The sequence below is a fragment of the Mercurialis annua genome, linkage group LG1-X, assembly GCF_937616625.2.
Source record: "Mercurialis annua linkage group LG1-X, ddMerAnnu1.2, whole genome shotgun sequence".
NCBI lineage: Eukaryota > Viridiplantae > Streptophyta > Magnoliopsida > Malpighiales > Euphorbiaceae > Mercurialis > Mercurialis annua.
The window spans coordinates 67107916-67246086 of record NC_065570.1 but is presented as its reverse complement, the minus strand read 5'-3'; the positions used below and the strand labels follow the sequence as shown (position 1 = coordinate 67246086).

The 138171-nt window shown below is 33.0% G+C and overlaps 13 protein-coding genes, 3 long non-coding RNA genes and 1 pseudogene across 60 annotated transcripts; 10 read left to right on the top strand and 7 right to left on the bottom strand.

Moving 5' to 3' along the window:
- Window positions 1-1001: 1001 nt before the first annotated feature.
- Window positions 1002-4139, bottom strand: LOC126666258 (uncharacterized). The gene is made up of 5 exons (XM_050359263.2): window positions 3839-4139; window positions 3686-3746; window positions 2800-2904; window positions 1773-2127; window positions 1002-1422 (listed from the first exon to the last, which is right to left on the bottom strand). The coding sequence occupies exons 1-5, from the start codon at window positions 3977-3979 to the stop codon at window positions 1401-1403; spliced, it is 684 nt and encodes a 227-aa protein (XP_050215220.1). The 5' UTR covers window positions 3980-4139; the 3' UTR covers window positions 1002-1400.
- A 2597-nt stretch (window positions 4140-6736) lies between these two features.
- On the top strand, window positions 6737-12976 carry LOC126656085 (leucine aminopeptidase 1-like). Its single transcript, XM_050350560.2, has 10 exons — window positions 6737-7103; window positions 7666-8080; window positions 8182-8376; window positions 8564-8789; window positions 9101-9227; window positions 9517-9612; window positions 10361-10438; window positions 10776-10836; window positions 11659-11846; window positions 12550-12976. Exons 1-10 carry the CDS (start codon window positions 6882-6884, stop codon window positions 12676-12678), a joined length of 1737 nt encoding a protein of 578 aa, XP_050206517.1. The 5' UTR covers window positions 6737-6881; the 3' UTR covers window positions 12679-12976.
- Window positions 12977-13437: 461 nt separating this feature from the next.
- Window positions 13438-18296, top strand: LOC126665677 (uncharacterized). Its single transcript, XM_050358547.2, has 7 exons — window positions 13438-13861; window positions 13973-14014; window positions 15253-15335; window positions 15442-15544; window positions 15675-15888; window positions 17398-17492; window positions 17573-18296. The coding sequence occupies exons 1-7, from the start codon at window positions 13720-13722 to the stop codon at window positions 17827-17829; spliced, it is 936 nt and encodes a 311-aa protein (XP_050214504.1). The 5' UTR covers window positions 13438-13719; the 3' UTR covers window positions 17830-18296.
- A 3645-nt stretch (window positions 18297-21941) lies between these two features.
- Window positions 21942-26316, top strand: LOC126656167 (transmembrane 9 superfamily member 8-like). Its single transcript, XM_050350672.1, has 7 exons — window positions 21942-22239; window positions 23613-23777; window positions 23869-23978; window positions 24097-24205; window positions 24308-24420; window positions 24525-24678; window positions 24769-26316. Exons 1-7 carry the CDS (start codon window positions 22132-22134, stop codon window positions 25924-25926), a joined length of 1917 nt encoding a protein of 638 aa, XP_050206629.1. The 5' UTR covers window positions 21942-22131; the 3' UTR covers window positions 25927-26316.
- A 704-nt stretch (window positions 26317-27020) lies between these two features.
- LOC126665777 (uncharacterized) lies at window positions 27021-32014 on the bottom strand. Its single transcript, XM_050358685.2, has 8 exons — window positions 31757-32014; window positions 31390-31478; window positions 30924-30987; window positions 29401-29478; window positions 28727-28803; window positions 28519-28585; window positions 28324-28431; window positions 27021-27277 (listed from the first exon to the last, which is right to left on the bottom strand). The coding sequence occupies exons 1-8, from the start codon at window positions 31826-31828 to the stop codon at window positions 27248-27250; spliced, it is 585 nt and encodes a 194-aa protein (XP_050214642.1). The 5' UTR covers window positions 31829-32014; the 3' UTR covers window positions 27021-27247.
- Window positions 32015-38611: 6597 nt separating this feature from the next.
- On the bottom strand, window positions 38612-39844 carry LOC126682084 (uncharacterized). Its single transcript, XM_050377637.2, has 2 exons — window positions 39257-39844; window positions 38612-39179 (listed from the first exon to the last, which is right to left on the bottom strand). The coding sequence occupies exons 1-2, from the start codon at window positions 39842-39844 to the stop codon at window positions 38703-38705; spliced, it is 1065 nt and encodes a 354-aa protein (XP_050233594.2). The 3' UTR covers window positions 38612-38702.
- Window positions 39845-43872: 4028 nt separating this feature from the next.
- LOC126664537 (FIP1[V]-like protein) lies at window positions 43873-53461 on the top strand. Of its 3 annotated transcripts, XR_008789992.1 has the most exons (10): window positions 43873-44826; window positions 46863-47116; window positions 47553-47679; window positions 47756-47824; window positions 47954-48094; window positions 48323-48424; window positions 48509-48852; window positions 49294-50983; window positions 51943-52004; window positions 52258-52397. XR_008789992.1 is itself a non-coding variant. In XM_050356968.2 (9 exons), the coding sequence occupies exons 1-9, from the start codon at window positions 43996-43998 to the stop codon at window positions 52801-52803; spliced, it is 4104 nt and encodes a 1367-aa protein (XP_050212925.1). In that variant the 5' UTR covers window positions 43874-43995; the 3' UTR covers window positions 52804-53461. The 3 variants fall into 3 exon arrangements, 2 of the variants coding, with proteins under 2 accessions (XP_050212925.1, XP_050212926.1); XM_050356968.2 differs by lacking the exon at window positions 51943-52004 and having other exon boundaries at window positions 43874-44826; window positions 52258-53461; XM_050356969.1 differs by lacking the exons at window positions 43873-44826; window positions 51943-52004 and adding an exon at window positions 46398-46451 and having other exon boundaries at window positions 52258-53461.
- Window positions 53462-54012: 551 nt separating this feature from the next.
- Window positions 54013-56492, top strand: LOC126664538 (ABC transporter I family member 1-like). Of its 2 annotated transcripts, none has more exons than XM_050356971.2 (2): window positions 54013-54385; window positions 55470-56492. In XM_050356971.2, exon 2 carries the CDS (start codon window positions 55595-55597, stop codon window positions 56282-56284), a length of 690 nt encoding a protein of 229 aa, XP_050212928.1. In that variant the 5' UTR covers window positions 54013-54385; window positions 55470-55594; the 3' UTR covers window positions 56285-56492. The 2 variants fall into 2 exon arrangements, with proteins under 2 accessions (XP_050212928.1, XP_050212927.1); XM_050356970.2 differs by having other exon boundaries at window positions 54013-54439.
- A 396-nt stretch (window positions 56493-56888) lies between these two features.
- Window positions 56889-60307, top strand: LOC126665891 (uncharacterized). The gene is made up of 9 exons (XM_050358823.2): window positions 56889-57308; window positions 57833-57916; window positions 58154-58188; window positions 58330-58441; window positions 59119-59207; window positions 59391-59502; window positions 59654-59784; window positions 59865-59913; window positions 60129-60307. The coding sequence occupies exons 1-9, from the start codon at window positions 57102-57104 to the stop codon at window positions 60204-60206; spliced, it is 897 nt and encodes a 298-aa protein (XP_050214780.1). The 5' UTR covers window positions 56889-57101; the 3' UTR covers window positions 60207-60307.
- Window positions 60308-63271: 2964 nt separating this feature from the next.
- LOC126654310 (uncharacterized) lies at window positions 63272-93141 on the top strand. Of its 13 annotated transcripts, none has more exons than XR_008789990.1 (8): window positions 63272-63788; window positions 64590-71780; window positions 86159-88779; window positions 88893-89156; window positions 89611-89745; window positions 90483-91326; window positions 91421-92444; window positions 92777-93141. It is a non-coding gene; the product is annotated as an uncharacterized LOC126654310 (long non-coding RNA). The 13 variants fall into 13 exon arrangements; XR_007632583.2 differs by lacking the exon at window positions 63272-63788 and having other exon boundaries at window positions 67738-71264; window positions 71366-71780; XR_007632595.2 differs by lacking the exon at window positions 63272-63788 and having other exon boundaries at window positions 67738-71780; window positions 86159-88065; window positions 88619-88779.
- Window positions 91172-91330, bottom strand: LOC126666429 (U2 spliceosomal RNA; annotated as a pseudogene).
- A 3432-nt stretch (window positions 93142-96573) lies between the features above and the next one.
- On the bottom strand, window positions 96574-100681 carry LOC126664525 (glycerophosphodiester phosphodiesterase GDPDL6). Of its 2 annotated transcripts, none has more exons than XM_050356950.2 (10): window positions 100537-100681; window positions 100332-100459; window positions 99863-100156; window positions 99684-99793; window positions 99098-99599; window positions 98967-99008; window positions 98574-98855; window positions 98353-98495; window positions 97791-98274; window positions 96574-97707 (listed from the first exon to the last, which is right to left on the bottom strand). In XM_050356950.2, the coding sequence occupies exons 2-10, from the start codon at window positions 100429-100431 to the stop codon at window positions 97406-97408; spliced, it is 2259 nt and encodes a 752-aa protein (XP_050212907.1). In that variant the 5' UTR covers window positions 100432-100459; window positions 100537-100681; the 3' UTR covers window positions 96574-97405. The 2 variants fall into 2 exon arrangements, with proteins under 2 accessions (XP_050212907.1, XP_050212908.1); XM_050356951.2 differs by having other exon boundaries at window positions 100332-100449.
- On the top strand, window positions 97598-100459 carry LOC126664526 (uncharacterized). Of its 2 annotated transcripts, XR_007637450.2 has the most exons (5): window positions 97598-97690; window positions 97809-97854; window positions 98101-98262; window positions 98448-99518; window positions 99838-100459. It is a non-coding gene; the product is annotated as an uncharacterized LOC126664526 (long non-coding RNA). The 2 variants fall into 2 exon arrangements; XR_007637449.2 differs by lacking the exon at window positions 99838-100459 and having other exon boundaries at window positions 98448-99680.
- A 3999-nt stretch (window positions 100682-104680) lies between the features above and the next one.
- Window positions 104681-108239, top strand: LOC126665586 (VAMP-like protein YKT61). Its single transcript, XM_050358420.2, has 6 exons — window positions 104681-104973; window positions 105098-105195; window positions 105473-105577; window positions 105742-105807; window positions 107207-107293; window positions 107887-108239. Exons 1-6 carry the CDS (start codon window positions 104781-104783, stop codon window positions 107935-107937), a joined length of 600 nt encoding a protein of 199 aa, XP_050214377.1. The 5' UTR covers window positions 104681-104780; the 3' UTR covers window positions 107938-108239.
- Window positions 108240-108617: 378 nt separating this feature from the next.
- Window positions 108618-110088, bottom strand: LOC126666346 (temperature-induced lipocalin-1). Its single transcript, XM_050359371.2, has 2 exons — window positions 109639-110088; window positions 108618-109005 (listed from the first exon to the last, which is right to left on the bottom strand). The coding sequence occupies exons 1-2, from the start codon at window positions 110011-110013 to the stop codon at window positions 108820-108822; spliced, it is 561 nt and encodes a 186-aa protein (XP_050215328.1). The 5' UTR covers window positions 110014-110088; the 3' UTR covers window positions 108618-108819.
- Window positions 110089-112206: 2118 nt separating this feature from the next.
- On the top strand, window positions 112207-115968 carry LOC126664686 (uncharacterized). 2 transcript variants are annotated; one of them, XM_050357195.2, is made up of 10 exons: window positions 112207-112686; window positions 112876-113056; window positions 113457-113590; window positions 113698-113810; window positions 114234-114357; window positions 114430-114585; window positions 114950-115102; window positions 115245-115324; window positions 115490-115539; window positions 115700-115968. In XM_050357195.2, exons 1-10 carry the CDS (start codon window positions 112312-112314, stop codon window positions 115834-115836), a joined length of 1503 nt encoding a protein of 500 aa, XP_050213152.1. In that variant the 5' UTR covers window positions 112207-112311; the 3' UTR covers window positions 115837-115968. The 2 variants fall into 2 exon arrangements, with proteins under 2 accessions (XP_050213152.1, XP_050213153.1); XM_050357196.2 differs by having other exon boundaries at window positions 112473-112686; window positions 112881-113056.
- Window positions 115969-117563: 1595 nt separating this feature from the next.
- LOC126653580 (uncharacterized) lies at window positions 117564-132424 on the bottom strand. 27 transcript variants are annotated; one of them, XR_008789984.1, is made up of 39 exons: window positions 132038-132424; window positions 131842-131925; window positions 131629-131716; window positions 131445-131526; window positions 131268-131355; window positions 130889-131187; window positions 129876-130813; window positions 129193-129251; window positions 128984-129109; window positions 128691-128810; window positions 128530-128605; window positions 128155-128309; window positions 127966-128044; window positions 127670-127790; window positions 127489-127578; window positions 127316-127399; window positions 126945-127235; window positions 126179-126869; window positions 125975-126100; window positions 125199-125257; window positions 124991-125116; window positions 124723-124818; window positions 124527-124622; window positions 124197-124284; window positions 123983-124072; window positions 123809-123892; window positions 123431-123728; window positions 122476-123335; window positions 121707-121765; window positions 121498-121623; window positions 121229-121324; window positions 121033-121119; window positions 120892-120933; window positions 120689-120778; window positions 120116-120200; window positions 119940-120006; window positions 119714-119878; window positions 119490-119639; window positions 117564-119380 (listed from the first exon to the last, which is right to left on the bottom strand). It is a non-coding gene; the product is annotated as an uncharacterized LOC126653580 (long non-coding RNA). The 27 variants fall into 27 exon arrangements; XR_008789986.1 differs by having other exon boundaries at window positions 119714-119855; XR_008789987.1 differs by having other exon boundaries at window positions 119976-120006.
- Window positions 132425-138171: the final 5747 nt, after the last annotated feature.

Genomic DNA, 138171 nt, shown 5'->3' with positions numbered 1-138171 from the left:
TTATTGAATAAAAAAATTATAATTTTTTATATTTTTTATTTTAGATAAATTTAAAAGTAATATTTTTGAAACAAAATTTAATATTTTAAATAAGTCAGTAAAATTAATATATTTTTGTTCAGTTAAATTTAAATTTTAAAAATTCAAAAATCAAATTTGATCAAAGATTAAACTAAAAATTATAAATCAAAAATTCTTAAATTTTTAAAGAAACAAGAAGAGAAAGAAAAATTTAAAAGTAGAAATAAAAGTGACATGTATCTTGCAAATATAATTAAAAATATTTTATTATCTTACCTCTATTCTTCTTCTTTTTTTCAAAATACCTCTATTCTTATCCACTTCACCATACAAGTCACTGATAACGATATTGAACCACAAACCTCAGTTTGATTCTTATTCATATCGAACTGGAATTCAATTATGATATGGAGAATGATATTCTATTCCTAATAAATGGAAAATTTCATTAAAGATTGAATCATTTCATGTAATCAATAAGATAAAACAATTTATCATGATTGTTTCTTGTATAACAAAACTGTTACAGACGTGATCAAAAAAGCATATTTAATATTTTCTTGACATTGTGGAATTGAAGAATAAGTGACGGATTTTAGATTATCAAAATCTATATATTTTTAAAGATCAATTTATTTTTGTCAGAAAAAATCAATCATTGAGTAGGATAAATAAATATCCACCATCCTCTAAAATACATCATTTATATTCTCATCTCCTAAATTATAATGTTGAAATTAATTAATTATTGTATGATACTCTTTTAAAATTATCCTTATACAAATTTAAAAATTTCATATTCAATTAAAATGGTGATATCTTTAAATTTATAAATTTCGTAAAGTACATCGCTTTTTTAGCAAGGTAAGCAGCTATCTTTTTCAAGTCTGTCTTGTCAATGGATCTTTTCCAAGTTGATTGCTAATCTATATTATCCTCGTATATGAGACACATTTCCTCAATAAAATAACATACAAAGATTATGTAAATGGATGGATTAATCTGGGTCAGGTTTAAGAAATGGTTCATGCCGAGTGCAACCAAGCATAAATTTGGCCGTGATCAATCTACATTTCTACAAATGTTAAGCACAGGGAAGAAAAAACACCAGAGGAGATTAATCGGATCGAGAGGACCGTGTTTTGGAAATTTTTGATAGAAGCTCAAGCGATCCAAAAACGTGTCCCTGCAAAAATTTACAAGGAACCTAGTTTGGTACCATTATCTTGCTCCACCACATTTGGCTTTGAGTGCCATAAAATAAGGAAGAAGAAAGAAAAAGATGCACAGTTTCTGCAGTCAACAAGCCTTATCAAAGCAGCCATCACAACGACACAACCTTTAGAAACCATCTTATCGAGTTAATTCCACGCAACCGGTTACAAAATCCGGAAATTGCAACTGCAAGTGTCCCACAGAGAACTATAGTTAGTATAGATGATATATGACAATCCAATTCTAAAATTCCACAGAAGGGCGAGAACCTTCTTTGCCATCAGTAACTAGTCAAAAGAACCTATTTGCAGTGGTGAGTAACTATAAGCGCCAAAAAACTATTTTCAAAAAGAGAAGAAACAACCATAATTCTATCAAGAGATCCATCAAAATATATACTTTGCTGGAGCACTTTTGGTTATGGGACAGCAATTTGAGGAGTAACTCTTAAAAAGAGAAGACAATAATCATAAAATAGTTTATGGGCCGATGAACAAAGAAGAACAAGGAACAGAAAAATGAAGAGACCAACATACCCTAGGAGACCCCTGCCTTGCCATGTCCTAGGAGTTACTGTTAAGTTGATTGGAGCACCTTCTCTCAAAACTACCACAGGTATCGCATGACCCGGATTTTTCTGAGGCTCAAGAGCAAGCTTTTGCAGAAGATTATTCCCAACCTGATATTCCACACTGCCAAATTTCATAATCTGATCTCCAAGTTGTAAACCATCCTCCGCAGCTGGGGATGCATCAGCTATTTCATCAACCACCGCAAAAGGTATGGTGACAAAGGCATCCGCATCCGTGGAACTGGAAGAGTCTCTTAGAACCACATTGTGTGCAGCTGCAGTGATTGATGTGTTTTGATTATCTGATGTGCTATCATTACCTTGCAAATAAGAATAAAATATTAATGTAATTGATTTTACAATTCCAACAAAATATGTTTTTTTTGTTGTTCAGATGTCACATAAGAATATAATTAGCAAATAAACAAAATGTTTGGTCAACTGATTTCATACATTGTGTTGTCAAATAAATATTTTAAAAAGCAATTTTATTATTTCACAAAAACAAGATGAAAATTTTGATATAGTTCTCCTGTAAAAGATTTCTTGTAACAAAAAGAATGTATCTACAGAAAACATTCATTAATCAGAGAATTATACTAGGCAACAAACAAAACTTACAACCCGAAAATTCATTTAAGACATTATGACACCAAAAAGGAATGTTTGATTGCTATAACAAATTTCTAAAATCAACATTTTCTATCATTCAAAAAACAATATGGATTATGCACATTCTTTCTATCAAGTTTTATTTTGAACTGCATCTATCAAGTTTCATTTACATGTAAACAGGCTATGATTGTGATCAGTACATCAGATGTATGAGTAGGCGAATATTTCTATTGCACTGGTACAAGAACTCCATAGTGACAATTCACATCTATAGATAATACCAGCTCCAAAATCACATCTCCTGGAAGGTGCATCAGCAGACGAAAAATAATTTAAAAGTTCTGCCATTGTAACCTTTTTATAGCTTAAGCATGTACCTGCATCTTTCAGAGATGGTGATTTAGAAGCAAGCCTAGCTGAATGCAGAACCTGTATATTCCCATCTATTTTACCAGTTAACTCCTTGTGATCGCTTTTTAACACTGCAATTCAAGATAATAAATAAAACAATTAAAAAAGGTCCAACCACAGACAATTTTACAGTTCAAACAAACTAGCATTATCCGCGAACAGAGCATTATAAATAAAACTAAACATAAAATTAAAGTTAGTAACATGAAATTTGCTCTTTCATTGCATTATAGCTAGCTAGTCCGCTAGTACTACTCAAATTGCATCTCTAAAATGACCTATAAGGATACAACACCCAACTTTTCTTCTACATTTAGTTTTATAGTTTCACAATCTCTTTTAACAGATTCACTATACTCGTCAAAACTGCAGCCAAATCAACCAAAGTCTTGCGGTCAAAGTAAAATTATTGTTTGGGTTCAATTCTAGTGTGGAATTCATTTCATTTTTAAATGAATTCAATTTGAAGTTCATTTGAAAATGAATTCTTGTGCTTGGTATCACGAATTTTAAATATGGAATTCTTATTATTTATTATATGATTTATGTTTTAAATATTTTAAAAATAGTAATAAACCGGAATTCCATTAGCACACCAAACACATATTTTGTAGAAATTCAATTGAATTCCATAAAAAATGTGGAATTCATTTGAACCAAGCAGACCTAAAACATTCTAACAATCTATATCTGCACAATTTCACATTTTCCAGATAAACCATAAACAAAGTCAGCAGTATAATATTATAACCCTAAATTTTCAAACCCAATTTTTTTTTAAAAAAATGCACCATAAGCAATTGAAATAAATACTACTCCAAGAAAACAAAAAATATACATAAGATAGAGTACCAATAAGACGATTGCGTTGTGCCCTTACAGCAGGAATGTCAATATCTGGACGAGGAAATCCCTAAATAATGTACCAAAAATATATTCAGATTATAAAATTAAATAATTTAAAACTGAACAGAGCATCAATAGAAGGATCTTGAAAAATAAGACCTCGGAATCGACGAGATTGCCGGAAAGACCGGGACCGCCGGGTAGACAAAGCTGTTCGATGATGGCGTTCATTTCAGCTTCGACGGCGGTTCTTTTGTCCATCAGCTTCATAGTCTCTGATTTCAGATTCGTTGCTACCATTTTTTTTTCTAATTTCGAAGTGGGTGCTGTATATCAGGGTTTAAGCTTGGAAGACAATAATTGTCTCTCTACAATGGAATTTGGAGTTGGATTGTGTTTTTCTGGATATCTACTGCAAGTCGGAAAGCATTTATTGATAGCCTCGTAATGTTTAGCACCTAGCTACTTGAGTTCATAAACTATACTTTAGTCTCAAATTAGTCCCTACTAGTTTAAATTTGGTTCTCTATTCTTGAGGAAATTATATTTTAAATTCTCTTAATTTCCTTTTTTAAATTTTTTATTTACATAAATTTCTACCCTTTTAAAAAAATATAAATTTTTACATACAGTCGACCCTCTAAAAATTAATATACATGGTGGATTAAAAATTTATTCATTATTAGAATTATTAATTTATTGAATATTACATAAGATGTAACTTTAAAGTTTGTTCCCTGAAATTATTAGAATTATTAATTTATACAAATAATGGCCGAAAAACTGTAAAAACTGAAAAGATTGATATTTGTTTCATAATTTTTTAAATATTAGGCTTAAATCGCAAAACAAATAAAACGTTAGAATTTATTTTACCAATACTCCTAAAAAGTATTAGTTATTATAACTGGGTTTAAATTTGAAAGAGAAGAATTGTTTATCCTTTATCTTGATGAAATTACAAAAACCGTCATCGTTTTGATTGATATGAAACCACAACGTTTCATGACAAAATATATCATAATTATATAAAATAAACAATTAAAAGACTATTTAAATGTAAACTATTTATCAAAGATCACTAAAATAAAAGTTATTAGTATAAACACTTTAGGATATATTTAGCCAGTTAATAATTTATAGTTCAATTGAATTGGTTACTGGATCTTAAGTTTTCTAATATATTAATTAAAAATGTATTAATCTTATGAAAAATATGAATAATAATTTTTAATTAAATAATCAATAACATTGGTTTAGTGCATGAAAGTAAATAGTTTTCAAACAATAATAAGTTGGTGTAGGCAACCTCTTAACTCGCATGACCTTCAAACAATAAGAAGCAGCCAGTAATAAATAATTAAGAGTAAATTGCTATGACACATCTCATATTTCTCGTAATTTATATTTTAATCTTTTCTAATTAAATAATATAGCCCCTATTTTTATATCTGGCAATAACTTAATTCTTCCGTTCATTTTGGGTGTTAGTCAACGAAGTCAACAATAATATATACTCCTCCACTTTTGTATTTCTCAACAATTTCATCTTTCACTTTTGTTATTATGAACAATTTTCTCCCTCATATTTAAAATTAATTTACCCCCAAGTCCTTTGACTTTGTTGGCTCACACCAAAAACAGACGGAGGGACTAAACTGTCAACTAAAACAAAAGTGAGGGAACATATGGTTTAATTTTCAAATAGGAGGGATTAAAATGTGAATTATATTAAATATGAAGAATCTCATAATAATTTGCTTAATTATTAATTTTTCTAATAAAATTATTTAATCAAGTTGACAAACATTAAATGTAGTGAATGAAAATACAATTGATGAACTGTATTTTTTTAACTTAATTATGATATAATTATATATATATATATATATATATATATATATATATATATATATATAAAATGATTATTAAATTCTTAAATAATGAATATGCAAACTTAATGAAAGTAAATTCACGAATAAAGAATTAATTCACTCCCTCAACTTGACACAAAAGATTAAATAAGTTCAAGATTATAAAACCGGATCAATTCAACACACAACTATACCAAACCACCCCCCCGGCCCCCCTCCGCTCTATCCCCCAGCAAGTGAAACACACTCTCCATTATAAAATGAAAAAGTTTAAAACGATGCCTAATTTTTATTCAATTCTTCAAATTAGCACTTAATAATTAGGTCAAATTTGTTATCTCACTCTTTTTCTGCGTCAAGGGGGTGTATTTGATCGATTTTCACAACTATTGAATTTTTTTGATCCATTTTCAAGACCTTGGGCCTATTAGATTTTTTGTGCCAAGTTGAAGGGGGTGAATTGATGTGAATTAACCTATATTATTATAAAACATCAAAGTTTGTTTTTTTAAAATATTAGATTGTTCAAAGAAAAAAAAAATTGTAAGGCTTATTAAACATTAAGCATTGTCCTCAATAAAAATAATTATTATGTAGGGTATTAAACTTGTGAGATTACTGAATTATATGAAAATTTCAAAATGGATACTGATTTTTTTTTTTGTAAAATGGATACTAAACTTAACAAAACATTACAAAATGAGTATTTTTAAGCCACATGTTCCCCATTGATTGGATGAAGGAAGAAGCCACGTCAGGAAAAAATGGCTTAAAGTATCCATTTTGTAATATTTCACTAAGTTTATTATTCATTTTGTAACCAAAAAAAGTTCAGTATTTATTTTAAAACTTTCGCATATTTTAGTACCCTTCCAAATTTAATACACTATTTTGTAATATATAAGTACTAATTGGAAAACTATATAACGTTATCGTTGTGCCATATTATTCATGTAATAAAATAATAGTACGTTAGTCATATGAACAATTAAATAATAAAAAAATAGACAATAATTAAAAGGTTTTTTTTATCGTAAATGCTTATTAATTTATCGGTAAAAGTAACACAACGGCGACATAACAGTTGTATGAGGTAAACACTCGTATAAATTATAAGAAATAATTAGTATGACAAAAATCCACAAAAAAAAGGAGATAATTACCCGAGCAGGCATTATCCGATAAACTCATACACACACTCCTATGGGTTAAAGCTAGAGATGATGTCAATGCTAATCATCAATCAATTTTACTATCTTAACCCACAAAAAGAATTTTATATTTTTGATGGGTTTATTATAAATAGATAGAGACCCCCACACCCAAAAATGGCCGCAAGAGTAGTCTCCTTAGCCACTTCAGTTTCAATCTCTTCATTGTTTTTGACAAAGTTAAAGTCTCCCAACACTAACACCCTTCTTAGATTCTCTTTTGTAGTTACTCCTCCTTTGCGTTATCGTAGTCGGGCAGCAGACAGGAAGTCCATGGCTCACACCTTAACTCGGGCCAATCTTGGCCTTACTCAACCTGCTGATCTTGATGCCCCAAAGGTTGTTTCTTTGGAGTTTGGTTGTTTTGATTTTCTTATTTTTGTTGAAGATTTGATCAGCCAATTGCAGATTTGAATTGATGATTATGCTGCCTTGTGTGATTTGCATATGCTTATCTTTGATCCATTTTTTTCTGTTAGTTTAATGTGTTGAGTTGTTTTGACTGTTTTTGAATGGTACATCTTTTTAAGTTAATCCTAGATTTGATTATGTAGTTGTGCATTGTTTCTAGTAATGGATGGTTTTTCTGCCTTGAGAGATTAACATTTTTCAATCTGTCCTGTCCTTAATCAATCTGCTAGCTTTGATGATCTCCTTTTTCTTATGTTGTTTTTGTTAGTTAAATTTCATTTTTGATTGGTAAAGGGTTTATCTCAAACTTGATTTATTTTCTAGGATTATATGTCATATCTGTATTATTTCTTCGTTTTATGTTCATTTTGTCTGCTAATGGAATATTGCGAGTAAAATCTGTAAATATTTGAATTTTGCTTCTGTATTTATGGTTTTTCATTCTGGAATGCTAAACGTGTATTATGTGTTTGTGACAATTTTCTTGTAGATATCTTTTGCTGCGAAAGACATTGATGTAGTAGAATGGAAAGGAGATATACTTGCAGTAGGTGTTACTGAGAAAGATATGGCCAAGGACGAGAGCACAAAGTTCGAGAACTCGCTTTTGAAGAAGCTAGATACCCATTTGGGTGGTCTTTTAAGTGAAGCCTCTTCTGAGGAGGATTTCACAGGAAAAGCCGGTCAATCGATGGTTCTTAGACTTCCAGGCCTTGGTTCTAAAAGAGTTGGTTTGGTTGGGCTTGGACAATCAGCTTCAACTCCCTTGGCTTTTCGCAATTTTGGTGAGACCATTGCTGCTACTGCAAAGGCTGCTCAAGCCAATAGTGTGGCTATAGTGCTCGCCTCACCAGAAAGTATCTCAAATGGGTCTAAGCTTAATACTGCCTCAGCGATAGCATCTGGTACCTATTTAAGGGTTTGATAGCTTTATAATTTCTATGTGCTGCTGAATGGTATTGTGAGCAGTCAGAGTTAACTTATTTAAATGTTTTAAATTTTGTAGGTGCTGTGCTGGGGACATATGAAGATACTAGGTATAAGTCAGAATCAAAGAAACCGGTGCTCAATTCTGTAGATATTCTTGGTCTTGGAACTGGACCTGAACTAGAAAAGAAGCTCAAATACGCTGAAAGCGTCTCCTCTGCTATAATTCTTGGAAAAGAGCTGGTGAATTCACCAGCCAATGTGCTTACCCCAGGTCTGTATTAGCTCAGTCATTTTTCTTTTTATTGCTTAAGTGTGCTTTTGATGTTAAATAAATATCAAAATATTTGGGAAGCAAACATTGTATTTTGTGTATGCATGTTATACACAGAGGTTGGCTCATAAGTTTTTTTGGATACCTATTCTTCGTTTTTAACACTTTGCACGTCTCCATTTATCAGCTGCGATGGCAGAAGAAGCTTCAAACATTGCTTCCTCGTATAGCGATGTTCTTTCTGCCAATATTTTAACTGCAGAGCAATGCAAAGAGTTGAAAATGGGATCCTACTTGGCAGTTGCAGCAGCCTCTGCAAATCCCCCTCATTTCATTCATTTGCATTATAAGCCTCTCAATGGAACCGTTAAAGCCAAGTTGGCCTTAGTTGGCAAAGGATTGACTTTTGACAGGTAATATTACATACATCAAACATGTGATATGTCATATTGGAATAATTGAATGACGAGCTGCTTGTAGCATTCATGGCTCAGTATCTGATACTTTAACCTATAGGTTAGCATTAATGGTTTAAATTGATTCTTGACATGAATGAGGTGGGGTTATAGCTGTGTAATTTTTGTGTTTTGATATATTGTTTTCCTTAATCTATTGCCTTCCATATGGCTCTTTGAATGTTATGTAAGCATGCTTATTCATTTCATGCTTTCAGTTCTTTTTACTTTTGCAACTATTCTTGATTGTTTCTCCTTTATGTTTCTAGTGGTGGCTACAACATCAAGACAGGAGCAGGTTGTTTAATTGAGCTCATGAAATTCGATATGGGAGGCTCGGCAGCTGTTTTAGGAGCAGCAAAAGCTATAGGTCAAATTAAACCTCCGGGAGTTGAGGTAAGCTACTTATGCCCTCTCTTCCTCTTGTTAATCACTGTTTATGAATCTTTTTCCTGGTAATATATCGCAGTGTGTTTCCTTCCCACATCCTTGATTCTCCTAAATTTTGGACTGAATTAGATCTTATGGCAGTCAAGATTTAGAGTTGAAAAAAGAGGCCTAATTTTAGGGCAGGAATGAGAATACAATGAGATGAAAAGGGTGGGAGAGGACTCTGTCAATTTTTCTTTTTCTCACAAACAGGAATGTGCTCCTAATAATTTCTGAAAATCTCATTTTTTCCCAGGTTCATTTCATTGTTGCAGCTTGTGAGAATATGATCAGTGGAACAGGAATGAGGCCTGGTGACATAGTCACAGCCTCAAATGGAAAGACTATTGAGGTATATCTTCTTTATTCTGTTCAAAACGAGCTCATCAAATCAACTTGTGGGATGTTTCATTTTTAACTGATATTTTTTGTGCGAAATAAACATTGAATTGGGAGTTTGTTCATTGCATATAACATCAAGCACTCTAGCAATATACGCTAACCCTTCATACTCATTCATTGTGAATTGGAGCTTGCAATAAATCAGATTTTGAAGATTAGACTCATTTAGATGACTAAATCTGAATCTCATTCAATTGTAGCGTATCTTACTAATGGTTAACTGGATCTAGCAATTAACATGGTTTTGAAGATTAGGTTCAACTAGGTGTGTTAATTTTATAAGTTGGGTACTGCATAATTATTCTATTGCAACACCTAATGCAGCTGTCATGCCATTTTCTTAACAAGCCTCGTAAAATGTCAGAACTCTTTTCTTGTTATTAGTCATTGATCGAGTTCATCTGCTGAGTACAATGATGGAACGAATCATCCAGTTTGGAATTGTTATAGGGTTGTTCCGATGCCTTTTTCTTGGTATAGCCAATGCACCATTTGACCATATGACTAAGCGACATCTTATTAGTACAAAGATATTTTGTATGCTTGGCTTCAAAAATCATATGACTTTACCAGTTGCTCTTAAGTGAAGTAATGCTAATTTGTATTTTTCATGTATATGAAGAATTGGATGAAGTCCTCATTTATTCAGCAATGACAGTGCTGCAAAATTATGTTATTCTTTGATATTGCTTTTGCAGGTCAACAATACTGATGCAGAAGGCAGACTTACTCTTGCAGATGCTCTAGTTTATGCTTGTAACCAGGGTGTAGATAAGGTAAATATGGTGTTTCCACATTAGTTGCCTGAACAATTACAGGTTTCTATATGCTGTTTGTAGTTATTGTTATAACCAGATAAAAAAGAATCATACCTGTGTCTTGGAATCGCCATGTACTGGACATAAGCTGCCGATTTTTATTAAATTCATGGCTGCTTCTTAAAGCTGTCAAAAGCTCTACCTCTTTAATCAATAATGCGGAAAAACTGTTGTTTTCTGCAACATAATAATGCATTCAACTTTACATGACAAGGATGTAGGATGCTGCTTTCTGATTGTAGATTGATTGTTTGGTTTAAATTCTTAATTTGTAAGCTCGCTACATCTTTTGCAGATAGTTGACCTGGCAACATTGACCGGTGCCTGTATAGTTGCTCTTGGGCCTTCAATTGCTGGTACGTAAATATGTTATTATGATCATGTTGGAATGTTTAACTGTGATGAAAATCAAGCTTTGAGAATTAGTTGTTTCTTTATTCACTCTATTGGACGGATAATCTTGGGGGGCTGAGGTGCCAAAAATGCCGGATAGTGGAAGTGAATGGACTAAATGGAGAGGAGGGCGGGCTACTACTTGAATACATATTGTAATTGTAATGTATTTATATAAGCCTAATGGTATTAAAAAGCCAAACCTTTTTTAACTTTTTGGAAATCTATCAAAACCTTTCAAAAATTGTAAATATATCCCAATTTGGCCAATTCATTAGAAATCTATCTAATTTTTCAAAATCAATTTGATATTTTGCAAAATTGACTTATTCGAACCATGTGACATTGACAATTATTTTTTAACCAATTTTTTGAAAAATTGACATATTCAATGGCTATTGTAGACATAATTAAATCAATTTTAGAAAAATGGATAGATTTACAACGAATTTGTCAAATTTGAATAAGATTTACAACTTTTGCAAGGTTTGAATATATTTCCAAAAAAATCGAAAAGGTTTGGCTTTTTGGCGCCATTAGGCCATACAAGGTTGATATTTAGGGTCAAAAATGAAGTATTGTATGGAGTATATGAGTTAGTGTTGATAGGCTCTACGGTTTATACCGTACAAAGTCAAAACATGTACAACAAACATCTTACGGCGTTGTAACTTATGAGCTGGCATATTATAAACATTCACAGATGTATAAATGAGTGGAACTCTTTGGAGATTGATTATTTGATTGCTCATTATTAATTCTGAATGAATCTATTTCATTTGTAGGTATTTACACACCTAATGATGAACTGGCCAATGAGGTTTCCAAAGCAGCAGAGGCCAGTGGAGAGAAATTTTGGAGGATGCCATTAGAGGAAAGTTACTGGGATTCCATGAAATCGGGAGTGGCTGACATGGTCAATACTGGTGGTCGTCAAGGTGGTTCTATTACTGCAGCTCTATTTTTGAAACAGGTACTCTTACAGTCTTACTACATAAATCAAATTTCTGCACTTCTACCACCTTTTGCGTACAGCCTTTTAATAGGCTTTTTAATAGACTTGTGTCCTAGTTTCTGGTGCGCATGAGTTCGAGCCTTAAACTTGTCTGCAATTTAGATATTTCCAATTTGTGGATTTTCCAACCATGACTTCGCCATGTAAAAGGATTGGATATGAGCAGCAGTTTTGAAGTTCATTGTAAATAAAGCACATGTCACTAAGGATGAGGGATGTGCAAAACCTAACCAAACTGAATGATAGAGTCAAACTGATAAATCCAGTTTGGTGTGGTTTGAAATTATAAGAAAGAATCGGTTTCTTGATATGTTTTGCTTTTAGAAGTATCAGCTCACTTTTGTTATAAAACTGAACCAAACACTAAACTGAAAACAAAGAGAACCTGGATTGGTTCTGGTATATCTCTGGACTATACCAGAATGTCGAGATTCTTTGTTCTTTATGCAATCGGTACATCTGCCAGAATCACCTGTGTGATTCACACCTACCAAATATTAATGCATGATTGTTTGGCAAGGAGCTGAATGCCTGTGTTGAGGTTTAGCTTGTGTGAAAGATGATAAATCCGAATGAAAAGTTTTATTATTTTAGATTAATCTTCAATTTTCTTTAAAATCGTAAATGTTTTAATCAAGAAATTGCATCTGTAATTTTGCAGTTTGTCAGTGAGAAGGTTCAATGGATGCACATAGACATGGCTGGCCCCGTGTGGAACGACAAGAAGCGAACCGCAACAGGATTCGGCGTTGCAACTCTTGTGGAATGGGTGTTGCACAATTCTTCTTAGACACAGAGATCGCGTACGGGGAATTCTTGTCTGGACCGGATGATCATAAATCTGTTACTCACATGAGTGCATTCAATATTGTAAGAGTAGTAAAGTTTTTGTGAGCTGAGTTGTATGAAATTTCGGACTATGCAAGAAATTCCTCCAAAGTGGATGGCAATGAGAAGAGCTTGTGGGGTGTTTGGTTATGAGGGATGAGTGTGAAGAATAAAAAATATATTCTGAAGGAAATGGAGAGGAATAATATATTTGAACATGTTTATTTTTGAAAAACCTTTCCTAGTTTTTTAGCCTCTAATTTACTTTCCAACCCATTTGGTTTGCATGCATAAAGAAAAGGATTAATGTTGTAAAAATTGATCGGTTTTTTCTAAAATCTGTTTAAATTTTTCTAAAGTAGTAAATTTATTATACAGTCGATCCTCTAATAATTAATATATATAGTGGATTAAAAATTTATTAATTATTAGAATTATTAATTTATTGAATTTGTATAGAAAAATTTATAAAAAGTATAAAATATATTTTAAAGTATCTACATTCGTGGATAAACTAACTAAATATACTTCACAATCGCTTAATTGAAAAATAATAATTTTATATTCAGTTAAAAAATATCAACTTGATATTAATTTAAAAAATAATTATCAAAATTAGTAAAATAAAATCTTATTGTACTAGAGATGCTCACATTTGTTGCTAAAGTGAATTGTGCTAAAGTGAATTGTTGAGAAAAGAAAAAGAACTCGATTGGACCGCACGTTGTAAAAGAAAGACGACCAAAGCACTTGGTTGGACTTAGCACGTGCAAAGAGAAACCCCAAAACTTTCAGACGTTCTTCACTTGAAAAAGAAAAAAGAAGAGCATGCTCAATGCTGGGTTGGATTTGGGATTTGCACAGTTACAAACCTAAATCAAATTAAACTTACTTCTACCAAAGCTTACGACTATTACCATTGCCTTTCTGTTCTTGTTTTCTACTTATTTTGATTAACAGTAGTAAGTCATGTAGTGGTTGCAGTTCTTGATTGATTACGAAAATGAGTGTTTCTTTGACTGTTATGACTTTTAATCTTTATGAAGATCAGCCTCCAGATAGCCCTAATTCTTGGCAAAACAGACGGGATTTGTGTATCAGTGTTATTACCAGTTACTCTCCCGTCATTCTTTGTACTCAACAAGGTACTATTTCTGTTGATCTGGCTTCTTGTTTTTTAATAATGTGCTGAATTCATCTGAGTATCTACTTCATTTGTTGATCATTTGGATTTTGGTTTCTGTTGATGTATTTAGGTGTGAAATCCCAGTTGGATTATATTCAGCAGTGCTTGCCAGGTAATTCATCGTTTTATCTTTTTAACTCACAATCAACAACTTTATAACTATTGCTTATATAGACAATCTGAGTTAATAAATGTTTTTTTTATTTCATGCAATCGCGATCTCATTTAAGTTTGTAGCTCCTAAGAAAATGATTGCATACTAGGAAAGTCTTTTTTCCTTTTTGTCCATAGGCAAATGCTCTATAGTTCAGTGCACTTATCTTCAACTGTTGATTTGACCTTGGGGACATTGGTTGATGCAAGTATAAGTTTTAGCTTGAAGGACAGCATTTCATGAAAACCCACTGAAGACCGAGACTGCATTTTCCTTACTCTTTGAGGACCATGCTAGTTAACTTATCGGAGTCCTTATTTGAGACCAAATGTTGTCCTTGAGGCCACGTTGGACTGTCGTGCATATATGTTAAAAATCACATAGCTAGACCTCTTGAACTATTAAGTTTATTACTCTGTCATTTGCTTTATAAATAAGGCTAAACTTCCATCAAGTTAATAATGGCAAATCCGAATGCAATTGTATTTTTGAGTTTGAACATCTATCTTGTTTTTGTTGTAGATAGGGTTTTGCTTTTGATTTTAATAGGAGATGGACATTATTCGCAGCTTGAGATTGATCTTGCAAAAAAATAGGTTTTATGACATTGACCGGGACAAATTGGTTTTTGTTACTCTGTGTCTCTGCAGCAGGTTAAATGTGAGACAATCTAAGCTCAAAAGGCATATACAAATCTTACGGTTTTGATTCATGTTTCCCTAAATAGAATAAAGTAGGGAGTTTCTATGTATAACATATGATTGTGAATGAAATTTCCATTCCTATCATAATAAGTATCAAGCAAAAGGCATATATGCATCATCAAGATAGGTGTTCTATATAGTGATGATCTGGCACTTTTTCTGCCATGGAACAGCCCTGAAGATAGGGGTACTATGTCTGAATTCTACTGGATGGAATGGGAAAGCAATCTTTTGTTCTATGGCTCATTCAACCCAAAAAAAAATGGTACTCTGTCAATAGTATTTTATTTCAGTAACGCCAAATATTGGACTTTGATGACCTTTAGTCCTTGGTTTGATTACCATTTTTTTATTTAGAATTTGTATTTTGAAATTTCATCCATAAGATGATTCATGCACCTGTGCTATTGTAGTATGTTTTAATGAAATGTTGGAGGCACTTCTTGATCTCATGAACCTAGAAACTTAGTGTCGCTTCTTCATATTCTTCAGGTTATGATCAGTTTGGAATATCAAGAAAAGGATCCGAAGACACTTCAGATGAGCACTGCACCATCTTCTATGACAAGGAGAAGGTATGGTATCAGTTATATCCCAGTCTGACAGATGTTCACATTTTCTTTAGTCTAAAATATGGAGGCAATTTTAACCTATCTTATGTCTTTTTCTTTTTCGATGAAGGTAGAGCTGGTAGAAGGTGGAACATTTTGGTTATCAGATTCACCATCTGTCCCTGGAAGCATTTCCTGGGGGGCTGCAGCTCCATGTATAGCAACATGGTCGATATCCTTCTAAGTTTTAATTACTAATTTTCCAAAATTTACATAATCTGTATGATGAGTTGGTACCTATTCAGCTTTTTTTGGGTGCGTATTTATAGCTTACCTTACTGTTTCTTTGACATGATGCCCACACATTCCAATTAAAAGGAGTTGAGCCACCGGGCTTTTCTTTTCAGATAGTGAATACAAACATGGATGAACTTAGTCCTCGCTCCCGTAGACGAAGCGCTTTACTCACTTGGCAGCATATTGCATCCTTGCCTCCAAGTTTGCCTGTTGTATACTGTGGCGGATTTAATACACAGAAGGAATCAACTACAGGACGTTTTCTTCTTGGGAGATCAAGGTATCTTTTATACATAGAAAAATAAGACTTTATTTGTTGTTATTTCTTGATCAAGGAGTCTTTGGTCCCATATCTTGGATGCTGCCTATTGCTATGTCTATTCTATTGTCATGCTTATTGAACCTTATCTATCTTTAAGGACCCTGAAAACATGTTTGAGGTTTGCCACAATTTCTGATAATTATAACAGTTTGCAATATTAATAGCTGAATGGAGAAGATACGATTCTTAGTTATCAACGAATATGATGTTTACATGTTGCTGATTTTCCACTGTCTTACTTGGAGAGAAACACATAATGGTTGATGACTCCATTTTCTTTTCCTGTTTGTAGTGGTTTTTATTTTCTGTTTTCTGGTGGTTCTGTTTTTCAATCCTCTCTGTTGTCATGTTAAGTTAACTAAGTCATTGTTAAACTGCCACACCCTGATGAGTATAGTCAACCAGCTACATCATAGTCTTCATTATAGCTGAAAATAAATTGTTTTATTAACTACTTATGATGTTAAATCGGACCAGCCCATGTCACTCTCCCTAAGGTTACAGAAACGAAAAAGATGATATATTTTGTACAGTATCTTATATTGAACAGAAACTACAATCCTGTTTTAACATAAAAACAAATTTGAATAGCTGTTCTACATGATTTTTAGTTACATTTTTATGAATAATAACGTGCCTCTCCTTTTTGACATTTCTAAGATGGTAGGATAGTATTTCTGGGTATGGGCAGCACATACCAGCTTCATTTGTAAATTTGCAGTTTGGAGATTTTACATGTGAAACAGTTTTTGATTGTCACTATGTACATTCAATTTTGGGAAATAACCATCAAACCAATTTTATGGACACATCAAATAAACTAGAAGAAGAAAAAGTAAATGTGAAGTTGCTTTCCAAAAGTCTGGTGTTTGGTATTGAGTTTTATTGCTGTCAAGAAGTAAAGATGTTCTGTTCTTTCTTTGAATTCCAAATTTAAGACCTGGGAAGTAAGGATGTTCTGCTCTTTGTTTGGATTACATTGACAAGATATGACTTAAGCATTAGATATTTGCTTGAAATTCTTCAGAATGTGATTTGGAATCTGGTTATATTCAGTTTATACTAGTCTTTTGATGAAGGGACAATTAATTCATGGAAAAATGAACCTGTGTCTGGCTTAGGGAAGCTGTTGGAGTTGGCTTAGTGCTTATCATTGAAAATATATTTCTTGGGTTGCAACTCATATCATAATAACAAAAAATAATTCTTCTCTTAAAGAAATGCTCAAAATTGAGATGACTGGCATGCAAAGAGTCTATTTGAAAACAATGCTTCAGAAACAAACAAAGTTATTTTCATTTATTTTGTATCACGTGAAGTACGAATGCTCCATTTTTATTTTCTAGAAACATCTGCTTTATTCTTCATTCTTTTTGAACTTCACAATTAAATTGATGGACATGCTTTTGAATTTTGTACTTTTTGAGTTATGAGATCAAACTGACAGCTACTGGCTTTTGCCTTCAGAGAACATGGTGTGGTGGGAGATATGAGAGATGTGTGGTCCAATGCTCGAGCTAGAAAAAATAGCTCCCTCATTCGCACGTATCATGGTTTTAAAGGTACCACATTGGAATTCCTGTATAGTAGTAGGTGTCTTACATGATATAACTATCCTCACTCTATGCTCTGGTGCTGTCAGGTAACAAGCAAGGCGCTCTCGAGTTTTTCAAGTTGATACTAAGAGCACTCTGCCTCTGTTGGGATCGCCAAACTCAGGATCTGCATGTGGATTGGGTCCTTTTTAGAGGTAGATCTCTCATCCCTTCCTTGTGTGAAGTGGTGAATGACAATATTGACGGGTACTATCCTTCCTCTCATTATCCAATATTTGTTGAGTTTACGCTTCCTCGTTCTGTGAGACTACTTGAACCACCTCCTACTCAAGACGATCACTAAATTATGATTGTTTTGAAGTTCCTTTGCTATTTTCTTCTTTACCTTTCTTTAACATTCAAAAAGCTTAATTATTATTCATCGATTGTTGTGAGCATGGCATATGTTTGGAGCATAATATTGGTTTGGTTATAGAAGATCTTCAAATGGATGAAGTTTGTCTCTGCTTGTATCTAAATCTCCTACTTTTCTTCAAGAATTAAACTTGGGGAATGGAAACTTTCTGTGAAGTTTTACTGTAGAACTTACATCTTAAGGTTTTTCTAATGGTACATTTCACGAAGAAAACAAGTTTGTTCAAGATTCTTCCAAATACTGAGATGCATCAATTGTTTTATTTTTACCTTTTCCGAAGTGTTTACTTGTGCAGTGTTGTATGCCTAGTTTCTGATAGATTTTTACAAGATATGTGAAACTTGTTATTACAAGATATATTCCTATCTGTTTTAACATATTCCTTCCCTCGCAAATATATATATATATATATATATATATATATATATATATATATATATATATATATATATATATATATATATATATATATATATATATATATATATATATATATATATATATATATATATATATATATATATATATATATATATATATAGTGTGTGTGTGTGGGCGCTCGCGCGTAAATTGCTATAAATGTGAAAGATGTAGCTTTTTTAACAAATACGGAAATCCCAAAATATTTAGTCCTCTCACCGGTCCATAATACTTGTTGCTTTTGGCTACAAGAAATTAATAAATATTTCTTGAATCAATATATATTTTTACTAAATTGTTCATATTAATTACTACTATTTTTATATTTGTCTAATTTTTTTAATCTCACTAAATTATTTATTGATAGGGATAAATTTGAACAATTACAACAAATGCTCATTTGATATTCTGTAGTGACTATTAACCAATATTTTATTCATCAAAAAAAATAATCTGTAGTAACAAATATTATGGACCAATTTTTTTCTCAAAAGCAATAAATATTATGGACTGGTGGAGTAACTTTTATAGTTATTAAAAAGTAAATGAAATGAATAATAAGTGAACTTAAAAAAAATCGGTTGGTTTTATAGTTTATATGGCTTAACGATTTATTGGTTCGTGCGACTTTTTTCCAGTTCAAATTGGTTGAACCATACTTCTAGTTTTCAAAAGTGAACAGTGTGGCTTCTGATTCATAGGTGAATGGTTGAACCGACTGGTCCAATCTGATTCTTAAAACATCAAAATAATTTGACTGATCAAACAGTTGTAGATGTATAAGATTCAAAAAGTACCATCGTCACCTCATATGCGTTAAAATTTGACTAGCTAGCTGGTTCATTCAAAATTTATTTTTTAGTCTTTTTTTTTTCTTGAAAGGATATTATTTTTCACTCTTCAATGTGGCGTCCGAGAGTGTTTATCTTATGTAACGGTTGTGCCATGTCATTTTTACAACAAGTTAATAAATATTTATGGTAGATAATTTTTAATTATTATTTAATTTTTTTTCATTAAATAATAAAACATGGCTAACACCTCATTGGCTTGTTGCACGAATGACGTGTCGCAGCTGTTGTATTGTATAATTATCCGGCGTCCGATTATAATAATAATATTATTTCCTAAGAAATTTCAACTCAAAGTTGGGCTCTTGCGTATGACTTAAAATAGCAGTAACCCCTTACCTAAGCAACCATTTGACTACTTTTCTTTTTCTTTTTTTTATAGGAACATCAGAAATTTCAAATCTGAACTTTCTAGATCTGAATAATGTATTTTTTTACTGTCAAGCTGTACGATTAAATTTACCTCTTACATGCATGGACGGAATTTTTTTGAGTGGAGTTTAATCGCTATAGTAGTTTGCAAATTACATATGCCATTTGAGCTATAATAATTCATTGGTACAACATACATGTCATTTTTTTTTTTTTGATAATTAGAAAGGAAGAGCGCTTGTGGGAGAAAATGAACCCATGATCTTAACAGATTTGAGCTACAGCTTATTGGTATATACATGTTATTTTTGAATGTCCATTAAACCTCATTCTCTTTCAAGTTTCAATACAGTTCTTGAATCTCCATTGAACCTCATTCTCTTCTAATTACATGTTTACATAAAGTTATGATTTTGTGTTTTCTTTAAAGGTAAATTGATTTTTATATTTATAATTTTGATTTTTTATCAAATATTTTTAATATATTATGGTTCGTCAATTTTAAAAATTATGACATATATTTAATCTTCAATTTAAACCTATATTCGGGTACATAATTCTTATTTTAAATCGACATAACTCTTTCTAGACTGAAATAATCAATTGTGCAAAATAATCATTTATGGAATGAGAATTTATAAAGCAAATTTTAAAAATAGGTAATACTCGAATATTTTAAATTGTAAAATTAACAGATCAGAATGTTCAAATTATTTAATAAAAATATATTTAAGAAAATAATGAAAGTATGAATATAATAAATCATTTTATCCTTTTTAAAAACAAAAAAACAATGATTGCATAGTCGATAATAAGAGAAATCCAGCTAAGAAGCAGTGGTTGCAGTGACAGAATCAAGAAGGATTCATTGGCAGCTGAGTTGGGTAAGAGGTGGTAGTCACCCTCTAACTTCCACGTAAAAACTCTTTTATGCCATTCTTCTAAAGTTAGTGTGCATTCCAATCCATTTCCAAATTCTAATTAGTTTCGACTCAACACCTTTTTCTTTTTTAATGCTTATGATATTTAGTTATACAATTTATTTTTTGAGGAAATATTTTTATACAAGTATGAGTACCTTTTAGGATTTTAAAATAATTAAGTGAGTGTTTGATTTAGCTGCTTGGTGGTTGAAGAAAATTTAATTGACTATCAATAATCATTTAAGTGTTCAATCCCGGTTAGTAGTTTTTTTAATCTCAAACTTTTATTGAAATGACAAAATGTAATTTTATTTTCAACGGTTAAAAGCTTTGATTTCATTTAATTAAATATTTAAGTAAAACTATTCATAATAACGTGTATTATTTCTATAATATATAATCTCATTTGAATTATGTTAATATAATCTAATTAAAAAAACTTACTATACTATTGTAGAAATAATTTGATTAATCTTATAAGTTAATTAAATTTCTATTCTAACTTATAAGTTAAATTTTTAAATCATATAAAAGATTTTTAAATGTTTTAAATTTAATAAAATTTAATTGATCTATAAATATAACAAATATTGAAAATAATTTTATTTTTTATAATCATTTACTATATCAACACGGACAACTAATTAAATTTCATCAAACAAATAGTATGTGTCTGTTTTCAGCTATAAACTATTATATCCATATGTTAGCTACTACCAATCATTGAACCAAACATACCTTTAAAATACGTATTCTCATAAAATAACTGTTTTCTTTTTGTTTTAAAAAATTACGAAACAATTTTGTTAATATACACTTGTATATATTTTGACAATTTCCGAGTCTTTATTATTTATAAGTGCATAAGTGATATTTATATGTTTTTTTAAAAAAAAAAAATTCATTACATGAATTAAACATCCGCGTTGAGAAAAAGATGATCCAAAAAGCGAAGTCTCGACCAGTTATGTTTTAAATTTAATCCAACAAAAAACATAAAAAAACATATATTGTGTATATATATATATATATTGGAAAAAGTCATTTGTGAGCTCTTTTAGAAAATATTACTTATAAAAGGTTAATTCTTATATAAATTTTAATCATAATTACTTTTCAAGAAAAAAAAAACCGAAAAAATAAATCAAAGATCATTAGTGTCTCGATAACAAATCCCTAGATTTTATTGATTTAAATCAAATTGGTATAATACAAAAAAGAAAAAAAATCAAATTAGTAGTTTAACAAATCAAAGGATCGTTGTTTGATCTTATAATAATCATTTGGTAGTACTTACGTAATTGGAAAACTAATACTAATAATTAGCCCACTAATGGTTACTACATAATTAACATAAATAGAAACCACCGTCAACTTCTCTGATCCAATCCACCGCACGATTTACAAAGTCATTAAATCCAACGGCAAACAACTTTTTTGTTTATATTAAAAGAAAAACAAAAATACACATTGTTCTGGTGCTGCTAAAAGAGAAAACCGAACCGAACCACGAAAACAAAACGACACGAAACTCCTCTACACGCACTCTTTCTCTCTCTATATCGTCGGCCATCTCCATTACCACTCTTCTTCGGTCTAGAGAGAGAAACAAAACTCAACTGAACTTCTTTCAGCGGCGAGTTTTAGAGAGAGAAAGTGCTGCCATGGCGAGAGGATCTCTGGCGATGAAGTTATGGATCTGCTTGGTTTTGGTTGTTGTGCCTTGTCATTCATTTTATTTACCTGGTGTTGCTCCTCAAGATTTTCTCATGGTAATATCCCTACTTTCAACTTTTAGCCTTAGATCTTTGTTTGATTGTTTTTCAATTATCTTTTGCTTGATGTTACTTTTCTTGGATCCGTGTTTCTTTTGTTATGATTATTCTTGTTATTGTTTCGGATATTGATTGTATACACTTGAATTTTATTAATAAAGCTATAGTAATTAGGTTAGTAGAAGGTTTTATAAGTATTTTTGAATGTTTGATGCATGTTTAGTTTACTGCTGGTAGAATAAAAAATTGAATTATTCAATCAATATCAAATGTTTTTTTTCAATGAGTGAAGTTAATTTAACTGTTTCACTTTAGATCTGCAACTGAACTTGTCTTTCAGCATTCAACTAAGCTTATTAAATTTGCTTTTGGCTTGTAAAACTGTCTTCGTGTCACAAGAAAATGCGTGACAATTATATTTCTAGTATAAAGAAACAGCTTTATACTTTCACTTAGAAATTAAGCAAATTTCGTATTATATATAAAGACGGAAAGCTGAACTTTTAATCGTAAATTAACACCATAAATGTTTTGAATCTGTTTATAAGGTCAAGGATTTTTTGAGTGAATTTACTCTCTGTTTAACTTTGGATTTTGAATCTGTTTATTTCTTCTTATTCATAATAATTATAAAGGTTTAAACAAATGTTGCTTCAGTTTCATTATTGTTTTTTGTGCTGTAAGTGGTGATGGTTGGCTGGCTGTTAGAACTACGGCCATGTTCATGGAATGGAATAGCTATTCCATTTTATTCTTTACTTTTCGAGAGGAGCATTTATTCCACAAAATCATGGAATAGCAATTATAGAATAACTATTCCATGAACCAAAGCAAAGAATAGTCATTCTATACAGAATAGCTATTCCATTTCGCACCTATTCCATGAACCAAACATTGCCTACTAGTTTTTTATGCCCATTATACTTGCTACAAATTACCATCAAAGTCAGTTTGTTCATTGCCACTTCTTTAAAATGTTTATATGTTTCAAGTTTTTGATGCCTATTATACTTTATTACAAATTACCATCAAAACCAGTTGTTCATTGCCACTTCTCTAAAATATTTGTATGTTTTCTATATCTCATGCCCGCCTTCCTTTTTCACTAGATTTTTATTTTTAGAAAAGTGGTTCGTGTTGAAGTTTCTGAAATGAATGATTGGCACTGCAGCTTACCTCTGCTTGCAAGTTACTTGTACACTGAGGAAGGCTCTTGATTTGCACTTTTAAGTGCTTCACAATGGATTGCATAAACAAAATTTGCCTGACCTTTCTATCTTACATGTTTGAGATGTTATGGCATTTCAGCCTAGCTCTTATAATTCTTCGGTGTTCATGTTAATTTAATTTTGGCCTATTGATTGACACAGGGGGATGAATTGAAGGTGAAAGTAAACAAACTGACTTCTACAAAAACACAACTTCCTTATTCATACTATTCCCTCCCTTACTGTCATCCAGATCGCATAGTTGATAGTGCAGAAAATCTTGGGGAAGTTCTTCGTGGTGATCGCATTGAAAACTCTCCTTATGTGGTAAGTTGGCTTCTTAAGTAACTTGGTATTTCTCTCTATGTTGGTGCTCTATTTTGGTTATTCTGTAGCTAACAGAGGCTTTTCATCGCAGTTTAAAATGAGAGAACCCCAAATGTGCAAAATTTCATGTCGAATTACACTTGATGCAAAAACTGTAAAAAAATTCAAGGAAAAGATAGATGATGAATATCGGGTGAACATGTGAGGCATTTAGTCGTTGAGCTTTCAATGTTTATAATTTTGTCTTGTAGTTTACGCAAATAACATCTTATTATGAGTTTGGATCTTTGTCTAATGAATCTTGCTTCATATCTAATAGGATCTTGGACAATCTTCCTCTGGTTTTCCCAATTCAAAGGCCTGATCAGGAAAACTCTATAGTGTATCAGCATGGTTTTCATGTTGGTCTCAGAGGACAGTATGCAGGAGTAAGTGCTAGACCAATCACCCTCTACCTAGATGGTTAATGGAAATTGTTGTCATGCACTTATCAAGCTGTATTTGTTCTTAATGTTCATCAATATTTGCAGAGCAAAGAACAAAAGCATTTCATACACAATCACTTGGCATTTACTGTCAAATTTCACAAAGATGCCCAGACAGATGCGGCCAGGATTGTTGGATTTGAAGTGAAGCCATTCAGGTTGTAACTTTTGCTATCCAAGTGAATATATATCAACCTACATTAATAGTTTTTTTGCCATGTCTATTTTTTATTCTGAGACCTTGTTATTTTGATACATCCAGTGTCAAGCATGAGTTTGAAGGTGAGTGGAAGAATGAGAATACTCGTTTATCAACCTGTGATCCCCATGCAAAACGTTTGGTTACCAGTTCAGAAACTCCTCAAGAAGTGGAGGAGAACAAAGACATAATCTTTACTTATGATGTTGAATTCCAGGTCAGATTCCATACCATTTTCAATGGATTGTTCAAACAAACTGTGCTATTTCAGCTGTTGCCTCATTGTTGCAGTTCTGTTACTTTGTAGGAAAGTGATGTGAAGTGGGCATCTCGGTGGGATACTTATCTTCTGATGGCTGATGATCAAATTCACTGGTTTTCAATTGTCAATTCATTGATGATTGTTCTTTTCCTTTCTGGGATGGTGGCTATGATCATGTTGCGGACACTTTATCGGGATATTTCCAAGTATAACCAACTAGAGACCCAAGAAGAAGCCCAAGAAGAGACCGGGTGGAAATTGGTCCATGGTGATGTTTTCAGGCCTCCAACAAATTCAGATTTACTCTGTGTATATGTTGGAACAGGGGTTCAGTTCCTTGGTATGATTCTTGTTACCATGATTTTTGCTGCACTTGGTTTCCTTTCCCCTTCAAACCGGGGTGGGCTGATGACAGCCATGCTGCTCCTTTGGGTATTTATGGGCCTCTTTGCTGGGTACTCTTCTGCTCGTCTTTATAAGATGTTCAAAGGAACAGAGTGGAAGAAAATCACCCTTAAAACAGCTTTCATGTTTCCTGCAACATTGTTTTCCATTTTCTTTGTCTTGAATGCTTTAATATGGGGCGAGAAATCCTCGGGGGCAGTGCCATTTGGAACCATGTTTGCACTGGTATTTTTGTGGTTTGGTATCTCAGTGCCACTAGTCTTTATTGGTAGTTATATTGGCTTCAAGAAGCCAGCCATTGAAGATCCGGTGAAAACTAACAAGATACCTAGACAGATTCCAGAACAGGCGTGGTACATGAACCCAGCTTTCTCTATTCTCATTGGTGGAATTCTCCCATTTGGAGCTGTGTTTATTGAGCTCTTCTTCATCCTTACCTCAATATGGCTGCATCAATTCTATTACATATTTGGTTTCTTATTTATCGTCTTCATCATCCTGATTGTCACCTGCGCTGAGATCACAATCGTGCTTTGCTACTTCCAGCTGTGCAGTGAGGACTACCTTTGGTGGTGGAGGTCTTACCTGACATCAGGTTCCTCTGCACTTTATCTCTTCCTTTATGCTGCTTTCTACTTTTTCACAAAGCTTGAGATCACAAAGCTAGTGTCTGGGGTCTTGTATTTCGGGTACATGGCGATCGTCTCGTATGCCTTTTTTGTCCTGACCGGTACAATTGGCTTTTACGCCTGCTTCTGGTTCACCAGGCTCATCTACTCATCAGTGAAAATTGATTGATTGACTGATGACTACGTTCGTTCTGAATGCAATGACCTATTTGATTACACACAGCGAAGAACTTATACTTCGGTCAGGGTCCAAGATATGGATTTTGCTGGTATCCAAAAAGTTGCCATGATTGGGATTCCGTTTTGAGTTACAAAATCATAGAAATTGTTATTATTAGCCTTTCCTCATACAGGTTTGTCAGGTTAGTTCCTTATTTTTGTTTTGGTTTTTATGCGACACTTGAGAGGGTCTGTGGAGCAATCACCCTTTGAGAACATTTGATGTATTATTGGTGCTAGTTCTGTTCATTCAATTTCTGTATGCAATTTCTTCTTTGTAATAGGAAATATGGAAGTGATTGTTTCCCTTGTTTTCTCTAAGAATCTGCCTTCTTGTTTATGATTCCTTTTGTTGAATTAGATCAGAACCGTTTTACTGATAAACAGAAGCTTGGAGGAAATTTCAACATGTAAACATCGAATTATTCAAGCCCTTAGACATATTGCTGTGGTGATTTATCAGGGAGGATAACTCTTGCAAAAGTAATGGGTAGTCTATCAATGAAAAATTGAAGAGGGCATTGATTAGTTTATCACTGAAATCCTAATTTGAGTTGAGCTGGATCTTAAATTATGGAATTGTTGTGCATATATCCCTATCATGGATGCATTTTGATTAGAATATATGTTCATGAATATTATTGTTTTGTTTTGAAGAATCTGAAAAATTAAGAAATTTCTGGTTTAAAAATTAAAGAAGTTAAAACACAATTGAAGAAATGATTGTATCTTGGTAAATTATGATTTCAGACCTAAGCAGATTTTTGAAGAATAACAAAAATCAAGAAAAGAGAAAAACGTCAATACAAGAATTTAACACAATTCAATAGTGTCTATTGAGTTTTTATAGGCGAGAACGTAAATTATTTTTTTGCTCCATTTTGATTCAAAAGGTAAAGAATTAAGAGCTAATTTGTAGCAGTCAGAAATTTATTATCCAAAAACCGAAAACCGTTATAAATTATTATTCATAAACCGATTTAATAAATAAATAAATAAAACATTGCAGCAAATCCTCATAACGTGTTGTCTCAGTAAAAGAAATTAACCAAAACAATGTATCATCATTTAAGCACTGGAGTAAGAAGTACATACACTTTACAGCAATTGCTAATACCAAATTAGTAACTTAATCATGCGTCAAATGTGATTGATTTGCAGGTGAAAATCCTGATGTGTTTCATAAATCAGATGAAGAATCCACTATTTAACAGTGTATTCATCAAGAAGATTGACAAAACTAACAAACCATTGCAGTATCGGCAGAGACATCAACCGAGCCTCGCTTCTCTTCTTAGTACCTAATCCAAAGAAAACACAATTAGGAAACACCAAAAAAGACCGAGAAACTCAGAAGTAACCTAAAATTGGCAGCAATAATTAAAATGTCTACAAGCAGCTAGCAATCGCTATTGGATGTCAAATAAAATGTCCTGAGGCAAGCAAGTCGGTTAAAAGAAAACACAAATGGCAGAAGTACGTCTCATTATAAAAGTGTTTTCCAAGGCATGAAACTTATCATCTCTCAACTGGAATATAACTGCAGGACTTCCCTCAGGTCAGAAATAAAATTCTTAACAGATGGAATGCATTACATGATAAAACATAGCATCCTCAGAAAGGATTAAGATTTAAGAGAACTGAAAGGGAGCACATGCCAGCCAACAAAAATCGAACGACAGCTTATGATAAGATATTTAATTTCCAACATCAATTGTGACTTAAAAAAATTGAGAGAAAATTATTATGATCGGAATATTTTAGCCCGCCATAACATATATGCAGAAAAGAAAACAAGATCCATCCAGCTATAGGTTTGTAAAATTAGATGGAGTTAGTTTTCAGAATGAAGTTGAATTTAGATTCACAATGGCATAACCGACAAGGTACCTGAAAATGATTAGGAAGATCAAGAAAAAGAAAATTGATTACACTTAGACCACAAACCTGATTATAGATAAGACAAATTCAGAACATAAACATGCAAAGTTTTATCAATTCCCAAAGCAAATGAAGTATTCCGGAACAGATATTCATTTCAAATAAGTGAGCTGTACTAGACACCTAATCCAGAGGCAAATAACACAACAAAATGCAAGAATTACGAATTATCATCAAGTATGATGATGGTTCAAACAGAGTTGAGTAAAAGAGAACCATGGCAAGGACTAGATTTAACAAGCAGGTTATTCATCACATCTCATATTTTTTTTACCAAAAACCAAAACTTGACTACTAAACGATAAACTCTCAGCCAAAGAAATAGATGTAAACATGACCATTTTGTTATCTTTTCCTTCTCTTTTTCTTCTTTCAACTGAAAACAGAAAAGCAAAAGGAAATATACCTCTTCGGCAAATTTTATCAATATGGTTGTCCGAGGTCGTTGCTGACCCTCCATAGGTACAAAATGAGCTGTTACAACAGCTGGAAAACCTGCACTGTCCAAGACACCCTTCAAAAGGAAAAAGAAAAGGCACACATAAGAGCTTTTGTAACTGAGAAGATCAATCAACAGATTCAAATCTAATACACCACCTACCCTCACTATTCCTGCAACAAATGCTCCACAGTTAAATGTGCCCATGTCCTTTGGAATGGAAATGAATCTGATAATTGTTAAAAAAAATGGAAAGAAACAGAGAAAGAATGTCAAATGAATCAGCTGGACCATGACTTAAACCCACTAATGCAGCTACTTGGAACAGAAACTGTCATATTATGAACAACAGGCATAAGAGAATAGTTACCTGTTTACCAGAAGCTCCTTCTCACTGATCATGTATTCATCTTCATGTTCAGTGCCTTTCTCAAGGGAGTCGGCTACCTAATTTAACAATATAGAGGCACTAGTTACACACTTAAATTGAGTATTACATAAGCTAATATGCAACCTTTGCCTTTTAAGCATAAGCATACTAAAATCAAGAAAGGTGCATATTAAACAGCTCAAAGTTACAATGGCAACCCATTTCTATCTGGAGAATCACGAGTTTCAGAGTTCAGACCCAGAATTCAGACCTTTCTCATCCATTCATCGGAAGAATCATGGTCTTTTTATATAGAATTATAAAAGAAGCTGAAAAGAGGAATAAATTGTTTCGAAAATGCTATCCTACTATTATTTATTATGCAAGAAGATTGTGATGCATACAGATTGACAATCATCCCTGTGAAAAGTAAACAGGAATCCATCTTTTGAAATTCCTGTACAATTTAGAAGTGTTTTTATGGAATATGAAAAGGTGCTAACCAGAAAATGGCAGGTAAAAGGGTTTGCATACAGAAGCGCAAGACCGGAAAAAGACAACCAGAAGGGTTGACGCCTCATAAAACTGAAGAATGATTCTTTTGTCCAACATTCTATTTTCAGATATACAACAATTAAAAAAAAAATTAATCAAACTGGTGAATGTAAACTTACTTTTCCAAATAACACTTTCCATACTGTGCTGTGAACAAAAGACAAAATACCCAACAATCTAGTTTCCCTTCTATTTCCCTGCAGCATCAAGAGAAATAACCATCATTGCTGTTAGAACAGGCCATATGCAAATAAATTTCTATGGAAAGATAACATTTAACTTAGTTGTGAAAACCGAATCACACTTCCAAGATCAAATATGCAGAATCACTGGAATGGTTATAATATAACATTGATACTAGAAAACCAACGCTGCCACCAGCTACCAACTGCAGGTTACTCTTAACAGGAGGAAGATATTTCCTCGTATTAAGGAAAAAGACACCGCCACAGCCAAAGGCGTATCTTTGTTCTTGTGTGAGATTATGCTCACTTGTTGGAAGCGAAGAAATGATAATAAAACCCTAATACACTTATCATTATCCATAGATTGTCAGAGGATAAAGGATTGGAACAAAAATTCCAATCGCAGGAAAAAGAGATGCTTCAGGCGTGGGATAAAAGAAAAGGGAAAACAAAAATATAAAAGATTTCACCATTTAAAGATATAATCGCCTCAGTGCTTGTGCAGATTTTTTTGACATTCTGTGTAGGGCCTTATCACATTGGAGAAAATAAACAACTAATAGCATTGCAGAAAGTTCAGAAAGCAACATATTTAGAGTAAATTACCAAAATTGTCCATGGCATTAAAATATTTCACAACATAAACAGACAAGAGGGGGGGGGGGGGGGAGGGGGGGCATAGGCAAAGCAGATCCCTAGAGATGCATAACTATACCCCTGCAGAAACAAACTTAATTTATTTTTTCATTGAGCCAAGTAATGGATGCAACCCCATTTCCAGGCATCCACAAGCTGTCCATTCATCATACACCAGGATACCCCACTACGTGCACAACATGATACTATTAACAAGATCCAATAGTGAGGGACTACAACAGCCCAACGATCAAATTCATAGATTTGAATGCTAGATGCATTGATACCAATTGCAGTAGGAATAGGATACTTTTATGACAAAAGACAAAATGGGGATCAAACAGCAATGTTTCAGGGGCTTTGAACATTCATTACACACTGCATTACAACTAGCTTACAAGTTGAATGGGAAATTCATCACCTCACTTGCTGGATCTAAATTTGATAACCCAAACATATAACAACATACTCGGGCCATTACTAGAGTAAAGGTAACCTGTACATCTGCTGCATTTGTATAAAAATGGAAAAGGAATGTAACTACCATGACCGAAAGAACCTTCTAACAACAAAAAGAGTTTCTGAGAGCAATAATCAACCTACAAATGATAAAAAAAGTTTTTCTTGAATCTATAATAAAGTTCATATAATAAGAATCCTAAATGAGTAAATTGCTTTAGCATTAACCAACATTTAACACTATGCCAAGTGCCAACAGGTCCACTATGTAAATTGACGGGGCATTGTGCCCCCTTGCTGCTATTAAACTGGGTTGGTCTGCCTGGTCTAAATTGCCAAGTAGACTTTATCGACAACCGTACCTTCTCCCTGTGGCAAAGAAGTTCAAGGACCCGAGCTCCAACTGCATAGCCTGCATTCTCTAGCCTGCTCCATTTGCACAAAACATATAATGTCACAAATCATGATCATAAGAGGCATACTAGGAAATAAATAGAGGCACCATTTAGTTGCATCATTTATAATTTTAATTTTTAATCATATTCATGCCAATTCCTCCTGTGTATCCTGCTTTTTTTTTTTTGGAACTGCCTTTCTCATTTCTATTACTCCACCTTCCTAAATCAATACTTAGTTGGATTAGAAAATTATGTTTCGTGTGTAAATACTGAGTTTAGTAGAATAATTGGATTCCTTAAAAATAATTAAAGAACTAAGAGATAAAATAGATTGTGATCAATATGATCTGATTGCTCCTCAAACTACCTCAGCAACTAGAGTCAAAACAGAGATGTATATTACAAGGACCGAAAAGAATAGTAAACTCACCTTCTTTCTAGTTCAGCAATGTTATCAACCTGTGTTTGATTGTACTGAACAAGCTCCGAAAACAAGAATGCAAATGCACTCAAACTTACCTGCAAATCACAAACAAGTTCCGCCATTATTTTTTTAAGAAATTTAATAAACACAGCAGCAATAGGTGAAATCACTGGAATAAAAAAATCGACAGTTCAAATTACATAAAACAAACTGAATTGAGAATTAAGTTACAGACACACCCTAACTACACAACCTAATATGAGTAAGATCAGGAAAAAAACACGAAAATGAATCTCCATAAACCATATAAATAAGATAGAAAAATTCACAAATCTGATGTTAGAGAGAATGAGAGTAGAGTATATTAGATTACCTCTTGTTTACCCTTGCTGAGGGGTTTGTCGAGGACATTTGAGTACTGCTTGATCTTGCCAACTCCGATCATTTTTTTGTTAGTTTTAACTTCAAATTAGCTTAAACTATTTTTATTATCTTTCCCTGTGTGTTGATCAAATCGGAGTAATTTTTTTTATTTGAGCAAGCTTGTGTAGTTAGGTAGTGGTTGTGTTTGGAAGCTGAGAAATTGTGAGAAAGTTAGTAGTATTAATCTACCGCAGCACATTTCTACTTTTACAGTTTTACTGTGTGCCTTTTGAAGAGAAAATACATGGTCACGAAATAAGTAATATTTGAAAATTTCAAAAATAACCTCAACATTTAGTTGTTATAACGAATCAGACTCAATTCAGAAAAATTAAACAAATGCTGATTTTTTTTTTAAAAATGCTTCAAAAATGAAACAATTTAGGAAAATGTTCCCAAATTGATAACAAAGGGCATAAATAATTAAAATTGAATTATTTTTACAGTTTAGCAAAAAATATAAATCAGAATAATTTCTAAATGTAATCATCTGACCAATAAATAAATCAAAAAGTAAAACTTATTCCTAAATATTGTGATTAATAAAATAAAAAATAAAATTAATTATAAATTATTAAAAATATTAAATTATTATACTTATTACTTACTAAAGCATTATATACATATACCGATTATTACTCAACATCTCGTCTTCCCCATGGAAGACAGCCTCAACAACTCGTCTTCCATGGGGAAGACGAGCTCTGCAGCTCGTTCGTCTTTTCCATGAAAGACAAGCATCTCATCGGTGGCGGCTCGAGCGAGGTGGGTGGTGGCGGGTCGGAAAAGATATCGAGTCGAGCGAAGTGGGTTGAAAACGTTTTGATATTTTTCTTAATCAGTAGAGAAGAGCGCTTACTCAAATATATTTTGAGTTAACATATTTGTTTTAATTTGTCTATACATAAAAAAAGTATAATATAACCCTAATTTTAGTTGCTTTAAAAATTTACATCTTTATAATAGTAAAATTATATAATTTTTTTAATTTATGATGCTATTGAAACGTAAAAATCCAAAATAGAGTGCAATTGACGATTTTAGAAGTTTAGGGTATTGGAAAGAAATTAAAAGATGGATGGTTTTTGGGTCTATTTGCCTTAACATAATTAGGTGTTGGTTTTAGTGTTTGATTTTAATGGTTGTTTTGAGTTTTTAGTGCAAGTTTTTTTTAGTTTTTCTGGTTTGCATGTGTATAATCTTGTATTGTTTAAGATTTTTTAGTATTGCATTCGAGCTGCATATTCAAATTTTTGATGATAAAATGATTCATCTTTTCTTAAAATATCATTGAAGATGAAAATTAGAATTATGGAGTTTAACAGATCAAGAGGTTTGAAGATTGGAAATGTTTAAAATCAAGACCTCACTCTAACAAAACTTAATTCATCATTGTTGTCTATGATGACTCTTTTAGCGAGTTCAACAAGATTATTTTCATTTCCGATTTTTTTTATATTATTCGTTGTTTTATAAATATTTGGTAGATTGAAGTTTAAAAATAATAAATTTAAATAAGGTTAATGTAAAAAAAAATCACGAACTTTACACGTTTTCTCATTTTAATCATGCAGTTTAAATTTTTTTATTTTCATGCACGAACTACCATTTTTTTTCAAATTCATACACGACGATGAGGTGTCACTCATTTATTGGTGTAAAATGCCCTCCACCTCAACGAATTACACCAATGGAGCCGTGACTTCTGAGCACCGTATATAAATTTGAGAAAAAATGATAGTTCGTGCATGAAAATGAAAAATTTTAAACTGCATGATTAAAATGAGAAAATATAAAGTTCATGATTTTTTTTTATATTGACCCACTTAAATATTACTATATAATTTTTTAAATTGTACTTTAATCTTCATTCAATGAATTCTAACTTTTGATAGAAAAAGATAAATAACGATTGTGTGAACAAAATTAAGTTCCATTGATTGAATTGAGCATATTTAACCAAAATCAGGCTATAATTGATAAGCTTAAAAGTTTCGACCAAAATTGATAAAAGCGAGAAATGCAAGGATTTGTTTGCTAGGTCATTAAGGCTATCTTTCTTTAAGATATTTTTGTAGTAAAAACAAGAGAAAATTAGGATAAATACTCTATTTTTAAAAATAATTTGATTTCCTACCTCAACAAATAAAAGATAAAGAAAATATATCACCTTTTTATTGTTTTTATTTTTTTACTCTAACACGTGTTTATATTATTATTATGCCTAACTTTTATTATTATTTTACTCTAACTATTTTTTTTACTCTAAGTGATAATTCTCACTTTTTCTTTTTCTTTTTTCTCTCTTTCTTTCTTTCTTCTTCTTCTCCTTCTTCTCTGCTTGTCTTTTTCCGCCATTTTTTTTCTTTTTTTTCTACTTATTTTCTTCTTTTTTTCGTTTGGGTTTTTGATGAATTAGTGCCTATAAAAATTAGAAAATTCCGTTTTCGTGCCGGTGAAAAAATTAATTCTCATTTAGTGCCTGCGTCCACCCAATCCGCGATCTGAAATCGCAATGCAATCCGCAAAATATGTTTGCGGATTGTTTCTAAATTGTTTGGCTAATTTACCGTTTTAATATCTAATTTAAACCAATGAATCATTAATTCCTTCTTATTTTTGTTTTTATTATCAATATGAAATATGGTTAATGATCTCTTCAATCCTTTATTTCTTTAACTTATACAATATTTCTTTTTAACTTTTTAAAAAACATAACGATCAAATACTTGCTTAAACTCAATTACGTACGTATTATTTAACTGTAAATTTATTTACAAGTGTCAGAGGAAGTAGGTCGTAATTATAAAAATTTAATATTTAAATTTGAAAATTTAAATTTTAATAATCGGTTTTGAACGGAACAAATAAAGTTTAGAAGGTAAATATATTAGAAATTAATATATCAATATACATATCTAAATGTAGAGTAAAAAGTTTCGGATAAAACCTCAAAATTAAAATGTCGAAATTTGGAAGTTTCGACGTAATACAAAAGTATATAAGTTAAAATACATATATATAAAATATATTTATATATATAATAAATAAATAGAAAAGGAAAGAAAAAATTCAATTTAATCCCTAAATTCTATTCATCTCCACCCATACTCCACGCCCCTTTCATTTTCATTTTTTCTTTTTTTTTAATTTATTTTATATATATATATATATATATATATATATATCTTAAGATTCTTAACTTATATATTTTTATATTTTGTTGAAACTTCCAAATTTCGACATTTTAATTTTGGGGTTTTATCCGAAACTTTTAACTCTACATTTAGAGATGTACATTGATATATTAATTTTTAGTCTGTTTACCTTCTAAACTTTATTTGTTACATTCAAAACCGATTATTAAAATTTAAATTCTCAAATTTAAATTTTAAATTTTTATAATTACGACCTACTTCCTCTGATACTTATAAATAAATTTACACTTAAATAATACGTAAATAATTAAGTTTAAACAAGTATTTAATCGTTGTGTTTTTTAAAAAGTTAAAAAGAAACATTGTATAAGTTAAACAAATGAAGGATTAAGGAGATTATTAACCATATTTTATATTGATAATTGATGGAGTCTGCCTTCTGAACCGGTGAGTGAACCTGCAAAACAGGGTAGAAGCTAACCGGACGGTGGTTGTCCGATTAACTCTCCGATGCTAAAGTCAGTCTCCATCAATTGGCGCCGTCTGTGGGAAAAGCTTAACTAAACTTCAAAAGAAGGAGCTTTTCTGAACTCAAAAACAAATCTCATTGAAGAAGATGACTTCTGAAAGAGTAAACCTGAAAGACAAACAACCAATGGACCCAAAGAGCACTCCGGAGATAATCAACGTGACGGAAGACGGGCTTCTCAACTCCGGGGAAAAAAGCAACACTGGAGGGCTCTCTTTCTCAACACCCCAGTACCAAACTAATCCAATAAGAGGAAGCATCCCAATTGCTTTCAACCTAAGCACTGAAGAACAAGCACCAAATGCAGCGGCACAAGATCCACACAGCGAAATGCTGAAAAAGATACTAGAATCTGTACAGGCAAATCTTGACAGATTGGCTAATGAGGCCAAAAGAACAAACGACAGGCACGAAGAAACTATGAAAATGCTAAGGGAAAACTTCAGCCCTACAGCTCCCAGAAGAAGAGAAAGAACAGGAAATGCAAACCCAGGCCGACGGGAGACAAGGGCAGAAAACAACAAAAGCAAGGAACCTCGGACCAGAGGAAACGAAGAAAGGAACGAAGCAAGAAACCAGCGAGAAAAGGAAACCAGCGAAGAGGAAAGTCCTGACAGAGAAAAATCTAACGAGGAATCACCGGAGGCACCCAGAAATGAGCACAACCAGGAGGACGCCCGAAGCGGTCTGAATACGAAAAGAGACGAACGAAGGGAGAAGGAAAAAGAAGACGCCCCACCAAGGAGTAAGCGACAAGAAAGAGATGCAGGGAAAGAACAAAATAAGAAAAAACACCAAGAAGGAGAGGGCGAATCGTCAGAGACACCCCAAAAAAGCAAAGCCACATATGTGGTGGAAGAAGATTTAGAAGAGAAGATCGCCAAAGCGCTCAAAAAACTAAAATCTGAAGAATTGGACATAGAGGACCTCAGGTTGAAAGGATCACCCCTCTCGCCCGAGATCATGGAGGAAACCATCCCGCACAGCATGAAGCTGCCGACCTTGCCAATTTTCAATGGGGAAGGAGACCCCCGAGACCATACCTCTAGGTTCACAGCGACCATGGGGCTACTCAGCGTATCGGACGCCATCCTTTGCAGGGTTTTCCCTACCACGCTCACGGGCACAGCCCAGAGATGGTATAACAAATTAAAACCAGGCTCGATCAAAAGCTTCGCTTCGCTTTCAACAGAATTCCTCAACAGATATCTCACAAACATCCCAGCTAAAACCACTACCAGTATCCTAAGAGCCTGTATCCAAGAAGAAGGAGAAACCCTGCGAAGCTACATCGAACGATTCAACAAGCAAGCTATGAAGATAGACAACCTGAACGTCGACATGGCGACAGAAGCATTGCGAGACGGGACGCGATTCGGAAAGCTGGTGGACAAGCTGCTAGTCAATAAACCCACAACTTTCTCGAACTTAATGGGCATAGCTCAGAAATACTTCGAGTTAGACGAAGGGCGAAGGGCGATTCGCGGAAAGGAAGCAAAAGGAAAAGAATCAAAAGAGAGATCCAGAGAAAAAACCAAGTCCAAACCTGATGACAGGAGAGGAAGACCCGAAGAAAGCAGACGATTCGCCCCCCAGACAAGATATGAATCGAGATACGATCCCAGAGATGATGAGAATAACTTCACTCCATTAAACACCAGCCGAACTAATGTCCTCATGTGGATCAAATAAAACATCAAAAACGTGGTATGGCCACCCAAAATGAAAGCAGAAGCAAGAGACACCAGAAAGTACTGCAAATTTCACGACGATTACGGACACGAAACGGATAGCTGCAGAGACTTAAAGGTCGAGATCGAAAGAATGATCGACACAGGCGAACTGAGGAAATTTGTGGCCCGAAAAGAGAAGAGCAATGACAAGGGAGAAAAAAGAAACAGAGAAGACAAGCCAAAAGAAAAGGAAGACGAGCGCCCATCCAAAATTCTGGGAACCATACACATGATTAATGGTGGAGGGCATAGTAGCTCCACGATCAGGAGGAAGCAGAGGAAGGAAGTAATGAACATACGAGAAACTCACATGCCGCCAGTGATCTTCGATGTAGAAGACTATGAACACGTCAAAGCACCTCACAACGATGCTTTGGTAGTGACTACTATCATTGAAAATTGGAACATGGAGCGGATCCTTATCGACGAAGGAAGTGCAGTAAACCTCATGACAAATGCAGCATACAAAATGTTGGGAGGAACAGCGTCAAGGTTACGCCGAGTCCCAATTCCGCTATCAGGACTCGGTGGACCCTCCATCACCCCGCTGGGAGCAGTCACCTTGGAAGTAATAATCGGCCCAGAAAGAGGAATGAACAAGAAAATCATGTCACTATTTAACATAGTGGACATGGAATTGACATATAATGCCATCCTAGGAAGACCTTTCCTCCATGACTCGGCAGCGGTAACCAGCATCAGAGCACTGGCAATGAAGGTACCGACTGAAAAGGGAGTAGTGACGCTGAGAGGAGACCAAGGAATAGCCAAGAAGTGCTATGATGAGTCAGTGGTGGATCTCCAAGAAAACAAGACCGAAAAGAAGGAAGAATAGGAATGAAAAACGACCCATCATCGGTAACGACTCTCCGTCTTACCAGATGGCGTCAAATCTATCTTTAATGCTTTGTATGCCATCTTTTTATCAATAAAAATTCAATTTCGCTACCATCTGATTAGCCAGACGAACCAATAAAGAAATAAAAATCAAGAACAGCCACGAATGATTAAATCAAAGACGAAAGAAGAAAAAATAAATTAAAGATCAAACTCAAGAAAAGCTAAAAGCCAAGAAAATGAGTTTAAATTAACTCAAAGCAAAATCGCCGAACCAGGCAAATCGCCACGAAAGGCTAAGAGCCAAGAAAATGAGTTTAAATTAACTCAAAGCAAAATAGCCGAACCAGGCAGATCGCCACGAAAGGCTAAAAATGAGTTTAGATTAACTCAGAAAAGGCAAATCGCCAAAAAAGAGTTTAGATTAACTCGAAACAAAAACAAAAATAAAAAGAGTTTAGATTAACTCTACAAAAAGAAACGCCAAGAACAGGGTTTAGAATAACCCTCGAGGCAAGACAAGTACATAAAGATAAGGCAAAAGCACATTTCGAAGAAAAACGAAGAAAATATATTCATAAATTGCGAATTACAAAAAGCAAAATTAATACATCAGCAAATACAATCAAAAGAAAACTACTAGACACGGTCTTTAGAAATCTTGACGAGGAGATCACGGGCGATGGCCTGGGGATCCAACCCGTTAACCCCAGAAAGATCAATATTGGGATTCTGCTCCAGAAGCTTCTTCCCAATCGCAAGGCGATACTCGCTTATCAGAGCAGAGTAAAAAGCCTTCGTATCTAGCAGACGGATGTGAAGACCTTCAACCTCCGATCTAAGACTATCCCTCTCCCCACCAACAAGGGAATTGATCCGAATGAGCTCCTCAATCTCTTGAGTCAAGTCGTCGGTCTTTTTCTCAATCACTTTCACTTGGCGATCATTAATCGCATCCTGCGCCTTGAGCTGCGCCAGAAGGGAATCATGCTCTTCCAAAGAGGCCTTCAATTTCGCCCTTTCAGACTCGGAAGTCGCCAAAAGAGCAGACAGACGCTCGACCTCCTCCTCGGCACACTGTCGGCGGTCGTTCAATACCAGAACAGATTGAAGGGCCTACACACCAGAAATAAACAAATAAGAAAGCAACTGAATACAAAAAACATATTATACTCAAGAAAGAAAGCACTTACAGAGAAACCATGAAAACAAGCCAGATCGGAAAGCTCCTGACCCGGCCTACCACAGAACCACGTGACATCATCAGGAATCGCCAAAGTCCGGATATATTCCGCTAGCACTCTCGGATTCAGCAAACTGGCAGGATCCTGACCTTCGACCCATTGAACCAAGTCTGGAGCAGAAGAAGAGCTTCCAGGAAAACTCTCCCTCGGTGGAGAATCATCGACAACTCGACGTCTTTTTCTAGACGGAGAATCCGGGTCTCGACCTAGAGAAATCTCTCCCGAATCAGCAACAACAGGCCCCTCTGAGGCCACACCCCCAACTCCCCCCGAAACGATAGATGATGCTAGAGGGGGAAGTAGTGACGGAATCGCCTCGTCGCCGACTGGAACAGCCGAGTCATCACCATCATCATCATTTATAACAATAACCTCAGGCAACGCTACCTCGGCGGAAGCTAGGGGGATATCAACAGGAGCCCCATCCACGACAATGTCGCCAGGAATAACGTTGGCGACAGGAACGTCAGGACCACCCATCGGAACGTCCAAATCTACTTGAAATCCGGAAAGGAAATCGTCAGAAGAAGAAGACATCCTACAAAAGAAACATTAAAAAGAACTTAAGCAAATTAATATACCTTGAACAAAAGAGTAGCAAAGATCCGCCAAGCCTCGAGGAGGATCCTCCAAAGGAAACCATCGACTCCGAAGATGACTATTAACCAAGACATCTAAAATGGGACGAGACACAATACTACAAGAAGATATGTCAAAAGCAAGTTTTGACTCGGATAAACTTAAAGGAGAAGAACAGCTCCGAACTGGATGAGAAGAAAAACCATCCGAAAAATGAAGAAAAGCAAATTTATGATAGACAATAAAGAAACGCCTTCGCCAGCGACTGGTTAGGCAAGGAAGATAAATACGAGATCGCCCTTCTCTACCAAGGGCGAAAACGAAGCAGCCATCACACTTCCTAAAATCTACAAAATGATATAACACTTTGAGAGAAGGGGCACAGCCCCGGAGCCTACATGCCTCCGAAAAGGCGAGCACTACTCTAATCGTACCAGGGTAAAGTTGCCCTAGAGCAACCTTTAAATCCCTACACACTTCTACTAAAAATGGATCCAAAGGAAACCTAAGACCAGCAGCAAATTGCTCTTCAAAAAGAACCGCCCTACAAGAAGATCCGGGAGAATCAGACGCAGCCATATCGGCACCGGGTAATATTACCCTATAATCAAAAGGAAAACTATACTTAAAATAGATATCTAAGACTTCATCCCTACGAAGCTTCGATCGGGTAAAAGCCATAGCAGCGCAAGCATCTTCCACTCGACTAAGAGGCATCCTAGAACAGGGAATCGCAAACATAAACACAAAATAAGGATCAAACAAAAAATATATTGAAGAACACGTTGAAGAACACATCAAAGAACAATAAGTACAGAAGAAATTTCCAGAACACAAAGCATGGAGAATATACAAAGAAGAAAGCCATATTAACATCCAAACAACGAAAGAAGACATACCTGAAAAATCTGGAGAAAACAAGTCACGAAGAATCAAATAATCAAACGAAGAACGAAAAGGAAATAGCTACAAGAAATGAGAGTAAATTCGAAAAGCAAAGTAAGAGGGAAAAGAAGAAATGCGAAGAGATTAAATACAAAACGCTTTTGAATCATTAACCGTTTAATCATTAAATGCCAACACGTGGCAACGCAGAATCTTACTAAAGATGAAACGCCGCCCACAAACATATGAAACGACTCGCCCGTATAAAAGAACTCAGCTCCAAAAGAGCTAAAATCCACTAAGGCATAAATGCCAAACTACTTCAGCTCACTTGCGGAGGGGCTAATGATGGATACCGAATCCTACTGAAAGTATAATGGAGCCGAGTTGCAGGGGATCCACTCTCAGGCGACGCCGGACTCCCCATGAAGACCGAAAGATACGGAGGAGATGCCGAATCCCTAAGATTCGGTAATACACTAATAAAGACCGAATCCCACGTGATCCGCCAAGAGCGCGTCAGGTCCGGGATTCGGGTAAACGACTGAATATGGAAATATTGTCCTATTTGGACACAAACACTACATATGGAAGGATAAGCTCTACTTTAGGAAGATAAGACTATTTAGGAAGACGTTCCTAAATAGGACTCTTATCAGATTAAGGTAGATCCCGACAAATCAGGAGAATCTCTACGATACGGCCGAATCCCTACAAAGTAGGATTCACCTGCCTAATACAACTCTACTAGGTATATTCGACTACTATAAAAGGAGCGCGAGGTATGCCTAGAATCACAATTACATTCACATACTCAAAACGCTGCTCAAAGCTCTAGACTGACTTTAGCATCGGAGAGTTAATCGGACAACCACCGTCCGGTTAGCTTCTACCCTGTTTTGCAGGTTCACTCACCGGTTCAGAAGGCAGACTCCATCAATAATAAAAACAAAAATAAGAAGGAGATAATAATTTATTGGTTTATATTAGGTATTAAAAAGGTAAATTGGCCAAACAATTTAGAAACAATCCGCAAACATATATTGCGGATTGCATCTTCATAGCGGATTGCCCCACAATCCGCGATTTTAAATCGCGGATTGGGTGGACCCAGGCACTAAATGAGAATTAATTTTTTTACAGGCACAAAAACGGAATTTTCTAATTTTTATAGGCACTAATTCATCAAAAACCCTTTTCGTTTCCATTTTTATTCTCCTCTTCTTCGCCGCTCCGCCATCAGTCCGCCGCCGCTCCGCCATCATTCTACTGTCGTTCTCCGTTCGTTTCATATTTGATTTTAGAATTTTTTTTTCTTAATTCGTGGTGATTTATACGATTTTATGTTAATTTTCAGATCTAAATAAATTACTCTTTGATTTTTTTCAATTTTAGATCTAAAAATCTGCATGAAAAACGATTTTCTGCACGAAAAACGATTTTCTGCAAACAAAACAGCATCTGATTATCATATGAGTATCACTGCATTATCATCACATTCTCATAGCACTGCAGTAATTTTTACATAGAAAAACATCCTCTATTATCATATGAGTATCACTATATTATCATGTAATTATCATAACATTGCAGGAATTTTTTTTTTGCAGAAAATAATGTTTGATTATCATATCGTTATCATAACATTATCATATATCGTTATCATAACATTATCATATGATACTTACATGAAAAAAAAATTACAAAAATAGCGTCATATGATAATGTTTTATCATATGATAACGAGATGATAATATTTATGGTACATATATGATAACATATATAATAATATATATTATCATGTCGTTATCATAACACTGGAGTATGATAATTAGATGATAATGAATTATGATAAGGTTATTATAACTAGATGATAACGTACGTGAAAATAGAATAACAAAACGATTCATGACACCGGTATGATAACCAGATGATAATAAAATAATAAAGTTATGATAATAGTATGATAATATGATACCTATATGTAAAAAAATTACAGAAAAATTATGATAATGAGATGATAATATAAAGATAATAGTATGATAATATGATACCTGTATGAAAAAAAATTACAAAATATTATGATAACGAGATGATAATGTGAAGATAATAGTATGATAATATGACCTTATTATACTTCATTATCATACTATTTTCTTCACATTATCATCTCGTTATCATAATTTTTATGTAATTTTTTTCATATAGGTATCATATTATCATAATTTTATTATTATGTTGTTGTCATAACATTATCATTTAGGTACAATAATACATTGTCATCTTGGTATCATATGATTATATTATGATAACGAGATGATAATACAGTGATAACAACATGATAATCAATTTTTTTGTAGAAAATCATTCTTAATGCAGTGTTATGATAACAACATGATAATACAGTGATACTCATATGATAATCAGAGATTTTTTTTTATAATTTTTTTTCTGCAGTGTTATGATAATCATATGATAATCAGATGCTATTTTTTTGCAGAAAATCGTTTTTTCCGTCATAATATCATTTTTTCAATTAGATTTTTAGATCTAAAATTGAAAAAAATTCAAGAGTAATTTATTTATATTTGAATGTTAAAAAATCCCAATAATCACCATGAATTAAAGAAAAAATAAAATATGAATGAATAATGTAGCGACGGTGAAGTAATGAAAAAACGGCGGCGAAGCGATGAAGGAACGGCGAAGAAAGAAAAATGGAGAAGAAAAAAAGAAATAAAGAAGAGGAAAAAGAAATTTGACGAAGAAAAAAAACACAGGAGAAGAAGAAGAAGAACAAAAAGAAGAGGAGAGAGGAGAGAGAAAAAAAAAAGAGAGAAATGTAAAAATATGACAGCTGTTACATGAGTTATTTAAAGTAAAAAATTAATAGAAAGTATGTATAATTATAATATAAACATGCTTTAGAAGTATTTTCTCTATATTTTCTTTATTGAGGTAGAAAATCAAATTATTTTAAAAAATAGAGTATTATCCTAATCTTCCCTACAAACAACCCTAAGCCTAAACTTAGGTTTGGCTAATTAACAAAACCCTTAGAATTTATTAAAATACAAATAAGTGCATCCCCAAAACTTTATAGTACAAAAACACACCAAATTACAACATTACATAACCTCAATTACTCTCCGTTTCTTCTTCTACATCACGCCTCCCCCCAACCCTCAAACCTCAAAAAACCCTTTCCTCTCACTTACAATCTAATGGAAGACGACGACGAATTCGGAGATCTTTACACCGACGTGTTGCGTCCGTTCTCCTCTTCTTTGTCTTCTGCTCCGCCGCCTCATCAACCTCCCGCACCGTCTGTCCACCGTCCGATTGATCTCAATCTCGACCAAGATGGCGATCAAGACAACGGCGAAGAGATATCTACAGTGGCCAAGAATTCTTCGAATAATAATATTAATATTAGTATTAGTAATAACGATAATTCAGGAATTAGGGTTTTGAGTTCTTCTGCCGATGTTAAATTACCTAAGCACTCTCCAGATTTAGGTCAATTTCAATCTGATGATACTCAGCAAGACAAAGATATGAGCTTCGACATTGAGCAAGAACAAGAAGATGATAATTCTGGTCCGTTAATTCCGGGGCTTACGGTTGCTGCTGGTGGCGATGGTGGTGGTGCGGATGATAGCTCTCCTGCTGAGAAAGAAGCTGCTGACGTGTCTGCTCGTGGCGGCGGTGAAGATTGGGAGGAAGAAGATAGTGACAGCGAAGATGATTTGCAGATTGTGCTGAATGATAATGGACCCATGGGGATGGACAGAGGAGGGATGATTGGTGATGCTGATGATGACGATGATGAGGATCCGCTTGTGATTGTGGCTGATGGAGATGCAAATCAAGCTACGATGGAAGAGCAAGATTGGGGCGGCGTGGGAGAAGATGGTGCAGCTGCCACGGGGACAGGAGCTGAAGTTGAGAGGAAGGAAGGTGGTGCTGAGACAGCTGGAAAAAGTGGGAATTTGCCGAAGATTGGGTATAGCAATCATGTATATCATCCTCACCCGTTTCATTCTCAGTTTAAGGTCAGTTGTTGTTGTTGTTAAATATTCAAAGAAAAGAAATTTAGTGGTTATAATTATACTCTTTAGTTGAGGGGTTTTTGTGTGTGTTTACCCCTTCATCTGTGGGTACCTATAGTTACTGTAATCATTGTACATATATATGACTGTTTTGTTTGAAAAAGTTGAAATGAGAAATTATGAATCTTTACTTGAATGACGCTCATAAATTTGTTTATCCTATGTATATAGCAAATGCAATCCGGTTACAGCTGCTAATACAGTTCATGGCTTTAAATGTTGTACAATTCTAAACCAATTAAGTTTTTAATTTATCCACGGCATAGGCTTGTTTGTTTATGATTCATACTCTTCTAAACTCGACTTTCTGAATTTTGTTGTGAGGGCTATACACCGCATTCGGAGGGAAATGAAGGAAAAACCTTGTGCAGTTTTGTATAACCACTCTCTTGAGATCATATTCCTTATCATTGTGTAAAAAATCTAGATAAAAGGCTGTCTGAGTCCTTCATCCTTCATTTCGGTGATCCTGGCTTTGTATGATTGCTGCAATCTAGATGCAAGAAATATCGTACTTGTAAAGAGATCTACATTACTTTGTCATGATTCAGCAATATACATCACTGGATTTCTGTACAAAATCATGTCCTGCGGTCATCAGTTTGATTTGCGGGTAAGAAGTGTCTGTAAGCTTACAAAGAGGCGAACGCTTGTAAGGACAAGAATAGCAATGAAGATATTTGGTGCTGTCAAGTCTTAAAGTTTACTGTGTTAGGGTGTCACTCTTTCATTCATGATGCTGTAAATAAACCGATTAAAGAATTAGGAAGTAACTTCATTATGTTTGGTTTTAACATATCATTTGCACGTCCCTTGCATGGTGCTGCAAAGAGTACGAGGCTGCAAGCTGTTGAGAAAATCCAGTTTACTTAATAGGGTGACTTGAAAATGAGAAAATACCCTTGATAACTGAGCACCCTGTGGATGTTCTACTGTCAGATACTTAACTGTAAATGATATGATGATACAGTGGTGACTGCTAGGAGGGCAATACTAGCAAATGCAGTTAAATATTTGCCAGTACTATGCTTTTGTCATCTGCGTTTCCATCATTCTTTGTTTTTCTTTTCACATGGAATTTTTTTAATTCTAGCATCTAGTCATAACCAGGAAGATTTATTGACAATATTGCAGAATGGTTTATAGTGGATTGATTGCAGCTTGATGAGCCTATTAATCAAAGATAGATGATGCACTCTGAAATGGAAAATAAAAATATATCTTTTTCATTTGCTTCACCTAAGCACTACTTTGTGTCAGCTAAACCTGTTTTACTTGTTTAAAATGTTAGTTAAATTTTAAAAATACCAACAATACCATATGCTTATTTGATATGTTGGAAGTCTCGGCCTACCTCTTTTAGTAGATGAATTTAATGATTAAGATTCTTAAACTTTTAATTAGTGTTTTGGTTGGTGGTGTTATTGCGCAATGTTATGTGATAATGCCTTGAAATTTTGGTTAACCTTTATTTTTCATTTTTTCATTCTGGTTAGATAGACGGGCTTTGCACTTTCGGCTTCATTGCCATGTTTCTCTTTTTGCAAGTAGTCTCATTTGCAATTAAAGTGAGTATGCCACATAACATTCATTATTTCCTTGTCTTTTTGGCTTCCACTTGCCACTAGCTTTTATCTAGTTTCCTTGTAATCCTTGCTTTGTTCCCATATCTTGATGAATATATTAGGAGCAGTTAAAGAAAATATAAAGCACAAGTGATTTGATACCTGTTTTCGATTTAAAATACTTTGGTTTAGGTCTATACTTCCTTTTGTTGCTTGTATGTTGCATAGAATTTTGTTGTTTTAACTTTGATTGGATGAGCAGTTGGCTTTTAAGTGCTAAGATTAACTAGCCATTTTCGATTTACTTGCAATTTTTTTGCTTAAATTATCAAGTATGTCTCTTTTGTTCTGTGGGATTGTTTCCTATATAACTTTTCCATGTTAAGTTTATGGCTTTTCTCTGCTGGTATGCAGTATGTGAGACCTGGTGCAGCACCAATGCCTGGCGCTCCCGCTGCTGGTCCTGGAGGAGTCCAAAGCCAAGTTCGCCCTCCTATTAATATGGCTCCTATAGCTGGTCGTGGTAGGGGTGATTGGCGGCCAGCAGGAATGAAGAATGCTCCTGGAATGCAGAAGGGTTACCATCCTGGTTTTGGAATGCCTTGGGGTAACAACATGGCAGGGCGGGGCTTTGGGAGTGGACTGGAATTCACCCTTCCTTCACACAAGTAATGTTTCCCCCAGTGTATAAGCTTGCTGCTTTCTGACTTTGTTATGTAGCATTTCTGTGGTGTATTGACTTTGTTTTGATTTTGTTGGATAATTTGGTAATTTTCATTCTGCTTAGGCTTTTTAATTTCGTTTTTCAATTGAAACTGGTTGCTTAATCCTTGCAAATCTTTGCTATTGCATTAGTCAATTCAAGGTTTTGGTCCATTTCATTTCGATTTATAGTCTGTTTGCCCTGAAAGAAGAGGCTGTTTTTTTTTTTTTTTTTTTTGAAAAAGAGGCTGCTTATTGGTGTAGGATGTTTTCCATTTTATGTTTGTTGCTGTAATAAACTTTTCTTTGTCATTACTGCATTAGTATTGTGTTAAACCAAATGGATTTCAGAGTCTATCTTGCTTGATGAATGCTTACCAGTTTGATGTGCATTTCCTTCAGGACCATATTTGACGTTGACATTGATAGTTTTGAGGAAAAGCCATGGAAATATCCTGGTGTAGATATGTCAGACTTCTTCAACTTTGGTTTGAATGAGGACAGCTGGAAAGATTATTGCAAGCAATTGGTAACTATTGTCATTAAATGATACTCTCTTCCAATTAAGCAATTTTTTTAAAGGGATCTTATTTTCTGTGAGTCAGGAACAACACCGGTTAGAGACCACCATGCAAAGCAAAATTCGTGTTTATGAGAGTGGACGTGCAGAGCAGGTAATAAGATGCTGATGGATGGACATGTCAGTTATCTATTTTAATGAACACAGACGTGCTCTGCGAGAAGCATTTTATTTTTTGTTTCTGATTTTGTACACTATTTTTGTTTCATTGCTTTCATTTTAGGAATATGACCCAGATATGCCTCCAGAATTAGCTGCAGCAGCAGGCATGCATGATATTTCAGTTGAGAACTCAAATTTTGGAAAGTGCGATGCCCTACAAAGTGATTTGACAAAAGGACTTACTCGCATGCGGCCACCACTAGTATGCTTCAGCTTTAACTTCTCTTCTAATGCTTTGTATCGTTGCTCTTTCTGTTTCTGTTATTAGCTGTTTTTATTATAACATCGACTTTTTGTAACTAAGGTTATGAATCTCTATTCTATATCTCATGCTTGTCTAAGAGTATTGATCTCTCTGTGTCCCTTTGATTTGGCACTTATTTTTGATAGCTTTCTGAAAACTCATATGTTTGATTTGTTGCTTGACCAGCCAACTGGACGAGCAATACAAGTTGAAGGAGGCTACGGTGAGCGCCTCCCCTCTATTGATACCCGACCACCTCGGAATCGTGATTCTGATGCAATCATTGAGGTAAACTATCTCATTTTGCTGTTGCAGTGATCATACTAATTAATTGGATGCAGTATGCACTAACTTAGGAAATGGTGTAAATAGATTGTTTTGCAGGACTCTCTAGATGATGATTCCTCCACTGGAAATGGTGGTATGGAGGGTGCCAACAATGATATGTCCAGAGATGAATTCAGAGCAAGTCCTTCACATGAGAACGACATGGCACGGATAGAAACTGACTGTTACAATGATGGTTTTCCACTAGGTTACAATGGGCGAAAGGCCGGGAGGAGGGCACCATTTAGTGATCCTGCTCGAAATAATGTACCTGATGGAGATGGGATGGTACCCTTCCATCCTAAAGCTCCTTCTCAACACCATCTTGGTTCTAGGGGACGACCTGATATGTTACCGGGCGAGGATTTTGGACCTGCTGATGATGAAAGGTACGAAACGGCTTTCATGGGCCTATGACATTAGTAGATGCAATTTAGGCTGCTTGTCTAATAATCATGGCAATATAAAACATTATACCAAGCTGGTTGATAACTACAGGTGGATAAAGAGAAATCTGCAATTTGCTATATCCATAATTAAAAAAACTGGTGAAAACCTCGGGTTTAAAACATGAGATTAAATGGATTGATTAATTTTCTGGCTAGAATTGAAATTTTTTTGCCGTCACATGCACTCATACACGACACACATTGGCAAATGCTTCATCTGCTTGAAGGAAGTCTAAAGGTGTAATATTTTTGTGAACTTTATGTTAAATTTATGCTGTAATTGATACATTATCAATAATGTCTTAGTAGCTAAGTTGTCCTCAGGATAATCATTTGTAATTCTATATCTGACATCTTTAGATTTTCTCCTCTCCATTTTAGGCGGAGTCATGTAAAAACAGATGATAATTCCACTGATTCCACTCCTAATCGAGGTGCCCAAGATAAAAGATTTATTGATAATGTTGAGGAAGAATCAGTTGAAAGCATGGATGGGAAACACAGTCCTCTTGTATTATCCTCCAAGGCCCTTAGGGATGCAAGGGAACTGAGTGCTGAGGACAAAGATGCTGCTGTGTCTGGCAAGCCTGTTTCTGCTGAGCTAAGTTCTGGAATGGAAGGGGATGAGATGACCGAGAATGATGTAACCACAAAAGATGGCATAAAAGATGGAGATGCACATCATTCCATGAAAAAACAAAAATTAATTTCCCATGGTGAACCGTCTGCGCTGCGAGAACTTGATGATAGAGAGGACTCTAAGGCTGCAAAAAGCAGTGAAAATAGCAAAGCAAGATCAGGTAGCAGCAAAGATTATCAGAAATGGCAGGATGATGTAGAGGAAGAAGTTGTGCAAGATGGTCGTCCTAGACACACAGGAAGTATGAAGAGGCATGTTGACGACTATGAATTGAATTTGCGAAGAAAGGAGAGTGATGCAAGGCAAGAGATGGAAAGAACTTACATGGTAAGAAAAGGTAGGGAGGGATCTTATCCTCATAGAGACTTGGATCCCAGCTTTGCACATCATCCTCATGCGAAAAATGAGGTTTATGACAGGCGCAAGGAGCGAGAAAATTCTGATGGAGGTTGGTTGCGGAGAGAGGAAGATTTCCACGGTAGAAAAGGTAGACCTGAAGATACAAGGAAAAGAGAAAGGGTAGAAGAAATGGCCTCAAGGCACAAAAGTAAGGTTCGGGATGGGGATAGGAGTGACAAAGAGGAGCATCTTCATTCAAGAAAACAGCTGGATAATGGTAGCTATAGGATTCATCATGACAAAGATGGTAGCTCCCGGCGTAGGGAAAGAGAGGATAGTTTGAAGATTAGGCATGACATTGCAGATGATTATCACAACAAGAGAAGGAAAGATGAAGAGTTTGTAAGGAGGGATCATGCTGACAAAGAGGATAATTTGCATGGCCACAGAGAAACCATTAGCCGTCGAAGGCGAGAAAGAAATGATGTATTGGACCCTAGAAAGAGAGATGATCATCTAAGAGTAAGAGATGGTCTTGATGATTATCATTCTGCTAGGCACAAAGAGGAGGTCTGGCTCCCGAGGGAAAGGGGTGAAAGGCAAAGGGAGAGGGATGGGACGTATCGGCTAAAACAACCCCATGAAGAAAATTTATCAAAGCGAGAAAAAGAAGAAGGACGAGGGACTGCAAAGACCGGACGTGGTACAGATGATAAAGCATGGATTAACCATTCTGGGGTAAAGGATGAATACAGAAGTTCTGAAAAGGAGTACCAATTAAAAGACGCAGTTCGAAACAGCGAACATCAGAAGGGGAGGGATAGAGTGGAAGATGACGGTTTTTCACATCATAGAGGACGTGATGATGTTTATGCACGAGCAAACCAATTTAGCAATGAGGAGAGGAGATCCAGGCAAGAAAGATCAAGCATTCGTGTTGATCGCGCCGTCGACAGTCCGGATAACCAAAGGGTTCATGAGAGAAAACATAAAGATAACATTAGAAAGAATAAAGAATCTGAGGGTGGAGATCATAGCACTCTGGGTTCATCCAGAAGAAATCAAGATCAGATTGTTCACTCTAGTGAAATGGTATGTTCTATACTTAGCACTAGAGTAAATTCACATGATAAACAATAAATTTTATTGATGCTGAGTCAGATGATTAGGTAACAAGTAGTCATGCTTGTTTTACATATTGCGAGGCTCAGGCGCTCAGCATCTAATCTTTCTTAAGCCATGAAGCTTTTATCTTCATCAGGCTTTTTGTTTTTAAATGAAATGAGTTTCTTTTTTTTCCATTATGTATGAGTTGGACTATTCTAAATTTGTTCTTAGATGGAAAAAAAAGCCACTCATGTTTTGTAAATTTTATGTACTTGTTGATACTCCCAAGCAGCATTAATGTTCTGTGCTCAATCTAACTTCAGTGTTTCTACTTGATTGAGAACCTTCTCATAGATTTGAAATAACAGGGAAATAGAAAGGAAACTTGATACTCTGTTGTCATATGGCTAATTGAATTAAAATCCTTGTCTGTTTTTTCTTAAGTTGCTTAAGCCCTGAACTTTTAGTACTGAAAATTTAAAGTTATGAACTGCAGATTTTATTGAAGCTAATAGAGTAGTGAAATAGGTTTATTTTGGCATCAGAAATATTAAATATTATGGGATATTATTAGGTTTGGCACAGTATGACATGAGGTACGAACTTGTGAATACTAGCGACAGTTGGAAGTGAATTTATGGGTTTTTAACTTGAGAAGAGAACTCGAGTTCTGCTATAGTTTAGTGCATACTTCTGTGGTTATGCAATTTTTCCCCCTCTGACATGAAATAATTATGGCGTCTCCATTTTGCTTTATAACAGCTGGCTGACAGGGGAGAAAATGTGGGTTATGCAAAACCTTTGTTGCGAAGAGTTCTCCTTTTCATATTTTGATTTTGTTTAAAAAACCAAGTTTTTGCTTTTCTGCGCCTCTGTTTTTTTCCTAGTATGTTTGATTTTGTTTCCCTTTTATTCAACATGATTCTGACTTTAAATGGTGCGAGATGTTATTGTGAGGATGACAAATTACATGTGACATGACACCGGTTCTTCTGCTTGAATCAAGGTAAATCTTGAGGATCATTCTTAGGCATGCTTAGCAATTTTTAGACATCTTTTGAACTGTGGAAACTTTACTGGTTGGTTTCTTTTTTATGTTTGTCAATAATTTAGATAATCTCATTCTTAACTTTGATGCATGTAATTCGTTCCTCGGTATCAGTTAGTTTGTTGTCGACCAATTGACCCATTTCTCGTTAATGTGGGGAAGTTATCCTGACTTAGCTTTGCTACTTTTGATGGTCACTGACTTTATTTAGGGGATTAAGGGACCGGCCGAGCAAGGAAATGGAAAGAATGACATTTCTACGCAACGTAATTCTTCCAAAAGACACAAAGAAGATGTCTCTTCAGACGAGGAACAGCAAGGGAGAGGACGATCGAAGTTGGAACGTTGGACAAGCCATAAGGAGAGAGATTACAGTATCAACAATAAGGCCTCAGCTTCGTTGAAGTCCAAAGAGGTGGATAGGAATAACAACAGCAAATCTGCAGAAGCAAATAAACCTCCTGAAGAACAACCAAAGAGGCTTCAGGCTGTTGAGAAGCCTGAAGTAAAAGACACTGGTGATGTGGAGAACAAGGATAGCGAGACAAAACCGGTGGAGGATCGTCACTTAGATACGGTGGAGAAGTTGAAGAAGCGAAGTGAGCGCTTCAAACTTCCAATGCCAAGTGAGAAGGATGTAGTGGCAGTTAAAAAAATGGAGAATGAACCACTGCCATCCGTCAAATCTGATACTCCTGTCAACTTGGAGATCAAACCAGAGCGGCCAACTCGCAAACGGAGGTGGATTAGTAGCTAAAAGTGAAATCATTAGAAGCATTTTTGGGTCCGTTGCTTTCAACAGCGAGGAATCTACCAATCGGCTAAATTCTTTCCTGCATCACCCTGGAAGATCCTGCAGCTCGGTGATGTTACGATATCTTTAGGCTTCCTGGGACGCCCTTGTACCTCAGTGGAAGTTATTAAATAATTTTGTTGCCTTATCACTGCCATACTTATTTAAAATGCTGTGTACATACTGACAGATGTAACATTGAACTTGTCACCTTTCGGTGGCACAGAGTATCTTTGATGTCCGTTAATTGGATTGCTACAGATTGAATCTTGCCAGACCTGCAAAATGGTGCTAACAGTATGTTAGCCATGAGAGAACCAGGTGCTGTTTTTGGTGAAGGCACATTCGATATTGAGCCGATATCTTCGGTTGGAGATGGCATTTTGATGCTGAAAGATCGCTAACAGAGGTTGCTCGAATGAAGCAACAATAGCATTTTCTATATCTTTCGATGCCACTTGTGAAACAGTTATAAATTGTATGTACTAGATTATAATATGTGGATCTACCATTTTCCTGTTTTAGCTTTTCTTGTGGCAGGAAGATAAAAAAAAGATGCAGGTTGCTCCTTTGTATTTTAGAAATGAGTTATAGAGATAATGAAAAATGATAGATTTACTCATATGCCCTTCTCTTGATTTACTTATGTCGTCGTTAGGGTCCAGCATGGTTCGGATAATCCGGTGATCTGAAAATTTCTGGAACTGAACAAAATAATCAGAGATTCAAGTTCAAAGAACCAGATTTCAATTGAAATTCAGGACAGCGCAGTTTATTTAGGGAAGTTTTTTTGAGTCTTGAACAAGTACTAAATGATTCCAAAAAAAAAAAAAGACAAATCCTAAATGTTAAAATGAAAATATAACATTGAATATTTTAGAATTTGTTATTCAGTTCAATTCGAGAGATATAAAATATACGCTCAGTTTACATATAAGATACACGCTCATTTTAGATTGAGAGATCTAGCATCGAAAGTTAAACCTAATAAGTCTATTTTTCCTAAAAAATATAAACTTTTTATTTATAAAATTAGAAAAAAGATACAACACAACCGTTGCAAAAAATCATTCATGCAACAAACCAATAGTGCATTAGCCACGTGAAAAATTAAAGGATAAAAATAATAATTGAAAAATTATTTACCGTAAACGTTCATTGTCTTGTTGTGAAAATTAACATGGCGCAGCTTGTATGGGGTGGACTCACTCCATAGTTTATAACAAAAATATCAGATTTCATTTTTTTGACGTGAGAGTTTTGGGTTCATGTGTTACACATTTGGTCTGCACTTTTATTCATACTTGCCCCATCCTTTTAAATAGAATGGCCGTTTTGTAGCTTTGCCAATTAAGACTGTAATTATAAGAAAGCGGTTGAAGACAATTGTTGTATATTGGGGTTCACTTTGTAGCAACATCATCATCAGATTCATATACATTGTTGTTTGCAGATTCATGCTAAATTATCGCTTCTTTCTCTTGCTCGCTATCTTTCATCATTCATTTTATTGATCAGAAACCAACCTTGGCAAGTAGCTCATAAGGTGTTTGTTAATTTGCCTCAACGAACTTTTCTATTTCTTTCAATTAGTACATATGTAAGTTAGCTCAACTCTTAAACTTTTTACTTCCCGTTTGTCAACTTTGCCTGCCCCCTTACCCCTTTAATATGTATTATATTTTTGTTGATTAATCTCTTTGATTCTTCATATTTGATACATGTTTTTCATATTTTGTTCTGGTTGAAAGGTTGAGTGCAGAGTAAAACATAAAAGAGCTTTACAGAGACCTCTCAAAGTTGAATATATGAGGAATTGCAGGCATTTTTGGCTGTCATTTAATTGGGATCCATATCTTCTTTACAAGTATTTTCCATTAGTTGGAAATTCCTTGTCTTTATTAGAATGGCCCTGTTTTGAACAGTTCTGTGTTCAAGTGGCTTTGGAAACAAATGATAGAACAAATGCTACTAACTGTCAGAGCCACTTTTAGTCACATCTTCCCTTGACATGTTTATTTTCTGTGTCCTGCATTTTGGCATTAACCTCAAGGTTATAAATTGTAGCAATGTTAGAAATCTTTATTTGGTTATGCTTGTAAGTTTGTTTTTATATTTTTCGCTGCAATAGCTTTATTATAGGATAATGATATATTATATCTCATATTCATTGATCTAACCAAAATTTAGCTAAACTATTTGGTCTCAACTTAGATGGCTAGGAATGATACTAGTTAATTATATTGATGAACACAAAACTTGATGTATGTTAGCACATAAGTAAAAGTTAGATTTGAAAAAAGAAAAGAGAATAAGTTCAAGAAACTTTCTTCTTTCATGAAGATACAAATTGGGGAAGAGCTATTCATGTTCTCAGTAAACCAACGAAGTTCACCATAATCAGCTTTGAACTTTAGATTTTTAATAGGTTTGTCAGGTCTTTATAGCTATGTTGTGCTCCCGGAGACTTTGTGAATTAATTTTTTGCTCTATCAGTTTGTATGGCTGGGTTTTACTAAGAATACACTGTTATATACTTTAATAGTGGGTTTTCTTACTATTTCTTGTCTTTTAACCATCTTCCTATGCACGTTGAAGCTAACAATTTACCTCACTGCACATTATACCAGGTTTGAGTTGGTAACCTCTGGCACTTCACTTTAAAGGTTTTATATCAGCAGCTTGATTGGGTTGGTTTCTGCTATCAACCTCAAATTACAAAAGGTGAGCGTTCAGCAAAAGTTTCAAGCACGCAATGTCTCTTAGAAGACCACCACTTCCTCGTATCCTCCTTGATAACGTCTCGTGCATGAGAAATGCTCAACAGATCTTACGCCATGTCAATGTTTCCATGCACGACGGCGGGGCACTTGTTCTGACAGGCAGCAATGGGTCAGGCAAGACCACCTTCTTACGAATGTTAGCTGGATTCTCTAAGCCTTCTGCCGGTCAGATCCTTTGGAACGGTCATGACGTGACGGAATCTGGAGTCTTCCACCAGTATAAGCTTCAGTTAAACTGGCTCTCTCTGAAAGATGCCATCAAGGATAGGTTCACGGTCCTTGAAAATGTCCAGTGGTACGAGGTTCTTGAAAGCAAGGAAGGGAATTCAATGCGGGCTATCGAGTTGATGGGGCTCGGAAGATTGGCCAAAGATAAGGCGAAAATGCTGTCGATGGGTCAGCGTAAGAGGCTTCAGCTTGCGAGGTTACTGGCTATAGACCGGCCGATATGGTTGCTTGATGAGCCTTCTGTTGCCTTAGATGATGATGGGGTGAAGTTATTGGAGTACATAATCGCAGAGCATAGAAAGAAGGGAGGGATAGTATTTGCGGCTACACATCTGCCTATAGAGATTGAGGATGCTATGCATTTGAGACTACCACCTCGGTTCCCTCGAAGAATGACTTTGGTCGATATGCTCGATCGAGCCGACATCTCTTGAAACAAGAGATTGAATCTCAGTGCTGTGCACATAGAATTAGTCTTATTTTAGCATCATCTGGTGTAAAGCCAGTAGAATGAATCACTAGTCTGAGTCAATTTCATGAAAGTCCCTTGTCGATTGAAACCTTTATAACTTATTTTAATTTTTAATTTAAAAATAATTAAAGTTTGACATTGGTTAATAAATAATTATGTCCATTTATTTATATTTTTAACTTAAAAAGGTAATGTTTATTAGAAAAAAATATCAGTTATGTGAGAAACATATCGCTATTAGATTTTATACGAATACTTAAAAAATTACATATATATAATATATAATTATATATGCACACTACATATTAAACATTTATTAGAAAAAGAAGTGCATTTAACTTAGATAAAAATGAACAAATTTTGGTTGAATTATTTTAATATTAATTGTAAAAATATTAGGATTTAATTGGCTAATGTTCTTAAAAAGATAGAGAATTTGGGGATAGTGTTTATATAAGAAGTGAACATTAAACGTGCACCGCAAACTCAACAGTTGAGACTTAAGAACATCGTATTGATTAAAAGACAATGGATAATACCACCTAATAATAATGACATTTTTACCAATCATTTTCATGTCACTTTCACTTCTAAATTATAATCTATCTCTTGCATAACTTCAGAGGAAACTAATTTAAAAAGAATAAATATTTTTTGTAATTTAGGATTAAGTTAAGCTTCAGATCTGATATTATAAACTGTTGGATCAGAAAAAACAAGAAAATATCAGATTTATAAATAACAACAAGAGGTGGGTATTAGAGCAATATTTGTAAAGAATGGAAAAGAAGAGATCTTGGATTTGTACACTGGGTGTGCAGGTTTGCCTGTGTGTTGCCTTGTATGTTGCAATTAACTTGGGTCACCCTTATGTTTACGTTAAAGGTGGTGCCAATACCAGCAGAAGCAGACCTCTTGATGTTTATTTCATCAGTGTTGGAGGAGGTTATAGGGACATTAAACAACAGACTCATCTTCTCAAACTGGTAATTTTGGAATCTTGTTAGCTTGAATTTCTCTGTTGTGTGTATTATTTTTGATAGTTTAGCTTTTTTATATTGTTTCTGGGTAGGATTTAATTTAATTTACTGTGTTCATCAGTAGACATTGTTTTGTTGTTAGAATTAGTTGAAAATCAAGCTCAGATCAGGTTCTTGATTTTAAAGCCTTATATTTATTCAGTTATACGCTTTTCCCTGTTTCCTTTTTGAATGTTTTAGCTATAAAATATTCAATGGTGTCATTTTCATGTGCATTCCTTATTGGAATAGACAAATTAGTAATAAACCACATTTTAATTTGAATTGGCATTACTTGTTGGTTCTGTCATTGAACCGGGGATTACATTCGATTTCTTTTTTCCCTTCAGTCGATACTAATTTCTGTTATAACAACATCAAATTCTGTTATCCTCAGCCCAATAAGAGTTGTCTTTCTTTCATTCTCACTTGTAAATTTGGTATCATTTTTCATGGTTTGAATGAACTTCTTGATGTTGATTTTGATGAAGATGGAGAAGGTAGCAAGGGTTTACAAAGCAAAGTTCGTTGTGAACATTAGTGAGCTGGGAGAAGATGATCCACTCACAAAGAATGTAAGTTTCTTATTTTTACTTCGTCTTTTCTTCATCTCTTTCTTATATGTTCTTTTCGTTTACAAAATATCTTATTTTGAGACTTCTATACAATAGAAACTTGTACAAATAGGTTTCAAACATATGATTTTCTCCAACCATTTCGTCTGTGAATTAGATTCGACTCAGATTTTCCTAGTTTAATACATTTTCATTAACTTCAACAGCTAGCAACTGCCCTACATGTATATTTTGCAGGCAAGCCGGCTCTTCTCCTCAATGAATGTTCCCTGGTATAATACACACTTGCAATCAGTAGTCTTTGGTACATTTGTTCTGCTTATGAATATTTGATTCTAATATACTTATATCCTGATAAATGGTTTCAACTACTTAACTTCAGTGGATAATGTTGAATGATAATGCTTTTGTAGGTATACAACTAGTGCTTCAAAGGGTCTGGATATTGGTTGCTTCCAAGAACAGATCAATGTTGCAGACACGAAAATGTTAACAATAGCTGGTGTAGATACTGAGTCTCTACAGGTACATATCTAACAATCAAATTTGTAGTCTTTCATGTTTGGTTTTCATATAACATGGAAGAATGCAATAATCAGGCATTCTTCCATGTTATATATGTATATGGATTCCCAAATGCAATGGCAGATGGATTATGGTCCCAGGCTTTACTTAGCTAACCGTGTAAAACACCATTGGTTTGTTTCAAACTCTTAGGAGTTTAAATGATGCATCAGATGAAATGTGCATTTAAATAGCAGATAAAAAAATAGGGTGATTTGCACTTGCAAGAGAGTTATGGACATCAATCCAGTATAACATGACAGACTTGAATATGGTCGACGAGGTTCATTACAAGTTGGTGCAAAGTTAGATGAATGAGGGCATTGATCAAGTGGTGTTTCTTTGAAGTTGGACCCCGAGAACAAGCTGCTGGTTATTTGATATGATAAGCTTGGTTACTGGTGCTCTGAGTATAAATTAATTTTTATTTAGTTTGTTTTTACAGTTTGATCCTTGTTCTTTTTAGCTTTTACACTAGAAGTAGTATCTTTGAGATATACTAGTGCTTGGTGGTCTTTTGTTGACTGCACTTTTTATGTATCGATATCTATATCAAGGATACTTGTTCGTGTTTCTCTTATATATCCAGCTACGATTTACTTGTTTATTGGATTGCTTTCTTTCTGAAACTTCTTAAGGATTTATTGCTGGCTGGATCAGCAAGTGGATTTGGAAACAACCAATTAAATTGGCTGATGCAAGCACTACAGACCGCCAATAGTAACTGGTAATCAGTCATTGTTTATCTTTTTATTAAATGTCATTTCTGCAACACTTGGAATCAAGATAATAATGGTAATAACTTACAAATTTATAGACTTCAAAATGTTATCAGTTGAGCTGTTCTATGTTCATATAAAGTTCTCTTATTCAGAAGCTTGACCAGAATAAGTGTGGTATGTAAAACTAGGCTCATAGTAGTCGGATACTACCCGGTGGTTGTTTGCGGACAGAACGAGGAGAAAATCGAAGAGAAGGAAGTTCACGAGCCTCTACACCATATCTTCATGAAATATGGTGTGGTAAGAATCAAAAGTTCTTCATATTCAATATACCATCAGGAAAAATAATTAAAGTTCTTCATATTCGATATTCTTTCAGGAAAAAAAATCTACATGTTTATATATTTTTCTACTGGAATTGCAATTTAATTAACGTATTTTCGTTCTTCAGAATGCATACATAAGCAAACAGAGTTGCACGAAAGCCATCTCTCAAGACGGTGTAACTTACTTAGGCATCAGTGATCCTGTTAAAAGCAAACCATCCATTGCTTCATTAAATGGAAGTTCAACTTTTGAAAAGTGAGTTTCCATTGCTTGATATTCTAGTATTCCACTTGTGCAACTTGAACTAAAGAAGTGCTCATTTTTTTCTGCATTAGGGAAATGGAAACTGGATTTCTTCTTCATAGAGTCAGCTCTCTAGAGATTGTAAGTTTCTTTATTATTCCAGAAATATCAGAATTGATTTTGAAAGTACTCAACGAACTGAGATTGAACCTTACGGAATATGATAGACAAAAATGAACATTCATTGCATCAAAATTTGGTTATGCAGCATAGCATTTGATCACGAGCCATTCATAATGACGATAACAAGAGCATTCATCCCTGTTAAATGTAGTTTGTTTATGTTCCAATTGCAGGCAACTTATTTGGTTAATTCAAGAGGTATGGTGGTGAACAAAGTCGTGATCCGACAAAGAGGTAAAGAATTTATGTGAATGAATCAGCTACCCCCATCTTCTGTATTCAGTATTTATTGATTTTTTTTCCCTATGTAAATGATTGACTCCAAACTGGCAATTTATTGAGCTTAATTTCACTTATTGTGTTCAGATTAATTCTATTCCAGAATTAATTTTATTTGCATATGAATTCATTTGATTAATTAAAAAACATATTTTTGTAAATGAATCAATGTAATTAATACTCAGTGATTGCATTTTAGTTTTTCTTCTTTTCTTTCAACTCATCAAATTGAATATGAAATAGTTATATTTCGATTCAAAAATCAAATGACATAGAATAAATGTTTTGCACTGACATGTACTATCATGCTTGATTGGCTGAACTATTTACGAAGTTAAAATTTTAATTATTAAAATGTTTCTTAATAAAATTGAAAATTAAAAGAGGCTGTGATGATACTTTATGTTGTTCCAGAGTGCAAAAAATTAGACATTACAAAAGAACATACTAATCATACGCCGGGTCTGAGCCTCCTTTTTTATCTCTCACTTCTGTTTCTTTGAATTCAATTAGGCTCCTTATCATACTTTTTTCTCCTTTAGATAATAAATTTAAATTATTTTTTATGAACAAATTAAACAAAATTCATTGATCACTAATGAAAAATCAAGCGAAAAAGGTGAGAAACGCAAAGATTAGAAGACAGTGACTGCAAACTGCATTTAAAGGAATCATATGTCAATTCATTTTGTTCATATAAAAACTTATAATGTCAATAATTTTTGACAGTAATTAATCGAAACTTCTCACGTTATACGAATGGTATTTTCAATTACTTGAGTACTTAAAATCAGAAATAATTTTGAACGAATATTTATTGAAATTATTAAATTTCATTAATTAAATTTTGGATTATTTGTAAAATAACTCCACCTATTTTTAGTTTTTAATGCATATTTTCTTAAATTTTGTAATAAAAATTTAACTTTTTGATATTTTAGCGTCATTAAGGCAATTTTTTTACTAAACATAGGCGTTTAAAAGCGGTCTCAAAAGAAGACGAAAGGTGATTTTTTAATGCACTTTTCTAGTAGAAAAATGACGGTTTCTAAGATATAATAATTAAAATTGTGGGAATTGGGCATCTGCAATAATTTATTCTAAAAACACTAGAATAATTTATTTTTCAAGAAAAATAATAACCCTTTCTCTTTTCTCTTCTAAATTGAAAATCTTATCCGTTATTCGGCTGCCGTCAATGGTTTATTTTTACCATTAACGTTAGCCATTTTTTTTATTGTTTTAGAATAAAACAAATAGCCGATTCTTTTTCATCCTTTTTATTTTTGTTGGTAAATTTATCGACGAAACACATCAATTTCACTATATATACAAATTAAAAATCAGATATAGATCAAAATCTTTTAAGACTGAAGATGAAATCGTTTATAGATTATATCGGTTCTTTTTTTCTTTTAATATATTTATTACAGCGATTATCTTTTTCTATCAAAATTTGTTTTTCTTTCTTTTATTAAAAGTTTGTTTATCTTTTTTATGAAGGATTTGTGAGAATAATGTTAAACAGAGAAAATTATGAGCAGTTATGTAGTTCTTTTTATAAGGCGATCTGTAAATTAAGATTTTACATCTTATTTCATGTCAGGTCATTAGAAACGGTTATAACCTTTCTAAAATTTTATATTTGTAACTACTTGTTATTGAGATTCTTCCATCGCTGCTTTCTCTCTCTAAAACTTTGCTCTCCATTCTCTCTGAAAAGTCTTATTCATCTTTGCTCCGCACATAAATATTAAATAATATATAGCTATAATTTAATTCAATAAAATCTCTACGCTATGCAAATTTCCAATATGTTCATCTTTCTCGTGACAAACCCGCCACAACCGCGACTCACCGCCAACAAAAATCGGCCGCTGGAGGAGGAGCAGATCTGCTCCTTCTCGCATGAGTAGGAGCAGTTGCTCCTTCTCGAACGATTTGGCGGTCGATTATCGAAGGTGGCAGCGGGTCTTGGTGGTGACCGATCTTTTGAAATTTTAGTGAAGATAGTGGGTACTATTTCTAATATTTGTTGAAATATAAAATATTGACTTGAACTTTTTCCGGTAAAAATAAGTCAATTTAGTATTTTTAGGGTGCAATTGGAAATGAATGATCATAATTTGGATAAAATTGAGAATTTTAAAAGGTGAGTGTGAAAACGAAGGGGGTTAAAAGGTGATGAGTATTTCAGTGGATTTGCCTTATTTTTAACTCTAATTATAATGTTTTTAGTAAAAATTACCCGATAAATTATCTAAATATGTTATACTTCGATACTTTATTGAATCACACTACAAATTTATATATTTAATGTTACATATTAGCACTTGAACTAAATTGAATTACTACATTTTACACTATTTAGGGTGATTAATCCTGAAGATCACTGAACTTTCAAATTTTTTCATTTCAGTCACTAAACTATTTTTTTTTCATTTTGATCACTGAACTTTCATTTTTTTTCATTTTGGTATTTTCCTGCCAAAAATGTTTAGCTGGCAGCCGGAATTAATTTTGTTTAACCTGAAAAACCATATATGCATTATTTGATCAAAAAAGTCATTTTTAAAGTGAAATTATGTATGTATGATAAATTTACAAAGTAAAATTTGTAAAATCCGGTTGTCATATGTCAACTTCCGGCTGCCACCTAAGCATTTTTGGCCTGAAATACCAAAATGAAAAAAAATGAAAATTTAGTGATAGAAATAAAAAAAAATAATTTAGTGACTGAAATGAAAAAATTCGAAAGTTCGGTGATCTTCAGGATCAATTACTTAGTGATAGTACAATTATACACTATATAGTGTGCATTGGAAATTCAAATATCCTCATGGATGACAAAATCAAAAAGTACTTGACAGCTGCACGAAAACTGTGACCAACGTTTTCACTTTTTACTGTAGAGTCACGCATGATGTACACGCGTAAAACAAAATTAACCCAGCATATTTACCGCAGTACAATCATCCTGGTTAATTATTTCGATTCTTACATAATTACCATTCAACGTTTCTAATTTTGCAGACACAATTGCAATATAATGTCCAAAATACCCTCACCGCAGCTGTTAATGCTCACACAACACTATTGTTTCATCGTCTGAGACATCAAGCAGAACCTAAGGGTAGCACTGGAATAACAAATAGTATTAACTCGCAGATTTAGCACTCTGTTCGGTTAAAAACAAAATAAAGAGGCTTTTGCTCTCAGAGAAGGGGATGGGTGTTTTTATAGAGTGGTTGCCTCCCTTCTCTGAACTGTCGCCGGAGCCGGTGATTTGTAAATATCCGCCGATCTTTTTAATCAAACAAACCGCTCTATGTATGCATTTGTATGTATGTGCATATATATATATATATATATATCTATCTTAATTGGGCGGAGGGAGTATTATTAAATCTGAGATGCATCACCAATTAGGGATTCAGCGCTCTGTTCGGTTGAAAAGAAAGAGTCAGAGAAGTGGATGGGTGTTTTTGTAGAGTGGTTGCTTCCCTTCTCTGAACTGCTGCCGGAGCCAATGATTTCGGTAACCGCCCATCTCTGTAAGCTAATAAACCGCTCTACCTTGGAATTCATCGGTGAACATTTTTGTACCTTTTTCCTAAATATAAAGAGGCTGTGATGATATATTTTTTCAGAATGATATAGTTAGATGTTGAAAATGATGCTTCTGGTTGTTTTGGCAGGGTAGTCTAGAGGTTCTTTGTTATGGAGAGCTTCTTGATTGCAGCCACGGCCTTTTGTATTTGGTTTTCATGTTTGATTACTTGACGCCTATCTGATCTGAGCCTCCTTCAATTTCTTTTGAACAAAGGATCAATTTACCCCCTCAACTTGGCACGAAATATCAAAAACCTTAAACAGAAGGAGGCTGTGATGATATGTGTTTTCAGAGTGAAAAGTTCAGATGTTGAAAATATTGCATTGGGTTATTTTGGCAGGGTAATCTAGAGCTTCTTTCTTGCAGAGAGCTTCTTGATTGCAGCCATTCCCTTTTGCGTTTTTCTTTCGTGTCTGATTTTTAAGGCGGATTTGATCTGAGCCTCATTGATTTCTTTCTTATTTCTGAAAATCTTGAATTGCAAAATAATTTTTTGATCTTAAGTGGTCATAATGAGGCTTTGCTCTCAGAGAGAGATAGGAAGGGTTCTAAGGGTGGTTGGCTTCTCCTCTCTGATAAGCAGTGAAGCTGATGATTCATTACTTTAAAGAGAGATGGAATGGATACCAACAGCCCTATGATAGATGAAGAGAAATGAAAGATAGATTATGATTTGAATCCATCTCTCTCTCTGTGCGCGTCTTGCCCCCTGGTCAGGCTATGATGATATGCTGTGTTTCAGAATCAGACTTGAAGAGACATCTGTGGACTTCATGGCTAGGTAATCTTTTATGGCTATCATGGAAGTGGTGGTGATCCCATTGCTTTCTTGGCCCGCTGTGAAACAATTGCTGCCTTGATAACATAGTGCTTCTTTTCATTGTCTGGTATGTTAAGGCAAATCTGAGCCTCTCTTTACTCTCACTTATGTTGGAAATAGAGAGTGGTTCGACTCCTCCTTGATAGGTAGCGGAATGACCTCTATATAATCTTCATGTTTTATTTTTTAAATATACTATTCAGGGGCTGTGATGGTATGCTCTGCGTGCTATAATGAGACTTTAAAAACATTTGCTTGTTTTAATGGCCGGACAGATAATGTTTCTTTTTCACTCTGGATTGTTATATATAATTTGGTGAATACACATTTGAGCCTCATTTCCTAACTAAGTTTAATATCTCATTTTGGGATTTGTTCTTAGAGCGGTATGGTGGTTGCCTCCGTTTTATGAACAGTGTGTGAAGCCATGAAATTTAGTAGCTAAGGAATTAGTATAAATATCCACTTTAATCAGAGGACTACAAATAGGTAACAGTAAGATAGGGATTAAACTTAAGATATCAGTACCTCTGTAAATAAATAGTGTTATATGGGGAGATGTTTGGTTTATTTGTTTAAAGAATGCAGTCTCTCTCTTGGAGAGAGATGGAATCATGGAAAGGGTTCTAAGGGTGGTTGCCTCCCACTCTCTGATTGCTAGTGGAGCCTATGATTTTCCGGTATACCACCCGTCTGTATTTTTGTCAAGACAAAATATATGTATATGTGCACAAATTTGGAAGGTACTGGTAATTTATCACTTTTGTATTGCATATGATGGGAGCTATGATAATATATACTGTGGCTGAGTGTCTCATTTATCAGACTTGAGCGGATATAGGTGGTTCTCACTGCAGGTATTATATTTTATTGGTAATTTAGATACAATGGTTGATTTCTTTCCCTCTTCATTTCTTGCACCCGTGATATATTGCAATACTCTGTTTCTTAGCTGATTTTTGAGAGAATACTTGCACAGATGTAATGATTCGATAGATTGCTTGTGCTTATATATATGTTTATGTAGCATGTGCTTTTGATTCATCAGGTCCCTGCCTCTCTTCTTTGAATGCCTGTGGAGCCAATAATTTAGCAAGTTGTTTTTGTCTTTTATATGTGTTTCATTTCAATGATTAGGGTGAACTGAACTACTATTACTTGAATCTATGCTGATACTTTTAGTGTGCCAAAATGTTCACTTATGACGGATTTAATTTGAGGTAGGGAATGGGAATGAGCATTATCATTGATTAAAAATTAATGAATGCTAGTTATATTGGTTTGTTGGGGAAATGTAGTGATTAGTCCTCTTTCTTATGGACTCCCTCTTTTGCAGCCATGTCTAATCTTGTGTATATTGTTTGTATGATTAAGGCGAATCTTAGCCGCGTCATTTTCTTTTTCCATAGTTTCTTTGTATACGTTTTGGCAATCTTTCTGTAGTCATGTAAATGGTGGTTTTGCCATGAGTTTCTTTGAAGCAGGGACCCAAAGAACAAGCTGCTGCTTCAAATGGCCAAAAGAAAGGATTATTTGTGATATCTTGGTGGCCTCCATTACAGCATCAAGTTTTACATTGGGATGAAAACGAAGTTGGAGCTCGCACACATTTATTGGAAGTTATGATATTGGTAATGATTTATGCATCAGAAATTGATTGAAGTAGGTGGTGCTGATTTATTCTGACAGTTTGCTAGTTATTGGACTTTTAATTTAATTGGAATGAATGATTATCAAATTTGTATTAATTACAATGCTTTTTCATCTATTAATGGGTTTTAGTTTGCTGTTTATATAATTCTCGATTACATGAATAAATAAAAGATAGTCATTATTGATTACGCAGGCAAGTTTGCCCGCATGCCTGAGATCAATGTTGCTTGATGTACACACTTAAGAAAACAATTAACCGAGCTTGTTTGCCTCAGTACCTAGCTCTGGTTAATAATTTCAATTTTACAAACACAACTAGAAAATTTACCGTATAAAATACCCTCATACTAGGATGTTTCATTGCATAACACTGACCAAACCCAGCACCACAACCCGTACGACACAAAAGTTGACGGGCGGTGTAATGGGATCATTACTTCATAATGGTTTTCTTAGCCAGTGGCCTGGTCCCACTCTTCTGTCTTGTCTTTCCTGCCTTTGCGTCGGCCTATGTGTTAATATTTTCTGTCGGGCTGTTCTCACTGCTCGCATAAGTTTTGGAAGGACTCGCTAGGGGAGATCATCACCTCGCTGTTCGGTCCGAAAACGCATCACTATTCCTGCTGTCATTTCAGATACTTCCTGGGAATATTATAATTGGATTGTCGTTTGTTTTTCTGCGGGTTAGAGCGCCGGTGCTGTTGCTTCATACATTTAGAGGGATCTTTGTTATTCTTGATTGGATGCAAGGTGTGGATTAGTATGACTTTGCCGGCTAATGTACATGCTACGGACATTGCTTGGGATTGGTTTGGAAGGAGCCTAGCAGTACAATCTGTTAATACTTTTCAATCAATCTTTTTGGGTTTTTGATTCCTCATTTCTTGCGGGCATTCGAGAAGTATTCTCAGGAGAGAGGAAATTGACTCGAAGATGGCAGAGGATAAACGTTCTTCTTTCGCTAACAGAGCTCAATCGGAAGATAAGAAATCTGTTTAGTCGATTGTGTTTATCAGGACTTTCATACAGCTGAATTTGTGTTTGAGAAGATGTATTTGTTCGGAGTGTGTGCAAGTTTTACGTTGATCTTCAAGTGTTGTGTTGAGTCGATGTTTCAGAATTTAGTTCTATTACAGATTCTGATATTCATAAGGACAGCTCTTCGCATTTCTTGAACAAAATAAAAAATCTGTTTGCATAATTCTTGATTACACCATGGATGACAAAATCAAAGCATCCTGCCACTGTCAGCAAAACTACTACAAAGTAGTCAAACAGAGATCCATGTGTTCACTATAAATTCACGCATGATGTACACGTGTATGGATGAAAACAATATTGGCGGGTTAATTATTTTTATTTACATAATTACCCTTCAGTATTTCCACTTCTAGAAACACAATTAGAGATATACTGTCTAAATACCCATACTCAGTTCAGTTGTTTGATTGTCTGGGACATGAAGCAAAGTCTAAGGGTAATACTGGAATAACAAAATAGTATAAAATCATAGCTGCACCTGCAGCTAGCAATTTAGCACTGTGTTTAGTAAGAAAGAAAGAGGCTTTGCTCTCAGAGAAGGAATGGGTTGCCTCCCTTCTCTGAACCGTTGCCGGAGCCGATGATTTCTAAACATCCGCCGATCTCTGTAAAACTTCTCTCTCTCTCTCTCTCTCTATATATATATATATATATATATATATATATATATGTATCTATGTGCCCTTGTCTCTTGTAAGCTCTTAATGATTCTAGCTGCTTTATTATGAAGAGGCTTTGCTCTCAGAGAAGTAGATGGGTGTTCTTGTAGAGTGGTTGCCTCTCTTCTCTGAACTGTTGCCGGAGCTGATGATTTCTAAACATCCGTCAATCTCTTTAAACGAAGAAACCACTCTTCCTGTGCACATACACATACATATATCTGTCTGCCTGTCCCTCAATTTATATCTTTCTCTGCTGCTGCTTATACTGAAACCCCATAAACATAAAGAGGCTGTGATGATATGAATTCATTTGTTTTTAGAGTGAAACTATCAGATGTTGAAATTAATGCTTTGGCTGTTTTGGCAGGGTAATCTTGAGCTCTCTTCTTGCAGAGAGCTTCTTGATTGCAGCCCCAGCCTTTGTGTTCTTTTTAAGGTGCATTTGATCTGAGCCTCTCCTTTGCTATTTGTTCACATTCTTTCAACTTGATTTGTGGTGATTATTAAACTGTTTGCGGCAAGAGGGAGAGATTTGGATAAAATTGTCTAATTGCTTTAAGAATGAGGCTTTGCTCTCAGAGAGAGATGGGAAGGGTTCCAAGGGTGGTTGACTTCTCCTCTCTGATAGATAGCGAAGCTGATGATTTCATTTTGTGTCATAACTTCCCAACAACCCTTTCAAAGAACAAGAAAGAAAAAGAAAAAGAAAAATAAGTGATGTAAATGACATTAGAAAACTAAATCTCTCCCTCAGCAAGGCTATGATGATATGCTGTTTGTGACTTGAAGAAAATTCCATTGTCATGATGGCTTGCTAATCCGTTTCTTGGCCTTCCTCGAAAGGATTTCAGCTGTGATTACAGTGTTTCTTTTTGAAGTTTCATATGCAAAGGCAAATCTGAGTCTCCTCCTCATTTTTATCAAACAAGCCGAGAAAGGTATGTTAATGCCTTCATACTAAAGGCACTATTGATATTTCGGGGAGTTCTTCTGTCATTAGTTTAAGAATGAGGCTTTGCTCTTAGAGATGGGATTGGTTTCTAAGGGTGGTTGACTCCCAATCTCTGATAGTTCGCGAAGCTGATGATTTCATTTTTCCCATTCATATTACCAACAACCCTTTCACAGAATAAACAAACAAACCAAACAATAAGCAAATAAATAAATTATGATTACATGAGCAGCTAGTGATTTAGCACTCTCTTTGGTAAAAAGAGAAGAAGGTTTGCTCTTAGAGAACGGGATGGGTGTTCTTGGACAGTGGTTTCCTCCCTTCTCTGAACCGTTGCCGGAACCGATGACTTCATAACATCCGCCATTCTTTTTAAATGAAAAAACTGCTCTACATATGCATTTTTATGGGACTGAGGGAGTATATAAAATCTGAGATACTTCGGCAATTAGGTATTCAGCACTCTGTATGGTTAGAAAGAAAGAGGTTTGGCTCTCACAGAAGTGGACGGGTGTTCTTTTCGGGTGGTTGCCTTGCTTCTCTGAACTGTTGCTGGACTGATGATTTCTAATCATCTGCCGATCTTTTAAAAGGAAGAAATCACTCTACTTGTGAACATGTTCAAAAATGACCTTAATGTTTGACATCGCATTTTTGTAAAACCTTAATGATTTTTTAGCTGTTTATATGAAGAGGCTGTGATGATATGTACTCGTTGCTTTTCAGAGTGCACATATTAGATGTTGAAAATAATGCTTTTGGCTGTTTTGGCAGGGTAATCTAGAGCTTCTTTGTTATAGAGAGCTTCTTGATTGCAGCCACTGCCTTTTCTGCTCTTATTTTTCATGTCTTATTGTTTAATAATGCGGATTTGATCGGAGCCTCCTTCGATTTATTTCGAACAATGGATCATTTTACCCTTCAACTTGTCACTGAAGATCAACAATCCGAAGAGTGCACAAATCAGATGCTGAAAATAATGCTTTTGGTTGTTTGACAGGGTAGTCTAGAGATTCTCTCTTGCAGAGAGCTTCTTGATTGCAGCCACAGCCTTTTGTGTTCTTTTTCTTTTCATGTCTGATTATTTAAGACGGATTTAATCCTGGCCTCCATCATTTTCTTTCTCTTTTCTGGTTTTTAGTTATCGGTGCTTTATTGGTGGTGGTGGTGGTGATTGTATGGGGCAAGCGGGAGAGTTTTGGATAAAATGTCGTCTGATTGCTTTACAAATGAGGCTTTGCTCTCAGAGAGATGAGAAGGGTTCTAAGGGTGGTTGACTTCTCCTCTCTGATAGACTTCAAAGCTGATGATTTCATTATCTCAAGGAGAGATTTGATATGCTTCCAACAACCCTTTCAAAGAAGAAAAAAAGAGAGAAAAGAAGAAGAAGAAGAAGAAGAAGAAGAAAAATGATATATATGACATTAATCTCTCCCTCGTCAAGGCTGTGATGACATGCTATTTGTTACTTGAAAAGAAAATCCATTGTTGTTATGGCTTGCTAATCTTTTCGCGGCCATGGAGATGGTGTTCTGACCATCTGTTTCCTGGCCTCCTCGAAAGGATTGCAGCTGTGATAACATTGTTTCTTTTCGAAGTCTCATATGCAAAGGCAAATCTGAGTCTCCTTCTCATAGACAAAGGCACCAATTGATATTTTGGGAAGTTCTTCTATCATTATTTAAGAATGAAGCTTTGCTCTTAGAGTTGGGAAAGATTTTTAAGGGTGGTTGACTTCCAATCTCTGATAGTTAGCGAAGCTGATGATTTTCATTTCTCTCGTTCACATTAACAACAACCCTTTCAGGGAACAAGCAAACAAATAAATTCCTCTTTTTTCTAAGAATGAGGGTTTGCTCTCAGTGAGAGAGAGAGAGAGAGAGAGAGAGCACCTGTTGTTAAATTTGACTTGCAGTCTCTGAGTACTAAGACGTGTTTCTACTCTCTCTCTCTCTCTGAATGATTGCGGAGCCGATGATTTATGTTCGGGAAAAGGTTCGAATTGAGGATGTGATTCTTCTATCTACATATTTTTTGTTCATTCAATAATTATAATAATAATAATAATAATAATAATAATAATAATAATAATAATGGTGATGGTGGTGGTGATGATGACGACGACGATGAGATAATGCCGGTTGGGGAGTTGTTGCAGCGGGCGAAAGAGAGAGATTAAGAATTGAGGCTTTGCTCTTAGAGGGAGATGAGAAGGGTTTCAAGGGCGGTTGACTTCTTCTCTCTGATAGTAGCGAAGCTGATGATTTTCACTATCTTAGAATGAGATGGGTAGGTTAATCAACAGCCCTTCTATAGAGAGAAAACATTGAAAGAAATTATATATAATAATGTCAAAATCCATCTCACTCTCTCTCTCTCTGGTTTGTTAGGGCTATGATGATAAGTTGTGTTTGGATATTAGATTAGAAGGAAATAGATTGTTATCATGGCGTGGTATTCTTTTTCCAAAGAATTGCAGCCTGATAATACAGTTTCCTTTTAGGCCTAATATACAATGCTAAATCCGAGCCTCCTCAATTCTCTCAACAAAACATTCCTCAAAGTAAAAGAATGAGGCTTTGCTCTCGGAGAAGTGGATGGGTTTTCTGGTAGGGATCATGTCCACCTTCTCTGAATGGCTGCAGATGATTTCAAAGTCCCCCTGCTTGTTTAATGAACCAATTCATCAAATGGGCTCTTCTATAAATGGGCATGCATGCTTGACTTTTCTTTATCATTGAGGAGGGATTGAACCCACGACCTTACTAGAATTTTGCTCAGCGCACGTACCATTTGAGCATGTAGGTATGCTTGACGTAATTCCATCTCATATGTTTATTGTAACCCCCTTCTCGAAAAAAATATGAAAAACTATATATCATAAAATCATAAATTAAAATGAAATATCAAAAATATATTTATTTTATCATTTATTTAAGATCTCAAAATAATACAAATTCATTAAATTTACAAATGTCAATTTAAAATCAGAAAGCCAAATGTTAATTTCAAAAACAAAACTTAATTGTTCGAATAAAATTTAAAACTTAGATTTACGGTAAAATCTAAACTACGATGACATTGTTGACCCCACCTAACCAAACCAACTGATTGATTGCACGAACCTAGATGGATGAGTCACTGCAGTCTATACCCTGAAAAATAGGTGGCAAGGGGTGAGCTGCCTACTCAATAGAATATAGCTAATTATATTTATATATATATATATATATATATATATATATATATATATATATATGACAACAACAAACGGAACAAACAACAGAATATCATTTAATCAAACCATAAACCCATCAACTCTCATATATCCTCCCAAATATACAATCAGACAAATTAAATCATTATATATTTTATTTCTTTAATTAGGGCCCTGCTTAATCTAGCTGAATCATACCCAATGGTTTGCCGGCCATCACAATCACATTAATAATATATATCAAGATACCAAATACATTAGTATCCCGACACCACCCCAGTGTCTAGCAAAACGCACAGGATATTCTATGCTTCCAAGAATATCCCGGCACCGAAGTGCCTAGCAAAACTTTGATCACATCCTTTATCTCATCATTTGACAATTTAATTGTCGCATCTCTAAACCATTGGATATAATCAGTTCTAGATAAGCAAACTGTCACTTTCTTAAATCAAAATTTATTTATAACTGCCTCATTAAACATAACCAATTACTGACAAACACATATCCAGCATTTTCATACTTCTCAAGTTTCACAAATGTATTTCATGAAAACAAAACAAACAGACATTCCTATACTCGTTCAGACCACTAACATATAATAATCATGTACCACAATAAATGACAGTCACATAGTAAAATAACTCACGTTTAGCAACCAATTAATATACATAAATATAATTAACTATACTTACCTCAATCGCCCAATAAATTACTTTCACGATGGTGCTATTCAACAATCTACTCTATTTTATCCACGTCTCCTAAAAATATATAGTGCGCATATAACTCATTAATTTTATATTCTAGAAAAATAATATAATAAAATATACATTATTATTATGATTATTATTTTAATAAAACATATATTAGCTATAATATATTTTGTCAAACGTTTTAAAGAAAATATACATAATTACTATATTAGAATGTGTATGAATTAAAGTGTTAGCTTTTGAACTTTAAGAGATAAATATTTTTCTGTAAAAAGAGTTGGATGTCCATAAAAATTAAATCTTATAAATTGAACCCAAATAAAAAGAAAACTATAGCATCGTAAAACGTAAAAATAATAGGCTGATTTATGTGTAAAGTGGAGAAAATTATACTTTCATTTGGTATCATCAATATCAAACTTCCATCTCAACTATCCACGTCAAATTCCAAAAGAATTATTCCCGTATTTAAGTAAAACTTCAAATTTGAACAATTTAAATTGTTCGCAGCAGAGTACACAGTAAAGAAACAAAAACGTTTTCAATTTTTTTTTTATATATATAATTTAGTGCTGAGTATAATTGAATTACACTACCAATAAAGAAAGATAACAAAAAAATAAGTGTTGAGAAGAATACCTTCAATGTATATTCAGAAATTTCATTGAAAATCCATGTATTGTGAATTTTAAATCTTTAAATGACGGCTAAGCTTTTGTTTTTGTTATAACTTCAATTAGTATTGATCAGCCTCTTTTAAATAGGCTGAGATTAGCTTTAGGGTTTTATTTAAGATAATAAAATAAAATTACTACCTTGCCCATGATGTCATAATTGTATTGTTTTATTTATTTATTTATTTTTAAATCTCCGGATGTTACATTTCTTCCCTTCTTAAAAAAAATTTCGTCCTCGAAATTTACTTATCTACTAAGCAAAAATTAATTAAAAATATTGACGCTCACAAAATTTTCTAACTCACCATCTTAAAATATGTTATTTGATCAATCCTCAGAAATTATAATAAACTGCAATTCTCCACAATTATCTCTACATGAAAGCCTAATAACTAACTCGACTAAACAGACGGAAAAATTCAAACAGATGGAACCTTGAGCAAAAGCATAATAAAATCAAAATAAAACTATAAAATTCATCAGTCCCAGAAAAAAATACAACAATACATAAATATAGATGATTCGCTTTATAGGACAAGCAATAATTAATTCATTCTTACTATTAGTTCATTTGAGCTAAAAACTTTATTTTCTCTCTTTTGATTTATTAAATTAAAATAACATTGAAATGAGAGAGCATTTTCTTTCCTCTTTAAAAGAATTTCGTCCCCGAAATTCGCATACTTAAATTTTAAATTTTAATATAGGCATTTATATAATATTCTAACCCACACGGTCTTGTGATGTATCATCCAACACCCTCAATTGTCAAAATTTAGTTCGTCACAGTTATCCTTACATGAAAATATATATTTTCATTTGTTGTTTTTTTTTTAACTCGACTAACTCGCTTAGCTTTAGTATCTATAACACTTTCCCCTATGGACAATTAAAATATTAATTCACATCTAAAAGACTATTCTCATGATAAAATGTTTATGAAACAACATAACTAACAAATCTCATAAATTTGCAATTGCAAATCAAAATCTTCATATAAGTCAGCTAAACAAATCAAAACAAAAATTTAACACACAAAACTTTGAGCAAATACCACACAGTGAAATAAATAAATTAATAGTCACAATTACAACAAAAATAAAAAAAAGTAATATATAAGTATAGACAATTAAATTTATAAGGTAATTTATATATGTGCTTGATACCAGTACATTTAAGGTAAAGATTTTTTTTTTCCCTGAATTATTAAATTATTAAGAGAACAAAATGAAAGCGCACTCTAAAATAATGAAATTATTTAATCGTCAAACTAGTGATCTCAGAGATATCCAACCATTCTTCACTACTTTAACCGTAAAATTATTTTCTTAAAAAGTATAATCAAAAGCCTCATAAAGATCCATATTAAAAGAAAATTAAATTCATAAATTTCAAACTCAATTATAAATAACAGCTGATCTAAATTCACCAACAAAAGAAAAAGAATTAAATGTATCAAATTATTTAACTTAGACGAAGAGACTATCAAACTAATCGTAATTGTTTTTTTTTTTACCCAAAAAAAATAAAAATCATAAATCTAAAATAAGAACTTGCTCCAACAACACTATTTGCAAATATGCTCATTAAATCATTATGTTACTGAAAGATATCAACAACCCATTATTTAGCACGTAAAATCGACAACTCATTTTTTTTTTTTTTGTAATTTTCCAAAATATTAACCATGTTTTCCCTCCTTTTTTTTTTATCATCAAAGAAACAGAAAATAACCTATATATACTTGGTTTACTTCGTAAAGCTATTAACTGTAAGCAAAAAAAAAATAATACAAATTTTGCTCTTCTATATAGCGGTATAGTCTATATGGCTACCGTTGAATTATTAGAACCTATTTCTATTAAAAAAACATATATAGTATTCAATCTATTAATATAAATAAAAACACACATTAACTAAAATATAATAGCAAAATTACTGTATGAACTTTACTTGAGCAACAACAAAATTATTTTTTTTTTCTTCTTTAAATTAACAATTGACATGAAGTCCAAGATTATACTCACAAAAAACTAATTTCAATAAATTATAATAATAAAATTTATAAAATTTTCTCCAACGTGAAAACAAAGCAACCAACTTTAATGTCATAACTTGCAGTCTTTGTATTTCTAAAGGTTTAAATATTTCATTCCAATATTCTACTATCACTATAATATATATGTTAGCAAATGATTCAAAAAGACCATAAATATTTTATAGTAAATCGATGCAAAAGTATTTCAATAATAAGTAAAAAGATATATATTATAAATCTTAATCATAAATTGATATAATAAAATCACAAAGTAAATATTCCGTACTAATTCACTTTATCAAAAATGAAAAATCAAGATTAAGGGGATATTTAACGAATAAAAATGTGCATGTTATACGTACATATTGTATAACATTATATGAATAATTAATCCGTCTCAAAAGTATAAATTTTAATATATTTTTTTTTAATTTTTTTTTTCTTTTTATTTTGTTTCTCATATATATACAAAATATCCTACTAGTACTAAAATAAGAATATATGTATGCAATCTTTCATTTAACAAGATCATAACTCTCTGAGCGATAAAAGTTAACAATACTATTACATAATTGATCTGATATTATGTTATATTATAAGCAACAAATCAATCATGAGTTAAGAGAGAAAAAAAAAACAATATTATAGTCTAAAGCAAAAAAAATTAAATATCAATGTGTCAGACCAAACACTACGTCTACTCAAAATAAATAAAAAAAAACATTATAAAGGCAACAATCATTTACTCAATTATAAATTCAATCTTTCTTACTTTATTGTTATTGAATGTTAATATCAGCAAGACCCGACTATAGAAGTAACACGTGAAATGTCATTTAAAATTTTCTCTATTTTAAACTAATACGTAAATATCAAATTAAATAAAATAAAAATGACAGTTGTAAATTAAATAAACAAAAACTTATAAACGTTTAATTCTCTTATTTCTCAATACATAATTTGATATAACTAACTTCATTTTCGTTTTTTTTATTGGAATTTAAACATTAAAATATCAATCATGAACCAAGCACAAATAAAATCATATAAATTCGAACGCAACAAAAAGAAATTTACACGCAATATAAGGTGGCATCATATAAAACACATTAATCAAATAAGGTGTGATCAACTTTGAAAGTCCTACTATAAATGTATAATACAATAAACCTATCATTAAAAGCTTATCATAAAATCGTACTCCAAAAAAAAAAAATCTTGATCTTCCAAGGTTAAAATGCACTCAGACGTTATATTTTTTTTATTTCAATTTTTTTTTTCTGTTTATTTCTTAATGCATTCAAACTATATATAAAAACTATACCAATTTCAATTTTTTTTTTGTTAATAAGTTATAGATTCAATTGGTTTTTTTTTATTATTAAAAAAAATACCGCTAGAACTTTCATCTCTATTTTTTTTTATAGATCTTTTCAGCATTTTATCATAATAATTAATTTCTTATGTATACTAACATTTTTTTTTAACTATAAAATTTCAATCAATACAGTAATTTTAGATTTTTTTTTTTTTTAGAACCAACAATTCAATTTTTAAGTACAATCACAATTTAATGTCTCTTTCCGATGCAAAGAGCTAATCTTTCTTTAAAAAAAAAATTAATTTTACTATCAATAATTAAATGTTGGATAAATTCAAAGCACAATTTCCTTAAAAATAAAATCAAACATTAAATCATCAGATAAAATAATATTAAAACAGTACTAACCAAATTTTTTTTTCTTATCTCATTCTCACTAAATATAGCAATTTATAAAATACCAAATCTATATTCTCTACAAAAACAAAACTACTGGATTTTGATTATTTAAAAAAAAGAACTTACATACAAATAAAAAATACCTTTATAAAATGAAAATCAATTATAACAAACACAATAACGAACATATTATAATGATAATCTTATAATTAGAGACTATTATAAAGAAGCTAAATTAACCGACTCTACTGACTCATCCATACTAACTATTGGGCCAACAAAATAGCCATGAGATATAATCCTATAATAACTCTCATTAAAATATAGCGGTTAACCTAAGAACGTATACCCGCTTTGATACCATTAAATGTAACCCCCTTCTCGAAAAAAATATGAAAAACTATATATCATAAAATCATAAATTAAAATGAAATATCAAAAATATATTTATTTTATCATTTATTTAAGATCTCAAAATAATACAAATTCATTAAATTTACAAATGTCAATTTAAAATCAGAAAGCCAAATGTTAATTTCAAAAACAAAACTTAATTGTTCGAATAAAATTTAAAACTTAGATTTACGGTAAAATCTAAACTACGATGACATTGTTGACCCCACCTAACCAAACCAACTGATTGATTGCACGAACCTAGATGGATGAGTCACTGCAGTCTATACCCTGAAAAATAGGTGGCAAGGGGTGAGCTGCCTACTCAATAGAATATAGCTAATTATATTTATATATATATATATATATATATATATATATATGACAACAACAAACGGAACAAACAACAGAATATCATTTAATCAAACCATAAACCCATCAACTCTCATATATCCTCCCAAATATACAATCAGACAAATTAAATCATTATATATTTTATTTCTTTAATTAGGGCCCTGCTTAATCTAGCTGAATCATACCCAATGGTTTGCCGGCCATCACAATCACATTAATAATATATATCGCACAAGATACCAAATACATTAGTATCCCGACACCACCCCAGTGTCTAGCAAAACGCACAGGATATTCTATGCTTCCAAGAATATCCCGGCACCGAAGTGCCTAGCAAAACTTTGATCACATCCTTTATCTCATCATTTGACAATTTAATTGTCGCATCTCTAAACCATTGGATATAATCAGTTCTAGATAAGCAAACTGTCACTTTCTTAAATCAAAATTTATTTATAACTGCCTCATTAAACATAACCAATTACTGACAAACACATATCCAGCATTTTCATACTTCTCAAGTTTCACAAATGTATTTCATGAAAACAAAACAAACAGACATTCCTATACTCGTTCAGACCACTAACATATAATAATCATGTACCACAATAAATGACAGTCACATAGTAAAATAACTCACGTTTAGCAACCAATTAATATACATAAATATAATTAACTATACTTACCTCAATCGCCCAATAAATTACTTTCACGATGGTGCTATTCAACAATCTACTCTATTTTATCCACGTCTCCTAAAAATATATAGTGCGCATATAACTCATTAATTTTATATTCTAGAAAAATAATATAATAAAATATACATTATTATTATGATTATTATTTTAATAAAACATATATTAGCTATAATATATTTTGTCAAACGTTTTAAAGAAAATATACATAATTACTATATTAGAATGTGTATGAATTAAAGTGTTAGCTTTTGAACTTTAAGAGATAAATATTTTTCTGTAAAAAGAGTTGGATGTCCATAAAAATTAAATCTTATAAATTGAACCCAAATAAAAAGAAAACTATAGCATCGTAAAACGTAAAAATAATAGGCTGATTTATGTGTAAAGTGGAGAAAATTATACTTTCATTTGGTATCATCAATATCAAACTTCCATCTCAACTATCCACGTCAAATTCCAAAAGAATTATTCCCGTATTTAAGTAAAACTTCAAATTTGAACAATTTAAATTGTTCGCAGCAGAGTACACAGTAAAGAAACAAAAACGTTTTCAATTTTTTTTTTATATATATAATTTAGTGCTGAGTATAATTGAATTACACTACCAATAAAGAAAGATAACAAAAAAATAAGTGTTGAGAAGAATACCTTCAATGTATATTCAGAAATTTCATTGAAAATCCATGTATTGTGAATTTTAAATCTTTAAATGACGGCTAAGCTTTTGTTTTTGTTATAACTTCAATTAGTATTGATCAGCCTCTTTTAAATAGGCTGAGATTAGCTTTAGGGTTTTATTTAAGATAATAAAATAAAATTACTACCTTGCCCATGATGTCATAATTGTATTGTTTTATTTATTTATTTATTTTTAAATCTCCGGATGTTACATTTCTTCCCTTCTTAAAAAAAATTTCGTCCTCGAAATTTACTTATCTACTAAGCAAAAATTAATTAAAAATATTGACGCTCACAAAATTTTCTAACTCACCATCTTAAAATATGTTATTTGATCAATCCTCAGAAATTATAATAAACTGCAATTCTCCACAATTATCTCTACATGAAAGCCTAATAACTAACTCGACTAAACAGACGGAAAAATTCAAACAGATGGAACCTTGAGCAAAAGCATAATAAAATCAAAATAAAACTATAAAATTCATCAGTCCCAGAAAAAAATACAACAATACATAAATATAGATGATTCGCTTTATAGGACAAGCAATAATTAATTCATTCTTACTATTAGTTCATTTGAGCTAAAAACTTTATTTTCTCTCTTTTGATTTATTAAATTAAAATAACATTGAAATGAGAGAGCATTTTCTTTCCTCTTTAAAAGAATTTCGTCCCCGAAATTCGCATACTTAAATTTTAAATTTTAATATAGGCATTTATATAATATTCTAACCCACACGGTCTTGTGATGTATCATCCAACACCCTCAATTGTCAAAATTTAGTTCGTCACAGTTATCCTTACATGAAAATATATATTTTCATTTGTTGTTTTTTTTTTAACTCGACTAACTCGCTTAGCTTTAGTATCTATAACACTTTCCCCTATGGACAATTAAAATATTAATTCACATCTAAAAGACTATTCTCATGATAAAATGTTTATGAAACAACATAACTAACAAATCTCATAAATTTGCAATTGCAAATCAAAATCTTCATATAAGTCAGCTAAACAAATCAAAACAAAAATTTAACACACAAAACTTTGAGCAAATACCACACAGTGAAATAAATAAATTAATAGTCACAATTACAACAAAAATAAAAAAAAGTAATATATAAGTATAGACAATTAAATTTATAAGGTAATTTATATATGTGCTTGATACCAGTACATTTAAGGTAAAGATTTTTTTTTTCCCTGAATTATTAAATTATTAAGAGAACAAAATGAAAGCGCACTCTAAAATAATGAAATTATTTAATCGTCAAACTAGTGATCTCAGAGATATCCAACCATTCTTCACTACTTTAACCGTAAAATTATTTTCTTAAAAAGTATAATCAAAAGCCTCATAAAGATCCATATTAAAAGAAAATTAAATTCATAAATTTCAAACTCAATTATAAATAACAGCTGATCTAAATTCACCAACAAAAGAAAAAGAATTAAATGTATCAAATTATTTAACTTAGACGAAGAGACTATCAAACTAATCGTAATTGTTTTTTTTTTTACCCAAAAAAAATAAAAATCATAAATCTAAAATAAGAACTTGCTCCAACAACACTATTTGCAAATATGCTCATTAAATCATTATGTTACTGAAAGATATCAACAACCCATTATTTAGCACGTAAAATCGACAACTCATTTTTTTTTTTTTTGTAATTTTCCAAAATATTAACCATGTTTTCCCTCCTTTTTTTTTTATCATCAAAGAAACAGAAAATAACCTATATATACTTGGTTTACTTCGTAAAGCTATTAACTGTAAGCAAAAAAAAAATAATACAAATTTTGCTCTTCTATATAGCGGTATAGTCTATATGGCTACCGTTGAATTATTAGAACCTATTTCTATTAAAAAAACATATATAGTATTCAATCTATTAATATAAATAAAAACACACATTAACTAAAATATAATAGCAAAATTACTGTATGAACTTTACTTGAGCAACAACAAAATTATTTTTTTTTTCTTCTTTAAATTAACAATTGACATGAAGTCCAAGATTATACTCACAAAAAACTAATTTCAATAAATTATAATAATAAAATTTATAAAATTTTCTCCAACGTGAAAACAAAGCAACCAACTTTAATGTCATAACTTGCAGTCTTTGTATTTCTAAAGGTTTAAATATTTCATTCCAATATTCTACTATCACTATAATATATATGTTAGCAAATGATTCAAAAAGACCATAAATATTTTATAGTAAATCGATGCAAAAGTATTTCAATAATAAGTAAAAAGATATATATTATAAATCTTAATCATAAATTGATATAATAAAATCACAAAGTAAATATTCCGTACTAATTCACTTTATCAAAAATGAAAAATCAAGATTAAGGGGATATTTAACGAATAAAAATGTGCATGTTATACGTACATATTGTATAACATTATATGAATAATTAATCCGTCTCAAAAGTATAAATTTTAATATATTTTTTTTTAATTTTTTTTTTCTTTTTATTTTGTTTCTCATATATATACAAAATATCCTACTAGTACTAAAATAAGAATATATGTATGCAATCTTTCATTTAACAAGATCATAACTCTCTGAGCGATAAAAGTTAACAATACTATTACATAATTGATCTGATATTATGTTATATTATAAGCAACAAATCAATCATGAGTTAAGAGAGAAAAAAAAAACAATATTATAGTCTAAAGCAAAAAAAATTAAATATCAATGTGTCAGACCAAACACTACGTCTACTCAAAATAAATAAAAAAAAACATTATAAAGGCAACAATCATTTACTCAATTATAAATTCAATCTTTCTTACTTTATTGTTATTGAATGTTAATATCAGCAAGACCCGACTATAGAAGTAACACGTGAAATGTCATTTAAAATTTTCTCTATTTTAAACTAATACGTAAATATCAAATTAAATAAAATAAAAATGACAGTTGTAAATTAAATAAACAAAAACTTATAAACGTTTAATTCTCTTATTTCTCAATACATAATTTGATATAACTAACTTCATTTTCGTTTTTTTTATTGGAATTTAAACATTAAAATATCAATCATGAACCAAGCACAAATAAAATCATATAAATTCGAACGCAACAAAAAGAAATTTACACGCAATATAAGGTGGCATCATATAAAACACATTAATCAAATAAGGTGTGATCAACTTTGAAAGTCCTACTATAAATGTATAATACAATAAACCTATCATTAAAAGCTTATCATAAAATCGTACTCCAAAAAAAAAAAATCTTGATCTTCCAAGGTTAAAATGCACTCAGACGTTATATTTTTTTTATTTCAATTTTTTTTTTCTGTTTATTTCTTAATGCATTCAAACTATATATAAAAACTATACCAATTTCAATTTTTTTTTTGTTAATAAGTTATAGATTCAATTGGTTTTTTTTTATTATTAAAAAAAATACCGCTAGAACTTTCATCTCTATTTTTTTTTTATAGATCTTTTCAGCATTTTATCATAATAATTAATTTCTTATGTATACTAACATTTTTTTTTAACTATAAAATTTCAATCAATACAGTAATTTTAGATTTTTTTTTTTTTTAGAACCAACAATTCAATTTTTAAGTACAATCACAATTTAATGTCTCTTTCCGATGCAAAGAGCTAATCTTTCTTTAAAAAAAAAATTAATTTTACTATCAATAATTAAATGTTGGATAAATTCAAAGCACAATTTCCTTAAAAATAAAATCAAACATTAAATCATCAGATAAAATAATATTAAAACAGTACTAACCAAATTTTTTTTTCTTATCTCATTCTCACTAAATATAGCAATTTATAAAATACCAAATCTATATTCTCTACAAAAACAAAACTACTGGATTTTGATTATTTAAAAAAAAGAACTTACATACAAATAAAAAATACCTTTATAAAATGAAAATCAATTATAACAAACACAATAACGAACATATTATAATGATAATCTTATAATTAGAGACTATTATAAAGAAGCTAAATTAACCGACTCTACTGACTCATCCATACTAACTATTGGGCCAACAAAATAGCCATGAGATATAATCCTATAATAACTCTCATTAAAATATAGCGGTTAACCTAAGAACGTATACCCGCTTTGATACCATTAAATGTAACCCCCTTCTCGAAAAAAATATGAAAAACTATATATCATAAAATCATAAATTAAAATGAAATATCAAAAATATATTTATTTTATCATTTATTTAAGATCTCAAAATAATACAAATTCATTAAATTTACAAATGTCAATTTAAAATCAGAAAGCCAAATGTTAATTTCAAAAACAAAACTTAATTGTTCGAATAAAATTTAAAACTTAGATTTACGGTAAAATCTAAACTACGATGACATTGTTGACCCCACCTAACCAAACCAACTGATTGATTGCACGAACCTAGATGGATGAGTCACTGCAGTCTATACCCTGAAAAATAGGTGGCAAGGGGTGAGCTGCCTACTCAATAGAATATAGCTAATTATATTTATATATATATATATATATATATATATATATATATATATATATATATATATATATATATATGACAACAACAAACGGAACAAACAACAGAATATCATTTAATCAAACCATAAACCCATCAACTCTCATATATCCTCCCAAATATACAATCAGACAAATTAAATCATTATATATTTTATTTCTTTAATTAGGGCCCTGCTTAATCTAGCTGAATCATACCCAATGGTTTGCCGGCCATCACAATCACATTAATAATATATATCGCACAAGATACCAAATACATTAGTATCCCGACACCACCCCAGTGTCTAGCAAAACGCACAGGATATTCTATGCTTCCAAGAATATCCCGGCACCGAAGTGCCTAGCAAAACTTTGATCACATCCTTTATCTCATCATTTGACAATTTAATTGTCGCATCTCTAAACCATTGGATATAATCAGTTCTAGATAAGCAAACTGTCACTTTCTTAAATCAAAATTTATTTATAACTGCCTCATTAAACATAACCAATTACTGACAAACACATATCCAGCATTTTCATACTTCTCAAGTTTCACAAATGTATTTCATGAAAACAAAACAAACAGACATTCCTATACTCGTTCAGACCACTAACATATAATAATCATGTACCACAATAAATGACAGTCACATAGTAAAATAACTCACGTTTAGCAACCAATTAATATACATAAATATAATTAACTATACTTACCTCAATCGCCCAATAAATTACTTTCACGATGGTGCTATTCAACAATCTACTCTATTTTATCCACGTCTCCTAAAAATATATAGTGCGCATATAACTCATTAATTTTATATTCTAGAAAAATAATATAATAAAATATACATTATTATTATGATTATTATTTTAATAAAACATATATTAGCTATAATATATTTTGTCAAACGTTTTAAAGAAAATATACATAATTACTATATTAGAATGTGTATGAATTAAAGTGTTAGCTTTTGAACTTTAAGAGATAAATATTTTTCTGTAAAAAGAGTTGGATGTCCATAAAAATTAAATCTTATAAATTGAACCCAAATAAAAAGAAAACTATAGCATCGTAAAACGTAAAAATAATAGGCTGATTTATGTGTAAAGTGGAGAAAATTATACTTTCATTTGGTATCATCAATATCAAACTTCCATCTCAACTATCCACGTCAAATTCCAAAAGAATTATTCCCGTATTTAAGTAAAACTTCAAATTTGAACAATTTAAATTGTTCGCAGCAGAGTACACAGTAAAGAAACAAAAACGTTTTCAATTTTTTTTTTTTATATATATAATTTAGTGCTGAGTATAATTGAATTACACTACCAATAAAGAAAGATAACAAAAAAATAAGTGTTGAGAAGAATACCTTCAATGTATATTCAGAAATTTCATTGAAAATCCATGTATTGTGAATTTTAAATCTTTAAATGACGGCTAAGCTTTTGTTTTGTTATAACTTCAATTAGTATTGATCAGCCTCTTTTAAATAGGCTGAGATTAGCTTTAGGGTTTTATTTAAGATAATAAAATAAAATTACTACCTTGCCCATGATGTCATAATTGTATTGTTTTATTTATTTATTTATTTTTAAATCTCCGGATGTTACATTTATAATTGTTGCTTTGATGAAAAGGGGCACAAATGCTTTGATGAATGGTTTTTCATTTACTAACATTCTTGATGCCCTATGTGCTTTTTTCATTTATGGATATGCTATCTGCAGCTGTTAGAATAAAACAACATTAGGCCATAGTTTTTTTTGGTTAAACTGATCTAATTGGTTGCACTTCCACTTGATGCCTGTCTTTTCGTTTTCTGCTTAAGTTGTTTCTGCAATTTAGTTCATGTGGATTTTGGATTCTCTATGTTGGAGAAATTCCTTAAACTTGGCCTTTCATTTGAGATTTGGCGCCTCTGATAATGCTTATATATATGCTGGTTAATATTTTAAGGTGATAATAATGAAGATTCATTACATCTCCATTTTATCAGCTGCTTTACTCTTCCAGATAACAAATCAGTGATAAAAGGGATAAATTGGCTAATGTGTCTCCTGCCAAATGGAAATGGTTTGTTAGATTTTTGTGCACAAAACAGCGAGTCATGATACCCTTCTTTTATTCATAGTTCAATATACATTCTAATACATCTTTGTTACAACTTACAGGTGCTCACAATCCAGTGAAATGGTGCTTCAACAAAGAGAACCACTCTTCATGACCTCTGTGAGAAGGAGGGGTAAAGTCCACGGTAATAACTCGCTGTTTTGTGCACAAAAATCTAGCTGTCTTTCGCTCGGTGGGTGGCGGGCAATAACAGCCGAGGGACTTAAATGAGCTGAAATATACAAGCTGTGGGTGTTTGTGTTTGTTTTAGTTGAAAATGACTTTTTGAATATTTTGTGCCAAGTTGAGGGGGTGAATTGATCCTTTGTTGATAAATAAAGCGTTCCAGAGACCGGGAGATTCTGGCATTTCATTAGTTTAAGTATGAGGCTTTGCTCTCAGAGAGATAGGATAAAGGTCTTAAGGATTGCTAACTCCCACTCTCTGATTGCTAGCGGAGCCTATGATTCAACCCAAAGAAAAAGTAAAATGTTTATTATGATAGGGGCTATGATGATGCATTATTGTCTCAAAATCAAGCATGAAAAGGAACTACCGGTATCATGACGGCGGGGTAATCTTTTGGCGGCAGGTACAGTGAGATTGTTTATTTTTGCTCTTCTGATATTCTGGCCAGCAGCCTTGAAGTTTTGCAGCCGCCTGATACGGTATTGTTTCTTCTTGACTGGTTTTCAAGACAATATTTCTGAGCCTTCTATGTTCAAATTCATCTATCTATCTATCTATGGCGGAATACTTCTATTCACCTCTATATTTGATCTCTTACACCTCAGTGACGCATGGAGTACACGCGTCACCGAGGGAACCACCAGCTGCTTCCGCTTCAATGACCAAATAACCTCTCTGTGTCAGTCACCTCCAATTTCCAAAGAAAGTTGCGAATCGACTGAAGTGTGCTGAAATGAGGGGAGTTTTTATACTCTCTCTGAATGATTGTGAAGCCCCTTCGTTTATGTTGGGGAAAAAGTTCAAATTCAGGATGTCATCATCCTATCTGCATTTGTTTTGCTCAATCAATCAATAATAATGATGATGATGATATGCCGGTGGGTGGTTGCTGCAGCGGGAGAAAGAGAGATATTAAGAATTGAGGGTTTGCTCTCAGAGGGATATGAGAAAGGGTTTCAAGGGCGGTTGACTTCTCCTCTCTGATTGGCAGCGAACCCGATGATTTTCATTATCTTAGAAAGAGACGGGTAGGTTAATTAACAGCCCTTCTATAGAGAGAAAACATTGAGAGAAATTAATTAATGTCAAAACCCATCTCTCTTTCTCTCTGCTACTGCTAGGGCTATGATGATAAGTTTTGTTTGGATATTAGGTTTCAAGGAAATCGATTGTTATCATGGCGTGCTATCCTTTTTTTTCTTTTGAAAGAATTGCAGCCTGATAGCACAGTTTCCTTTCTACTCTAATATATTATGCTAAATCTGAGCCTCCTCAATTCTCTCAACAAAACAATGAGGCTTTGCTCTCAGAGAAGTGGATGACTTTTCTGGCAGGGATCATGCCGACCTTCTCTTGATAATGCGCATATATATACATGTTTGCTGGTTATTAATTAAGGTGATAGTAATGATTAATGAAGATTCATTACATTTCCATTTTATCTGCTGCTTTACTCTTCCGATAACAAATCAGTGATAGAAGAGATAGATTGGCTAATGTATCTCCTGCCAAATGTGAAAATGGACCAAGTCATGATACCCTTCTTTTATTCTGGACATAGTTCAAAATACATTCTAATACATCTTTGTTACAACTCACAGGTGCTCACAATCCAGTGCAACAAAGAGAACCACTCTTCTTGATCTCTGTGAGAAGGAGGGGTAGAGTCCATCGGAATTACTCGCTGGTTTATGCACAAAAATCTAAGCTGACTTTCGCTCTGGTGGGGGTGGTGGGCAATAACAGCTGAGGGACTTCAATGAGCTGAAATATACAAGTTGTGGGTGTTTGTGTTTGTTTTAGTTGAAAATGACTTTTTTGATATTGCGTGCCAAATTGAGGGGGTGAATTGATCCTTTGTTCATAAGTTCCACAGGCCGGGAGATTCTGGCATCTCATTAGTTAAGTATGAGGCTTTGCTCTCAGAGAGATTGGATAAGGGTCATAAGGATTGCTGACTCCCACTCTCTGATTGCTAGTGGAGCCTATGATTCAACCCAAAGAAAAAGTAAAATGTTTACTATGATAGGGGCTATGATGATGCATCAAGTGTCTCAAAATCAAGCATGAAAAGGAACTACCGTTATCATGGCGGATGGGCAATCTGTTGGCGGCAGGTACAGTGAGATGGTTGAATTTTGCTCTTCTAATTTTCTGGCCAGCAGCCTTGAAGATTTGCAGTCGCCTGATACAGTATTGTTTCTTCTTGCCTGGTTTTCAAGACAATATTTCTGAGCCTTCTATGTTCAAATTCATCTATCTATCTATGTTCAAATCCATAATAGTAATGGTGATGGTGATGATGATGACAACGACGATGATGATAATGCCAGTGGCTGGACTAGCAGCAACACGGAGTTGCAGCGGGAGAAAGAGAGATTAAGAATTGAGGCTTTGCTCTCATTGGGAGATGAGAAGGGTTTTAAGGGCGGTTGACTTCTTCTCTCTGATTGGCAGCGAAGCTGATGGTTTTCATTATCTTAGAAAGAGATGGGTAGGTTTGTCAACAGCCCTTTTTATAGAAAGAAAACATTGAAAGCAAAATTGTATATGTCCATACATAATAATGTCAAAACCCATCTCACTCATTCTCTTTTTCTCTGGTAGGGCTATGATGATGATAAGTTGTGTTTGGATATCAGATTTGAAGGAAATAGATTGTTATTAGGGCGTGGTATTCTTTTTCCAAAGAATTGCAGCCTGATTATACAGTTTTCTTTCTAGTCTAATATACAAGGCTAAATCCAAGCCGCCTCAATTCTGTCAACAAACTAAAATTACACAAAGCAAAAGAATGAGGCTTTGCTCTAAGAGAAGTGGATTGGTTTTCCAGTAGGGTGGTTGCCGATTAACCGAGTTCATTATTATTAGGTATGCTTTACTTACTTCCATCTCATATCTTCATACTTGTTGCTCTGAAAACAGAGTGATATAAGCAAAAATGGTGTTTCATTTACTGACGCTCATGATGTCCTGTTTACTCCTTTGCTTAATTGTTTCTGCAATTTGGATCGTGTGAATTTTGGATTCTCTATTTTGGAGAAAATCTTCAAACTTGGCTTTTCATTTGAGATCGTGTGTCGATTTCTTTATGATCTCCGTAGGTGTATCAGTTATGATGAGTAGCTAATTGTTTTTGCAGTTAAAATACAAGTGTTTTATGCATTTTCTTGCTTGCTCACTTTAACCATTTATCACACATCATGGTTCAGACAGTTAGTATCGATGTTTTGCTTATTTCACTTCAATTAGTTAGTATCGATATCCTTCAAAATCTTTTATTGTAATGTTTGATTCACTTTTTTCTGGTTCTAATATTCTACAGAAGTTTAGTATGAGCACAACTCGCTGGAAAAATTTCTCGTCATATTATTGAAGCTACCCTCAAAGTATTTGCTAAGGCTCTTAGACAAGCAACAGAATATGACCCATCGTCTTGGGACTGCACCTGGGTGGCAAGGTTTGATATCTTCTTTTGAGCAGCTATGATGCTGGTATTTGTTTCTCATTGTATAGACTGGGAATTTATAGTGCCATGTGTTTTGAGTTTGATTAAATTAGGCAATTATAGATTCTTAGTATTATATGATGAAGACTCTTTAAAAGTGTGCACGCTTTTGATTTGCAGCTGCAGCAGCCCAAAGGGTTAACTTCCAAAAAGGAAGGAGAATAATATAGTAAATCTCTAGATATAAGAAATTAAAATCAAGAAAAGCAAATATATATTTACTTTCTTCCTTGGTTTTAATTTCTTACTAGAGAGTTAAAATGCAAATATGTAATTACCTTCATTTCTGTGCCTTTGCCTTGAATCCAAAATTTGACTTGCAATGAATCTAAACTAATTCACGGCTTAGCTCTTTCCTTTGCTTATCATCTGGGTGTGTACACTTTTTCAATAAACTATTAGAGTATAAAACCAAGAAGAGAGATTTTAATTTTATATGTATACATGTATAAAAAATAAATGTCAGCAGGTTATACGATTAAGGTGATAATAATGAAGATTACTTACATTTTCATTTTGTCAGCTATTTTGCTCTTCTAGATAACAAATCAGTCATAGACTCATAGAAGGGATAAGTTTGCTTATCTATTACCTGTCAAATGTGAAAAGTAACCAAGCTGTGATACCCTTCTTTTATTATAGACATAGTTCAAATTTTCAAAATACATTTTGATACATCTTTGTTACAGGTGCTCACAATCCAGCGGAAATGGTAGATTAATAAGGGAACCATTCTTCATGATCTCTATGCACAAAAATCCAAGTTGCCTTTTGCTCAGTGCCTGGTGGGCAAATTACAGCTGAGCATTTTAAACGAGCTGAAATATACACAAGCTGTGGGTGTTTGTGTCTGTTTTTGTTGAAAATGACATTTTCTTATTTTTCGTTCCAAGTTGAAGGGGTGAATTGATCCTTTGTTCACAAATAAATAGTTACACAGATTGAGATTCTGGCATCTCATCAGTTTAAGTATGAGGCTTTGCTTTTAGAGGGTAGGATAAGGGTTTTAAGGATCGCTGACTCCCACTCTCTGATTGCTAGCGGAGCCTATGATTCAACTTAAAGAAAAAGTAAATTTTTTTATTATGATAGGGGCTATGATGATGCATCAAGTGTCTCAAAATCAAGCTTGAAAAGGAACTACAGTCATCATGGCGGCGGGGCAATCTTTTGGTGGCAGGTACAGTGAGATGGGTGATTTTTGCTCTTCTGATTTCCCGGCCAGCAGCCTTGAAGATCTGCAGCCGCTTGATACGGTGTTGTTTCTTCTTCTTTTCTGATTTTCTGGACAGTATTCTGAGCTTTCTATCTCCAGATCCATCTATCTATCTATCTATTGAAGAATACTTCTATTTGGTTGACTTTTTTTTGGGTGGGACTTGGGTGTGCTAGACCAAAAGTTGTAGTGCAACAATGGAGACACTTGTAATTGGCTCCCCTCCAAAAAAAAAAATATTAAAATGATCCAGATATCAGATATTAAATTGATAAGAACTGATACTACACTTGATCTTAGCCAAAAGGCCGAGAAAGGTATTATTCAACTTCTTTAAATATTATTGAAATATAATTGAGGCTAAACAAAGATGATTGTTTTAAATGACTTAAATTATGGTTTTGTTGCCAGGTACAGCTGAGATTGATATCTTTTATCTTCACTACCAAGCTGAGGGGGTGCACTGATCCTTTGTTCAAATGCACAAACACTTTCTTTAGTAACACATTAAAAAGAAAGATAAAGCAAGAAATGAGCGGAAACTAAATTAAATGAGGCTTTGCTCTCAGATAAAGAGAGAATAAGTGCGGGTAATTTTCACCTGCAGTCCTTGAGTTCTAAGATGTGTATCTACTCTCTCTCTCTGAATGATTGTGGAGCCGGTGATTTTATGGTTGTCCTTTCTGTTTCCTCGTCAAGTTTAAGAATTGAGGTTTTGCTCTCAGAGGGGGATGCGAAGGGTTTCAAGGGCGGTTGACTTCTTCTCTTTGATTTGCAGCGAAGCTGATGATTTTCATTATCTTAGAAAGAGATGGGTATGTTAATCAACAGCCCTTTTATAGAAAGCAATCATCAAAGCAACTACATATATACATACATGATAATGTCAAAACCTATCTCACTCGCTCTTTCTCTGATCTGCTACGGCTATGATGATAATTTGTGTTTGGATATCAGATTTGAAGGAAATAGATTGGTGTCGTGGCGTGGTATTCTTTTCAAAGAATTGCAGCCTGATACCATAGTTTTCTCTCTTGTCTAATATTCAAGGATAAATCTGAGCCGCCTTTCTGTAGAAGAAATCATACATAAAATCAAAACCCATCTCACTCTTTTTTTCTCTGGTAGGGCTATGATTATAAGTTTGTTTGGATATTTGATATGAAGGAAATAGGTTGTTATCATGGCGTGGTATTCTTTTTTGAAAGAATTGCAGCCTGATAACACAGTTTTCTTTCTAGCCTAATATACAGGGGTAAACCTGAGCCTCAGTTCTGTCAAAATAAGTTTTCCAAAGCAAAAGACTGAGGCTTTGCTCTCGGAGAAGTTGATGAGTCTTCTGGAATGGTGGTTGCTGACCCTTATCTGATTGGCTGTGGAGCTGATGATTTTAAAATTGCCCTGCTCTTTCAATAAACCGATTCATCAATAAATGGTATGCTCGACTTAATTCCATTTCATATCTTCATATGTTAATACTTGTCGCTCTGAAAAATTAAGCGATGAGCAAAATGGTTTTTCAATTATGAACATTCATGATGCCCTGCTTTCTTTCATGTTGGGATCTCATAAATATTCTATGTGCACTTGTTACATTGAAATAATCCGAGGCTGTAGTTTTATCATAAACTGATAGAAGTGGTTGGAATTGCAGTTGATGCTTCTGTTTTCTGGTTAGTTGTTGATGCAGCTTAGATCATGTTGATTTTGGAGAAAAGCTTGAATTTTGGTTTTCCATTTAACGTTATATTTAAAACCTTATAACAGGCTCTTGGTGGTGATGTTAAATTTTGCTTCATTGTGTCAAGAAGGAGGCTCTGGCTTCATAGCAAGATGGGAAGGGTGGTTACCTGTTCTTGCTGTATAGTTAAGGGGTCAAATTGGCACTTAACCCTTCATAGATTTAAAGGTTAATCCGAGTCTCCTATCTCTGTTCTTTAGCTACATTTCTCATTTTTAAGTTCTTTCCTATTTATTTATCAAGTCTATTTCTATGATCAAGTAAATTAGTCATCCAAGCTTTTGTTTGGGTTAATATGTTTTTATTATTTGATTATTGTCCAATTATAATGTTACAATTTTGATAGTTGAAGAAGTCTGCCAATGACTATCAATAGCTTTCAACTTTGATATTTTGAGATGCTATAAAATTTAAATTTGGTAACTGTAATGATTTTTCATAGATTTTACTACTCAATTGGAGTGGTTAGATACGAGAATCTTGTAGTTGTTGACTCAATTAATGATTATTACAATCTTTGTTAAAAAAAATGCTTGAATTATTTTTATTATTTTTAAATTCGAATAATTCTTTTATGTTACTAGATAGTGAAAGACAATGTGATATACATGAGTTTAAAATGTAGAAAATACTAAAGTTCATATTTTAGAATTTTATGGATGAAGGTAATATTTTAGGAAAATGTTATATAATCCACCACCGACTTTCATTGTCTTTTTTTACGTATCAAGTTTCAAGTTTATCTATTTCTTTTTAAAAAAATGTATGATTGAATTTCTCTCTTTAAATCATTCCACATCTCAAATGAGGGATAAAAATGGAGGGTTAAGTTAAATAATTTTAGTGGATGTTGATGATGCAAATAATAATTTTATTGTAATTCTTCTTTGAATTTAAAAGATAAGAGGGATTGCGATTGTAATTAAAAAAATATGGTTAAGTTGGTTAAAATTTGTTATTTTGTTCAATTTTTCATTTTTATTCTTTAATAATTTTTTAAATATATAAATAATATATTGATGAATAATTTTTGTATTGGTGTATTAAAAATTGAAATTTATTGAAAGAGGGAGTAGTTCTCAAGAATTTATATTAAAATAAGATTTTAAATATAAATTTCATGAAGAAGTTGATTTCTTTTAATACAATATAGGTATTATTTTTAAATTAGTAGTCAATTTTGGTTGAAATTTTTAACCGTTAACTCTCTAACTTGAACTCATGTTATAAATATAAAAAATTTGGAAAATAATTTGTATTTTTTTAATTTTTTTTATGTGAAGTGCATGTAATTTTTTTTATAAAAAGAATATTTATATAATTTCACTGTTAGGTCAAAGATGGGTTATTGACTGAGCTTGCTAATAAACGGATGCGGATGATTATGGAAGTTTAAAAATAGATAAAAATGATAAAAATATATTATTATAAAGATAAAAATGATAATATATTATTATAAAGATAAACATGTTTTTTAAACTTCCATTTTTTAAACTTTCTTTCATTTTATAAGGATAAAAATTGTTTTTTATTATGTAAAAATAAAAAATTATAGTATCAATTTAAGTTAATTCCAAAGTACTCTTATAACAGCTAGCAACTCTAATAAAAATTCACTGTTTGAAAATTAAAAGAACATCAAAAAATATTTAAATAATTACTTAGAACCAAAAAACATGAAAGGGGCTAATTAGGAAATGAAATTATAAGACCCCAACACTACACTGAATATATAGTTTCAGAGGCTGGCAGATTTGTGGCATCTCATTAGTTTAAGTATGAGGTTTTGCTCTCAGAGGTCTCTGATTGCTAGCGGAGCCTATGATTTAACCCTAACAAAAATAATTAGTACGATGAAGGCTATGATGATATCTTGAATTCCACCATGAAAAGCAACTGCTGGTATCACGGCGGCGGGGCAATCTTGAAAGATTTGCAGCCGCCTGATACGGCATCGTTTCCTCTCTTGTCTGGTTTTCAGGGCTGAGCCTTCTATGTCCAGATCTACCTCTTTTCTCAGCCATTGTTGTGTTGGTGGCGTTGTTCCATTAACATTCTTCTGACTTCGAACACTGAAATCCGAGCCTCTCTTGCTTTTTCCCCCTTTTCGATCATTTAGAATAGGTTTAATTACTTAAAAATCCACTTGTGCTAAACTTTTATGCGCTATACCTTGATTTTGAAAAAAAATTAGTTGTATTTTTATTTGGATATTTGTGTTTCAACTCTACTCGGAGTATTAAAATGACTTCTTTTCATTTGAAACAAAAATTAGAATAATTCTTTATTTTTAACTTATATTCAATTAAACATTATTATTATTAATTATATAAAAATATTTTCTTTTTAAAAAAATTCAATAAAGATTGATAATTTTTTAATTAATTTATTCTAATTATCAACAATTTATAAAATAAAAAAATTCAATACAATTACACATGGACCTATCAAAATTACGGACCCATCAATTTACGTATCCAGAGCGGCGCCTCCTTTTCCGGTGAGCCGCGGATCCGTAATTTGGTTGTAAATTAATTTCATTTTAAAAAAATTAGAGAAAAATATGATTTTAATTAAATTAGTTTTTTTTTTGAAGATTTGTATGAACGTTTTTAAAGATGAAGGGATTGTTTATATTTTTTTAATAGAACAAAAAATGGCATAGTCCTTTTATTTAATTGTTTTTGATGATCTTTTAAATACATATACAAATCTTGAATATCAATATCTAAATGAGCTGAGGGAATCAGATTTTTCATTCTTAAATTAATTAAATCATCAATTGTACACTTATTTAAAGTAGAAGTGAAACATAAAACCTAAAAAAAGGTACAACTGAATTTTTTTATAAGTCAAGGTATAAAACGCGGTGCCTAAAAAATACGATAGAATGAAAATAGACTTGTGGTTTAGAATCTTTAGATAAAATGAAAATTCACAAAAAATATTTTGTTAACTAACCATATCGAAATCTCCGTCCAACATAACTTGGTTCATTGTTGTGTTAAATTTGTAGGATCTACCATTAGATTTTTTTTTAATTTTTACTTGTATTTTGTGTTGTTTCCTTCTATTTGGTCTATCCATCTTTGAAATGTCATATCGAAAACTCTTGTCATATGGCTTTTCATCCTTATATTGTAATCTTTATCAATGGATTTATCTCTGGAAAATAATAATAATACAAAGCAGTATAATTTTTTTAATTAAATTTAATAAATATATAGTTATACTTAAATTAAATACTTTTGAAAAATAATAATTTTATAAAAAATATTATTAAAAACTCATAAAATTTAAAAATTGACAGATTTAAATTGTTATTTTTATTTCAAAAATAGTTTCAGAAATATTAATTTAGTAAGAAAAAATTAAACAATTTTTAAAATTACAATTTTCTATTAAAGATAAGTAATTTATTTGTGCAAATTAAAACTAATGAGAACATAAATTATTAATAAAATTTACAAAAATGATATAAAATAAATTAAAATTAATTATGGGAACATCACATGCAGCATCCAGCCAGAGAGTCATATAATAGCTCGACAAGCTCACGCTTGAAGCACACGCGTAAACCAAGATTTCAATTTTTAACCCCAGTTGTACGACAGTTAAAACCCAACCACGACTAATTAACAGTTTTACAGAACTGTGCTACAAGTTATTCCAAATTTAGCAATCCCACCAACCGAAATCCCAAAATACCCTCACACAGAATAGGAAAAGGGTAATCCTGGAATATCAGGTACTATAAATAAAAATGCACCTCCAATTAGGGATTTGAAAAAAGACTGAGGCTCTGCTCTCAGGGAGGCAGTGAAGGGCGTTCTTAGGAGTGGTTGCCTCTCCTCTCTGAACGACGGCGGAGCCGGTGATGTCCACGATCGCCGATTCTTTAAAATAAACCGCTCGTGACCATCATCATCATCATCACCATCTTTTTCTTTCTCTCTCTCTTTTTGTTGTTGTTGTTGCTGCTGCTCTTTATGAACCGGAATATAGAGGCTGTGATGATTATAATTTTGTATCAAACTCAGTCGTTTAAAGGAATGCTTTTCTGGATGTGTTTGGCGAGGCAATCTGTAGCTTCTTTCTTTTAAGAGCTCTCTTTTTGCAGCCACGCTCCGATTTTCTGTTCCTTTTAATTGTCTGATAGAAGGCGAATCTGAGCCTCACTTTTTCCGATCGTCTTCATTTCTACAAATTGGTCTTTGATTTTTAAACCTAAATACAATTATTTATTTTTCTGTTGAAACAAAATTATTTGTTCAAATTTTATCCATTCAACATATTTCTCATCTGGACAATTAAATCATACAATTATGGACATTAAAACGATCGTTAATCATTAAATTTGAATGAATGAACCCAGAAGAAGCTTTAAGTATAGATTCATATGAAAAATACTGTAGTTCACAATTTTACATATACAAACTTGAAAAACCAAAGACTGGGTGGGAATGTTAATGTTTTTGTTAGTACGGACTCGTAAACTTGAAAATTGATATCAGTAAGCCACTCAAATAATCTTTTTTCTATTTACTTTCTGTTACTATATAGTACACGAGAGTTCGCATAAAGATTACCAATTCAAGAATTATGTAAAACAAATTAAGTTCAATCGAACAGTCCAGCCACACCATTCTTATTCACTAACATCTCTTTGACACTAAGCTCAACAGCACCATTGTTGCCATTACTAGAGTTGCGCTTAAATTGGCTATATTTGTGGTGCCAGAGCTTGCTTTATGGGTTGGAGGAGGACTAGTTGTGGAAGCAGAGTCTGTGATCTTAGTTACTGCTGGTAGCGGTGGGTCTACAACGTCTGCAACGTCCAGAACGGGCGCAGGAGCTACTGCTGGCATTGGAGCAGTTATGAATTGCAGTAGAAGTGGCGGTTCGATTGGAAGAACCGAGTATGTGAGATCGTAGTTCAGGTTTGAACACACATTTCCTGAAATACCAATGTCAAAATTGTTACATTCTAGTTAATAAACGTAGCAGATATGTAAGTTTTCGTGCAATATAGCGACTTACGCAAGTATCTGTTTGCAGTTGCGGGGTATTCCGTTATGATACCGTCGACTTCAAGTCCAACAATGTAAGTAGCAATCTCTAGTGTAGAATCTGCAAAGAAATCAAATGCAAGTGTAGCGAATTCGTTCCTAAGAACGGAGGCATAGACTGTCAGATTTGCAGCATGCATTTCTTTTATGATGCTGGTTGTACTTAAAGCATAACCATTGTTAGTTGGAACAAGTGATGATCTTGGCAGATTGACTGCATCTGCAAATTTCTTGATTTCGTCTATTGAATTCTTGGGCGCGTCCCTTATTTCTTCTTCTAGGTACAGCACTCTTTTATAAGCAGGAATGTTCTGGAATTTGGACAGTACCGACGTATCATCGGATTGAATTAGGACTTGTTGAGTTGCTTGCTTGTCAAAAGTGGCGTTGCTCAAGGCACTGCTAACAGTAGTTACTATGTCAAGACCCTTCTTCGCGGCTAGGTAAGCAGCATTCTGCAGGCATAAATATTTATGGAATTGAAGATGATGTATAAGATTAAAGGAAGAATCAATTAATTATGAAATGCTTACCTCAATGTTGATTAAAATTCCAGAGGCTGCTTTAGCTTTGGCGAATTCCAGAAAATCGGCCAGAGTCATAAATTTACCTGCATTTTTGCTTGCAGGGTTTCTTGGGAACAAGTTATTGTTACCCAAAGGACTTACCAATTGAGCTGAAATAAGAAAGATTTACTGTCAAACAAATTCTCGTGACCTTACAGAACATTATGCAGAACGAAGAAGAGGCTTACGCTGCAATGTCTGAATTTCACTCCATGTGAGATCAAACGAAAAGATTCCGGCAGCTGGTTGAATTTCCGGGATAGTGGTTGATCGAGTAACGAAGGCAGTCATTGCTGTTGTATCTCCAGTAAGATCTGCAGAATCCAAACAAAAAGCCACACCATCCTTCGACATTTGAACCGAGCAATCTATAATGTCGGATCCATCATCTAAAGCTCTTTGGTAAGAAAGATCTGTGCAGCCAGCATAAACTCCACTTGCCCCATTGTGAGATATGATCATAGGTCCACCTGCAATCATTTTTCCACGTATCAAAATTATTAATCTGCTAACTAATCACTAGTTTTAAAATATTGTGATACAATGAATATGCATTATTTGTCAGAATATAACAATCTTACCCTTTCTAGGCAGGTCAACTTCACTGAAATTTGCAAAGCATGCTGCATAAGAAGAATCATAAAGAATTTTAGAATCGGAAGTAGTCAAATACGCAAAAGATAGGCTGCGGAATCCATTGATTATTTCTTACCAAGAGCTGCTGATGCTGTAGGCGGAAAATCTGTGATCATTCCATCGATAGCAAACTGTTTGTTATCGATAAACTGCAAGTATTCAGCCGTTGGATCGTAGCTATAATCGTAGACTCCGACGTAGTCATTCGCGAAACCAGACGTGTATACTTCTAGACCGAGTTTATGAGCATCAGGTACAAGACTGGTTGCATTCTTTTCTAAATAGTTGGCTTTGGTTACAGGCCATATGTAATCTTTAGGAACCGCAATTCCAGCAGCAAATGACTTAACCGTGGCTAGATTTTCCAGTATCGAACCATAAGTTTGGTTGGTTGTGGGTTCAATTGCAGCTTTGTCAAGGAAAGTGAAGATGAGCTTGGTGGTTTTGCTCACTTTTCCGTTCATCGACTTCAAGAAACCAATCTCAGGACTTGAAAGGTAATCAACATACCGAAATGCTTTATCCTTTTGAATAAGTGATGCTACACTTAATTTATGTTCAGTATAGAATTTGTCATACTGCCGAGAATCACAAATACATTAATGTCGGATTACAAGATTTGTACCATAAAGACAAAAAAAAGTGATTTATTTGAGAAATACCTGAACATGGATCCAATATGATTGGAATTTACCGCGTAAAACATCATCAACTGCAGCTATCGGTAGTAAATTGTCGAAATCACTCGGTCTAGTCAATATGTTTTGCATCACTACATGTGTATTCAAATTGAATTAGTCCATTTTTCATGAGCAGAACATAAACTGAATCCAGAATTTACCTGTGACATTGCTCAAAAGCTGCTCAGATGTGAAATCCAGAGAGAACCAGCCATTAACATCCTTGCCATTGACATTATATGTTCTTGAATTGTTAGGAAAAACCATATCGATATTTGTTGTATTATCAATCCTTATATCTGATTGGCATATTCCCTTTCCGTCTTTTGTTAGTTGTAAATTACATAGCATCACAACATCTGGTACGCTCGAAAGAGTCATGTCGATCGCAAAGTCGGAGGATTCAGGGAACACCCCTGAAAAACCACCACGCGCCACCACCAGCGGAGGCTGACCTGCCATACAAAATATGAAAATATTATGTAAAACTTATTTCTTTCTTTCAAAGATAAAACATTACGTTGCACGAAAAACTTGTCGAACCATAACGCTTATGATTCCCCGAATATAAAAAATGTCACTTCATACGTCCATAAAGCATTACAAATTCAAGAAAGCAAATTCTGATACCGTTTAAAGTCAGCCATTTCTTGTTGGAAGCTGGAGGTTTTTGAACAGCTTGAGCAGTTGCATGGATCAACAGTGAAATGAGAATCAAACACCTGATCATTTTATTATGCTTCTAATCCTGTCACAATCTTTCAGAAACAATTGTAATTAGAATCAGCAACAAATATACAACTTGCACCTCAATACAAGAAAGAAAAAAACTTACAAAAAATATTAAGAATGTTTTGGATTAGATATTGGAAAAAACAAACATTCCCTGTTGAGTTTCAAGCAAGAATTGAAACCCACAAAGGGTAATGTAAATGTAAATGTTAATGTAAAAAAATGAAAAAAAGAAGGAAAAAGACAGAGAGAAGGTTAGAGAGAGAAAGTTAGAGAGAGAGTTTAAAGGATTGATTGTAATTTGCATAAGCAGTTTTTGTCTTAATAATTTCCACACATTTTATCACATTAATAGCCACTTTATAAGGATATTTGTTTTCAAACAAATTAAGTTACTTTCTTTCATTTATAACCATTAATTATATTTAATTTGATCTTTACCATTAAAAAAATGTATACATAATATAACCTACTGCTTATTAAACTGGCAATTTGTTATTAATGTTATTATGTTATACAGTTTGTTTTCATTACAATAATACTATTTGTTTTTTTTGGCAATTCGCTCGATATATATTGGTTTCATAATCCAGTGCTCAAAGACATAAATCTGAAAAGAGAGAAACTAATAAAGTATACAAATGGAGATACATTTAAAAATAAATAATAGATATATTTTACGTCAAAAGTGAAATATTTCACGTAAATTCGATTATGTTGTGTACTTTTACGTGAATATTAAATTGTTTTATTAGGTGCTCTTATTTTAATTAAATTATTACACCGACATCATTTTATAATGTTTCTACAACTTTTCTCGATTGTGTAAATTATTAAAAAGTACTATCATTCAAGATATTTGTTTTTACAAAAATCGGTATTTTTTTATGGAACAAGTAGTAATTGATAATATCATATTTCAATTGGAATGATGAATTTTTGGTAACAAAATTAAATTCACATAAAATACAGTCATTTTACACAAAAATTGACATATTTCACATTAATTTGAACATGTCACTATATTTACGTGAAATTTTGTATTCTTTTTGTTGGACACTTTTAATTTACAAGAATTGTAATAATTTTACACTCAGATAATTTTGTGCTAGTTTTACAACTTTCTTTGACTATTGTTTGAAACATAAAATATTCAATCCAAGATAAAGAAAAATTAATTCATATACATTTTTATGTAGGAAAATGTTACACTGCTAATAGACTAATTACGTTACTTAAGTTTCTCATATATAATCCTCCATACTAATTTAATGTACAATTTAAAGCTCTAGAAATAACTTGCAAATTTCTCCTTGCAAAAGATGGGTAAGAGAGATGTTGTTTGATAATTTAATAAGGCTGAAAAATTACGATTTTTTTGATTTTTTTTAATAGCACCTCGATGTTATAATTTTGTCAATTTTATCCTTTTTCATATTTTTGACTGTCAATAGAATTCTAAAACATCAAATTGAACTCTTTTTATTTGGACAAAATTTAAAAAAAATCTTCATATTTACCATATATTCTAAATAACATTTAATGTTATAAATATAACAAATAAACCCTCTTCTTCACAAATTAAAAAAATAATAATTTAAATTATTTTTAAATGTATCCGACCCTGTCGCCACCTCCCTTGGACTGTTGCCGTCTCCCTCAGACGCACAACCACCCGCCCGTCCGCCCTCGGATCCGCCATTATCCTTCATGGGAGGACGAGCCGCTCGTCTTCCATGGAAGACGAGCGACGAAAGGTCATGCGATGGCGGGTCCGACAGAAGCGGTAGTGAATTTAGAGTGGAGGCGTTGAAATCTAAAAATCAATAATATATATCTATTTAATTAATTTTATTTAGGACTTATTTTAATATTTTTAAGTTAAAGGGCTTGTCTGAATTTGTCCAAGTAGATATGACTCTTAAATTTAGTTGCTTTGAACTTTTTCATACTTTTAGTAATAAAATTGTCTATTTTTTTTCAATTTAGAGTGCTGTTGAAAGTTAAAAATACAAAATAGGATAAAATTAACCATTTTACAAGATCGGGATGCTATTAAAAAATAATTTTTCATCCTATTAACTATTTAATTACAATCCACTTTTTGGCAATGAAAGCTTTGCTTTGCAAGTAGTGTGAGTTTCATTTTATACTTTATGATGCTAAAATAACCCGCCAAAGTAAATTAAATGCCATATCATAACTATTTTTTATTACCTCATCAACTAATATTCAATTTTTACTAGTAACATAATTTAAATTCTCTTTTTTCAACTGTATTTAATATTTATTCAATATTTAAAATTATAAATGACATATTAATTTGAAAAATTCAGATATCTTGATTTATATATAAAAGTGTTTATCAATTGATGTGCTACGTAATTTTTAGAACAACCTACTGGCGAGAAAATTTGTTTTTATTGTTTTTTTATCATTAGATATTAATATATGGCAAACGCCTCATTATATAAAACGACAATAGTTTATATTTAACGACTGCCGTTTTAATTTGATATTGCCGCTTGAGCATGGACATTGGACAATTCCCATCGAACAAAGTAGCAGTCAGGGTTTTTTTTTCTTATTAATGAAAATACATTTTAAAAGAACCACAATTTTTTTTTAGAAAACTCCACAACTCAAGAATTTACGCACAATAAAAGTTACAATTCTCAATTAGGAGAATATAAAATTAGCCCATAAATAAGAAAATCCAAATAAAAATAAGAAAACATCGGATTAGAAAACTTATAAAAACTAACAGTCTTATCAATATAATCATCTAAACACAGAATAAAGAATCAATTCACCCCTTTGATTTAGCACGAAATATCAAATAAATTATTTTCAATTTTTTGGGATCAAATAAATCTATAACTATGCATTTTAACATCAAAAGGCTCTTTTCCAGTCGCATCCATCAAATATGTTTCACTCTCCACTTACAACATGAAAAAGGATTAAAAAAACCTTATATTCAATTATCCCTTATCTCCATAGCCCTTGCCCATTTGTGCGATAGACATATCGAAACTACACTAAAATTGTTCATTTTCTTTTAACAATTTTAATATCGGTTCAAGTTTTATCTTGGACGAATAATAAAGTTTGAACTAATTATAGTGAGTATTTATTTTATTTTTTGTTTATAGTTTGTAATATAATTGAATTTTAATATTTTTGTTGTATGTGATAGTTGTTATGAATTAGGTAATTATATTTTATTATAGATTTTATTTTTTTGATTAAACAAAATTGTTAATTTAAAAAATTGATGAACATGTTGAATGTACAAGAATTATAAAGTAGAGTTTGAATTAAATTGTTTTGAATGTGATATTTGTTAAGATTAATTGATTATAATTTAGTAGATATTTTTTTAATTAAACTTAACTTTAAAAAATGCAATTAACTTGTTGAATATACAAAAATTATTAAAAATGCGATTAATATGCTATACATATATTTCAGATACACATCATATTTTTTAATATATATATATGCAAAAAATAATAATTAAAATATGTTAAAAGATACACATAACTTTTACTTAATGCTTCTGATAATTATGTTTAAGATTTATCATAAACGTATCAGATATGTATTTGAGATGTATCTTTAATGCATTTGAGGCATCAATATTGATGCATTGTCGCGTTGTCGCGGTTAACTGACACGTTTGACGCACTAACGTATTTTCTGATGCGTGCTGATGTGTCAAACTTTCATTGACAAGTTATAAAATGTAATTTTTTTAAAATTTAGGTGTTAGTGTAATAGATGATCCTATTTATTATAAATTTCATTTATATTTTGGATAGTTTTGTTATATATCCTAAAAAATATTACATAATTGAAAAATTAGGAGTAGATATACTTTCAAAAAATATATAAATTATGAAACAATTTAAGGGATAATAATCAAATTTTTCCGAATATCTTACAGTTGTATCTGTTTCGATTATCTCTTAATGAAGAATCTTGATTGTCAAAAAAAAAAAAAAAAATCAGAGAGAGAAAAAAGTTGGAAAATTCTAAATGGAAGACACTTCAATAATGTTACCAAAGAACAAATTCTCGGGTTGCCCACTACATATAATCCCAGGGTTAGATTCTCCAATACGAACGGTTCAGATTCATTCTTACACATGATCAATCCCATAAAACATTGCCACCTAACCCTTTACAAATAACTAAAAATAGCTCCGAGCGCAGATAATCATATTTCAAGCTTGCATCAAAAAAATAAAAAATGGAATAAAATTTATGAAGACGAGAACAGAGACTGTTACACGATAACGAACAACACAAAGCTTCGAATTCGCCGGAGAAATTTTGAGAGAGATGAAGATCACGGCGCTTTTGGTATTGAAGTGTGTACCGGAAGGATCGGATCCGATTATATTAGCAAACGCATCGGACGTTAGCCATTTCGGTTACTTTCAGAGATCAAGCGTTAAAGAATTCATTGTTTTTGTCGGTCGTACCGTCGCTAAACGTACTCCTCCTGATCAACGACAATCCGTTAAACACGAAGGTGATCTATCCATTATCCCTAATTTTGTTTTTGAATTGTTGTAAGTATTATTAGGGAATAGTAAAGATCTAATATTTGAAATTTGTGTATTTTTTTTAAAAATTTGAATTTTGGTAAAAAAAAGAGTACAAGGTGCATTCTTATAACAGAAATGGACTGTGTGCATTGGGATTTATGGATGATCATTATCCTGTCAGGAGTTCTTTTTCCCTTCTTACCAAGGTATTAATATTTTGTCGCGTTTCATTCAATTTTACTCTATTGTGTTTTGATGCTTGAAGATTTCAATCATGTAATTAGCTTTTGCGATTGAAATAAACTAACTTTTTAAGATAGTTCAATTGCGAATTGTTCCAGTAGAAGATATTGAACATCAATCTATTTATTTATTCAATTTCTGAAAGTTTTCTTATGATGGTTTTGTTAGTATTTGAAAAGATTTAAAGCTGTTGTAGTTGTCTTATTTTATGCTGAGTTCCAAAATTTGTATTATTTGCAGGTTCTAGATGAGTATCAGAAGAATTTTGGTGAATCGTGGAGGACTGTGCAGGAAGATGGCACTCAACCTTGGCCATATCTAAATGAAGCTTTGACTAAGTTCCAAGTAAGCTTACCCTCTGCTTATGCTGTCATCTGTAGACTGTAGGTATAGGGCAATAAACTTTGTCATATGGCCAATTGGATTTATTAGATGATTTTTGAAATGTAAATAGAGGAGGTGTTTTTATTTTATTATTTTTCCTGATCCCTTGGCTCTTAAATTTTCAGGATCCTGCAGAAGCAGACAAGCTGTTGAAAATTCAGAGGGAGTTAGATGAGACAAAAATTATCCTGGTAAGTTCATAGCTACAGAAGTTTACATGCATTTGTTCATTTGCATCGTTGCATTTTATGTTTTATTGGATCCTGTGATGAATGCTATGGCTGCTTGTTTCCACTTCCAGAAAGATACAGTTACAGTTCCTTGTTCTCTCTTCCCTTCTTTGCCCTAGCTCTGTTGCCAGTAAAGCAGAATTTACCTATGGAAGGGTGACTGATTTTGAGATATAGCTACCTTGTTTCTAGAAAACTTAAGATATCAAATTGTGAATGGATAAGTGTTCAATTTTATGCTGTTAAAGATATGCACTTCACTTAAAAAAATATGGAACTTTTTGAGATTCTTATGGTAATAATTTTAACAGTACTATATTTTTCTATATATGGGTTGAAGCATTGTATTTGTTAATTGATTCCTTGAATCTGGGTTTAGGATTTAGCTGTTCAAACTTCTGAGATTTATCAAAGGAACATTGTTGATTTTGTGGGTTGAGTAGTTGGTTATTGGACTTTTTATCTTTTTGACTTGGGATTAATGGTGGAAGATGTTGGCGACTTGGCACTAACTTTGCCAATTTTATTGTTCTGTTTAGGAAACATAGAAATAAGTTGATGTTTTTTATTATGAGGATGGTTGATGTCGCAAGTCATAGTACCAACTTTTGGTCAATGATAGTTTTTGTTTCCATTGTTGGTTGCCTGGTTGGTCACAGTCATTTATTATTATAATGAGTTATCTATCTGGTTGCAACAGATTGATACCTTGTCGCTGTATATCTTTAGCTATCTTTTATGGGAATCTAGCTTGTTTTGGCTGGTGACTGGAGATCGTAATGCACCTATCATGTTTGAGTTGTTACCATGTGAAACTTGTAGTACTACTGGTTTTTGAGGAGAAAAAATGAACCAAAGCCGTGGCAATAATATGAAATGATCATATGAATTATTTTGGGTGCAATAATTGAAAAATTGAAGGGAAATGAGCAAATAAAGCAGATTTTTGTGAAAATTTTGGACTTGCAAATGTATGTTTTCTTCCTTTTATCCTTTCATACAGTATTTGATGTACGCTTGTTTTGAGTATAATGTGCAATTCTACATGGAAAGCAGTGCCCCCATGTAATGTTGTCGTACAGATTCTAAACAAATGTATCAGGTGAGTCGAGTAATGAAAAAACTGCTAATGGTTTGAATTGAATAAAGAAATCGCTAGCATTTGGTACTAGTCTGATTTTATTCTTACATTAGCATCTTCATAAAAACTAATGAACAAACTAGGATCAAGTAGGGAATTTATTTGTTTTCTTTTGGTCATTCCTATTTAGATGATGTTTATATATAAAAATTTGTATGTAAATTTGGTTTCCTTTGAATCTCAAGCTGACATATTTCTTATAATGTGCTTTTGCTACAGCATAAAACTATTGACAGTGTGCTTGCACGGGGTGAGAAACTCGATAGTCTAGTTGAAAAGAGCTCAGATTTGAGTGCTGCATCACAGGTACATTGGAACACATATTATTTTGTTTGTATAGTTCTTTCTATCTCTAGCAAATGTGTTTAACTCCTGTTAAGGGCTTTTTTTGGAAGAGTCAATTTGTTTCTTTTCGTGTTCACTTTTTCTAGACATAATCTTGGCTTAAAGTCGACGACGATACAGTCATGCAAGTTAATGCTAAATCAGACATCATGTAGAAGTGAAATCACCTGCTCAGTTATATGCTTATGCAATCATTCTTTGCTAGTCATTGTATATAAAATATTTTGATTCATATTCATTGTTCTGGTGTTCTGAATTTGCTTGGTGCCTGTTCTTTTTTCTTTTATTGTGAGCATGATGCCATGAACTCTATTCTTTTTTGTATTTTCTTTAGCTTGTCTAACTGTATTTGAAAGTTTAATGCATTGTGTCCTCAAAGTCCTGATTTTACACAAATGAACTTTTTTCTCCATTTTTTTTATCATGGTTGTCTTGTTTTCTTTAAAAGAAAATTAGTAAGTTGTACTCCCAAAATAAGGGATACTCATTCTGTACATAAAAAAGAAGAAACATTCGAAGATGCTGACCCCTATTTCTGATGATTGCTGAAACAGATGTTCTACAAGCAGGCAAAAAAGACGAATCAATGTTGTACCATACTGTAACCTGTCAAAGCAAGCACCAAATTGCAGCCATCGGCGCTTGTTATTGCGTTGAAGGTGGCAAGCGAAACGACAAAGTGATTGTATTATGTTTATATCACATATTAATTGTTTGTGTGGCAGAACTATGGAATCTAAGCTTTTGGATATTGTTTTTCTCTTTGGATGAAAAAGAAAGGAAACCATAACATTAACATTAGAATTACTCTTTTATAGTTCTACGGTCATCACTTTTCATGGGTGTGTAATTTTCTCTTCACTCATGTTTTGTTCTTGGAGTAATATATGTCTGTTTGTTTGTTGTATTTATTCCTGTTAATGTTTGTTTGTTCAGGGGAAGAAATACAGTTGTGTGATTATGACACATAAAGCTAATAGATACCTACAAATCTTTGCTTCCTTAAAATTCAACAGTTGTGTCCTAATTTTTTTTCTTAGGTTGCATATTAAAACGGCAACTGGATCATATATGTTCATGAAGAATTGCCAGCAGAAGGGCGTGCGTGTAGTTAGAAATGAACTAATTGAACTGATGTTTTAAAACAATCAACTAAAGTTCCAAATTGTTTTAAAATTTTCAAAATTCAGTTTGATTTTACTCCAGTTTTATACAACACTAATTGCCAGCAAGTCTTACTCTACAATAGATATCAAATCGGAATGAACATTCAAAGTAGCAAAGATTAAGATAAAGCAAAGACCCAAAACGGGTCTATAGACTATTCATTAGATTTTTCATATATACATATAACTAACACCACTAACTTCATCACCTTCAACACCATTTCCACACATCAAATTCATAAAAAAAAAGGTTTTAAACTGACAGCATCCCAAATGCAAATTTTACACCATTTTCCAGATCTCGACCAAATTAAATTACGTCTATTTTCCGAAAATGGATTTGATCCACCAGATTCCCTTGGTGTCCTTAGGACCCTCTTCTCCTTGGGGTGGTGGATCACTCTGTGGTGTCTTGTGAAGTTTGCTCACATCATACCCTTCTTCCTTAGCTTTCTCCACCAACTTATTATAGATATCATCATCTAAATGAGTATTCCTGCAAAGTATCTGCATAACCCCATAATTATTATTACTAATACCCAATTCCACAATTCCCAACATTTATGCAAAACACAAAAGAAATGGATACTTGATCATGAGATGTTCAAATTATCTTTTTCTTTTTTGCAATTTAGTGACCAAATATCAATTCATTTCAATTTGATTTCAAACTTTGGTTTTTTCAATTTGGTTTTTAAACTATGAGAAGTTTTCCAACTAAAAAATGCATACATGAGAACCGAATTTATTTTATTTTACCTAAAATACTTGTCGAGTATGCATAATTTGATTTTAAAAATTCTCTAAAAATGCATGTGTGATAACAAATTTATTTTATTTAACCTAATGAGTATGTATGATTTGATCTAAAAACTCTATAATTATGGAAATGTGACAAATTTCAATAAAAACTAGCAAAATTCAATTATGCATACTAACAAGCTTTCAATAAAAAAAACTAGCAAATTGGATAGCTACGTGACGAAATCCGGCTGCCACATATGCATTCTGCCCCGATAAACATACTTTAAAATATAATGAAAGTTTAACTAAAAAAAACTTAATCAAATGGCCAACAAACAAAAAGACAATTATTTGAATCAATTACCACACAAAAAATGAAAAGATAGAGAAGAGTACCCAAAGATAACTTCTGCTAGGCTGACCAATCAAAGCATAGGAATAATCATCATCGAGATACAAAATCCAGTAGTCTCCAACAACAGGGAAGATAGGCAAGAATGGCGGAACATAAAATTTAACCTTAAGTTTAGCTTCATCGCTGTTAGGATCAGCTTTATAAGCAGAACCTTCAATAAACCCTCGTTTTCCATCGGACCACGTCTCATTCAAGACGTGCACAGTACCATCTTCATTCAAATTATAAGTTGCTCTCGTATTCACTCCATTTCTGGGCTGAAATCTCGACGGAAATGAAGCTATTTCATACCATCTTCCCATGTATCTCTTCAGGTCCACTCCTTTCATCACTTCCATCTCCTTCTTTGCTGCCATTGTCAGATTAGGGTTTTGATTTTGAAACAAAATTGAATTGCGGGTTTAATTGCAGATTTGGTGAGTGATCTTGGGTTTGATTTTGGGTTTTATATAGAGAGAGAGGGTTTTGGGTAAAAACGTGGAGGGATGAGGGCCTTTCATGTTATGGGGATAGATGAGTGTTTCTAGCGTGTTCCTTTTTAGTGTGTTTGTGTGAAAGTTTTGTGTATTTTGCGACTCATTTGGAATCAAATGCAAACTTGGCAAGGAAGCCAAGGGAACTTGGCCACGAAGGAAAATAATTCTAAATAAATTTGCAAAAAACATTCTATTTTTTTTAAATTACAATAATTTAATATAAGTATAGTTCGGTTAACTCGGCCAGTTCGACTAGTTTAGATTTTAGATTAGAAATCAAATTGAACCGAATAGATCAAACGTTTCGATTGTTTTAATAATAATCAAATTATATTAACTAAAAATTAAATTGAAGTAAGAATTTTAATTTAGATCAATCGGTCGGTTCAGTTGTCGAACTAAATTAACTGTAATGGAACATCACAAATCTTTTATACCCGTAATTGAAAATTTATATAACCGAATTGTAGTTGGACCGCAATAGCTATATGGTTCGGCCAATTATTTTAGTTAACTGGATGACTAAATTTTATTACTATTAATAACTAAAAATAAAAAGAATAATTTTGGTATGAATTTTAGTAGTATAGAAATTTAGAGATAATTAATGTCTAAGTCGTATGAAAACTTATAAAAATATTTTCAATTTTTTGAAAAATTAAAAATTAAAATTGTGTATGTATATTTTGGTTAATTCAATTGATTCGATTAATTTTAAAATATTATACTAAAAAGAAATCAAATCATTATTATAACACAGTAAATTCTATAAAATTAAAAGAAACTAATCCGATTCATTATTTGACATGCGTTGTCAGAAATTCATCGATGACAATTAGAATTTGATTTAAAATAAAAATTATAAAAATTATAAAAATTATGGTTAATTATAAATTGAATTAAATTTATAACTAAATTATAAATTAAATTTTTAGAGTTTATCTCCCGTAAATGACCTACACGGTTTATGTGAAAATTAGTCTGAATTTGAAAAGTTAAAAAATGTGTCTTATAGTTAGAAAATCTCATGAGTCTTGTGTAAAAAAAAAAAGTTGAACCACTCTGATTCATTCCGACCGACTGATCTGATCCCCACTATCAAAACAACCTTTAATAATGCATAATGGCCTGGTCCGGTGCATAGTCTCCTAAGAAGTGAGGGTCCTACTTAAACCGTTTATTAATAAATATATCATATAGACCATCATTTACACAAATTATATTTAACTCATTTAAAGTAAAACATATATGAATATTAATTAAATTTGATGTCTAAAATACTAAAATAAATTTTTAATATTTATTATATAGACATATTCAGATCATATCAATAAACTGAAATATTAACACAATTAATTAAACAGGTTTCAACATATTTGTGCGAGTTAAATTACTTAACATGCTTTTTGTATTTTAAACGAATTGCTTTGTTCATCACTTGAATTCGTATAACCTCAACCTAAATCTATTTAATTTCATGTTGTAGCGATGTTGGATCATGTTGTTTAATTCCGTTTAACTTTTTAAATTACTCTTAATTATCAAATTTTTAATCTTTTATTCTTTTATTGGGACGTTTAATTGTCATTTTTGTCTTCACTTCACAAATAAACAACAGGCGATTACATTTTTTGTTATGTTGGAACTAGTAAATCTACCTGGGCCATTATTTATCTTCATCTATTATAAATTTGTTTAATAATGCTTTGAAATCTTCACATATATGTTCCGTGAGGAAATTGAGCTCACATAAAAGATACAATTCAAAAATCATATAACAATACATAATCCAACAAGTTATTCAAATACCTTGACTTAAAAAAAAAATCATTTTTTTTTCATTTTAAGAGAAATTAATCTTTAAAAATTAAGCTCTAATTACATTATCAATAAAAAAAAATAATGTAAATAAGGTGAAATTGATTTAGGCTTATAGGTAGTGATATTTAGAGAAAGATTCCAATTTCCACAATTAGTCCCATCCACCTACTGGTATAGCATCTGCATCACGGCAGCTGGTTGACATCTACTATTCAAATATAATCATACAAATGCCAAAAAGCATTCACTTTCCTCATAATGGACTCTGGACTCTAACAAAACTGAACAAACTACAACATAAATGAAACCAAATATCTTCAATTTATCAAAACTTCTCTCCTTCAGAGACCAACAACTATGGCCCCAATTGCATCCCTTTGGCTCCTACTGATCTTTCTTCTTCTTGGTTCAACACCAAATGCAAAACCAATTTCGACATTTTTTCCCAGAGCTGAAAATTACCAATCTTTAACCAAACTTTCTAGAATTTCTAAGCCTAAGATCCCTTTCAAGGCTCATTATTTCCCTCAAGTTTTAGACCATTTCACGTTCCAGCCAAAAAGCTATAAAATTTTCTACCAAAAGTATCTTATGAATAGCCAGTATTGGCATAGAGAAGCTCCTATCTTTGTGTACACTGGGAATGAAGGGGATATTGACTGGTTTGCTGCTAACACTGGTTTCTTGCTGGATATTGCTCCTAAATTCCGGGCTCTCCTTGTCTTCATTGAAGTACTTGTTTTATTTCCTATAAATAATTGAACTTTTTACTTAACTGGACAAAAAAGAACATGTTATTTTAGTGTTTCCTTGAACTACTAGAAAGGCCCATATGTTGGATTAATGTGAAAAATTTGAAAAATAATTGGAAGGGTTTGTTCTTTGTTGATTAATTATGGGTTTGTTCCTTATTTGTATCAGCATAGATTTTATGGGGAGTCGATGCCATTTGGAAAGGAGTCATACAAGTCAGCAGAGACACTAGGGTACTTGAATTCACAGCAGGCATTGGCTGATTTTGCAGTTCTGATAAGGAGCTTGAAGCAGAATCTTTCTTCTGAGGCATCTCCTGTTGTGGTTTTTGGTGGCTCTTATGGAGGAAGTAAGCTCTTATTCTTATGATGCTTCGGAGTAGTTGTTTGTTCATTATATGTGATGTTTTGGTCAGTTTATGTTTCATGAAAGTAGATACTTTTGCCATAATTTTTCCCATTTCTGTGGCATTATACTTGAGTTGAAGTAGGTGTTGCAATTTAATGATCAAATGCCATTAATGTAGCAGCATTTAATGCTCCTTGCAGTGTATTCTTTTTCTACTAGTAAACATTGATAATACTGATAACATAAGCTGCATGAAAACTTAATTGAGCATTACATTTCGGCGGTTGGTTTCCATTGCCTTCCAAATTAGCTTTGAAACTCTGAAATTCTTTACTATTTATTATCGCTTTGCCGTTTTCTGTTTCCGAGCTATATTTATTCAACCTCCTCCCATTTCTCAGTGTTGGCAACTTGGTTCAGACTGAAGTACCCTCACATAGCCATTGGTGCATTGGCATCTTCAGCCCCTATTTTGCAGTTTGATGACATTACTCCATGGTCAAGCTTCTATGATGCTGTCTCCCAAGATTTTAAGGTCTTCTGTTAATCTCTCCTTATTTATGCATGCGATTTTGATGTGAGATTTTATTGTATTGCCCATGTTTTTCATTTGGATTTCCTTTGTAAAATGAATTTGAGCAGGAAGCAAGCTTGAATTGCTATCAAGTGATAAAAGAGAGCTGGGCAGAGGTGGAGGCATTGTCATCTCAGAATAAAGGGTTAATTGAACTAAGCAGGACTTTCAGAACTTGCAAGTAAGTTATGAACTTGCATACTCAAAATTCATCAACAGGAGTTGTAGTTTTGCTGAAATGAGAGGGTTATGAGTTCGTATAGTACCAAATCTTTGCCGAAACTCAACTCGTATCAAAATGTTAATATAAATTTAATTTACACTTCAGGCGTTAGTACTTGGATAAATTTAGATAAATGTATGCTGATGCGGCATTCGGATATAAGGATATTTGTCCAATTACCACCTGCCACGCCAGCGTACATTAGGCTGAATGTTTTTAAAAAACCATCATATCTGAAATATAAATTAAATATACAGTCCCAAATTGATACTAATTAAAGCTTCAATACCAAATAGAAACTAGAGGCAAAAGTTTGGTCCCCAACTGGCTAATATGTCTCATTAAGTCTATAGTGATGATTTATTCCTTCAAAATTTACAGAAATATCCATTCACTAGATTCAGTATGGGACTGGCTGTGGTCTGCTTTTGTTTACACTGCCATGGTGAATTATCCAACAGAAGCAAATTTCATGATGCCCTTACCTGCATACCCTGTGAAGGAGGTAAGATTTGCACTGATTCAATACATAACATTGCCAACTTTTGTTCACTTCAATTTGTTTTCTGCAATGAAGATGTGCAAGATTATAGATGGATTTCCACGGGGAGCATCCAAGATTAGCCGGGTCTTTGCTGCTGCAAGCTTATATTACAACTATTCTCAAGGAGAAAAGTGCTTTCAGCTAGAAAATGGTCCTGATGCTCATGGACTTCATGGTTGGAATTGGCAGGTATCTTTCTTTACAAGAAAAAGCCATGCTATGTTTCTCGGAAACTTGTCGAGTTCTACCTTTTTGACATTTCGTTTCCGTTTCCAAAAATGTTTCTCAAACTCCAAAACTCTATTTTTGTTATTTTCTCTTGTAAAAATTATTGCTTCACAGTTTTCTGTTTCATTATATGTCGTTTGGGCGAATCCGTTTTCGTTCTACAAAACTAGTACAAAAGAGTGTTTTTTATTTTTGGATCAACAAGAGACTAAGTGTTTGATAATCTTAGTCAGAGGTTACTGCAATGTTCTGAACTAAATTTTCAAGTTAGCACCTGATAATCCAAGTGACAAAAATTATCAATGTTTTTTCCAACAATGATCAGGCATGTACAGAGATGGTCATGCCAATGACATGCTCAAACGACAGTATGTTTCCACCATCTGGGTATGATTTTAAAGAGTTCTCAGAAGACTGCAAGAACAAATTTGGAGTCTTGCCTCGGCCGCATTGGATCACTACTGAATTTGGAGGCAAAGTGAGGCATTCTTTACTTATTCTTAATCATCAAATCTCCTTAAATTATTAGTATTGCTTTTCCAACAAGATTAAGACTTTGTTACAAGGTATTCTTTGAGTTCTTGGTTATGTTTCTGTTGTGTTTTTTTTCTTATTTGTAGAGAATGGAACAAGTGTTGAAGAGATTTGGCAGTAATATCATCTTCTCTAATGGAATGCAAGATCCATGGAGTAGAGGAGGGTCAGTACTTATATTTTCACGAAAACTTGTCGAGTCCTATGTTTTTTGTCGTTTCATTTCTGTACCCAAAAATATTCTAAAACTCCAATTTTCGTGCTTTTTTGTCATTTCAGCATTTCCTGTTTAAAGATTTTGACCATCTAACTGATAATTTTGTATTCTCAGTGTCCTGAAAAATATATCTTCCAGCATCATTGCACTTGTGACAGAGAAGGGTAAGTGAAATGTTGATTCTTGAATGATGAACTAAGGATATAGACACTAATTAAAAAGAATCAATTTTTTATTCTCTCTCCAAAAAAGCATGTTTTTTTTTACCGCCGCACAAACAAAATATTTTGTTGCGAATGAACAAGATATTATTATATATTTCAGGAGCTCATCATGTAGATTTTCGATCTGCAACCAAAGATGATCCGGATTGGCTCAAGGAGATGAGGAAGCAAGAAATGGAGATCATTAGAAATTGGATAAATGAATACTATGCAGATTTGAAAACAAATGATAGATAATGCATGAACATGTGCATAAGTTGGTGCTTCTTAATTTCTTATCACAAAATGTTCAAAATCCAACGGCTACAATTTGTAACTTCATCTAATTTCACAAATGAAAGTAAAAGAGGAAGTGGATAGATTTATTTAGTCTTAATCACAAAAAAATAAGTAAATTTTAGCAACTTATTTTAGTTCCAAATATTCTATCGATTTGATTTTTAAAACAGTGGTCATTTTTGTCAATTTTTATTTTTATATTTTAATTATTGTTGATATATGAATTAAAATTGTTATTCAACATATATGAAAGTTCATTAGACTCTAATTATTTAATATTTGAATTAATTTTATAATATAAAAATAAACAAAGTAATCAAATTCAGTTTTAATTGTACTGAACTAAAATTTTTGGTTCGAGACAGTTCAATTTTTTTGCCTCCAAGCCAAAAGTTCGGTTCGGTTTAGAAATTTTCCAAACTTCGATTGGTCCGTTTGGAAAAAATTTCCAACCAAACCGAATCCGATGCTCAGCCATAGTATCCATAATCAATTTCTAGTTGGTGCAATGACTAGTAATATATCATGAAATTTGGCTATTGTCTGAATATAAAGAAATTGTTCTGATCTAATAAATGACGACTCCATAACCTTCGTATTACTTCATGAAGTATGTAGTCTTAACTTTTTATTAACAATATTAATTTGGTCGCTAAAATCTAGAAAGTGGGGTATGAAATATATTTGCCGAGAGGCCTGCCGCGATTTTTATATTAAAGTTAATTTTTAATGATTGGGAGAATTATCTCCTAATCGTTTTGGCAGAAAATCATAACAAATGAAGCAATTCGCAGATATTTAGTGACATGTCCTCCGCGGTGGAGGACATGTCATTATTAAATAAGACCAGTTCGCAGTTTAATTCTGCCAACTGGTCCCTTTTTCCTTGTGGTTCGCAATTTTTTTCTGCACAAAAAAATAGGTACAAACTTAGAATTTCAGGTTTTTTTGATGCTAAATAGGGAAAAAAATGGCAAAGGGGCACAAATAGGGGATTAGCCCCACCTTTTTCACATACACATCCTTTACATTTTCCCTGCAAAATCGTTATCTTTGATCCTAATTGGACAATAGCAACCATATTCTTTTAAATATAAAGCGTATTTAAAAAATTAATTATATTTTTAAATTTAATGAATGTGTCTCTCTTTAGTTTTATATTTTTATAAGGATTAAATTATTTCTCTTTTCTTGTTAACTTAATTTTTTAATTTTGGTTGAAAAACTATATTTTTAAAAGTGAAGAATAAATAGTATTTAATTAATATGATGTGAAGTAGAGAGTAAAAATTAACTTTTAAAATGTGGAGAATCAAAATTAAATTTTCATTTTAAATTTATATAATAATTTTTCAAAATAAAAAAGTCAAACTCTTTAGTGAGATTATTGAAGACTGATTAATTTTTAAAAATGGCTATTAAAATAAATTAATGTATACATTTCACAAATAATTTGTTTTTTTTTAATTGTCACAAAATATGACTTGGATGAAGATGTGGAGCTATAGCAATCCAACAGTCTAGACTTTCTTATATCCCAACAAAGCCATTCATGCCATCGATTATTTTTACTAATACAGTTAGTTTTAGTAAAGCGACATTGACTTCATAATCCATTGAATGATGTAAATTACAATATTAATTAATGTATTTAATTTGATAATTTTCATATAAACAGCCACATATACTTAAATCAACACATGTCATAGGTTTTTATTTGCATAAAACAATTTTATATCTAAAATAAAACAAATACAAAGCCTATTACAAGGATCACAAAAAAACAGAAATACAAAGTCTGTCATGTGGATGCATTTATGTCTTCTTCATCCCAGCATTTAATGTGGATGCAGCAGGGTCCTCAAGACGCGAGGCACCAACTCGTCAATATGAAGCATTAGTTGTTTTCCTGCAAGGTAGCCAGAATGCAGAGAAAAACACAAATAAAATTCCCAGCTAATGGATCCATGTATTGCACTTCTAATTCTAAATATTTCCAGTTCAAACTTTAAAAGGAAAACACTATTAAACTAATAGAGATTATGGTATATGGTACAAATTTGGATCTAAACCAAAAGAAAAGCAACACTAGAAACTCAGCTCGCCAAACGGATAGGAAATATTCACAATAAAAATATAACTAAATTAGCATATGTAAAGACAAAAAAATTAAAAAGTTACAAACAAAACCATACAGAGAAACAAAAAACAGAAACACAATCACATCCAAAAACACCTAAGCACAGAAACACAAATGCACCCACACAGAGAACCACCAAAGCATAGAAACACAAATACACTTACATACAGAAATATTAAAACACCCACATAGAAAAGCACATAAACACAAATACACCCACATATAAAAACACCAAAGCACATAAACGCAACCACATCCACGTAGAAAAATACCAAAGCACATAAACACAAGCACACCCACGTAGAAAAATACCAAAGCATATAAACACAAACACACCCACACCCACGTACAAAAACACCAAAACATGGAAACGAAAACACACTTACATAGAAAAACACACCCACAAAAAAAAACACTAAAGCACATAAACACAATCACGCCCACATACAAAAATATCAAAGCAAAGAAACACAAACACACTTACAAATAGAAAGAGAGAAACACACCCACAAAGAAAAGCACCAAAGCATAGAAACACAAACACGCCCACATAGAAAAACACCAAATCATAGAAACACAAACACACTGACTGTTCCATTAGTTTTTTTTCTTTGAACTAATATGTCATTAGTTCATGTGGCAATTCATTACGACTAGAGTTACCGTGATTCACATAGTCAACAACATTGGAACAGATGCAATTTCGGTCATTGACAAGCAGCTAAAGATATAATGAACTCACAGCATTACCATACACATAAAAAACGATACTATCCTTAAATAATCATCATAAACTAAACCTTAATTTCCAAGAAACTATATTAGATTTGTCAGAACAACAATTCCAATCATAATACTAGAGAATAATCAGACTAAGGCTTATCTGGAGTTCCACCGATCGTTTCATACGCTGCTCGTATCTTCTGTTTCATTGTTTCTGATACGTCTCTCAGCAATTCAAACAAGAGTAGTATAAGGACAAACCTTTGGGAGCATTGGTTTAATATATTGACCTCTATCCTCTCAAAAAATGGCAATTTCTTGCAAATCCCAAAACACCTTATAAGTTGTAGTATACATAAATATACCAAGGATACATAAATATAACAAGGATAGCAAAAAACGTAAAAGATAAATAAATAAAAGAAGGGAGGTGAACAAAGTGGGAGAGAGAGAGAAAGAAAGAAAAAGAAGACCTGAGGCAAGCTTTTCATAGCTCCCAATAACAGGATGCTTAGCGGCAAGCAAAGTTCAGTGAAGAATTTAAAGGTGAGAGATCACCAGCTGTGAAGGAGAAAGCATCCATTCCATTAGCAGCAATAGGTGATGTTGAGCGCCGAGAAGATACAGCAAACATAGGGGCTGAACTACGACAATTAGTAAAGAAAAAGCGATAAGATGAGTTGAAGGAAGCAACAGAAAAGAAAATTGTTGCCAACCAATGTAACAAAAACATTAACTTCACACTCACACAAGCTTAATTTATCATCTTCCAGCTCTATATTGTCTTTTGGCTTAAATGATAATCTTCGTATAGCCAAGTGCGACCTTCATACCATCATACTTCTTGCAGTCTTGTGCTGGAGCTCCATATAGACAGTATGTTATTATCTTTGGAAACCTGTTCAATTATTATTACATTAATAATCTCCATTTTACTTCTTTTCGGTGACTTGAGGTAAATGATATTCTTACCCAGCTGAGTTGTCTCCCTCAGCTCTCAGCACCCACTCTTGCCAGCCGGTGGAGGCTTACAAATTTCAGAAAACCGTCTTGAGTTTGCGCATCCAGTCACCTACTGTTCGAATGTGGACACTAAGGTAGTCGTCTGGTGGTGCTGATGTGATTGAAGATGGGTGCCTACAGTACATTAAATTCCTTTTAATTTATTGTCTAATTAATAAATGGCTTAACTAATTACCATTGGAAGGAATAGGCTGCAGCGCATGTGACAAACATGTAGTGTCCGTTCTTATGAAGCCCTGCGACTTTGACATGTACAATCCACATATCATGAAGATCATAAAGGAAAAAATCAGTTGGCTAATTTAAATTGCAGTCTATATTTTAGTAATCAGATAAGGGAATCTTGCATACCACATACATGGCTTCAGTTAGAATACTCTCTGTATGGCTTTTCTGCAATCAATCTCGGTGCTTTTTCTGTAAGATGTAGCTTCACCTGAAAATCCATTGGCAAGCTCAGAATACTTTAGAGTAGAAAGAAAATTCCCTCCTTTAAGGAAGAGAGCAAAAGTGACAGAAAGGAACATATACACAGTATCACAGTTTCTTGTACTACTTGTCAAGTGCACATCTAGGCTCAGTTAAATTAAACGTGAGAAGAACGATGAGAGTTCTAATTCTAATCTAGTTTGTTTATTTCAGGTAAAGACAAGAAAAAAACTATGCATTAGCACCTTAAGGCATCACATCAATACCAGCATATTGAGACACTGATTTCTGAAGTGGATAGGCATAAAATGCCAAATTTACCTATAATTTTTGTATGAATTGCCAGTCCTCAAGTAAAATATTGAATTCTAAAAAAATTAAAAGTCATGCTATAATTAAATTCTAAATATCTGCTCCATTTATTCACAAATTATTTTAGCCAAACATTAGTAGCAAGGAAAAGTCTAAGGTAATGTTAGAGCTATGAAGTACTACCTGCACAATTTGATGCTTTGCAAGAGTTGATGAACTAACTAAAATAGGGAAACGCCCAATAAACTCTGCCATTAGATCAGTACTTTCAACCTGCAAAGAAAAATGAACATTCAAACTTGTTCTTTAAGTTATAACTATCATCCATAACTATGTATATTAAAAAGAGAACAAATATAACTAAAAGAGAGGATCTCCACTCTTACACGTATAAGTAAAGATGATTGCTCTCATGTTAGCCCGAACAGCTGCACCGAATCCAATTGATGAATCATGTTGTCTGGTAAATATCACAATTCACAAAGAAGGTGATTCAAATATGAAAAGAGGATGTAAAGGGTGAGTACCGAATATCTTCTGATCTTATGACCTTTCTTTGGTCCATCCTGGAGGTAACCCTTCTGGTTGCGTCTTCTCATCTGCAAGCTACATTGCTTAACAAAATATAGCAAGAAACTTATCAATATAACAGCTTAAGAAGAGAACAAATCATGGGCTTTTGTAAGCATAATAACATATAGATAATAATTGATCGGAATTTACCGGCACTTCACTCAAGCCTTTATCAGAAAATCTTCGACAACCAAAAGGAATCCCCATTATCTTTCAGAGACCATATATTTCAAGTGTGCTTACAATCTGTCAAAGTTAAAAACTATAAATAAATATGCACAAAAAAACCTTAAATACTACATATAATGTATGATCTCTATAGTATATATTTTTTTCACTAATTACAGAGACTTCCAAGTGTTACATAATTCAAGTTTTCATGTATGTATTAAAGCAAAGAGATTTAATAAAATCCTGACCTGTCTGATGACATCATTGAGACCAGGACATAATCCACGACTTGTTACAATTGATGCCTTGACTTCTTTTGGTTTGAAATATATTTTCATAAATGATCAGCAGGTTATTGAGCAAGTTGCTATTTCCTGTAATTATAAGAATCCAACAATAAGCCCAGATGGGTATTAAGATGATAACAAAAGTAAACTATGAGTGTGGTTTAGGTTACCTTGTCATTACATCCCATTATGTTAAAAATTTCTCATAAATGATTAGCGGTACCAGCACCTAAATATTATAAAATTTCAACAATTAAAAAAAATGTATGTGGCAACGTCAGATGGTTAAGAGAAAAGAATGAGAAAGCAGTAAACATTGCCTACATATGTTATTTCACCAATAAAAAGCCTCTTGCCTTAAAACCGTAGTAACTTCACTAACAGACAACAATTTTAGGTACAATTCACACATATATTTATCAAAACTAAAATCCGCATATAAAAATGAAACATCGTCGAGAAAACTTTACTCTACTCGGTAACAGATTTATATTTGCAGCAATTAATTATTGGGGAAGTAAAAGGGAAAAAAGAAAAACACTTCGAATATGAAAAATAAAAAAACAATCCTACCTCCCCTATCTGGAAGGCATACTTAATTGACGAGTGGCTGGTTGATAATAAGAGAATTCAGTCTCATTGAATAAGCAGGCATTACATGAAAGAAATTGGCAGAGAGATGAAACTGATCCAGGTATGAGAACTACAAACATACAAATTATAGTGTTTTTGACTAATTAAAGATTAAAATTACCTGATTATAAATAAAGGAGCAAGCCAAAACTCCAAAACCAGATAGAAAAAACAATGAATGGCTAGCTTGATATATAAAGTGTCTATTGGATTAACCTACATTTTAATATCCTTAACAAAATGTTTAAACAATTGACTGAAATTTCATACTAGGAAAGAGAAAATAAAGAAGAAGAAAAGCTCTACCTAAATACCAGTAGCACTGGCCAACTGAGACAAATCTGCATATGTTATCCCAGAGTACTGCTCCTTCAAAGGCTTAAGAAGCTCCAACGCATTAACAAGACCTCAAACAAATTGCTATTCACACTTGGCCTTTTCTTTTCAAACAAAAAGGCAAATTTACAAATGGCATGAAAATAAATAAATAACTTTACCTGCATTACCTCCATGTTTGAGCTCAATTTCAAACCTGAGACTTCTATTAGCACTACCTCTTCTTAGCCACTCTTCTATGTTCTTGTTATACCTCGACATTTCTCCTTCTCCCTGATGAGTTCTCCTTTTCTCATTCCCGCTCTTTTTCCTTCTCTCGTTCCCCTTTTCTCCCTCTCTATGTCTCTCCCTCTCACGTTCTTCTTTTTCACGGTCCTCTTTTCCCCCTCTCTTTCTCTCAGATTCTTCTCTATTAGGCCTCTCTCTATCTCTGTCTTCTTCTCTCTGCCTCTCATGTTAGTGGTTGCAACTTCAGGCTTGAACAAAGCACTCATAATGACAAGCCTGACCCCAACATTGTTAAGGTTAGCATGGGCTTCAGCATACTCCTTGAAGAATTATTCCTTATCTAGAGCATATTTTCCAGCATATGCCTGTAAATTTTATTTTGCAAATATCTATACAACATACTATAAATACTCCCTTTAAAGCCAATAAACTTAATTTTCACTAATCTTTCTGCTACCCTAATTCTTTCCCTTCTATCATCTCCATGTTATTAGTGATATCCTTCACGATTCTGATCATAGGTGTCACCCCAATCCCAAGTCCCATCAGCAGCACCACATCATACTTCTTGCAGTCTTGTGCTGGAGGTCCATATGCACCGTCTGTCTTTATATTTGGAAACTTGTTCAATTATTATTACATTAATAATCTCAATATTATAACTTTTCGGTGACTGGAGGTAAAAGTATATTCTAACCCAGCTGAGTTGTCTCCCTTAGCTCTCAGCACTCCACTCTTGCCAGCCGGTGGAGGCTTACAAACCTTAGAGGAAACATTTTGAGTTTCCGCGTCCAGTCACTAAGGTAGTCGTCTGCTGGTGCTGATGTGATTGAAAATGGGTGCCTGCAGTACATTAAATTCCTTTTATTTTATTGTCTAACTAATATACGGCTTCACTAATTACCATTGGAAGGAAGAGACGGCAGCGCAGTTGACAACTATGTACTGTCCGCTCTTATATCTGAAGACTTGTGGCTTTGACATGTACAATCCACCTATCATGAAGAAACAATTCAGTTGGCTAATTTAAATTACAGTCTTTATTTTAGTACTTAGATAAGGGAATCTTGCATACCACATACAGGCTTCAGTTAGAATACTCTCAGTATGGCTTTTCTGCAATCAATCTCAATGCTTTTTCTATAAGATGTAGCTTCACCTGAAAATCCATTTTGCATGCTCAGAATAATTTTAAAGGAATACAAAAAAATCCCTACTCTTAGGTAATGCCAGAGCTATGAGGTACTACCTGCACAATTTGATCCTCTGTAAGTGCTCATAAACGAACTAAAATAGGGAGCCGCCCAATAAACTCTGCTATTAGACCAGCACTTTCGGCCTGCAAGAAAAAATGAGCATTCAAACTTGTTCCTTTATTTACAAATATCATCCACAACTATGTCCATTAAAAAGAGAACAAAAATAATTAACATTTAACTAAAAAGGAGGATCTTCATTCTTACATATGCAATTAAAGATGATGTTACTGCAAAACCTGCTCTCATGTTAGCGCGAACAGCTGCACCGAATCCAATTGATGAATCATGTTGTCTGGTAAATATCACAAAGAAGTTTTTACTTTCAAGTTTATAATTCCCTTAAACAGAAACATGATTCATTCATCTCACATGATTGATATTAGATTTTTGAAAAGAAAACAATACTATTAATTGTTGAAAACTAAAGAATAGCTAAAATGGCAGAAAAGGGAACCTTATAAAAATATCTCAATGTTAAAAGATATCACAAAGAAGGTGATTCAAATTTGAAAAGAGGATGTAAAGGGTAAGTACCGAATCTCTTCTGTTCTTATGACCTTTCTTTGGCCCATCCTGGAGGTAACCCTTCTAGTTGCGTCTTCTCATTTGCAAGCTACATTGCTTAACAAACTATAGCGGGAAACTTATCAATATAACAGCTAATTAAGAGAACAAATCATGTGCTTTTGTAAACAAAATAACAGATAGATAGTAATTGATTGGAATTTACCGGCACTACTCAAGCCTTTATCAGAAAATCTTCGACAACCAAAAGGAATCCCTATTATCTTTCTGACACCATATATATTTCAAGTGTGATGAAGATCTGCCAAAGTTCAAAACTATAAATAAATATACACAAAAAACCTGAAATACTGCATACATTGTATGATCTCTAAAATCTATATTTTTCCACTAATTACGGAGACTTCCAAGTGTTACACAATGCAACTTATCATGTGTGTATAAAAGCAACGAGAATTAATTCAATTCCTGACCTGTCTGATGACATCATTGAGACCAGAACATAATCCACCACAAGTTACAATTGCTGCCTTTACTACTTCTGGTTTGAAATATATTTTCATAAATGATTAGCAGGTTATTGAGCAAGTTACTATTTCCTGTAAAGATAACATCCCACAATAAGCCCAGATGGGTGTTAAGATGATAACAAAAGTGAACTATGGGTGTGGTTTAGGTTACCTTGTCATTGAATCCCATGCTGTAAAAAACTTCTCGTAAATGATTAGGGGGACCAGCACCTAAATATTATAAAATTTCAACAATAAGTTACATGAAAAATGTTTGTGGCAGGTTCAGATGGTTAAGAAAAGAATGAGAAAGATGTAAGCATCGGCTACGTATGTTATTTCACCAACAAAAAGCCTCTTGCCTTAAAACCGCAATAACTTCATAAACAGACAACATTTTTAGGTACAATTCACCTAAATTTATCAGAACTAAAATCCGCGTGTAAAATTCAAATATTCCCGAGACTACTCGGCAACAGTTTTATATATGCAGCTGTTAATTATTGGGGAAGTAAAAGAGAAAACAGAAAAACACTTCGAATATGAAAATAAAAAACAATCCTACCTCCCTTATCTGGAAGGCATATTGACAAGTGGCTGGTTGATAATAAAAGAATTCAGTCTCATTAAAAAAACAAGCAATACATGAAAGAAATTTGACGCGTAAGATGAAACTGATCCGTGTATGAGAACTACCATATAGATAAATCATAGTGTGTTTGACTAATCAAAGATCGAAATGAATTGATTATAAATATAAGTAGCAAGCCAGAACTCCAAAACCAGATAGGAAAAATAATGGATAGTTAGCTTGATTTATAAAGTTTCTATTGGATTAACCTACATGGCTACATTTTGATATCCATTACAAAAAATTTAAAAAATTGACTGTTATTTCATACTAGGAAAGGGAAAAAAAAGAAGAAAAGCTCTACCTAAATACCATACCAGTAGCACTGGCCAACCAAGACAGATCTGCAAATGTTATCCCAGAGCACTGCTCCTCCATAGGCTTAAGAAGCTCCAACGCATTAACAAGAGCTCAAACAAATTGCTATTCACACTTGACCTTTTCTTTTCAAACAAAAAGGCAATATTACCAATGTTACGAAAAATAAATAAATAACTATATGCATACTTTACCTGCATTACCTCCATGTTTGAGCTCACTTTCAACCCTGAGACTTCTATTAGCACTACCTTCTTGGCCACTCTTCTATGTTCTTGTTATACCTCGACGCTTCTTCTTCTCTCTAAGTCTGATGCATTTCTCCTTTTCTCATTCCCGCTCTTTTTCCTTCTTTCGTTCCCCTTTTATACCTCTGCCTATGTCTCTCCCTCTCACATTCTTCTTTTTGACGGTCCTTTCTTTCCCTCTCTCTCCCTCTCACATTCTCCATTAGGCTCCTTCCTCTCTCTATCTCTGTCTTTTTCTTTCTCCCTCTCATCTTAGTGTTTGCAACTTCAGGCTTGAACAAAGCACTCATGATGACAAGCCTGACCCCAACATTGCTAAGCTTAGCATGGGCTTCACCATAGTCCTTGAAGAATTATTCCTTATCTGGAGCTTATTTTCCAGCATATGCCTGCAGATTTTATATTGCAACTACCTATACAACATACTATAAATACTCCCTTTAAAGCCAATAACCTTAATTTTATCTAATCTTTCTGCTACCATAATTCGTTCCCTTCTATCCTCTCCATGTTATTAGTGATATCCTTCACGATTCTGATCATAGGTGTCACCCCAATCCCAAGTCCCATCAACAGCACCACATCATACTTCTTGCAGTCTTGTGCTGGAGCTCCATATGGACCGTCTGTCATTATGTTTGGAAACCTGTTCAATTATTATTACATTAATAATCTCAATTTTATAACTTTTCGGTGACTGGAGGTAAAAGTATATTCTTACCCAGTTGAGTTGTCTCCCTCAGCACTCCACTCTTGCCAGCGGGTCGAGGCTTACAAACCTTAGAGGAAACATTTTGGGTTTGCGCGTCCAGTCACTGAGGTAGTCGTCTGCTGGTGCTGATGTGACTGAAGGTGGGTGCCTGCAATACATTAAATTCCTTTTATTTTATTGTCTAACTGATAAATGGCTTAACTAATTACCATTGGAAGGAAGAGACGACAGCGTAGTTGACAAGCATGTACTGTCGGCTCTTATATCTGAAGACTTGCGGCTTTGACATGTACAATCCACCTATCATGAAGAAACAATTCAGTTGGCTAATTTAAATTACAGTCTTTATTTTAGTACTTAGATAAGGGAATCTTGCGTACCACATACATGCTTCAGTTAGAATACTCTCAGTATGGCTTTTCTGCAATCAATCTCAATGCTTTTTCTATAAGATGTAGCTTCAACTGAAAATCCATTTTGCATGCTCAGAATACTTTAGAGGGATACAAAAAAATCCCTCCTATAAGGTAATGCCAGAGCTATGAGGTACTACCTGCACAAGTTGATCCTCTGTAAGAGCACATAAACGAACTAAAATAGGGAGACGCCCAATAAACTCTGCTAATAGACCCGCACTTTCGACCTGCAAGGAAAAATGAACATTCAAACTTGTTCCTTAATTTACAACTATCATCCATAACTATGTCCATTAAAAAGAGAACGAAAAGAATTACCATTTAACTGAAAAGGAGGATCTTCACTCTTACATATTCAATTACAGATGATGTGACTGCAAAACCTGCTCTCGTGTTAGCACAAACAGCTGCACCGAATCCAATTGATGAATCCTGCCATCTGGTAAAATATCACAAAGCAGTTTTTACTTTCAAGTTTAGAATTCCCTTAAACAGAAACATGATTCATTCATTTCACATTACTTATATTAGAATTTTATAAAGGTAACAGCAGTATCAATAAAGTTGAAAAGTGGAAGTAAAGGGTGAGTACCATGACAAAATACAAGTTCCACCTGACATTGTTTCTCCCATCTGAAATACTTCGCAAACTCGTCTTAAGCCCGTCGGTTTTTACATAACAGTGCTACCATCCTGAAAAATAATAAAATTTCATATTTACATGTTCAGCTTATCATTGATAAACAAATCTTGATATAAAAATCCCAATCATTTATAGACAAAGATCGTTTTATGAAGCATACCTGAGTGTTTGCGGTATTCATAAAGTTGTCGACATAGATCCTCATTAGCAGCTTTAAGCCAAAACACCAAAATAAAAAAGGGAGGATCTTCACTCTTACACAATCAGGTAAAGATGTGACTGCTGAACCTCGATTAAATTGATGAATCATGTCGTCTGGTAAATATCACAAAGAAGGTGAAAAAAGAAACATGATTCATTCATCTCACATGACTAATATTAAAATTTTGAAAAGAAAACAATAGTATTAATTAAGGTGAAAAGAAAAGAATAGCTAAAATAGCAGAAAAAGGAACCTTATACAAAGATCTCAAAGTTAAAAGATATCACAAAGAAGGTGACTGAAATATGAAAAGAGGATGTAAAGGGTGAGTACCGAATCTCTTCTGATCTTATGACCTTTCTTTGGTCCATCCTGGAGGTAACTGTCTTCTCATCTACAAGCTACATTGCTTAACAGAATATAGCAAGAAACTTATAAATCTAGCAGCTTAAGAAGAGAGCAAATCATAGACTTTTGTAAGCACAATAACATACAGATAATAATTGATCGGAATATACCGGCGCTTCACTCAAGCCTTTATCAGAAAATCTTCGAGAACCAAAAGGAATCCCCATTATCTTTCCGACACCATATATTTCAAGTGGGCTAACAATCTGCCAAAGTTAAAAACTACAAATAAATATGCACAAAAAACCTCAAATACTACATATATTGTATGATCTCTATTATATATTTTTTTTTCCACTAATTACAGAGACTTTCAAGTGTTAAACAATTCAAGTTTTCATGTATGTATAAAAGCAAAGAGAATTAATAAAATCCTGACCTGTCTGCTGACATCACTGAGACCGGGACATAATCCACGACTTGTTACAATTGCTGCCTTGACTACTTCTGGTTTGAAACATATTTTCGTAAATGATCAGCAGGCTATTGAGCAAGTTGCTATTTCCTGTAATGATAAACATCGCACAATAAGCCCAGATGGGTGTTAAGATGATAACAAAAGTGAACTATGGGTGTGGTTTAGGTTACCTTGTCATTGAATCCCATGCTGTAAAAAACTTCTAGTAAATGATTAGGGGGACCAGCACCTAAACATTATAAAAATTTCAACAATCAGTTACATGAAAAATGTTTGTGGCAGGTTCAGATGGTTAAGAAAAGAATGAGAAAGTTGTAAGCATCGGCTACATATGTTATTTCACCAACAAAAAGCCTCTTGCCTAAAACCGTAGTAACTTCACTAACAGACAACATTTTTAGGTACAATTCACCTAAATTTATCAGAAGTAAAATCAGCGTATAAAATTCAAACATTGTCGAGACTATTCGGCAACAGGTTTATATATGCAGCTGTTAATTATTGGGGAAGTAAAACGGAAAAAAGAAAAACACTTTGAATATGAAAAATAAGAAACAATCCTACCTCCCTTATCTGGAAGGCATACTTAATTGACAAGTGGCTGGTTGATGATAAAAAAATTCAGTCTCATTGAAAAAACAGGCAATACATGAAAGAAATTTGACATATAGATGAAACTGATCCGTGTATGAGAACTACCATATAGATAAATCATAGTGTGTTTGAATAATGGACAGTTAGCTTGATTTATAAAATATATATTGGAGTCACCTACATTTTAATATCCATTACAAAATTTTAAACAATTGACTGAAATTTCATACTAAGAAAGAAAAAGAAAAAAGGGCTCTACCTCAATACCAGTACTGAGATAGATTTGCATATGTTATCCCAGGGTACTAATCCTTCATAGGCTTAAGAAGCTCCAGCGCATTAACAAGACCTCAAACAAATCGTTATTCACACTTGGCCTTTTATTTTCAAACAAAAAGGCAAATTTACCAATGTTATGAAAATAAATAAATAACTATATACATGACTTTACCTGCATTACCTCCATATTTGAGCTCAATTTCAAACCTGAGACTTCTATTAGCACTACCTCTTCTAGGCCACTCTTCTATGTTCTTGTTATACCTCGACGCTTCTCCTTCTCCATGATGAGTCTCTCCTTTTCTTATTCCTTCTCTGGTTCATTTTTTCTCCCTCTCTCTATGTCTCTCCCTCTCACGTTCTACTTTTTCACGGTTCTTTCTTTCCCTCTCTCCCTCTCACATTCTTCTCTATTAGGCTCCTTCCTCTCTCTATCTCTGTCTTCTTCTCTCTCCCTCTCACATTCTTCTCTATTAGGCTCCTTCCTCTCTCTATCTCTGTCTTCTTCTCTCTCCCTCTCATGTTAGTAGTTGCAACTTCAGGCTTGAACAAAGCACTCATGATGACAAGCCTGACCCCAATATTGCTAAGCTTAGCATGGGCTTCAGCATAGTCCTTGAAGAATTATTCCTTATCTAGAGCATATTTTTCAGCATATGCCTGCAGATTTTATTTTGCAACTACCTATACGACATACTGTAAATACTCCTGTTAAAGCCAATAACCTTAATTTTCTCTAATCTTTCTGCTACCCTAATTCTTTCCCTTCTATCCTCTCCATGTTATCAATGATATCCTTCAAGATTCTGATCATAGGTGTCACCCCAATCCCAAGTCCCATCAGCAGCACCACATCAATACTTCTTGCAGTCTTGTGCTGGAGCTCCATATGGATCGTGTGTCATTATATTTGGAAACCTGTTCAATTATTATTACATTAATAATCTCAATTTCATAACTTTTCGGTGACTGGAGGTAAAAGTATATTCTTACCCAGCTGAGTTGTCTCCCTCAGCTCTCAGTACTCCACTCTTGCCAGTCGATGGAGGCTTACAAACCTCAGAGGAAATATTTTGAGTTTGCGCGTCCAGTCACTCAGGTCGTCGTCTGTAGGCGCTGATGTGATTGAAGATGGGTGCCTGCAGTACATTAAATTCCTTTTATTATATTGTCAAGCTAATAAATGGCTTAACTAATTACCATTGGAAGGAAAGAGACTGCAGCGCAGTTGACAAACATGTACTGTCCGCTCTTATATGTGAAGCCTTGCGGCTTTGACATGTACAATCCACCTATCATGAAGAAACAATTCAGTCGGCTAATTTAAATTAGTCTCATTATTTCAGTACTTAGATAAGGGAATCTTGCATACCACGTACATGCTTCAGTTTGAATACTCTCAGCATGGCTTTTCTGCAATCAATCTCAATGCTCTTTCTTTCTATAAGATGTAGCTTCACCTGAAAATCCATTTTGCATGATCAGAATACTATAGAGGAATGCAAAAAAAACCCTCCTCTAAGGTAATGCCAGAGCTATGAGGTACTACCTGCACAAGTTGGCCGAGCCCATAAACGAACTAAAATAGGGAGACGCCCAATAAAGTCTGCTATTAGAGCAGCAATTTCGGCCTGCAAGGAAAAATGAACATTCAAACTTGTTCCTTAATTTACAACTATCATGCATAACTATGTCCATTAAAAAGAGAAGAAAAGGAGGATCTTCACTCTTACACATTCAATTAAAGACGATGTGACTGCAGAACCTGCTCTCTTGTTACCACGAACAGCTGCGCCGAATCCAATTGATGAGTCCTGCCATCTGGTAAAATATGACAAAGCAGTTTTCACTTTCAAGTTGAGAATTCCCTTAAACAGAAACACGATTCACATGACTTATATTAGAATTTTATAAAGGTAACAACAGTATTGATAAAGTTTTTGTACCATGACAAAAGACAAGTTCCACCTGAGATTGTTACTCCCATCTGAAATACTTTGTAATTAAGCCCGTCAGTTTGTGCTACCATCCTGAAAAATAATAAAATTCCATATTTACATGTTACAGCTTATCATTGATAAAACAAAGCTTGATATAAAAATCCCAATTATCTATAGACAAGGATCGTTTTATGAAGCATACCTGACGTTGTGGACAGAGATCCTCATTAGCAGCTTGAAGCGGAAACACCAAAATAAAATATAAAAAAAAAACACAAAAACATCGACAGAGAAAACACAGCAACAAATAAACACGCACATAGAAAAGCATCAAAGCACATAGACAGACACATTCACATAAAAAAAAGGATCAAAAAACACAGTAACACATACAAAAACACATAAACCCAAACACTTAGAACATTTGTAACACAAAAACACATAAACAGCCACACTTAGAAAGAGACAGTGAGAAACAAATATTTGTTTTGTTGCGAGTCCTTTTATAATGCTACTAATCCATATTCAATTGGGGCTACAAATCCATATTCAATTGGGATTTGTACAGCTGGATCCTAAATACTCCTATTTAGGAATTCAAAAAGTAACGTTAAACTCATTACTTTTTGTTTTAAACTGAAATTTCATTAATTGATGTGCCACTTCATTAATGCCTAATTATGTCACGTGGCTCTCAACCCTCATATGTCCTAAATAGGAAAATATTCTCTTCTTTTTTCACTCAATAGCAAAATGCTCATTACTTATTACTTTTACAATTTTAATGCACTCGTGGTGATTGTAAAAAATATATTAATATGTGTGCTAAAATATTTTTATTCTTGAGTATGAAAAAAAAAATATCAATAAAAAATTAAAATTTTAAAACTTAATTTGTTCAGTAAAAATTATAAGTTAAAATTTTTTACTTACTATTTTACGTGATTTTTTGCTTAATTAAATAAATTAAGCTGGACTTAACAAATTATTTTAATCAATAAATTGGATTATCAAGCACTCCCTCTTTTTGATTCTGCATTACTGCTCTCTCTTCTATCGCCATCGCCGCTCAGCGCCGTTAATTAACTTTTCAAGGTACAATTTATTTTCCATTATCTCTCTCACTCTTTTGGTGTTTTCATTGATCTGACCAGAGTAATTTACCTCGTATTAGTTTTTTTGAGTAGCATATATCTTGAAATTTCTAATAGTCGAGTTATGTCATATGTAAAGATCTTTATACTTGAAAGTATGCAAATTAAATTTAAACATAAATTTAATTTATAAGTTTGCCGAAAAATATATTTTAATTATAGAATTCTAAAATTTAAATTTGAAGATTTAAATTTTAATAAATAAGTGGGGCAACTATTGATGCTCTACTTTTATCATCGGTAATTTTATCAATTTATTTGAATTTATTTAACTAATAGTCTAATTAAATTGAATACACACAGTGGAATTAATAAAGACAATTAATTCTTTTTATTAGTACTATTTGTTTTCTATAAACTTACAAATAAAATTGAAAATTGATCAAATTCAATACAAATAAACTGAATGGATCATATTATCATTTAAAAACAAATGTCAAGGATAGAAATTTCATTAGAGAAAATGGATCATATTATCATTTGAAGATAAACTAAATGGATCCTATTATCATTTGAAAATAGAGATAATATCTCATTAGTGTAGCTGAATCCTAAATAGGAATAGAAAAAGTAAGTATTTTCTTAAATTCGAAAATATCTCATTAGTTTTCGTTTTAAATTGAAATTTCATTAATTGATGTGCCAATTCATTAATGACTATTATATCACGTCGCTGTCAACTAGGAAAACGCTCATATTTCGCAAACAGGAAAATATTCTCTTTTTTTTTTACAAAATAGGAAAATGCTCATTTTCTCATAAAGGACCAAAATGTTGTAAGAAATAAATACATAAAATAACGTATGACCAATTAATTTAGATTAATATGACTTCTATAATCAATTTTTATTATATTTGTCAGTCTTATGATATTATTATATATGTATCAGTTAATTAACTTTTCAAGGTACAATTTCTGTCCCGTTATGAATTGAAATGTTATATATGTATGTTTGTAAAATATGTGTCCTGAAAATATATATATCTTAAATAAGTTTTGCTTAAATGTATGTTATAAACATGTTGTGTTTGACAATAACATAAACATGTTATAGATAATTCAAATGAAATGAATTATAGGGGAGTAAACATACACAAAACAAGAATACAAGAATATACAACAAACAATAAACAATATACGAATAAATACATATTGTACATGTCTATATATATATATATATATACAATGACGAAATGCGAATATTTCACAGATGTATGTTATAAGATGTGTGTTAGATATAATCCGAAAAAGGATCAAAAGAAATAAACATAACGTACGAAAACAACAAATGAGAACAATGAAAGATTGTACTAATGTATACCTAATAATTAGACTTGATACAAGGTAACTTGGCGAGTAATTTCTCGGGACCTATATCTCATCAGTAACTCGGTAGAGGTTATCGGGACTGGTGTAATAATAAAGTATTGTGTCATTGACAACCAGACTAGTTTGAATAATAATCTTGAATTAAGATTCATCCTAAATGTGAAGTCAAACATAATGCATCAATAAATAATGTGGGAGCGATATGTACGACACATAAAATATATATCGGGTGGCTTCGCTGTCGATGTTAGACGTGTGGAATACATCGGTTAGCTTCCCTATCGATGTCGTCGGTTGACTTTGCTATCGATGTCAGACGTTTAAGGTTACATCAGTTGACTTCGCTATCGATGTCAAATATAAGGTTACATCAGCTGGCTTCGCTATCGATGTCAGGCGGGTGAGGCTAAATGATTATTATTATGAAAGGAAATATAGAATATGAGTGATTACGATCGTTTGATATATGAAATATTTTATATTAATATTTTTCAACGTATATGTTACAGTGAGTTGATAAAGGATTTTAAGTATGTTTTCAAAAGACTCTATTTTACATAAAATGGTTTAAAATGATTTTACCCTTTATGTAATATTTATTAGTAATATTATGAAGTCACTCAGTTTTATACTGACCCCGTTGTTCCTCCAACTTTTCAGGAAAAGAAATAGATATTTTAATTAAAGCTTTTGAACTTTTAAGTTTATTTTACAAGTCATGCAAGAAGATGTTTACTTTAGATGTCCGCAGTAGACTAGAGTTTTAATATTTATATGTATTATTGTTAAAGCGTTTTAACTCTGATGCTTTTGTAAATGGAGTTATATGTATTTTATGAATACGATTATAAATGAATGTTTTGATTTTAAAGACGAAAATCAGGCTTGTTACGGTTTCAGAGCCACCACTTCCATTCTCCAGCGCCGAACTCGACTCGAGATTTCGGGCCGTGACAATTATAGAAAGCATATGACACAAAAATGATGACTGAATCGTGTGTAATTTCGATAAAAATGGAGCCTCAACCTGAAATTGATTGGTCCAATGAGCTCGATCATGTTCTTTTTTTGCTCCATCGTCAAATGTTACTGTCAAGAAAATTGATAAATTCTTGCTCTATTAATAATACCAGTTTTTTTTCCAAAAATAAATCTATTAATGAAGATAACAAGGCTAATAATCACCTATGGCCCCTGACCTTTAGAGCTACGGGCGCTAAACTCCCTGATGTTTAAAAACGGACGCTAAACCCCCGGCGCTCACCAAGGCTCTTATGGACAAAAATACCCCGGGCGCCGTATTTTTTTGGCGGTTGTCTTTAAAAAATAAAATAATAATTGACAGCGCCACATGCCAGTTGACACGTCATCAACTGACAAAAAAATTAAAAATACCCAAAACACCCTAAATATAATATCTGATTAAATCAAAATACCCCTAAAATCCAACCCAAAAAAAAACCTAACCTAACTCAATCTAATTCAAACCATTTGGTCAACCCTCCATCACCGACCCGACCACTACCACCGCCACCACCGGAAAATTTTTCGGTCATCGAAAACGTCAGATCTGTTCCTCTGAGGACGTCTGTTCCTCACTGAGGAACAAATCGTCGTCTGTTCCTCAGAGGAACAGATCTGCATTTTCGATGACCGGAAAATTTTCCGGTCATCTTCGAATCGGAGAAGATGACCGGAAAATTTTCCGGCGGTGGTCGGGTGGCGGCTGTGGTCGGATGGGGGAAATGGTCGGGTTACTTTTTGGGTTAATTTATTGGATTAGATTAGATTGAGCTGATTTTTTTTTTGTCTTTTTCTAAATTAAATTAGGGGTATTTTGGGTATTTGAATTTTTTTATGGTATTTTGCTGATGTGGCAGATAATGTGACAGTGTCAGATTTCTTTTAAGAATACCAGTTGACCATAAAAGACGGCGCCAGGGGTATTTTGGTCATATTTGGGGCTTAAGGGGTTTAGTGAGCGCCGACACAAAATTTAGGGGTTTAGCGCCCGTTTTTAAACATCAGAGGGTTTAGCGCCCGTAGCTCTAAAGGCCAGGGGCCATGGGTGATTATTAGCCAGATAACAATATAAGGATCAAAGTCATATAACATTAATTTTTTAATATGATCTTTCAAGATTGAAGTAACCAATAAAAGGCAACAAACGCGATACAAGCAATGATTAAAAAGAAGTCTAATCATGGATCCCGCAAACTTGACACAACGATAAACCGTCGGACGGGGATTTCGACCTTCTTCCTTCGATGAGGCGGAAACTCCGCTTTAACCGTTGAAGCGTAGTATTTTTGCAAAACAATCATCTTCATCTAGATCTATAAAGTTAAGAGTCACAAACCTCCCGATTTTTAGATCTACAAAAACTTGACTTTGAAGAACGATCAAACACTAAAGATTTTTGGTAGATCTAAAAAATTAAAACAAATGAGGTAGCAAAGACCTTAAAATTTATTCCAACATGATAAACTAAAAAAAATCCAATTCGAAATTAAAATTTTAACAAAAAATTATTAAAATAAAAAGTAGATCTATAATCTTTAATAATATGGGCGGAGATAAGATGATTTTCTGGTTAGCTGGAAAAATCATCTTCTCCCACCCTCAAAACATGAAGAAAATGAAAGTTTTTTTTAGAGAGAAGTGAGAGCACAAATGTTAGAGAACTATATTCCTTATTTTAAAACGGATACATAATGCCAGTTCAATGTGAGTGATTTTTGTGCAATTCTCTTATTTTAGGTTTATTTTTTTTACAAAACAATGAAACTTATGTGTCGTTCCTGTGTCATATTCAACTTGCAGGACTCTAGTGAACGATTCCCAAGTATTTTAGAGGCATTTTGGTTAGCCCTAAAAATTAGGATTAATAACATAAGAAATTATGATCTTTGTACTAAGTTTTAAAAATAACTTGACCTTTAAAACAGATTAATCACAGACACCACCTTTCATTTTTTTTCAAAAATAACATCGACAATTTTTAGTGACATTTACGTGGCAGATCCATCGAGTGTCCAAATCAGCGAATTTTCACCGAAAGTTATATGCCCATGATGAAATTGAAAAGAAATGAAAGGTCGTGTCTGTGATTGACACATTTTAAAGATCGTGTTATTTTTGAAACTTGGTGTAAAGATCATGATTTTATATGTAATTAATCTTAAAAATTAGTATTATTGTTGTAATTATTTACGAATTTGATTTTTTTTTTTAAGCTTATGCAGACTAGTTTATGTATATTAAGATACTTAGGATTTCGTTTGCCCGAACATTTATCTGTTGAGTGTAGTTCATGTTTATATGAATCAATCACATAAAAGGTTTCTTGATTTCTTTTAGATTAAACTTCATTCTCGTTATGTGATGATGAGTGGATTTTGTGTATGAAAAATGGTTGGCTAGTGCATATACCAGACATTGTTTTCTGCCATTTGAGTTTTAATATCATTTTCAAGGATTTCCAAATGGAAAAGAGATACATGAACAGTCAATGCAATTGTAAAATGATGAAACTGAATCGCATGCAAATGTTTGTTCAGATCAGGTATCATGTTTAGAATTTATTATATAACGTTTTGTATTGTTAAATTCTCTAAAAACCCTCCATCTTTTAACCCCAATTTATTGCATCCTGGTGTTGTAAGATCGCCAACTTTATCCAAATTATGACTTTTCGGTTTCAATTGCACCTCAAGCATCAAATTGACCTCTTTTTACTTAAAAAATGATCAAATCAGTAATTTATATTTTAACATATATTCTACATAGTGTTTAATGTTATATTTTAAATAAAAAACTCTTCTTTTCAAAAATTATAGTAAAACTTAATAA

What these genes read in the sequence shown, in the direction of transcription:
- LOC126656167 (XM_050350672.1), top strand. Translation starts at nt 22,132, where the DNA reads ATGGCGAGAGGATCTCTGGCGATGAAGTTATGGATCTGCTTGGTTTTG. An exon ending in TTGAAAACTCTCCTTATGTG is followed by an intron (nt 23,778 to 23,868) that starts GTAAGTTGGCTT and finishes TTTTCATCGCAG; the next exon opens with TTTAAAATGAGAGAACCCCA. An exon ending in CTTATGATGTTGAATTCCAG is followed by an intron (nt 24,679 to 24,768) that starts GTCAGATTCCAT and finishes GTTACTTTGTAG; the next exon opens with GAAAGTGATGTGAAGTGGGC.
- LOC126664686 (XM_050357195.2), top strand. Translation starts at nt 112,312, where the DNA reads ATGGCCCCAATTGCATCCCTTTGGCTCCTACTGATCTTTCTTCTTCTT. An exon ending in CTGCATACCCTGTGAAGGAG is followed by an intron (nt 114,358 to 114,429) that starts GTAAGATTTGCA and finishes TCTGCAATGAAG; the next exon opens with ATGTGCAAGATTATAGATGG. An exon ending in CTACTGAATTTGGAGGCAAA is followed by an intron (nt 115,103 to 115,244) that starts GTGAGGCATTCT and finishes TCTTATTTGTAG; the next exon opens with AGAATGGAACAAGTGTTGAA.
- LOC126665586 (XM_050358420.2), top strand. Translation starts at nt 104,781, where the DNA reads ATGAAGATCACGGCGCTTTTGGTATTGAAGTGTGTACCGGAAGGATCG. An exon ending in CTTTTTCCCTTCTTACCAAG is followed by an intron (nt 105,196 to 105,472) that starts GTATTAATATTT and finishes TATTATTTGCAG; the next exon opens with GTTCTAGATGAGTATCAGAA. An exon ending in ATTTGAGTGCTGCATCACAG is followed by an intron (nt 107,294 to 107,886) that starts GTACATTGGAAC and finishes TTGCTGAAACAG; the next exon opens with ATGTTCTACAAGCAGGCAAA.
- LOC126682084 (XM_050377637.2), bottom strand. Translation starts at nt 39,844, where the DNA reads ATGTCTTCTTCTTCTGACGATTTCCTTTCCGGATTTCAAGTAGATTTG. An exon ending in CTTGTTTTCATGGTTTCTCT is followed by an intron (nt 39,180 to 39,256) that starts GTAAGTGCTTTC and finishes TCTGGTGTGTAG; the next exon opens with GCCCTTCAATCTGTTCTGGT.
- LOC126664537 (XM_050356968.2), top strand. Translation starts at nt 43,996, where the DNA reads ATGGAAGACGACGACGAATTCGGAGATCTTTACACCGACGTGTTGCGT. An exon ending in AAGATTATTGCAAGCAATTG is followed by an intron (nt 47,680 to 47,755) that starts GTAACTATTGTC and finishes TCTGTGAGTCAG; the next exon opens with GAACAACACCGGTTAGAGAC. An exon ending in GGACCTGCTGATGATGAAAG is followed by an intron (nt 48,853 to 49,293) that starts GTACGAAACGGC and finishes TCTCCATTTTAG; the next exon opens with GCGGAGTCATGTAAAAACAG.
- LOC126665891 (XM_050358823.2), top strand. Translation starts at nt 57,102, where the DNA reads ATGGAAAAGAAGAGATCTTGGATTTGTACACTGGGTGTGCAGGTTTGC. An exon ending in TCCTCAATGAATGTTCCCTG is followed by an intron (nt 58,189 to 58,329) that starts GTATAATACACA and finishes ATGCTTTTGTAG; the next exon opens with GTATACAACTAGTGCTTCAA. An exon ending in CAGACCGCCAATAGTAACTG is followed by an intron (nt 59,208 to 59,390) that starts GTAATCAGTCAT and finishes ATGTAAAACTAG; the next exon opens with GCTCATAGTAGTCGGATACT.
- LOC126666346 (XM_050359371.2), bottom strand. Translation starts at nt 110,013, where the DNA reads ATGGCAGCAAAGAAGGAGATGGAAGTGATGAAAGGAGTGGACCTGAAG. An exon ending in CTAGCAGAAGTTATCTTTGG is followed by an intron (nt 109,006 to 109,638) that starts GTACTCTTCTCT and finishes GGGGTTATGCAG; the next exon opens with ATACTTTGCAGGAATACTCA.
- LOC126665777 (XM_050358685.2), bottom strand. Translation starts at nt 31,828, where the DNA reads ATGATCGGAGTTGGCAAGATCAAGCAGTACTCAAATGTCCTCGACAAA. An exon ending in TCAGCAAGGGTAAACAAGAG is followed by an intron (nt 31,479 to 31,756) that starts GTAATCTAATAT and finishes TGTGATTTGCAG; the next exon opens with GTAAGTTTGAGTGCATTTGC. An exon ending in ATTGCTGAACTAGAAAGAAG is followed by an intron (nt 30,988 to 31,389) that starts GTGAGTTTACTA and finishes CAAATGGAGCAG; the next exon opens with GCTAGAGAATGCAGGCTATG.
- LOC126664525 (XM_050356950.2), bottom strand. Translation starts at nt 100,431, where the DNA reads ATGATCAGGTGTTTGATTCTCATTTCACTGTTGATCCATGCAACTGCT. An exon ending in CATATTGGATCCATGTTCAG is followed by an intron (nt 99,600 to 99,683) that starts GTATTTCTCAAA and finishes GATTCTCGGCAG; the next exon opens with TATGACAAATTCTATACTGA. An exon ending in TGAAATTCAGACATTGCAGC is followed by an intron (nt 98,496 to 98,573) that starts GTAAGCCTCTTC and finishes TTCTTATTTCAG; the next exon opens with CTCAATTGGTAAGTCCTTTG.
- LOC126664538 (XM_050356971.2), top strand. Translation starts at nt 55,595, where the DNA reads ATGTCTCTTAGAAGACCACCACTTCCTCGTATCCTCCTTGATAACGTC.
- LOC126665677 (XM_050358547.2), top strand. Translation starts at nt 13,720, where the DNA reads ATGAGTGTTTCTTTGACTGTTATGACTTTTAATCTTTATGAAGATCAG. An exon ending in CATTCTTTGTACTCAACAAG is followed by an intron (nt 13,862 to 13,972) that starts GTACTATTTCTG and finishes TGATGTATTTAG; the next exon opens with GTGTGAAATCCCAGTTGGAT. An exon ending in TTTCTTCTTGGGAGATCAAG is followed by an intron (nt 15,889 to 17,397) that starts GTATCTTTTATA and finishes TTTTGCCTTCAG; the next exon opens with AGAACATGGTGTGGTGGGAG.
- LOC126656085 (XM_050350560.2), top strand. Translation starts at nt 6,882, where the DNA reads ATGGCCGCAAGAGTAGTCTCCTTAGCCACTTCAGTTTCAATCTCTTCA. An exon ending in AAAGGATTGACTTTTGACAG is followed by an intron (nt 8,790 to 9,100) that starts GTAATATTACAT and finishes TTATGTTTCTAG; the next exon opens with TGGTGGCTACAACATCAAGA. An exon ending in CAGCTCTATTTTTGAAACAG is followed by an intron (nt 11,847 to 12,549) that starts GTACTCTTACAG and finishes GTAATTTTGCAG; the next exon opens with TTTGTCAGTGAGAAGGTTCA.
- LOC126666258 (XM_050359263.2), bottom strand. Translation starts at nt 3,979, where the DNA reads ATGGTAGCAACGAATCTGAAATCAGAGACTATGAAGCTGATGGACAAA. An exon ending in ACCATCTCTGAAAGATGCAG is followed by an intron (nt 2,128 to 2,799) that starts GTACATGCTTAA and finishes CTTATTTGCAAG; the next exon opens with GTAATGATAGCACATCAGAT. An exon ending in CAAGGCAGGGGTCTCCTAGG is followed by an intron (nt 1,423 to 1,772) that starts GTATGTTGGTCT and finishes GGACACTTGCAG; the next exon opens with TTGCAATTTCCGGATTTTGT.